This window comes from Pinus tabuliformis, chromosome X (assembly GCF_031772625.1).
Source record: "Pinus tabuliformis cultivar Carrire ecotype Pingquan chromosome X, CPIR1, whole genome shotgun sequence".
NCBI classification, from domain to species: domain Eukaryota; kingdom Viridiplantae; phylum Streptophyta; class Pinopsida; order Pinales; family Pinaceae; genus Pinus; species Pinus tabuliformis.
In genome coordinates this window covers 112,658,011-112,802,189 of record NC_142308.1, presented here as the reverse complement: position 1 = coordinate 112,802,189, position 144,179 = coordinate 112,658,011, and the positions used below count along the sequence as shown (strand labels likewise).

At 37.9% G+C, this 144,179-nt stretch overlaps 1 protein-coding gene and 1 pseudogene across 1 annotated transcript; one reads left to right on the top strand and one right to left on the bottom strand.

The window, feature by feature from the left end:
• Positions 1 to 42,607: 42,607 nt before the first annotated feature.
• LOC149138695 (acetyl transferase 1-like) lies at positions 42,608 to 44,104 on the top strand. The gene is made up of 3 exons (XM_089450464.1): positions 42,608 to 43,033; positions 43,103 to 43,178; positions 43,395 to 44,104. Exons 1-3 carry the CDS (start codon positions 42,608 to 42,610, stop codon positions 44,102 to 44,104), a joined length of 1,212 nt encoding a protein of 403 aa, XP_089306590.1.
• Positions 44,105 to 50,122: 6,018 nt separating this feature from the next.
• On the bottom strand, positions 50,123 to 115,236 carry LOC149138694 (OBERON-like protein pseudogene; annotated as a pseudogene).
• Between the last annotated feature and the right edge of the window lie 28,943 nt (positions 115,237 to 144,179).

Sequence of the window (144,179 nt, the reverse complement as noted above, 5' to 3'; positions counted from 1 at the left end):
TCTATGATCAGAAAATGCGTACACATCCAGATCCTCTTCACTCAATCATTGTTTTCGTTCTTTTTGCTAAATAAGGCATTGACTTTCTTACATGTAACCCTCACCCGACCAGTGAGCATGGGTACATTATCCTTGCAGTAGATTATTTTACAAAATGGGTCAAGGTAATGCCTACATACAAGGACGGCGATGAAACAACATCCATTGGCATGCTAAATCACGTAATTTCTTGGTTTGGAGTACCAAAAGCTATCATCACAGCCCATGGTAGGTATTTTCCAAACCATATGATGACCGGTCTTATCACACAGATAGGCATGCGTCATGACAGTTCTACCACATATTACCCATCTGCAAATGGCCAAGTGGAAATCATTAAAAAGGTTTTAACCACCATGATTAAACGGTTTATCAGGACTCATAAACGAGAATGACATATAATGCTACATCTAGTCTTGTGGGCATACCACACTACAATAAAAACTTCAACTGGTTTTACTCCTTTCCAGCTTGTCTATGGCATGGAATTAGTTCTACCAATTAAATATGAGATACTGTCTTTAAAAATGGCAATTGAATTATTACCAACTACGTCTGCTGAAGAGGAACACTTTCTTTACTTATCACGTCTCAATAAGACTCACTGTGATGCTGCATTAGCTAGCGAGGCCCAAAATGTTGTGTGCGGAGCTTGATTATCTTCTTTATTCAGAGGTATCACCACATTGGACCCTAGTTCGTAATGTAGCGGCAATGCCACCCATAAAATGTACACCGCTAGGGGGGTCTTTGGGAGGGTGGGAATGACGATTATTTGGGCCCCCCTCCCTTGGCGGGGGATTGGGGGCAGTGCCCCCGAAGCTAAAAATAGATGTAAAAGTGCCTTGTAAAATGTTGTGATTTCATATTCAATCTGGGACGTTGATTAGGCAGAGATCTGACGGTATAAGTTATATTTAATTTAGGGGTTTTGCCCAAGAAGGAAACCCCTTGCTATATATGAGGGAATTGTATTACGTTTATGTAGATTTGTATTCTGAGTGAAAAAGAGAGAGGAGATTATGTGAGAGAAAAAATGGAATTACAATGGATCTATTGTAGGTTGTATCTCTTCAGTTTGTTATATAATATAAAAGGAAGGACTGGCTGTTTCTCCGTGGACATAGCCCAAATTGGGTGAACCACATATATCTATGTCTCTCTTATCTTATGTGTTTTCTGTGTTTATATTTCTACAATATATTTATGTGTTCCATTTCTCTGCAATATATAATTTTTTAACAACTGGTATCAGAGTCGAATGCTTATTTGGCTGATAAACGCGTAGGAGAGAAGGGTTCCTGGTTTGAGTGGGAGCAATGACAGAAGATGGTAGGTTTAGGGTCGAAAAATTTAACGGCCAAAACTACCAGCTATGGAAGATGCAGATGGAAGATTATCTGTATTATAAAGATCTGTACCTACCATTGAGCGGGAAGACAAAGAAGCTGATGAGTATGACAGACACAGAATGGTATATTCTCGACAGAAAGGCACTTGGAACAATACAGTTGTGCCTAGTGGCATTGGTATCCTTTAATATTTCAAAGGAAATGACAACAGAGGTTTTAATGTCGGCATTGGCCAAATTATATGAAAAACACTCTGCCTCAAATAAGGTATTTCTTATGAAGTGCTTATTTAATATGAAGATGTCGGAAGGTGGATCTGTCGCTGATCATTAAAATGAATTTAATATAGTTACCAGTTAGTTAAGTTTTGTAGGGGTAAATTTTGATGATGAAGTTAGGGATCTCTTATTTCTATACTCATTGCCAAAAGGTTGGAATGGTTTAGCTATGGCCATTAATAACTCTGTCTCTGGATCTAGTACTTTAAAATTTGATTATGTTGTCGATGCAATCCTTAGCAACGAAATGTGACAGAAAAGCTCCAGTGAGACATCAAGTAATGCTTTGACTACAGAGACTAGGGGAAGAAAAATGGAAAGAGGAAAGAGCCCAGGATATCGCAGTAAGTCGAGGAAAGGAAAATCGGGGATAGTGTGCTGGAAATGCAGGAAGAAAGGACACCTGAAGAAAGACTGCAACTCTCGAAAGGGAAAAGAAGGAGACGCGCAACAAGAAAACAATCATGAAGCAAATGTGACAAGTGATGTGTTGCAAGATGCCTGGGTGGTAGATTCAGGGGCCTCATTCCATGCCACACCTGATAGGAAACATTTTCATGATTATGTTCAAGGAGATTTTAGACAGGTTCGATTGGGTTATGAAAAACCATGTAAAATCATTGGAATGGGTAGAGTTTTCATAAAGCAACAGAATGGAAATCAATGGCTATTGAAGGAGGTAAGGCATGTTCCATATCTGAAGAAAAATTTGATTTCAACAGGGTAGTTGGGAGGTGAAGGTTGTGTAACTACTTTTACAGATAAAACTTGGAAGGTCACTAAAGGAGCCCTGGTAATAGCAAAAGGAGAAAAGGTTGGTACATTGTATTTATGCAATGGTATTTCTAATTTTGTTAATGTTTTAACCTCTACAGGAGAAGATACATCATTGTGGCATCATAGGCTCGGGCACATGAGTGAGAAGGGGATGCATATTATTCACTCAAGAAATTTGTTGCCAGGTTTGAAGCACGTTGATTTAATATTATGTGAGAATTGTGTTTATGGAAAACAGAAGAGAGTCAAATTCTTGATAGTTAGGAAACAAAAGAAGAGCAAAAAATTAGAGCTTGTGCATACAGATGTATGGGTACCTTCTCAGGTATCATCTCTCAGTGGCTCTCGTTATTATGTTACTTTTATTGATGATGCAACCAAAAAAACCTAGATTTATTGTATTCGAAATAAATATGATGTATTTTATATTTTCAGGAAATGGAAAGCTTCAGTTGAAAATGAGACAGGAAAAATATTGAAGTGTCTCATATCAGACAATGGAGGTGAATATTGCAGCAAATAATTTGATAAGTACTATTCAGAGAATGGAATTCACAGAGAGAAGACAGTTCTAGGAATACCACAAGAAAATGGTGTGTCATAAAGGATGAACAGGACAATCATGGATCATGCAAGCTGCATGAGATTGCATGCAGGATTGACTTTACAATTTTGGGCAAATGATGTAGATACTGCTATTTATCTAATAAACAAAGGGCCTTCAAGTCCCTTGGATGGTGGTATTCCAGAGGAGGCATGGACAGGTAACAAGGCAAACCTCTCATTTTTAAATACTTTTGGTTGTGAAGCCTCTGTCTACATTAATAAATAAAATAGAACAAAGCTTGAGGCGAAATCAAAGAAATGTACCTTTATTGGATATGGTGTTAATGATTTTGGTTATCATTAGGAGAAGAGATTTCATATTCAATGAAAAGGTTTTGTATAAGGATGAGATGTAGGAAAAGAAATAGGAAAAAGAAAACAAAGAATACACAGTGCTTGATGAGATCACAGAAAAAGTGAAGGTGCCTGAAAATCATAATGATCAACATCCAGAACAACAACAACAACCACAATAGCAACATGCACCTCAAACGCCTGAAAGTGGTGTTAGAAGATCTACCAGGATAAGTAGCCCCCCTAAATGATACTCTCCTTCATTATATTATGTATTGTTGATTGATTTTGGTGAACCAGAATGTTATGAAGAAGCAGTGCAAGTAGAAACCAGGAAGAAGTGGGAGCAAGCCATGAAATAAGAGATGGACTCCTTAGCACATAACCAGACTTGGAACTTAGTCAAGTTATCTGTACGTAAAACAACATTACAGAATAAATGGGTTTATAGGTTGAAGGAAGAAGATAGAGGTAGAAAAAGGTATAAAGAAAGACTTGTGGTGAAGGGGTTTGCACAAAAAAGGGTATAGACTTTGTTGAGATATTTTCTCCTGTTGTTAAAATGACTTCAATCATAACTATTTTAAGTCTGGTAGCAGCTGAAGATTTGCATCTTGAGAAGTTAAGTGTAAAGACAACCATTCTCCATGGGGATTTGGAGAAAGAGATATATATGCAACAACCACAAGGATATGAGGTCAAAGGGAAGGAGAAACTAGTGTGCAGGTTGAAGAAGAACTTGTATGGCTTAAAACAGGCTCCAAGGCAGTGGTACCTAAAATTTGATAGGTTTATGTCTGAACAAGGTTATACTAGATGTCACTCTGATCATTTTGTTTATCTCAAAAGGCAAAATTATGGCGGCTATATTATATTGTTATTGTATGTAGATGACATGCTTGTTGTAGATTCTAACATGCAGGAAATAAATGTGCTCAAAGGAAAATTGGCAAACTCACTTGCAATCAAGGATTTGGGTGCTGCAAAACAAATCCTTGGTATGAGAGTCATTAGAGATAGGAAGAATCAAAAATTAACATTGTCTCAGACTGAGTACATAGAAAAGGTGTTGAAACGATTTAATATGCAGAATGAAAAACCAGTTAGTATACCTTTGGCTAGCCATTTCAAACTAAGTAAGGAGGTGTGTCCCAAGACTCAAGAAGAAATGGCTTATATGTTTAAAGTTCCATATGCATGAGTAGTTGGAAGCTTAATGTATGCAATGGTTTGCACAAGGCCTGATATTACACATGCAGTGGGAGTTGTAAGCAGGTACATGAACAATCCAGTAGAAGAACATTGGATGGCGACAAAGTGGATTCTCAAGTATTTGAGAGGTACCACAAATCAAGCATTATGCTTTGGTGGTTCAAACATTGCTCTACAGGGATATGTTGATGCAAATATGGCAGGTGATAGAGGTAACACGAGGAGCACAACAGGGTATGTGTTTACTGTAGGTGGAACAACTATCAGTTAGGTTCCAAAACTGCAAAGTGTTGTTGCACTCTCAAAAATAGAAGCAGAGTATGTTGCTGCTACAGAGGCTAGTAAAGAAATGATTTGGTTACAAAGGTTTCTAGATGAATTGGGTAAGAACCAGGAGTTGGGCAGGTTATACAGTGATAGCCAGAGTGCCATACATCTTACAAATAACTCTGCATTTCATTCCAAGACTAAACATATACAACTTAAGTACCATTTCATGTGATCAGTGTTGGAAGATGGACAGTTGAAACTGGAAAAGATACACACTAGCCAGAATCCTACTGATATGTTAACAAAAGTTGTAATCAGAGAGAAACTGAGATTCTGCTCAATTTCAATTGGTCTTCAAGTATGATGATGAAGATCAGAAACAACCAGGTCCAAAGTGGAGTCATTTTCTAGCAAATGAAGTAGTGGTGGAGTTGCTATAATCAGTGTCCAAGTGGGAGATTGTTGGGTGTGGAGCCTGACTATCTTCTTTATCCATAGGTATCGCCACATTGGACCCTAGTTCGTAATGTGGTGGAAACATCGCATGTAAAATGTATGCTGCCAAGGGGGTCCAGGGGGGGCGGCGTTGATTCTTTGGAGGCCCCCCCACCCCCCCCCCCCCCCCACATGGCGGGGGATTAGGAGTAGCACCCACGAAGCTAAAAATAGATGTAAAATTGCCTTGTAAAATGTTGTAATTTCATAGTCAATCTGGGTCATTCATTAGGTGAAGATCTGACAATAGAAGTTATGTTTAATTTAGGGTTTTTTACCCTAGAAGGCAACCCCTCACTATATATGAGGGAATTTTATTGCATCTATGTAGATCTGTATTCTAAGTGAAAAAGAGAGAGGAGATTAGGTGAGAGCGAAGAGGGAATTACAACGGATCTGTTGTAGGTTGTCTCTCTTCAATTTTTTGGATAATATAAAGGAAGGATTGGTTGTTTCTCCGTGGACGTAGCCCAAATTGGGTGAACCACGTATATCTGTGTCTCTCTTTTTTTATGTGTTTTATGTGTTTATATTTCTGCAATATATTTATGTGTTCCATTGCTTTATAATATATAATTTTCTAACACAAAAGAAACGAGTTGAATCACAATACGATCAAAATGTCAAACCTCGTTTGTATGCAAAAGGTGATTTATTCTTTGTCTGTGATCAAGAGCATGATAAGTTAGACATTCATAAATTCGAGCCTATGTGGAATGGCCCTTATATTGAAAAACTTGGACTAGCAAAAGGGGCATGTGAACTAGTGGATTATGATGCAATTCCTTTTTGGAAGCTGAGAAATGGTCTTTACCTAAAGAGATATTATGCTTAGATTGTTCGGTGAAACATTTGTATATTAATATACCATAGTTTATGTGTGACAAATTTTAGTAGTTTGTGAAATTTTTCGGCTACTTATCCTACTCACCTTGTGTTACACTTGATTTGTAGATGTTGACACTCCCTTGAACTTACATTGGATTCTCTAATGGTCTTAGTCATAGTACTCAGAATTTTTCTTTCATGGCCCGGGTAATTTATTTGCCCAAAAATGTAGTAGTTTCTATTCATGGGATATGCCTCGGCCAAACAACAATAATATTATATAATATAATGTAGTGATTGAGCTATTATCTGATGCCATTGAATTTGGCATTCGTCTGCTGATTGTTAGGTTAGATTCACAAGTCGTAGTATTACATTTGAATTGTGTTTATTCAGTTAGAAGTGCTTCGATGTTAAGGATTTTTTTGCAGGTTTGTCTCTTGGAAAGAGAATTTGATTATATTGAGTATCAACATATTCTAAGAAATTTAAACACATTAACAGATGCATTAGCCAATTATGTGTTAAATTGGCACTTGTAGAGCATTTGTAACAGAAAATCAATGCAATATTCATTCACATATTGTACAAGATAATTAGAAATAGAAGTAGTAGTTTTCATTAGATAAAACTTTGTAAATAGTATGGATTTTACAAAAAATGTCATCCAATGACATAAGGTCCTGTGGCCTTTATTTTTCGAACATCCGATACATCATCAAAAATTAAAATTTAGCCCTCAAACTAGTCACTACGCATGATGATGATCATGGTAGCATACAATAACATGTGTTACTCGCCATATCAAATGGCTAATATGACAAGGAACTCTTGATGTATGCCTCTAATAGAGGAGAGGCAAATCATCTATAGCGGCATCTGGAATGTCCATAGTCAACCTCTCAAGGTTGTGCTTTATCTCTGTCAGTATCTATGCTGTCTCAAGGCTCTATACTATGGGAGAAAATGGCTACTCAATACATGGACCATATCTACACAATACAACTAGTCTTACAAGGCCCACATCTACATGATCATTTCGGATAATTATCTTTGGATGCCAAAAATAACAAAAAAAATCAATAATTTTAAAATCAACCAAAATGTGAATTTTTACCTATAGCACCCCACTGCAACCCAGGATGCAGTGGCATGTCCAGATCTCTTGTGTAGTGTTTGGTCAATTTAGTGTGTCCTAAATTGCTACATTAATTATCAATCCGGGAGTCATAAACTGATGAAGTGTGGCGCACTATATGTGCAAGACAGCCTCTTTCTTACCTTTTTGTCGTTTTCAATTTTTATTTTGTTTTGGGGGTTTTTATCTTTGTTTATCTCCAATATGAATGGAAATCCTATTCCTGAGTTTTAAGAATACTCTAGAAGGCAAGTATGGATATAGATTTTAAGGCAATTATGTCCTCTATAATGATTTTCAGAACTTAACACTTCAGAGGGTCTTAGAACATACTAGTGATGAAATTAATACTTGAACAAAAATGAAAATGTGTTGCTATTCAAATCAAGCAAGTAATGAACTACTGATCATGAAACCATTATCTCTGCTACTGTCTAAATACAGAAAATGAATTAAGCTACTGCACTCAAATAAATCAAAAATTACATTCTAGTAAAATCAATTCACATCATTCATAGTCCGATTCCTCGCCAGTTAGTCTAAGCTATGGCTTTCGAAGATAATCGTCAATGATATGAGCAAGTTGATGTCTAATTGCAGAAAAGTAAAACTAAAATCAAATCACATCATTCATAATCTGATTCCTCGCCAGTTAGTCTAAGCTATGGCTTTCGGAGATAATCGTCAATGATATGAGCAAGTTGATATCTAATTGCAGAAAAGTAAAACTAAAATCAAATCACATCATTCATAATCCGATTCCTCGCCAGTTAGTCTAAGCTATGGCTTTCGGAGATAATCGTCAATGATATGAGCAATCTGATATCTAAACTAACTACTAAAGCAAGTGAACAAGACTGGAATCAAAGCATAACTGGAATTAAAAAAAAACTAAGAAAAGCAAAGTCAGTAGAGAGGTTAATTCCATGTCACTAGTTATTACAAAAATTGCATGAAAAATGCCCGGGCCTACTCTATCCTGAAACATACACACACTGATCAACGTTAACAGCAATATACAAAGCTTGTAAAATCATAAATAGGAAGGAAATGTTAGAAATATATACACAGGTGAATAACTATGAAACATGTGCAGTGAAAATAAGGAAACAAGACATAAAAACTGTACAGCAACAATGAAAACGAAACCTCAGCGTACAGGGGCCCTCTGCACAGCCTCGGTCAACAGGCTATCAATCCAAAATTATGTTCACACAATCATGTAGAAACAGATTCTTCTTTATATATCAAAACAGAGGAATAATCCTCTCGTTAACACAATGGAACTAGTGTCACAACATAGTAACTTTAACAGCAAAATTACATTAACAAGAACTAACTTCTATGCGTATAGAAACGCATTATTTATAACAAAAATTTCATAACTGTTTTCCTGTGAAACTACGTCAACAGGAGACACGTAAAAGACAGTGTCCATGGATTTAGCATAATGGTTGCCGAGACTATTAAATCTATCAATTGTGGCTATTGGATTCGCATCATGGGGCAGTCTACAGCTGTCGACATGACCCCAAGGATCTAGGAACGACCACGAATCCTTCACGTGCTTGAAGACGGAGTCCTGTTGCTGTAGGATTCCTCTGTTTGACCATCTCTTGACCACCGTTGACCACAGCTTTCCTTGATGAATCTGGCTAAACCAATAGGACCTGATCCATGTCTAGGTCATTTCTAACTTGCCCATGTGGCTTGTTTTGCCTGATGACACCTGCAACCTAGAGTTTAACAAAAACAGCTGCGGAAAGTTGAATCAGCTGTGGAAAGTGGCTGCATTCCACAGCTAATGAGCAAAATCTAAGTCAAACAGCAAACACAAAAACATAGCTAGAAAACCACTTAAATGCTCTTTTAGAATCAATATGCAATGATTTCTGATAGCTTATGGAGTACTGGTGAGGGGAAAAAGTCTGGGAAAATGTGTAGGAGAGGTGTAATTTCAAAGCTCAACCTGTAGTACATCCTTGCATATGGAAAATCTTCGATCATGATGATCTGGTTTTCTAACCACTCAAAGAATTGAGGGGTAAATTTGATGGTTGTACCCTCGCCACCTCCATGGTGTTGTGTCATAAGTGTAACCCATTTCAACATGTGTGGGTCACATGGCCCTCCTCTCTCTACAAATAGTTGTGGATCCAAAAGAGGAATCCACTCTAAAGAAAAAAAAATTACAAAGGCACCATACCAAAAGTTTTTTAGTTTTCCTGATTTGGCCTTCATTAGTTTCCCCTTCAAATTGGAAACTACAACCTCACTCAGGTTAAAAATGATACCCTAAAAGCAATCCATAGCGGTTTGCATCTGAGCCTGCGTCAGCAAATGCAAAGTTGCGCTACCACACAACCGTGCAATAGTAAACCCAATGGCTTTCAAAGTAATTTGTGTAATGGATTTTATGTCAATCCGGTCATATTTGAGTGCTGCTCCACCAGTACAATATTGTATCAAATAAGTAGCATTGGTTTCGCCACCTCACTTATGTCCATATAGGTTGATTTCCTCGCCATGGTGAGGAAGTCCACTCAAGAAGTAAATGTCATCAACATTGATGACAAGTCTGTGGTCTCTGATTATGAAACATTCCTCTTGAACATTCCACTTGCCTACTTTCCATTCTAGCAAGTCCAATTCAGCCTTCATGCCTGGAATGGTAAAACACTTGTACAAACCACAGTTCGTTAAGACATGTATAGTTGTTGGATCATTCAGAGCAACTATATATTGTTCTTCGTTCTCATGTTCTCTCCATTCCACGTTTATGGTTCAAAGCCTACAAATAAACATAAAAGATCATTTGAATCAAATATGGAGAGATTTAGCAAAATATTTGGGGCGTTTTCATTTTAATTTTCTTTCCCTCAACATTGTGCATAACCAACTTTGAAAATCATTTCACATGTGTGTGGTTTATTTCCTTGAAACTGCACACATAGCGTTAAAATATAAGACAGTGTGCGCAAGCCCAATAAGCGGTACATATGCACATTGAGGGCGAAAAATTCTTTGAAACCCTTCCCCAAAGAAACTAAATTATCTAGGGTGAAAAGATAAATAAATGGCATGAAAATGAAGAGCTTCGATAGACCATTTACCTCGAGGAGACAGCTCGTGATTTCGTCCAACGGTTTTCGCGGAATCAACTTTGGAAATTTCTGGTAAAAAATGACTTTTATCACTCTCAAAAGGGTAAAAACACAAATGATGAAAACTTTTTACTATTTGGCCTTTTTATAGGTTTTAGGGCTAATGAAATAATATGTTTTTCCTATTGAATTTTAAAAACCATTTTTATAATGTTTTCATGTTATTTTTTAAGCAAAGATAATTATTTTGAGTTTGAGTGCGCAGGTTATAGGATAATTACAGAAACAAGTCATTTTGGTATCAAGTATATTTTTATCACTTTTTTGCACTCATTAAAACTCACAAAAAATCGAAACTATGGAGTTCTCTTTACAACCTTTTCAGACTCCTTAAAAACGAAAAGATCGTTGAGTACTTGATTGTTTGAACTCGTTAAAGTAAATGAACAATTGTCTATTCAGTATAAGTTTGCCCCTTTTATGGACTGAACCACACTATTGACGAAAAAAGGTATATGTTGACTAATCATGGTCAATAGAGTTCTCTCTTGCATTATTTTATCCTTTTTCGTGCTTGAGAGACTAAATTTACGAAAAAGAACATTGTCAAGTTTACTTATTTTTCTCTCTTAAGCCCCTAAAACTGAAAATCATCAAGCTTTATTTTCTCCGGGCTCATTAAAATTTTATGGTAAAAGAACTTAACAAGTTTCCTTTTCATGTATTTTTCAAACTCTTTAAACATGAAAACAACCTCGAGTTACCCCTTTACTGGACTCATAAAATTAAATAGTATAGGACTTGTTAAGCTAGATGAGACCAAACCACTCCTTCTTAGAGTTTGTTAAAAATATTTCAAAGGACTCATCCGAAGGATGAGCTTACAAGACAAGCATATGTTATCCACCTCAAACTTGTAAAAGATAAAGAGGTATTTTCTAGTAATGGTGGAGGAAAAGTGAGAAAGAATCTTTGTTTTGCATTTGTAAAAGGCGGTATGTTTCTCTTGAACATGACACTCCGTCACTTTTATGTCTGGGTTGGGAAATTCATTTGCCTCTTAGTTGACCATACCTCATTGAATGTTTTAAGTTGGTTTGGGTTTTATTTTTTATTCAAATGTTGCCAAGTCATTTTGTCATGTCTCTAATATGTTCAAGAGAAGTTCAACCTCAATCAAATTACTTTGTTAGTCTTAGCCTTCAGTTGCATTGACCATCCCTGAGTCAATCCTGAATTACTCTAAACTATTGTTCTTCAAAACTTGACATGAGTTTCGTGTCGTATGCCCTCCCGCAATGGATCGCTTCCTATCGACTTCAACTCATTATCTAGGAAGTTGATAAACAAACCTTCATTACCTTGAAACATGCATACCTTAATGGCATGTTTCTCAGCGTCGATGACATGTTATCATCCTTGGACTTCGATTGAATGATTCTATGAGTGTTTGACATCAAATCATCTATTCACACTTCATGGATTGTACTGAAATTACCTTGAGAGACATTTTCATTATTGGTGGTTTCTCTCGCACTTGTTGATGGATCACATCATTGACCAATAATCAAGTTGTGTTAACCATGTTTAACTTTGAAACATTCACTCGAATGGATAGATTCGTACTGTTAATCAAGAGATGGAGATCAAGATTTTGGATCTAGTTTCATCCATCAAGGTTGCATGGAGTTATTAAATATTCATGATTGTAAACATAGATCCATTGATGGTTGCGTCCATACTATGTCATTTTTTGCATGGATCTTCAAATGTATTTTCATACTATGCTTTCAGACATTTTTGTTCTGAGTATGGGAATGCCTACCTCAATGATGATATTATATATTTCATTGTAAGATTTATTTGATTGTTTCAGTTCTCCTATTGCAGTCTCTAACCCAAACGTTCACATGATAAAGAACTTCAGTCATCAAAATATTTCTTGTGACTTTGTGCTTTAGGGGGAAATCTGTTACACGTCATTTTTTCGCATTAGGGAAATAACCATCGGTTTGGATCTCTCGCTATCCACACATGTGTTCCAGAGCATTACCCTACAAAGTTTCAAACTAAATTATCCCAAATAAAGTGGAATTTCTAGATCTTATGGTAAAAAACCCTATATTTGGCTATATTCACATTTTCCTAGATAATTTCTACACATATGCAGAGAAAGCCATTATTATATGTGCATAAGTATGCATTGTCTTCCACTATGACCTGTGAACCTCACTTGAAGTACGTAAAAATAACAAGTAAATTCTAGAAGCATTGTTGGCAGCATCTATCCTGACCAACAAGCTTCGAATGAGTGCCTATTCAGTGATGATCCCTCCCATCATGGAGTAACTCCCCTTCCTTTGTGGTACCTCTATCCCACTAATAGTGGATATCATCCCTTGGAGAATGGATCCATAACTTCCCATTCTTGGCCTATAAAGGCATTACAAGTATGAGAATTGGAGGAGGACTATTGGAAGTAGGTTTATGTTATTGAGATTAGGTTGGAAGGATTTTCTCGGAAGGGAGAAGGTTGGATATTTTAGAAGGGACTTGCAACATCAATGTTATATGGTTGTAAGGATTTTCTCCAATTTTACGAATATAAAATAATTTTTTCTTTCTCAATTACATCTTCATTGATTTAATTTGTAGGATTCCTTGATCACCTACATGGATTTTGGTTATATATTGATCATTTTATGATATATAATTGGTTAATTAGTCCATTTATCTCTTTAATTATATGTTCTACAATTTGATCTCTTGTTTGTCTCTTCCTTTGCATATATCTTTCAAGATAGTATGGAGAAGTTGTCAGGAATGACGAGAGGACATCTAGAGCATCAAGGAGTGAATGGTCGAAATATTTGAGGGACTTAATCAATCATTTAGTCAAATTGGTAAGAGGCCTCTATCATTCTATTTTATTTCACTCAATCAAAGTCTAGTGAAAGGTAGAAAATATTGTTTGTTTGTTACTAGGGTTCTTTGAAGTCTAGCGAGATCATTCTTATACGCAAGAGGGATTTGTCCACATAATAGAAGGTGCAGTTCTGCGATGTTGGTGAACTTTGTCATAGAATACTTGGAAATTTTCATCATGGCTGCATGAATGTTATGTAGCAGATAACCACAGGAATCCCCAAGGGATCACTTAAGTGACAAGATACATGCAAAGGGTGTACCTTGCGGAAGTACACAAAAGCCTCATTCCATGATCGGGATAACAAATCACATGAATTCCTTGAAAGGATCCACTCTAATGTTTGTGGACCTTTCTTTACATCCTCCACTACTAGGCATAAATATTATGTTATTTTTACAGATGAATTCTCATGGAAGTGTTGCATCTTCTTCATGGGGAAGAAGGATGAGACATTCTCCAAGTTCATAGAATTCAAAGCACTAGTAGAGAATGAAAGCAACAAGAAGGTGAAGGATCACAGGACTGATAATGGAGGTGAGCTAGTATGTGTCGAATGAGTTTAAAATTGTTTATGAAAAAAAAGGCATTCGACAAGACTTGACAACACCCCACAACCCACATCGGAATGGGGTGGCTAAGAGGAAGAACCATAGTTTTGTGGGAGAATCGAGGGTGATGTTGCATGAACAAGGCCTACCACTGCATTTGTGGGCAGAGGCATGCAACACAATAGTATACTTGAAAAACCAGAGTCCTCATTATATTCTAGGAATGATTACATTAGAGGAGGCTTTCTCGAGGAGAAAGTGAGATGTGTCTCACTTCAGGATCTTTGGAGCATTTGTTTACTTCCATATCTCCAAACACTCTAGGAAGAAGCTTGATCCAACAAATGAGTTGGGGGTATTTGTAAAATCCTCATAGCTACCGTGTGTACTTACCATCCCTCAAGATGACAATTGTTTGAAGTAATGTAAAGTTTTATGAGGAGAAGGCAATGATATGCTCTCTTGACAAGGAGCTTAAATTGCAACCGAATCAAGATCTTTTGGCTCCAAAGGAGGAACCTCGGGAAGTTATGGAGAGGCCACTAGTTGAGGAACAGAGATTGGAGACAACCACTCAAGAAGAAACATCCATTTTCACATGGCACACCTTTATTTCTCTTGAGGACTAAGATGCCAATAATTCTCGTCGATTTTTGAGGATATTCTTGTCTCCCTCAATCATTAATATTGAAATTTTTTCCCTTGTGTGCATTCCATGCCACCCCCTAGGCCTGAGACCCTAAGACACTAAGATGATGTTATCTCAATGTCATGCTCACATAAGCACAAGATGAGATAAACCTGATATGATGTCATATTAAATTCATCCTATCCATGTGGCCTCCTCTAGGAGCACCATGTGTCACTCAATTTTGAGCCCCTTGACCCTCCAATATGGTCAGTTATAGATTCCATTTGGCACACGCCATGTCAGCTAAATTCCACATCAATTTCATTATCTAGCTTGGGTCCCACCAATGTCCCAACCCTTATGAAAAACACAAAATTCCCATTATAAAACAAAAGTTAGCTATTCGGACCTTTCACAAAGAAAAACTTTTCAGACCCACAAAACCCTCGAGGCTCGAACTCCCATAATTATTTAGGCCTAGGCCCAAATACTACTCACTCGGTCACTCAAGCCCCTTTTCCATTTGGGCTAATCGTATTCTTGTTCATTCAGGAATCTCATTCAATTTTCCATGGTACATGACCCAAACAACCGAACCCTGAATTCACTCGAGTTCAATCTATTTTCGATGTTGATTTTTCCTTAATGCTTATGGATGATTTTTTGGGTTTTTTGTATCTTTCTTAGGAATTTGACCAAGGTGCTTCTGAGGGCTTGGTCATGAAAAAAATATGCTTAAACAAAGAAATTCATTCCTTCATTCAATTGGGACAAATTCAAGACTGAAACACCAATAAAATACATACATCGAGACAATAAAGTCGTATTCATGCACAACCATCATCACAACCTTCTCTCAAAAAGTAACATTTTTTAAGTTTAGTGGTAGCCACACAAAGCCTTACTGGTCTTTCCATGGATACATACCATCCCATGCATGAGGGAAACATTGACCCATAAAGCATTTCCTTGACCAAAAAACCATGAGATACATATTTAAGACATGGAGCCACCTTCCTTGATTCCAAAGAGGCTCTATGCTACTCATAACATGCAGACCACATGATCTACACACCACATCAATCTATATAGCACTATAAACACCAACTAAATCATGCAATTTCTATGCATATATAAGCAACCATGCATAACCATGCTTAAAACTTATGATTTTATATATATTGCAGTCACCTTCTAAGCTAGATCTTCCTTTTATACACAATACATAAATCAACCTACTAATGAAAATACCAGTCAAACATGCAAGTGGCCAATAATTCCACACATATCCATGCACACAACCCTATAGCTATTAAGGAATCACATGCATTCTATGTCACAATAGTAAGTTGCCTAGACCTTCTAGATACAAGATAGCAATAAATGAGATACTTAGGGCATCCAAGATATTCCCAAGTGTCACGTGTCAACATGTTCATTGCCACCCCTATTCTTACTGATAAAATATGACCAATGAGTAAAAGATATTAAAATAATTCCAACTTATTTTATACCACCATGCATACAAACATCAATTCTCTTGTAAGGATTCTTTGAGGTTAAGTACACCATAACAATTGGTCCTTATTTTCCATAAACCCATTAATTGTTGAACATCTAGGGCCATATGCTAAAAAAAGTGTTCTTGCTTGAATGCATAGGATATATTCCTTATTGGTCATTCATAATATGAGTAATTACAAGAAATAAAAACTTATCTAATTTAAATAAAGATGTTGGAAACTAGAGGAGGGACCGCACTGCAATACTTTTTCATTTAAGAGACTAATTTCTTTTTTTATCTTCGGTTAATAACTTAATACTCCACCAAAAATAGCCTTGAATTAGTTCTTCACCAACCAAGCGGAAATTTTAAACCAGTGTGTGAAAATTCTTACTCATTCCCCTGCCAGATTTGTGATATTTTATTTGTGTGTGGATTTAAGCTAGTGTAACTTCTACATATTTTACAAATTAAATGTAAACAATTACCCACATTGAAGTTATACAATTAACATATGCACAATAAGATACAATATGCATGAGTTATAAATATGACATTTACATTTTATATCAAGACAAACGTTTTCTCGTCTCATTAACCCTTATATTATAGTTGGTGATGGATATAGCCTTTAAAATTATGAGCCATCCTTGTCATATCTTATATTTAATGATGAATATAGCTTTTCAAACCATCAACCTTGTTTGTTATTTTATGTACGGTCAATTTAAATGGAAGTGCTCATAACTTTATTCAATATTATCTTATACAACTGGAAATAAATGATGTGGGGGTAGTGTTTCAAGTGATTTTCAAACTTTTTTTAATTACCTAAATTTAGCCTATTTAAAGTAAATAGTTGCACTGACCATCTTATCTTCAAGTTAGTAACTTTTCTTGAGGGCATCTTCATGACATCCACCATCTCTGAAAATTATGAAATATTAGTAGTATCTTGTACTAAATAGACAATGTTGGCATAGAATCTTTTATTGTGTTTTTTACTCCATGTCACAGATTTATTAATATTTTATGATTCTTGGTTTCGATTTCCATGTTAAGACTGGATTCATCATGCCTGCTAGGATATTTAGTTGTGCACACATCATATTTCTCACTTCTAATTGCATCAAAATCAGAGAGTATACACAATGACATGTAGTGACATGTGGGTGTCTATTTTACTCAATGATATGCTTGATTTTTTAACCCTTTCCAATCCTACCACAATGAAATTAAGAGAGACAGTGACACAAGAAGGAATATCAATAAATGAAATTAGAGATTTTAGAATGCAACTCAAATTGTACCTGAATGTAACGATAAGTATTTACAGCTGCATGGTCACCAATGAGCATTGAATCACACTGTGAAAAATTCCTTTCATTATGAGAATTTGGTTGTAGTTGCACTAATCCTCTGTAGTAGTTCCTTGATGGATCATCTTTGTTCCCCCGTATTGATAGTTATTTTTCAAGGCAACAGAATAGAACTCTCCAATTGCATCATCGCCTTTCAAAACAATGCTTGATTATTTCTAGGTGATTGTCGAACCAATCTCTACTAACCACGAAATCCTTGATTTGTCTCCACCACACAAACCTATTTTTGTAATAAAATTACAAATCCCATGGCTGCATTCCTTATCCTTGACATAGCAATTCTTTACAGTGGAATACTTTATCGTTGCTCCCTTGGTGCAATAGAGATCCACTACTGTGGCATGGAGATTATTGGTGTCATAAAATGGTGCAGTGCATCCTTTAATATATGTCATAGAACTCCTCTCACCTCACATAACTCCTCTCATCTACAACAATAAGAGTCCTCTCAAACTGCCTGGTCTCCATCTCATTCATCCTAAAATAAGTGGATATTTCCATCAGTGACAAAGTTTTCTTGGGGATTTAATAGGAGTTATCACTAAAATATAAAAATACAATGTAGCATAATAGTTATCAGCAAGAGGAACAACCCTATCAAGCTACTTCCTAACAAGATCAAGATACTTCCTAATTACCTCTTATAACGAACAAAAGATAACCTCAACTACCTATAGAGTCTACCTATGCATGGTAGTAATGAAAACACTATTAAAAACAACATCTACAACAACATTGGTCAATCTCTTCTTCTAGTCAAGGGCATGCCCAGCTTTTGAAAAGTATCAAGCAAGTCAGGGTTCACCTCATCCACACTCCTCTTATTCTTCTACTCTCTCTATTGAGGTTCAGAATAATAGAAAAGGTCTTGGAAATTGATGGGTGGGTAAAAGTTATCAGACCATTTGGGTTCTTCCATTTTTAATCATTGTCTATAAGCATTGAGTCTAAATTGCAAAAGCCATTCAGGTTCCTTCTTTTTATCTGAAATTAACCTAAGCTTTGGAGAGTTGTAAGTTTTAATGGATCTAAGTATATTCTACTTAAAATATAGTAACATGGTTTAAAATTGTAGGCATTGACCTCAGAATCTAATGATGAAACAGAAAAGATTTTATGTTCATGATTAAAAGAAATTTTAATTTCATGTAACAAAGTTTGAGGAACCTCTAGCATTTGCATCCTAGCAGAAAATTTTCTTGTATCACTCGAGCCCTTTGAATGTGGGCATGGTAGAGTCTATTACACAAACAATCAACCACTAAAGAAAAGGTGAAAAGAAAAAATAAAATTTCATGCATTTTGACCCTAGAAAAGTTAGGGAGGAGTGAATGGATATGTACAATAAGGACATGCAAAATGCTTACTTGTCCATTGTCTTTTAATGAATTGTTGGCCACAATCAAGATCTGCATTATCATAATCGTTAAACCCTTTGTACAATAAAGACATGCAAAATGCTTACTTGTGCATTGTCTTTTGATGAATTGTTGGCCGCAATCAAGATGTGCTTTATCATAATCATTAAACCCTCAACTCTAGATGAAATTTATGCTTTGATCATATAAACCCTCAAGATTTTTTACCCATAAGAAAAAAAATCATCTTTAGTAAAAAGGAAGCACTCTCTAGAATCCAAATTCATACCCATGTACAAATGGCCAAAATCTTCACCGCCAATGACCTTTCCCTTCCTCCATCTAATCTTTGATGCTCTCCTAAGGTGTTTCCCATGCAAAATCCATTTGGGTTTCTAATCTTCATACCCATGTACAAATGGAGAAAATATTCACTGCCAATGACCTTTACCTTCCTCCATCTAATCTTTCATGCTCTCCTAAGGTGTTTCCCATGCAAAATCCATCTAGGTTTCGAATCACATGAAATCCATAGATCACATCGATGGTATTCCTTCTTCTAATCTTCACGGCCAATGACCTTTCCCTTCCTCCATATCTTTGATGCTCTCCTAAGGTGTTCCCCATGCAAAATCCATCTGGGTTTCGAATCTTCATACCCATGTACAAATGGCCAAAATCTTCAAAGCCAATGACCTTTCCCTTCCTCCATCTAATCTTTGATGCTCTCCTAAGGTGTTTCCCATGCAAAATCCATCTGGGGTTCGAATCCCATGAAATCCATAGATCACGTTGATGGTATTCCTTCTTCTATCATTTCCACGCAGATATCAACAAGACAGAGAAAAATGCAGTGCTACAATGTGATGTTGTAATCTGTGAATATTTTATTTAAACCCGGGGCTAAACTGGAAATGAAAAAGAAAAGAAATATTTATAATGGAAAAAATAAAACAAATATTTATAATATAAAATAAAATATATAAATTGCAATTGGGTTAAATGATTTATTTTTAATAAGAATTTGTTATTTTTGGGTAAGACGCTAAATTAAAAATAAGAAGAATAAGTTAAAAATGATATTGGCATGAGTGTAAACATTTAAATATGGCGTCAATTAGGCTTTGTTACAATACCATGGGCCAATACCATGGCTTATCAATACTACAAGTTCAAAAACCATAACTTATTTCACAACCAAAATATTTTATAACAATATGACAAGATTCTTAACCATGAATATTCACCCCCACATTATGGTAGATATTATTAACTTGTAAAAAATAGCCTTTGTTACAATACCATGGGTCAATACCATGGATTATCAATACCACATTCCCAAAAAACATAAATTATTTCACAATCAAAATATTTTATAACAATATGACAAGATTGTTAACCATGGATATTCACCCTCACTTTACCATGGATATTAAATTGTAAATCATCTTTGTTACAATACCATGGCTTATCAATACCACATGCCAAAAAACAATAACTTATTTCATAGTAAAAAAAAATTATTTTAATTTAATTTTACAACATTTTTTTAATTGAATCTAAAACGGAAAATGTTACAATTTGAGATATATCTAATCCCTCCTCAGGACTACTAAAAATATTCCCATAGAAATTAAATTAAGGTTTTAATACAATTAAGCTAAGATGGATCTTCTTTATATATATAAAGAACTGGCATAGATCCATCTTAGCTAGGGATCCAAGGGATCAGAGCAAGCAAATTTAATTGTAATAGATTAAATATAGTGCATGATTTTTTAAAGTGTTTCATTATATTATTTTCTTTGACATGATTGATCCAAAATATATGTTTAATATTTTACAACCAATTAAGTTTTTTTAATTTAGATAATTTCTTGAACACAATAAAATGTTATCAAATTTAAGAGAGAGTTGGGGAGGGGGCGGAGAGAGGGAAGAAGATAGTGAAAAGTTGGAGGGAAGAGAGAGAGAGAAAGAGAGAGTGATGGGGTGGAGAGTGAGTGAGGCGGGAGAGAGGGAGTGAGTAGAAGGAAGAGAGAGGATAGAGAGAGAGAGATGGAGCTGGAGTGGGAGAGAGAGGTAGGAAAGAACAAAGACATAGAGAGATAGAGTTGGAGAGAGAGAGGAGTGAGAAGGGTGATATGGAGAGAGAGAGGGGGAGAGGAGAGGAGGGAAGAGAAAGAAGAGGAGATGATAGAGATAGGGAGAGAAGGGGAAGGGAGAGATATGGAGACATAGAGATGGGGAAGGACAGGGAGGTGGAGATAGTGATAGAGTTGGATGAAAGAGAGAGAGAGAGGGAGATTGATTTGGGTGGGGGGGGGGTGGGAATAGAGGTAGGTGGGAGATAAGGGATAGAGAGGAAGGAATATAGAGATGAGGAGAGAGAGATGGAATTGGAGGGGGCAGGAGAGGAAGGGAACAAGAAAGACATAGAGGGAGAAATGTGGAGAGAAAGAGGGTGTGACAAGGGAGTGATGGAGAGAGAGTGAGAGAGAGAGGAGAGTGGGAGGGAATAGAGAGAAGGATATAGATAGAAATGGAGAGAAAGGGAAGAGAGAGGTAGACAGAGAAGGGAAGAGAGGGAGAGAGTGTGTGTATGTTTGGGGGGTGATATAGAGAGAGGGAATAACAAAGAGACACAAATAAAAATATCTATATTATATAGTATTATATAACTAACCTAGATCCATATTAACCCTATAACTATCAAGTGCTGAGAGGGATCCAATCTCTCGAGGTGCAAACATTTCCTCAAGTTTTGCACTAGAAAAAAAAGTTTGCACCTCGAGAGATTGGATCCCTCTCAGCACTTGATAGATCCGGGGTTAAGATGGATCTAGGTCGGTTAATATGAAATTAAAGTAGTTTTTATTTGATATTATAGTCTTAAAAATTAAAATTTCTCTTCAAATTAATTTCAAATTGGAACTAGATCCAATTAGATTCAATGAATAGATTTTTAAAAAATACATAAAATAATTTTTTTTATTAAAAAATATATTTTTAAAATTACAAATTATTAGAGATAAATAATGAAAAGTTGGCTCACCTATACACCATGTGAGGATGAAGAAGTGTTTAAGGAATGATAACCTTTCAACCAATCTTTAACAATCTTTCAATCCCCTATCACTTGTAAGTTTAGATTGCTTGACACAATTAAGATAACTAACATAAAAAACTAATTCATATTATTGTAGTACTTGTTAGGTAGTTGTGTTTTTGTTCTTAGACTAAATTATTCATTCATGTTAGTCATTTTTAGTTGTATTACTTATTAGCTAGTCACATATTTTAACTTGCGACCAAATTAGTGATTTATGTTAGTCATTTTTAGTTTGGTCACATAATATTACTCATTTTTGGTAGTATTTCACTTGGAAAAGTTGTGGTGACTAAATTTTTTAGTCACCTAGTCACTAATTTCTCATTTTCTACTAGTGTCCAATGCGAGGAAACCTTGCCAAGGGATGGATCACCTAGGAAGGGGATGTTAGGGAACTTAGAAGGTGAATGATTGTGCATAAGGGTGTGACCAGATTGCCCAAGGGATTGTGTAGTAGATAAGGGAAGTTCAAGGAATACATTTGTTTTGGTCATTAGAATTTCCAGATGGAGTTAGAAGAACATTTGGAGTGTACCGTGGAATAATGAGTTGGTAACTATTCACTGAGGGAATAGGTAGTGCAAGGATCATAGTGTTGGACATTGGATGCAGGTTTGACTTTGGCAGTGGATTTTGGACTTCCTAGGAAGGAGGTGAATCTTGGTATTACTTTAAAGGTGGAGGTGTGAACCTCTAGATTCCCTTGTTGCATATGTAGTCATTGTATCCTTTTATTTGTTGGTTAGAGAAAATATGCATATGTATATATATGTATCTTATTGTGAATATTGTATCGAGCTATGGTTATAAAGCTCCATAGACAATATCATTATTTGTTAGTTGAAGAAAATGTGTATAAGTATATGTGGGTTTCATTATAAATATTGCATCGATCTATGTTATAATGTTTCATAGGAAGTATGTTTTGTTTTCAATTGTTTGTTTTTCATAGGTGTCATAGAACACCAAGGATGATGTTCAGCTGGGGGGGTTTGTAATAGCCCCGAGTTGATTTTCCATGTAAAAAATATAAGCGAAAGGTCATGGGAAATGTATTCCAAGCTGAATGGTGGGGAAAACATCTTAGTCGAAATTACTTTTCGTTTATTAATGGCTATGGAAATTGGCAAAGGCATTAGAAAAGGAAAAGAGGCATTAATTGGCTTTTATTTATGAAATAAAGGAAAATAGGAGAAAATGAAGGTGAAGAGACAAATATTTGCATGAGAGGGAAAATGAAGAATCTATAGACATCAATGATAAAAAAGCACCTGAGAAACACTTATAGCTTTTGCCTAGGTTTAGAGAAGGTGTAGCAAAGGAAAGAGGACAAGCACTTGGACAAGCAAGAAAAGGAAGGAAAGAAAGGAAAAGGTTGGATCAACAACTTCAATAGGAAGATATGGAAAGTAATAGGCTGCATGTGTGATTTCATAGCTAAGGTGTGAATGCATGGTACATGCATTCAATTATTTAGTTAATTTTTTTTCATTGGCATGGATTTTCCTAGTTTGATGGTGTTTTTTGCCTTGACTTTCCATTTCCTAGATAGCCATGGTGTGGTGGGATTCTTTTCTGGTTGAGAGTTGGACTTCTAGAATGTTTTGGAACTGGGTGAGGTGGTCTCACGAAAATTCCCAAGGATTGGGGGTGGAGGTGGTTTAATCTCGGCTAGGAATCCATTGACAGGTGGGTGGAGAGAGGCAACTTCCTGAAGGTAATGGTGAAGAAATTCTAAGGCATCCAGACTTGATTTGGGTTTTAGATCTCTTGACTGACTTTGGAAAAATCATGGTAGCCTGAGGGTGGATGTGGTTTAATATATAGGAATCCCTAGTTGTTTATGTCTTGAGATCCCACATTCATAATTGGAATTTGGCATGGGGGTGATCGACTGAAACAAAGATTTGGTTCAATTCAATCTATGGTTGAGTGGTACGTGGAAGTCCCTGACTTGGTTGGCTTTGCATATGTATTTAAGATTTATTTTCATATTGTGACTAATGAGCACTTGTACTTGTTATTATGGTGATTTGATGGTTATTTTGTCATGGCTAATGTTATGATAATATGTTGGTTATAACCATGGTTCTATGACATGTTCTACGTATGGCTCTTTTTATACTTGAGAAGTGGATGAATGGTTGATGAATGCATGGAATAACCAGTGTGGTTGTAGCTACTTGAGAGGGAACTACACCTTCTCGATGTTTTTCAGCTAAAGAACATAGATTTACACTATGATATGCATTCATGACTTGTAGCTTACATGTACGCCATATGTTTGACAAAGTGAATGTCATGGTTAGGCATGGCTAGGTCAACTTCTTGATCAAGTTTTGAATGATTAACATTGTTATCATGTTATCTTTGCTTCTAGAAAATTGCAGGTAGTTTTGGTCAGTAGTCTAGAGTCTAGTATGGAAAAGTGACTCAGATCTTGGGACTTCACCCTTTGAACTGGAGGATTTAAGTAGCAGCCGCATGGAGGAAATTCTTTGCAAATGGTTGGAGGGTTATAACCACACCCTTGCATGCTAGTGCATGCAGTTTGGTTGTTAGGTTAGAGAAAAATAGCTTCAACTCAAGGTTTGGTCACATGGGGTGATTCTTTCGCCCCCGATTATCTTGTAAGCCTTGAGGGATGTCTTTGAGTTGTCATTTGTCGGTACCAATTCCATAACTAAAGCTTGGGGGTCAGGTCATGTTATAGTGGATCTCCACTTGAAATTTACCCAAAGGGCCTGTAAAAGAAGGTAAATGTTGGGAGGGAGTTGTTACAACTGGTCCAATCCCCTCAAGGATCTAAAAAGGCTCGCAATATCGAGGTTCCAACTTGGCACAAGATCTAATCCTCAAGGATAACCACTTGGGCTTGATGCACAAGTATGCATGTTCTCCAACCTGAAACTCCTTGAATGCCCTGTGCTGATCCGCATAACTATTTTTCTTGTCTTGTGCTTCCTTCAAATTTCTCTTAATAACCTACATTTCTTGTTCCATCTCTACCAACATATAAATTTCAATTAATACCATGTTCTTTGGATTGCTCCAACTAATAGGAGTATTACAACTTTTCCCATAAAGTGCCTCAAATAGACTCATCTTCAAGGATTCCTCATACCTATTATTATATGCAAACTCCACCAACGGAAATTACTCTTCCCACTTCTACTACTAATGCACAACATACATCCTCAACATGTCCTCAAGAATCCTATTGGCCATCCTTGTATGTCCATCTATATGCAGATGATAAGTGGTATTGAAAGACAAATTTGTACCCAAACCTCCAAACAAATCTTTGCAAAACCTGGAAGTTAACTTGGAATATCTATCTGATATGATCTTCTTGGGAACACCATGTGATCTCACTATCTCCATGATGAAAATATAAGGTACCTCAGTAGCTGAATTTGTAGAATTAACTATAACGAATTAAGCTACCTTACTTAACCTGTGAACCAAAGCCATGATGGAATCATGCTGTCTCGATGTCCTCAGAAAATTTGTAATGAATTCCATCAAACTGACCTCCCGATTCCACTCTGGAATCATAATTGGCTATAATAAACCACCTGGATGCTTACACTTTGCTTTTACCTGCTGACAATCTAAGCTTCTCACAACAAGCTCAACCACCTCTTTCTTCAAGTTCAGCCCATGATATGACTTCTTAAATGTTGTCAAAGTCTTCTGATATCCTGGGTGACCTAAATATGACTTGAAGTGAAAATACCTCAAGATAAGCTTCTTGAGCTCATTGTAATCTGGCACATAAATATTGTTCTTGAATCTGACTAACACATCTACCATGAGATGATAATCCTCATCCCTATCACCTTCACCTTACTGTTGTAACATGTTCCTCAACTATTGATACCTGTCATCATGTTGTCCTCCCTGCAATATCTTCTCCCACAAGTCTCTCCCATACGAACACATTGTTGCAATGTGATTCACTTACACTCTCCTACTAAGAGCATCTTCAACCCTATTATCTTTTCCCTTGATGTACCTGATCTCGAAGTCAAACTCACTTAGAGTAGCAAACCATGTAGATTTCTTGGAATTCATATTAGGTTGGTCAAACATGTAGCTCAGTCCACTATGATCACTCATCAAGACGAACCTCCTCCCAAGAAGATAATGTCTCAACATCTTCAAGGAATTAATGATAGCTGCCAACTCAAGATCATGAGTCACATAGTTTTGCTTGTGCTCATTCAACTTCCTTGACTCATAGAATACCGTGTGTCCTTACTGCATCAAGACTCCACCAAGTCCTCTCTTGCAAGTATTTGTACATACGACAAACTCCTTATCGGGATCTGCAATATTTAATACTAGGTCATTTGTAAGCAAATGTTTCAACTACTCAAAAATAGTTGCACACTCCTCATTCCTTTCAAACTTATTTCCTTTTCGCTGCAAAGATGTAATAGGATAGGCAATCCATGAGAAACTCCTAATGAACCTCCTGTAATAGTCCAATAGTCCCATGAATGATCTGACCTTATCCACATTCATAGGAGCTTCCCACTCCATGATAGCTATGATCTTTTCTGGGTCCATTGTTATACCTTCCTTGGAAACAACATGTCCCAAGTAATGAACTTCTGTCTAAAATAAATTGTATTTACTAAGATTGGCATACAATTAATGCTCTCTCAACAATTTTAATATTTCTATGAAGTGCTCTGCATTTTCTTCCTCATTCTTAGAATATTTCAATATATCATCAATGAACATTATCACAAACTTGTCCAGATAAACACGCAACACACCATTCATTAAACACATGAAAGTAGTTGGAACATTAGTAAGACCAAAAGGAAGTACTAAAAACTCATAATGGCCATGCTTGGTAAAAAATGTGATTTTGTAGATGTCCTCTTCATTGATGTGTACCTGATGACATCCTGATCTCAAGTCAATCTTTGAGTACACTGCTTCTCCTTCAGCTAATCAAACAAGTCATCAATCAGTGGAAAAGGATACTTTTTATTGATCGTCACCTTTTTCAACTGAATGTAATCAATACACAGCCTGAGAGTGTCATACTTATTCTTCAAAAACAATATTGGTGCACCCCAAGGTGACACACTTAACCTAATGTATCCTTTATCAAGAATTTCCTTAAGCTACTACTTAAATTCCATCAACTCTAGAGTGCTCATCCTGTAAGCTTCCTTTGATATTGGTGTTTCTCCCGAAATTAACTCAATAGAAAAATCCACTTCCCTATGAGATGAAAACTCTAAAATATATGTTGGAAACACATCATGAAACTACTGCAAAACTAGATACCTCTTTAATACATCAAAATCCTTAGCATCCTTCCCTTTGTCACTATAAATATGAACTACAAACATTACATATCCTTTCCTACAACTACAATTTTCCTGCATAGTTGTAACCATCCTCACTGATGTAGGCTTCTTCTTACCTTGTAATATTCTTCTCTCTCCATCATCATCCAAGCACTCAATAGAATTATCATATAAATCTACCTTAGTCCTATGAATGTATAACCAATCCATACACAAACACATATTGTATGATCCCAACGAAAGTGTAGGTTTTAACCCCGTACATAAATTACTTGCATACTAATTCTAAAACACAGAAAATAAACAATGCGAGAGCATAACACATAAAACACATATACACAAAGATTTTCCCCTAGATCCCAAAATCGAGACTACAAGCTTGATTTTTCATTATGTTCCTTTCAATTTTACCATACATATTTATACATGCCGAAGAATCCAATACCATGGAACAAAAACCATCGTGTCCAAAACCATGTGCGAAAATCATGCACAAAACCATAGGTAGGTTTTCCCAACCTAATATATGGTCCAAAAACAAAATTTTCCAGGGCGCTACCCCAGACCCCATAGAGTGGGGTGACATGCACCCCTCAAACCCCCTGTGACCCCCCCCCCTCACTATGCAATCGACGCAACGAAGGGGGGGCTCTGCCCCCCTTCTAACCCCTCGGTTAACTACGTGGGCTGGTCGTGGAAAGAATATTACACAACCCAACATTCTCTCACTTGTTGTTTTCTTTCCACAGGGGGCCACAAGAGAGATTAGTCATTTATCCAGCCCTGCAACACCCATTGTTTCTCTACACCAAGAGAACTTCTCAGAGCTCACAGATTTTGTCAATGCATCTGCAGTATTCTTCAAAGTGTCCACCTTTACCAGCAACACCTTTTTGTCTTCTATCATATCCCTCACAAAGTTATACTGAACATCAATGTGCTTTGTCTTTGAATGATATGCAGGGTTCTTTGCCAAGAAAATTGCACTTTGGCTATCACAGTCTATCCTTATGGCTCCATGTACTAACCCCATACTTGAACACAATCTCTGCAATCAAACTGCTTCCTTGCTTGCACGAGTGGCTTCCATGTATTCTGCCTCTGTAGTTGATAGTGCCACTACAGATTGTTTCTTACTCATCCAACTGACTGCACCTCCAAATAGGTTAAACACATACCCACTTGTAGATCTTCTTTGATCTAGATCTCCAACCCAATCTGCATCAACAAAGCCACAAATATCCAACACTATGTCCAATCCTGGTCTTCCTTGGTAGCACAAACCATAATCACTAGTGCTACGCAAACACCTAAAAACCTGCTTCACTAATGTCCAGTGCTCCTTCCCTGGTTTTGACATAAACCTGCTCAATACTCCCACTACATGTGCAATGTCTAGTCTAGTATAGACCATCACATACATCAGGCTACCGATTGCACTTGCCTATGGAACACGGGACATGTCCTCTTCCTCTTCTTGTGTCTTGGGACACTGTTTAGCAGATAACTTTACACCTACAGGAATAGGAACCTTCACCAGTTTACTATCTTGCGTATTAAATCTCTGCAATTTTATCTTGACATACTTCCTCTAGTTTAACCAGAGCTTCCTCTTTGTCCGATCTCTTTTAATTTACATGCCTAAAATATAGTTCACAGCACCGAGATCTTTCATGTCAAATTTGGAGGACAAATGGGTCTTCAATATCTGGATAATTTCTTTGTCATTTCCAATGAGCAACATATCATCCACATACAAGACCAGATAAATAACATGGTCACCAATTAATTTAAAATACACACAGTGATCTGCTTTGCTTCTGGTGAAGCCAAGTCCCCGTATAAATGTATCAAATTTCTGATACCACATCCTTGGTGACTGTTTTAACCCAAACAGAGACTTCTTTAACTTGCATACCAATTCTTTCTTACCCTTCACCACAAAACCATCAGGTTGCTTCAGGTAGATCTCCTCTTTCAGATCCCCATGAAGAAATGTTGTCTTCACATCCATCTGTTCTACCTCAAAATCAAAAGCAGCAGCAACAGATAAAAGTAATCTAATAGAAGTTACCTAGGCAACAGGAGAAAAAATATCACCAAAATCAATTCCCGGCACCTAGGAATAACCTTTTGCTACCAACCGAGCTTTGTATTTCTCCACCTTTCCTTCTGCATTTGTCTTCTTCTTGAACACCCATTTGCTGCCAATGGGTTTCCTTCCAGCTGGCAACTCCACCAGATCCCAAGCCTCATTTTTGTGCAAAGATGCCATTTCATCAACCATGGCCTCTTTCTAGAGTTTCCCATCCTCTGAATCTATTGCTTCCTTCACAGTTCTGGGATCATCATCAGTATTAGATAAAACAAAATTTGAACAAAAAGAAGATGGAGTATACCTTTATGGCTGCCTTCTTTCTCAAATTGATCTTCTCACACCTAGATTTTGTGGCTCTTCATCTTCTAATTCCTCCTCTGTTGTAGAGTCTGATTCTTCCTCCTTTAGCTCAAACTATATCTTCTCAGGTTCCTTTGGTTGGACTTCATGTTTAATAACATCTTTCACCTCTCTGAACACCACATCTTGGTTGTGTACAACCTTCCTTGTTACTGGGTTCCAAAGCTTATAACCCTTTAAACCATCCTTATACCCAATAAAGATGCACTTTTCATATTTACTATCCAACTTGGTTCTTTTCTCCTTTGGAACATGTACATATGCATCACATCTAAATACCCTCAAATGTGAAAGAGAATGTTTCTTACCAGTCCATACCTCTTGTGGAGTCTTATCTTCCAATGTTGATGAAGGTAATCTGTTGACCAGGTAACATGCAGTCTCCACCGTCTCTGCCCAAAATTCTTGTCCTAACCGGACACCACTGAGCATGCTTCTTGCCCTTTCCATCAACGTCTTGTTCATTATTTCTACAACTCCATTTGTCTGAGGTGCATATGGAGTAGTCTTCTGCCATGCTATACCACACTTCTTACAGAATTATTCAAATTCCTTACGGTAAAACTCTCCACCGTTATCTGTCCTCAACACCTTTATCTTCTTCTCTGTCTCGTTTTCCACCAAAGCCTTAAATTCTTTGAACCTGTCAAAGACTTTAGATTTCTTCTTAAGGAAATATATCCATGTATTCCTTGAGAAGTCATCTATAAATGATACATAGTACACAGACTTACCTAGTGAAGGAACCTTCACAGGTCCAAACACATCACTGTGCACAAGCTCTAATATATGTTTCGCCCTCTTACCACCAGAGGGGAAGCTCACCCGATTCTGCTTCCCATATACACAATTTTCACAGAAATCAAAATCGAGAGAGCTATTTCTCATACCTTCTACCATACCTTTACCATGAAGTATTCGAAGGCCCTTCTCTCCAATATGTCCAAACCTTTGATGCCACAGCATGGTCTTCTCTCCAGAGACCGCTAGATTTTCTTCTCCACTTTCAGGAGCCACAGAACTGTTGCACCCATCAATAACAATGCTACCTTGCAGCTTGTACAAAGTTCCAATCCAAACTCCCCGCATCAGTACGAGTGCTCCCCGAACCATTTTGCAAGTATCCTTCTTGAACATTATTTTTACACCTGCATCATCCAGCTTGCTTACAGAAATCAGATTTCTGGCCAATGCAGGAATATGCAAAACACCCAGAAATGTTCTAACCCTTCCACCTTGAAACTTCAACTTTAATTTTCTGCGACCAACGATTCTAGCCTTCCTGTCACCCCCCAAGAAGAAATCACCACCATCATATTTCTCATACTTGCAGAACCACTCTAAAGGATGCACCTGAGTCAATCAACCATGCCACATGATCTACATGTGTACTTGAAGAAGCCAAGTACACATCCCCACCTTCATCTGAGGTGGTTTTTGCCTCTATAGAAGGAGCATCATCAGATCCCTTTCCTTTTTCAGGAGCTTTAGATTTACAATCCCTTTTGTAGTGCCCTTCCTTTCCGCATTTACAGCACACCACCTTTATAGGTTTCCCTGGAGATTTAGATATCCCTCTAGATTTAGATCTCCCACTCGATGATTTATTTTTGTTTTTGTTCTGGGACCTTCCTCGTACAGACAAGGCATCACCATTCTGGCTCTCCATATTTTTCTGTCTCATCTCCTCCGTCAGCAAGGATGAGACTATTTCATCAAACTACAACGCAGTTGCATTGCTACCTATTGCAATAACCATACTATCCCACGAATCTGGTAGAGAACACAACAAACTGATGCACTTATCTTCATCTAAAATTTTAATATCAACAAATGATAACTGACTTACCACAATATTAAATGCGTTCAGATGTTCTGTCACTGAGTCTCCATCTTTCATCCTCAGGTTATACAGCTTTTTCCATAGGAACAATTTATTCACCAGAGACTTAGATTGGTACAAAGTCCCTAACTTGTCCCACAAAGCCTTCGTCATAGGTTCCCCTGATACATTCAGCAATACTGAATCTAAGACACATAATTGCATTGTGCTCTTAGCCTTCCAATCCAACTTCTTCCATTCTTCATCAGACACTCCCATTGGTTTAGTACCTAGATCTACCACGACCCATTGATCTTTATCCACCAACAGATCCTCCATCTTGAGTTTCCACAACTCAAAACTCCAACCATTAAATTTTTCGATCTCTATCTTTCCACTGCTCGCCATCCTCTTTCACCACCAAAATCAATCCCACAAATCTCCCACTGAACAGGGTCTACCATAGGCCCGAGTGAAACCCCTCAGCAACAAAGGCATCCCCTTGAAGCCAAAACAGCTCTGATACCAAATGTAGGTTTTTACACCGTACAGAAATTACCTGCATATGAATTCTAAAACACAGAAAATAAACAATGCGAGAGCATAACACATAAAACACATATACACAGAGATTTTCCCCTGGATCCCAAAACCGGGACTACCAGCTTGATTTTTCATTATGTTTCTTTCAATGTTACAATACATATTTATACATGTTGAAGCATCCAATACCATGGACCGAAAACCATCGCATTCAAAACCATGTGCGAAAATCATGCACAAAACCATAGGTAGGTCTGCACAACCTAATATAGGGTCCAAAAACAAAATTTTCCGAGGCACTGCCCCAGACCCCATAGAGTGGGGTTACCTGCACCCTTAAAACCCTCCGTGACCCCCCGACTATGCAATCGGCGCAATGAAGGGGGGGCTCCACACCCCTTCTAACCCCCCGGTTAACTACATGGGCTAGTCGTGGAAATAATATAACACAACCCAACAGAAAGAAAATTTATATGTGTTGATGTAGACATATAGTTTATCTCAAATGAACAAGATCTCATCCAATGATAAACACTTCTCTTGGTACATGTAGCCAACTGCACCAACCAAGATTCTAATGCGCTTCTTTATTCAAACAAAACGTATCCACTAGGTTAGGACCGATATAACTATAGTTAGATCCATTGTCAATCAGAATAGAAACAACTTGATCATAAATCTTACCTTCCATATCAATAATAAATGTTTGATGATTAGCCTGCCTATTATCCAATGTTGCATAAATCTGAGGAATACTCTATCCAACATTCCCAATTGTTTGTGCCTCATTAGCATTGTAATTCTGAGGTATGACACCCTGATGTTGTGGAACATCTCTCATGCCATGATCCTTGCCACAATTCCAACATTGCAAAGGCTTCATGCCATCACCCATGTGCTACTCCTTAGAATGAAATCTTTATCCTATGCCAATTGCATTGAATTTCATGTATGACATTGCATTCTCCTTGTGACATGCATCCTCAGGTCTTCCTCTCTTCTTATTCTACTTTCCTTTAGTCTTGTCATTGCCTTTCCAATACTTCTTAGGTTCAGACTTTCACTTAGACTTATCATAACAATGCTTCAATTCCTAATGATTTCCTCCAATGACTGAGGTTGATCATTCTCAATCTGATCCTTGAATGCTAAAGGAAACTCACTGATGAATCTTTGAACTTTCGTTTTCTCATCCTTAAGTTATGGCACATACCTCAACAACTCCAGAAACTTGTTCGTGCACTCTTCATTCATCACAGAACCCATCTTAAGCTCATATAACCCCTTAGCCTTACTATCATAGTATCTCTCTAACAAGTAATTCTTTCTAAAGAGTCTTTTGAACCCATTCCAACTCAACTCCTCTAGTTTGATGCCTCTGACATGGTTCACATATTCCCACTAGATGTCTTCCTTGAGATAGAAAATAGTTATCTTGGCTTTCATATTCTCCATATAATCATGCATCTTGAAGAACGTCTTCATCCCAAGTATGCATGCTTCTAAATCTTTTGGTTTCTTCAACTCTCCATCAAAGGTAGGAAGCTTAGCTTTCTTAAAATCATCGAGTAAGTATTGTTTCTCATTACTCCTGTAAGGATGATAGCGATGATGACCATGATGCCTATCTAAACTAGAAATAGAATAAAATCCATAAGCACTACCTTTCCTGTCAAATTTTCCACCTATGACTGTGTCATCCCTATTTGACCTGCGTCTTCCATGACACTTGTTGTGATACACCCCATTATTACTTTCCTCTTTTCCATAACTGATATGTGGTTGTCCATATGTTTGGAAATATGCTAAGCTCTAAAGGATCACTGCATTGACCTGTTCTTTCATTTCGTGATTTATGGAAACTCTTTCTTGTTACTAAATTACCCTATCATTATTTGGCTTACAACTTTTGATTTCTTCCTTTAGACTTCTCAACGTGTCTGCTAATTCAGGAGAGTACTCATCTTCTTGTTGCTCGATTAATCTATAAGGAGAATCATGTGAACTAAAAGACATCGTTCTACTTGTCATTTATGATCTTCTTCTTCTTGCAAACATACTGTGTTAGATAAACCAAATATAAAGATAATCCAACATACTTTAGTGAAGTTCACGAGAGGTTATCTTGTCTGCACAACTCAATCTAGATTTAACATCAACATATCAATCATAGTAACATACCAACATCATCAACCTCAACATGATGACACAACTGCAACAATGACCATCACAAGAAATAACCAACATGCATGCATGATAAACACACAGACAATCAGACATGCATACATAGCAATCACATCTACCTCGAGGTTTAGTGTTTCAACCTAGGTCTAATACTAATATGCAACCACCCCTCCCACATTTACCCAATTTTACAAGATTACCAGGGCAAACATGAGACGAGTGTCACTATGTCATGCTTTGACCTTCTAGCTTCAGTTAAGGGAGTAGAGCCTATAAACTGACCACAAACTGACGTCCTATAGGGACTACAGATCACCTAGGAGTTGAAGAAACACCCGAGGTGGTCAATCTCTTATTTGGAACCTTGTTTCACTAACCTAGACCCACAACCAAACCCTTGGCACTTATTCCATGTGGTTATAAGGCTATAAACACACTCACAGGCTTTCCTCCATGTAGTTATGGCCTAAAATATTCAATTTTGAGCATGCAGTCCTAAGATTTGTTCCACCTTTTCAAGCCAACCTCTAGATCACTGCCCAGAATTGCTTGAAACTCTATAGAATGCAATCAAAGGTATTTACAATACTATTCAATCAAAATTCAAGCAAGAACTTAACCCAAATATGCCTAATCCATAACAAACATTTTGTCAAACATATGGAAAACATGTAAGCTAAAGGTCATGAATACATATCTGATCATAAACTGAGAGTATACATCTAATAATCATAGAGAAGACTCTAAATCCTCTCTAGATACTTTCAATAACACTTATTATTCCATACATTCATCACCCATTTGATAACTAAGAAAAAATGAAAAGAGCTATAGATAGCATACATCATGTAACCAACATATAATCAATAAATAAATAGCATAGAAAACATGCAAACTCAGCCATGATGTCACCAACGTAATAACCGTAAGTATTCATGAATCATAGTAGAAAAATATATCTTATTAACATATGAAAATGCTAACCAAGTTGAGGACTTGCACATACCACCAGACCATAGAATGGGTTGAACCAAATATCTCTTTTAGTCAATCACCCCTGCACCATATTCCAAGTATGGGATCTCATAGAATAAACCAAATCAAGCCAAACCAGGGCTTTCAGACGAAAAACCAGCTCAACTCTTAGCAATAATGATTCCACCCCTACAGTCAAACATCACTAACACTAACCAGATCGGTCTCTACCCAACTTCTCCAGTGCTCCCAAAGCTAGTAACTCAACCCACAACCTTTTAGGGCTCTAGATATTTTTTCCAAAACAGATCTAGGAACTAGTAACTCAACTCGCCAAGGGCTCCAAAGCATTTGTCCCAACCTAGGCTCCACGACTAGTAACTCAATACAAGTTATTTCAGGGCTTCTAGAGTGTTTGTTCCAACCCACAGCCATTGGAAACCTGAGAACCAATCGGAAAATCAATAAGTGAAAAAAAACCCACTACACCATGGCTATCCAAGAAATGGCAAGGCAAGGCTAAAACCATTGTCACTTCAGGAAAATATCCATGCCAATGTAAACACATAACTAGATAATCACATGCATATACCATGCATCTAGAAATCAACAAGGAAATCACACATGCAACTTGTTACCTGCAAAGAAATCTAGTTGTAGTTGTTGATCCAAATGTTTCCTTGTGCTCCCTGATTTCCTTTTCCTTCTTTCTCCAAATCCAAACGGTATGCCAAAGTGATCCAAGAATTATCTAAGTGTGCTAGAGTATGAGAGAATGAAAATGAGAACTCCAAAATTAAACTATCAAAAGCTAAACCAGAAAAAGTTGTGAATTTATCCTCGGAAGCCTTTTTATGATTGAGGCCTCTATTTTCTTCATTTTCCTTCATTTTTCCTCTAATTTACTTAGCATGAAAATATATGTCTCTTCACCTTCCTTTTCTCATATTTTCCTTTATTTTCATAAATAAAACACCAATTATTGCCTCTTTCCCTTTGCCAATGTGTTTTCCAATTTCTATATCCATTAATTGATCACAAGTGATACCCCATCACTATGTTTTTCCCAACATTCATCTAGGAATATGTGTCCCATAACCTTGGTTATAATTTATTTACATGGAAAATCAACCAAGAGTTGTTACGCTCTTCTCCTTCTCTCCCTCTCTCTCCTTCTCTCCCTCTCTCTCTCATTCTCTCTCTTTCCTCTCACTCTCCTCTCTATTTCACTCTCTCTTCATCTCTCCCTTGTCACTTCCCCTCTATCTCTCCACCTTACTCTCTTTATTTATTTCTTCTTCCCTTGATCTCTCTCCCCCTCCAACTCCATCTTTGTCTCCCTCCCTCTCTCCTTCGACTATCTCAAGTCTTGTCTCTCTTCCTTCATCTCTCTCCCTTTCTCTCCCACCCCCTTTATCTCCCCCCCCGACATCACTGTTGTAAGCAATTGTGCTTGGTTAGACAAACAACAACCCTATCAAGTTTTCATAGAAACGTAAGACAGACAGTGTAAGCGATGGATTGTTCTAAGGCTTGATACTTTTAGTAATGCAAGATGAAAAATAGAGAGTGATAGGGAAATGCTAGAGAAGAACCAATTTATTTCTGTGTGACAAGTTGGAGTGGTCAATGTAGTTGAGAAGCACTCCCAGCTAACTCCAAAGGCTAATCCTGTACACAAAGGAAAACAAACAAACCTTTACAACATAATAATCTTTTCAATCAAAATCCATAGTAACTAAACAAGCATATACTACTGAATGAATCAATGTAAGCTAAACTTCCAAGCAATCATTAGTTAAACACAAGAAATAACCATTAGACAACAGTTTGGAAGAAATAATAATCAATCTATATTATTAGTCAATAAGAGGAAGATTACAACCAATAGATGAAGTTGTAGTAGCACCTCCTCTAGATCCTAGCTCCAAAAACTCTCTCTCTCAATGAAGATATCGACAACATAGCAATACATATAATTTTGATCCCTTTCTCAATGGACAAGCTCTCATTTTATAGGAAAAATGGAGGCTATGGAGAGTATTAAATTCTCTCCAATGTAATTTGGGCAAAAGCTTTGGGGTGGATGATGTTTCCTCATGCTTTAATGCTTCATCCGCTTTATTTGTTTAGGAAAAAAATTCTTCATGCTTTAATGCTTTTATCCTCTTTTAAGTGCTTTATTTTTTTGGGAAAGTTATAGATGAGGAAAAGGCAATCAAATTACACCTTTTAAGAGTTTCCTTATGTGAACAAGAGTGTCATAGTGAGTTAACTCGGGATTTTTTCCTTATGATTGAATGAGAACTCGGGATTTTGACTAGAGAAACATTGTCCTCATGGTACATAACTTGAATTATAACACATTTATTGAGTATAAAGGGTGTGTTTTAGGCTCAAATAGGCTATAGAAAGAGGTGTATTTCAGCCAAAAGCGTAGTGATCTCCTCTAAGCTAATAAGGAGGTATTTTCATGGATAGAAATATCTATCTCTCTATCTCTATCTCTCTCTCTCTCCAACTATGTCACTACCTCCCTCTCTCCTTCTTTGTCTCCCCTCTACCCCCTTGCCATCTCTATGTCTCCTTCTCTCTCCCTTCCCCTTCTCTACCTCCCTCTCTCCTCTCCTTCTCTCTCTTCTCTCCTTCCCTCCCCTCTCCTTCACTATATCTTCATCTTTTCCTTATCACTCCCTCTCTCTCTCCACCTTTATCACTCTATGGCTTTGTTCTTCCCTCCCTCTCTCTCACCCTCCAACTCCCTCTTTCTCTCCCTCCATGTCTCTCTCATCTTCTCTCTCTCTTCCTTCATCTCTTTCCCAACTCCCTCCCTCTCTCTTATTCTCTCTCCCACCACCATCTCCCTCTCTCCCCACATCACTCTCTCTCTCTCTGGACCCTCCATATATTTCTCTATCTCCCTTCCTCTCTCTTTCTTTCTCCACCATCTCCCTCTCTCTCTCTCGTCCATCCATATGATCCAGACTCTATGTAATTAATAATATATGTAAGATCTAATGGAATAATACTTATAATGTTGATGATTATTATTATAATATATTGAAATAATATTAATCAATATTATTGATTATTATACCAATAATTATATAGATAAATAAGTTATTAAAGAAAATATTATATTAACTTGCATTATAGAAAGACCAATTTCTTGATCAAATTGGTTGCTTTGTACCCTACACTTTATATTACATTACATTACATTTTTTATTTTGCATTTCACATTATAGATTACTTTACCTTTTACATTTATATATGTTTTAATTTGAATATTAACTATATATATATATATATATATATATATATATATATATATATATATATATATCGCATTTAAAAAATGTTAAAATACTTACATCACACTTCAACATCTCCTTTATACTAAGCTTATTAAGAGTTAAAATAAATCTATGCTAATAATATACTCCTTTAATCATTCTCCTACATTACACTAAATTAATTCTTAAGATTACAGTGGTTTTAAGATTACACTGGTTTTGCATGTTCTCTAAAGAGTATGAAAAACTAATTTTTCCATAGGATTAAGGTTTGTTATGCTGTCAGATGAGAAAACACGTATGTAATCTCTCCACCAACAAACATACAACCCACCTTTCGTATGACAGTTACTGGAAGTTATCTACATATACTACTTCCTCTAATTTAAATTTATCATTATATGCCTGCCCGAAGGATTTCGCTTTGTTACCAAATACTTCTTAAGTCTGCTATTTTTGTTTCCAAAGTAAGAAGATTTGTATAATAAAAGGAATCCTTAATCCAACTTGGGATGGAAAACTTCATTCACTATAGAGAAGGTTTCTTATTGTTGAATCGGTTTTTACTTAATATGGTATTCTCTTAAAACCTAAAGCTAAATTTTCTTCGTGTAGTTTATATTTTTATGTAGGTGATCATGAAAGAAATCTCTGTGAAGGTTGCTCATGGGGCTTTGGATTGATGGTGAATAGGAGCACTATTAAGGCACTCCTTGTGATAGGTCATTGGTTCAAATCCCCTAGGTGCTTACCTACCAAAAAAAAGGAAAGAAATGTCTTTGAAGAGATTATAAAGATTTACACCTTTTAAGATGGAAAATAAAAAAATAAAAAAATAAAAAGAAGATATGCAAATTAGAAAGTAAGACAATATCTAGAGTAAATATATTTATTTTATGAAAGAAAAATAGTAGTTCAATTTGATTATATATATATATATATATATATATATATATATAGGTGACTTTTTCATTTTTTCATAACTAAAATTTGATTTGTTTCAAAATTTAGCTTCAAATATTTACATCTGATTTAAAATTCCATGTATTTAAAAAATTTGTTTCAAATTCTCTTTATAATATAGAATCGAAAATGTTTATTTTATGTGATTTGTGTTATATATATATATGGCCAATATTATATTAATAACTATTTTTTTTATATTTATGTTAAATGTTTACAAATATTTACACCACTACAATATCACTCTCATGACTATAAAACACCTCTTTAATACCATAAAATTAATGTATACATTATTGTATATATTATGTAGAAAATATAATATTTATATAAAATAAATATATATATTTAAACTGTGTGTTCATCATATATATATATATATATATATATATATATATATATATAGATATTTGTTTTTAAATGTTATAATGTTAATTATTATGTAAGATTGTATTGAATTTAAAAATTAAAATACAATTAAATTTAACCAATTTCTTTTTTTTTTTTTACAATTTTAATAATTGTTTAGAAAAAGTTATTTTTAATTTTCAAGGAGAAAAAATATGACCCATTCAAGGCTTTTTGAAAGAACATACTTAATATTTACATTACCATATATATATAAAGTCTTGCATGGACCATAATTTTTTCTCTTTAAATATATATATATATATATATAGACTTTTTGAGAGAATATATTTAATATTTACATTACCCCCCATATATTTGTTATTTCAATATATATATATATATATGTGTGTGTGTGTGTGTATGTGTGTGTATGTATGTATGTATGTTATCTCAAAAAAATATAATAGTTTTATATATTTGCTTATTATCATTCATATATATAATAATGATTTACACATGTTAAAGATATTATAAATATATTTAAAAATAATATTATAATGGAAATTATTTATATAATATTGGAATGAATTTCAAAATTAAAAACAACTAATTAAATTTAATAAGTTTGACGATTTGACATCTATTTTTACAATAATGGCTTAGAAATATTTGGACCAACATATATATATATACATATACTTACTTTTACTTTTAAATATTTTCTTGGTAAGTAAACACTCTTCTATTATATCATATCAAAACTATGGGATGGTTGACTCTTTTTGTCATGGATAGCCACATTGGAAATTGGACCAACAATAGAATCTAAGCATCTTGGTCCAAAATAGTAGCATAAAGTCTAGACCATTACATGGTATACATAATAACATAATATGATAGGACTCCTTAAGTAGCATAGTTTGTTAATTTCTAAAATAAAATACATGCCTAATAATGTTGAGTAGTGAAAACTTTAAAAATAGAGATATCATTGATCACAAATGTTCATCAAAATGAGGTGGAGATATCTATAGCCTCAGGGTCTATTAGATTGGCCTCTCTGGCAAATTTTTCTTACTTTAGCCTTCCTTCTATGTGGGAGAGGCAGAGATCTATTTTAACCAAGCAGTGAGTGATGTTGGCCAAATCCTGATGAATTCCATCTAGTTGGTAGGATCTATGTGGGAGAGGCAGAGATCCATTTTAACCAAGCAATGAGTGATGTTGGCCAAATCCTAATGAATTCCATCTAGTTGGTAGGTAATCTCAATGATAGTGTCATTCCTCTCTAGGAGGACTTTACCAAATAGGAATTTAATTTGACAATATAAATCTACAATATGGAGGTATTGGTTTTTCCTTCTTGAGGTATGCCAAGGGTCTAAAATCCAATTTGCAACTGCATTGAACACTTCAGTATCTAAGTGCTCATCTCTTCCACTTGTGATAAGTGCCTCTACATCATGAATTTCTTCTTGAATAGTTGGTGGGGTATGCACTTTGTATAATAGAGCAAAAGATCTTTAGTGGTAACATGAGACTCACTATGCATGCCTTCCTTGTCGGGGTTGCATGCTTTGCCTTAGCATGTTAGGGGGAGCTTAATGAATGAGGAAGTAGGGGTGAGGGATATCCTCAACCACCAAAATTTGATCACAGGAAACCACCCAACTACAAGGCATAACAATATTGAGGAGCCAAATATTTGTCTCCCCTTGAAAAATCCCACCCCTAGTGTGTAACAAAGAGTGTGACTTAGAACCAAAGTAAAGAGAGGCTCCAAAGAGGGCTCACAACTACATGAAGTTGATTCTTTGAGAGGAAGAACAACCAACCCTATAACTCTAGTGCCTTAAACCGAGCTAGAAAAGAAAGAAAACCCATAAAAATGAAAATACCAAATTAATGAAAAGAATACCTAATACAACTCTAACGTGACATGAAGCTACAAAGTAGTTTTTGCGAGTATAACACATTTTCAAGCCATTACTCCATTAAATTTTGCATCCAAATTTATAAATCTTTTGTAGAAAAAAAGATTTTGATTACATTTCAAAGAAGTGAAGCCAAAAATACCTAAACTTTGTCCAAAAAAATACCCGAAATCTTACTTCTTAGCTACTCCCATTAAAAAATGGAAATTGTCCGATATCAAAAAAAAATTCATGAAACAACATGTGCAAAAAAATGACCCTCTATGAAACACCATCAATAAAAAAAATTAAGCCAACTATAAAACTATACTAAAGCCAGCTATAAAACTATACTAAAGCCAATAGATTGGCTTTTTTACTATTTAACAAAGCTTCCATTGACTTTTGTACTATTTAACAAAGCTTATGTAATTGCCGTGAACGCTCCATGTTTAATAGATTGGCTTTTGTACTATTCAACAAGCTTCCATTGACTTGTGTACTACCTAACAAAGCTTATGTAATTGCAGTGAAGGCTCCATGTTTACTTGGAGTGAAGACAAGGTGACATAGTTCTATTATATTCTAAGCCCTTACTCTTCCACCTATTTCTATGACATAGTTCTATTACATTCTACTTGACATTATGTACGAAAGATCTCATCTATTCGCATATTAAATTATAAATATTTTTAATTATCACTGCATATAAAATATCATATTTTACTATTGAAATATAACTATTTTTAAATATTTAAATTGAAACGTGGCAAGCATGAAAATCAAATTGCCCAAACTATAATACATCTTCGATCGACAGTTTCACAACTCTGCACATTGCATACTTTATATTTGGTGGTTTGAATCCTTCCAGATTGGTGGTTTGTATCCTGCAGTCATGGAAGATAACAAATGAAAGTAAAGGTATCTAGGGTTTACGCTGTTGCACCAGCCATCCCCACTGCTAAGCATAGTATGTTCCTATCCGCCATCGATATAAGTAACCGAAGCTGTAATAACCTGGGAATGCTTCTTTTCTCTAAAACAACAGTCGTTACAGCCGACAAGGATTTTCCTACAATCGTGGAGAAACTAAAGACAAGCCTGTCGTTAGTTCTGGTGGATTTCTATCCATTTGCAGGTCGGCTGGACACGAAGGGAGGAGAATGGGGTCGGCCCCAAATTGATTGCAACGATGACGGAGTGGAGTTCGTTGAAGCAACCATGGACATGCCATTTGAGGATGTGGAAATAGATGATTTTCAGCACCAAAACTTCTTCAAGGAACTTGTCCAGACCCGCCATGGAAACCACGACGATTCGCTTCTCTCAATACAGGTATGAAAAATTCACTCGCTTTTCATTTTCGTATGGATGATGTTTCAAAAGTAACGATGGGTATTGCAGGTCACTGCATTTCAGGGAGGCGGATTTTGCATCGGAGCCAATTTCATCACGTCATTGCGGATGGGAATTCCTTTTGGTATTTCATGAACGGTTGGGCAGAGTGTAGCAGAGGACTTCCTATTTCCAAGAGACCTCACCACATGATCAGAACAGTATTTCAGCGCGCAGGACAATAAGAATGGCGAAATACCCAAATTTCATGTGAGAGCTGAAAAGGTTGTCACCGATTTGATTAAAGAGGCGCAAATTTTCAGGTTTGTTCGAGATAATTCATTGCCCATAAAATATTCAGAAATCAATACAAGTATGAGTGATGGTTCAGTGGAACACACTAACAACAGTATTATCCAGAAATCTATCGAAGAAGAAATAGATATGGAAAGCTCAGCTTTTCATTTCAGCGAAAAAATAATTGAAGCTTTGAAGGAACGATCGGGCGCATCAACTTCACTTGTAGCAGTTGCAGCGCAGTTTTGGAGATCCGTAATGAAAGCTCTAGAAGTCCCTGAGAACAACCCCGTTTATTTTCTATTGCCCATTGATGTCAGAGGCCGGGTAAAACCGCCATTACCTCCAACATATTTTGGGAACTGCATATCCATAGGTATTGCCGGGACTACGGCGAAGCAGTTATTGGAGGAGGATATCGTCTTTGCTGCGGCTCTCATCCAAGAAGTCATCTATTCATGTGCCTCAGAGCTGCACCTCAATAATTTTGTAGATTACGTAGAATCGCAGCTTCGCCGCTGCAACAAAGACCCAACTCTTGGAAATGTATTAAGCGGTTACATTGCAATGGTAGGGATGTCTCCGAAATTTCCTGTTTACGAGATAGACCACGGATGGGGAACGCCACTGAGTGTGCAGGCTCCGTCCCCAGTAATTGGACCTATGGTGTTGTTTCCCGGAAGAGACGGGGGAAAGAGTATCTCCGTGTCCACGAAACTCCCTCGCCATCAGATGGCAACTCTGAAACAGATACTCATGGTCATCCCCGATTGATTGATGATGCTTCGTTTTTTTATGTAGTGTGCATCCCTTCGTTATGTAGCGTGGAGTTCAAATATATATTTGGACGTTATATGTTAATAAAATTGTTTTGTATGTTGTAGCATACCGTCGATTTACTATGTTCTTACTTGCACCAATTTGCTCTGTTCTGTTATGCTCTGTTTTGGTTTTCATTTTGGTATTTTGTGCTGTTGTATCTCCTCCGCATCCTTCTTCAAATTGGTATCAGAGCTTTGAGATTCAGGGAGAGGTACTTTGAAAGTGATAGAGTTATTGCCTCAAACAACAGTTTTTACTTAGTTGCAGATTTTTAGTTTGATGAAGAAAAATTATGATTCCTGATTTACCAAAGTGAGAAGAATAATCCATTATCATGAACTATGGGGATTTGTCATAGATAGATATCCAATGCCTCCTAACCAAGCAGGACACAAAAACCAATAAAGAAACATTCTTATAGGATGACGATTGGAAGGGACTATACATTGGATCATTTTGTGGACCTGATGCACAGAAATTACGGCACAGTTGGCACTGCGTCCAAAGGTGTATGTCCCGATGGATTCCACTCTCCATCCTGTATGACCTCCTTATTTTTATCCATATCTCCACTAGATAATACAACTTCCTCTGCAATAGATATATCTATGCTCCCATCTCAAGCCTCTTTTTTCTTAAACTCACATTTGTTCTTAAAGTCACATTTGCTTCCGCACATCAGCGTTTGTCGAGCATGCAGAGAAATCGAAACACCCCGTATATATTGAAGAATCCAAATTCATTGCTAGGGTTGATCATTTCCATCACAGGAAATTTAGGGAAACTATTGAAATTGGAAGGCATGCCCCTAACCTTAATAGGGATGATGGTCATGACCCTTTCTCATTTTTTTCTCCTTTCTTCCTCCAGTTCTTCCTTATTTTCTTTTATCTTCTTCTAGTTTTATCCCCTATTATCCTTATTAATTTCTTCAACTTCATATGTCTAATATGATTAGTATATTTTAGAGCATCATTTTTTTTATTTTTTTGATACAACTAAAATACATTTTGGGCTTAATAATACAACTTAACTATTAATATATTTTTTTTAGTTAACCTTTAGAGTTATCATTGCTTTTCGTGTACACTACTATCCTCCTATTTAAGGGAAACAAGCTATCCTCTAATAAATAATAGTCATATTAAATGGATAATATTAATACATATATTCTTATTAAAGAAATTGATAATATTAATAAATTATCATTAAAATATAGTGAAATAAAATATTTTGATAATATTTATAAATTATTATTAAAATATAATGAAATAAAATATTTTAATTTTGAATTATTCCTAACAGCGAGTTTTCAACGAATATATTCTATTTAATAAGTCAACCACTAACAAATAATATCATATAAATTAATTATTTTTATATAATATTATACAAATTGATATCATTAAATTATTATTTTATAATATTGAAATTAAATAATTAATTATTACATAACAACTAGTTTCTAACTAAATATTGAATAATTAAACAAATATCTCCTTACCACTTTTTCTTAAATAATATTTTACCTTCCTCAGTAATGAATTTACCAACAACTAATTTTTAACAACTAACTCTCGGCAATGACGCATCCATGTTGTTTATTCCTTCAGATCGATTGATTTCTCACCTTGTCGTGAGGAAGAACCACATTGGTTGGTTCGAAACGTCGACCAAATCCTAGCGATGTGATTTATCTGAAACACATATATCTACATTATGGATCACAAAATTCTTAGATCTAACAATAATATACTTCTTAGTGATATGATTGTATAACATATATTCCTTAAACTCCTCACTGTATCCAATAAAAAGTACACTTCTCACTTATATCATCCATCTTCCTTCTCACCTCTTTAAGTAAATGTGCATAAGTTACTCATCAAAAAATCCTCAAATGGGATATGCTGCAACTCTTCCCACTCTAGGCTTCCGAAGGAACGTGGTCCTTAACACTCATGGTCGGACTCCTGTTTAGGATATAATCTAAAAAAATAACTATTACTCCCCAATATTCATTTTGTAGATGTTTCTCCTTATCATACTCCAAGTGATGTTAATAATGGTTCAATTCTTCCTTTTAGCTACTCCATTCTATTGTGGAGTAAAATGAGTAGTAAACTCTTTTGATTCCATGATCTTCACAAAACTCCATAAAGTCATTTTTCATATATATTTGTTACTCTCTTTTTCAGCCATGACTAGAAATACTTCAAATACAACAAAAGATTTATACTTCTACTTCAAAAGGTAAACCCAACTCTTCCGACAATAATCATCTATAAAATAATAATAATAATAATAATAATAATAATAATAATAGTATTACTAGTCAATGACAATGTTTACAATGGTCCACATTTATTTGTGTGCACAATCTCCAATGGAAATTTTTCTCTATATGAAACTCTAGAAACAAATTTCTCTTTAGGATGCTTTTCTCATATGCAACTTTCACATGAGCTTGTCGGTTGTTGAATACTAGGCATTCCTTTCACCATTTGTTTCTTCTACAGCTAGACCACCAAACTTTAAATGGACAAACCTTAAATGTCATAGCCAAGATTAATCTAAACTCTTAATTTTATAAGCATTCAAAGAGTTAGATAATTCATTTCTCATTGTAAGTGGAAACATCCTATTCTTTTTCATCTCTATGCTTACTATCAACTACTTACTCAGATACTTATCAATGATTGTACATACCTCATTTTTTAAGAACATTTTGTAATGCTTCTCTACCAACTACCCAATGATCAAAAAATTTCATTTTAACCTAGGTACATAATACACATCATTTATTGTTCTTCTTTCACCATTCTTGGTATACACTACAATCACTTCGTTACCTTTAACACACATCTTATTATCATTACCTAACATTACCTAAAACTAAACATCGGTGTCTAGTCCAGCAAACAATTCTTTGTTTTAGTCTAGTGTTATTACTGCATCAACTGTCCAAAAACCAAATATCATTTGAACTTTCCTCGGTCATGTTACATGTCAGAAACATATGTTTTTTATTAGATTTAGAACCCTTTGTGATGTGTGCATAACCCTTACCAACATCTACCTACTTCTTCGAGAACTTGTTAGTAAAATGACCATATCATTTGCAATGAAAACATTGTTCCTTACATTTATCATACCTATGATTTCCTTGTTTCTAAGTTTTCTTGTTACTCCCCTGAAATTAGAAGGTTTCTTTTGATATTTGTCTTCTTGCTATGAATCAACTCTAGCATCTCTTTGATTATGAATTTTTCCTCCTTTTATATTGTTTCTAGACCTTCCGCCCCCTCTATTTCTAGTAACTTGTAGTTGAGTCGTGAAGGCATTCTCTTGTGGATTATTATCATATATGGTCATCTTGGATTCATGTGAAATCAAAAAACTAGTTAGTTCATCAATTTGCATTTTACCAATGTCTTTAAAATCTTATATGAGTAGAAATACAACTTTAAATAATAATAAGTTCATACAAAATGTGCATATGTGCATACAAAATGGCTTTGAGTATCATGTTTTATGTGCATACAAAATTTTTCTTGTAGAAACGATTGTTAATCATCACAATGGAGTACAAGAAACGTGCCATATGTTTCTTAGGCTACCTCTTGTTGTTTGTAGTAGGAAATTTGTTTCCTTAGAAGAAAGGTTTTCAGGAAAATATCAAGGGATGTCCTGCAAAGTTCATTTGAGAATACTTTTGTTCAACATTATCATAAGAGATATTTTTTCCTTAAACATCTATCTTTGATAGAAACAACAAGATCTTGGACATTTGATAGCAACCGTAAACAAGATCCATGGAAGCCTAGAGATGTTCATGCTATTGTTCGAGTTTGGCCATGATTTTATTCTATTCCTTGTGAATTCCTCTTGTACAAGCCATTTCATGACCTTCCTACAGAAATTGGCCTTTCAACTGAAATTATTATTGAAAATTGGAGGAATTTCCAATATTGAGCATGGAATGTTGATTGAAATCCATCAATTCTCAACAATATTGAAGATGAAGAAGATGGTGATTTCGCTAATTAGGAAATTAATCTTGAAGATGATTTTCAAGAATGGTAGCTTTTCTCTCACTTGGTTCCACCAAATGATGTGAATGTTTCTGATCTTCATGCCCTTGGCTGAAGGGACTTTGATATATCCTTTGACTGGAAAAGTACAACTATTTATGATGATGTTGTAGAAGAAGCTATTAATTTTATAAGAAATGGACAATCAAGGGGTGATATTGTTGATCTTTCAAATAGAACATTTGCATCTCTATATTCATTGGCAGAAAAACAATGAGTTGCTTTTGAAATGGTTTTAAGGTGCTTTGTTGAATATGGGAGTCATGAAGCTCTTATTATGATTGTTCATGGAACTACAGGAACTAGGAAGTCTTTCCGTATCCATTGTATTTTTGAATCTCTTTCTAATTTGTCAAGTAATGGAATAAGTCCTTTGATTCTTCCTACCCCAACAGGAATAACTCCTTTTAATATACATGCAAAAACAATACACTCGTTTCTAAAAATTCCAATTAAAGATATGAACCACTATAGAGGAAATCACTAGCAGTATTCCAAGAATAAATGAGGCATATTAGATATATATTGATTGATGAGATGACATTTCTAGGATCAAGGTTATTCATGCAAATAGATGCTCGATTATGGGAAGCATTTCCAGAGAAAAAGAATTGTACTTTTGGTGGTAGATCCATCATCCTTGTGGATAACCTTGGCCAGCTACCTCCTATGAGAGATATTCCTTTGTACGAAGGTAATACAGCTGGGAAAGTCTTGTGGAAAAAATTCAACAATGTCATCACTCTTGACACAATATTTTTCCAACAAGGGAATAATGACAAACAATATTGTTTTTGTAGAGTCCTCAATAACATAAGAAATGCAAAACCTTTTCTTGAAGATTATGAGTTTCTTATTTCATGAGATGATATGAGGTTGCATCCTCAAGAAAGGGATCTATTTAATTCAGTAGTTCACATGTTTCCAATAAATATTTTGGTCTCCTTCCATAACAGGCATATGTTAAAATCATTAAATTATCCAATTGCACGATGTATTGTTTGTAACAACCTCGATTTAAAATATAAAAATAACTACATCAAATTATATGAGTAATAATCAACACATAACTATTCCACTAATTAGCATAGAATTCTTTAGAAATAGGAGCAAAGGAAACTTACCTGTAACGACGATATTCCTTACTTGTAATTTCAAAGTTGAATGCTATTTCATTTCCACTAACTGCAACAAAGTTTTGGAGACGACTCTCCACCCAACTGTAGGCTCAACTGCACACAATTTTTCTACAGTTGGCCACCCCCAAGCCCTCAATCAACGTACTACTGCCAGTGAATCCTTTATTTCACAACACTTTTACCCCAGCGAATGGGGAAAGGAATCATGAATCTCATCTTCCTCTTTGGTCTATTAAATAGCGCAAACAAAGGAAAGGGGACCGCATGCACACATTCCATGTGTCAACATGCAATTTTTATTTCTTTATTTTATGTTTTACTTAATTTAATTCTTTCTTATTTTATTCATTTTAACTTTTTGATAACTTTACTTATTTTTACTATTTTTGTAGTTCTCTTAGTTTAACTCTTTCTTATTTTATTTTACTTTTTGTTAAGTTACTTATTTATAGTTTACTTTTATATATATTTATATAGAACTCTAGTATTGTTATTTATTATTTTATTCATTTATTATTATTATATTTTCTTCATTATTTATTATTTATTTACTATTATTATCTTTTCTTTATTTTTTATCATTTATTTTCTTATATTTTAGTATTATATTATATTATTTTTTATTTTTTATTTTTTATTATTATTAGGGGATATTACATACTGCCCCTCTTTAAGGAACTTTGCCCCGAAGTTAAGTTGAATCATTTAACATTTTATTTATTTAGTTATTTATTACTTCATGTTTTCCCTACACCCTCTATTGAACTAGTATAAGCAACAGGCATCGAAAGTATCCACATCACCCGGGAATCGTAAGGAATCTTTGCCCTTTTCCCACTTTCAGAACCAAGCATAAGCCTCATCGGTCTGTATCCTAGCCTAAGGCTGGCCCTAAGGCTCTCGCCCAACTCATACCTCATCTGCCCCAAGGCAGACATCCTGTCCCAGTACTCAATGACTTCGGGCATCTTGCAAGGCTGGCCCACTCCCTCCATGCCTACTAAAGCACACAGCCCCAGGCATCGAAGTCCTTACACCCCCACCAGACTTCGGCTTCTTAATCCATTATCAGGCACCTAGCCTACAATATCAGGCATTTGGCCTCCTCAAGATGGTCCCATACCCCCTCAAGGGTTATCCATCAAGAGCTATACAAGACAAAGGAACCATTGGAATATGTAGTGTTGATTGAGTATGTCCCTAGCCCATATGGTGTTACATATTGTCCCTCACAGGTATGGGCTCACATGAGATCATCAAATAAACCAGCCCTCTCGGCCCATTTGTGGAGTTCCTATCAATCACCACACCTCAACATGCAACCAATGCATTAGTTATAATCATAGTACCAAATAAAATAATCCATATGCTCACTCTTGCATGTCATACTGATATCATTATTATCAAAACATTCTAAATAGTAAAGAACTACATGCTCTTGCATGTCGTAAAATATACATGTGATTGCCACATGCTTCACATCATAAAATACCCTCATAAGTTATAACATCAACATATTTGTATTAAAGATATATCATGACATCACATAATAAATTAACCACATGTCAATGTACATCATATCATAACATCATGATCCATATGCATATCATATCCATCATGAGCATTCAACATCATTATCATAACAAAGAAATAAATAAGCACCACATATACATCATTAGCCTCTCATCATAACTATATACATTTACCACATACCATCATATCATGAAACATCATTAATATGAGAATCATCTCAATACTTATCAAATATAGAACAAAAATACACTATAAACATTCTTATCATGAATTAATTTCATTTACTTATCCAAACAATGAATGCTAACTATGGATTAAGATTATTCAACATTCCTCTAGGATCTATGTTATCTCATGAGTACTATTAGTGTTATGTTTTCATCAAGGTACCAATTACTTTTCAATAACCATTTCTTGTTCTTTCTATTACGAAGTTAACTATTTACATAGGGGGTATAGTCATCATTGTTAAATTTCAAGGGGTGACATCCTTAGAAAAATGTTGACCAATTAAACTTTTGATATGCCCAAATGACTATGAGAATTCAATTGTATATATTTTCAATCATACAGATTGCATCTATATCATTATATAAATGATACTCCCAACCGTAAGTGAAACCCAAAATCACAAAAATATACACTCTTGCAAGGTCAAACTCTTACATCAATTCTATTAAAAAATAAAATGTTAGTAACTAAGATACAATATAGGCACATGATCACATTATTGATATCAACCAATAAATAACTAAAGTGAGCATTATCGAAATAATAAACAAATTTTATTTTAGATGACTTATTGTGGATGATCATTGTCGTGGCGGAAAAAGTCGTTTGTGCGGACACAACTGACCTCCCTAGGAGTCTAAACTCTCTAGCGACAAACAAGACAAAATGGAGCGATCTTTCTCTAAGTACACCTTTTAAAACATGAAAACTACAAGTGTTTAGGCTTACCTTATTCCGAAACGCTGTTGTTGTAGTCCGTCCTTGCCGATCCGGATGAGCTCCTCCTTCACATCAATTCCTGCAACCACAAACAATCAAACAATTACCAAGCACTTGCATCTCATATAATAAAACATATATTCAACATGCAGACCAAGGAACACATGAAATAACTCATTAACACAAGCTATTGAGAAAAATGAACCAGTTTGTATTAATAACGAAACAAAGAAACTCTTACAACCTGGCCTTGGTGTTGTGCAAGTTCCTCCCAGGGTCCATCAAGGGTTTTCCTCTACTTTGACAAAGCTCACCCACTTCCAAGTAGAATCAAGCAAAGACAATCTCTCCTCACAAGGTTCTAAATGGGAGTCCTAATTCCTGCAGCATTTACCCAAAGAAAATGTATAGCTTCAACCTACCCTCCCTCTGGCTCAATGCCTTTATTTATAGTGCTGTAAAGAGGTTATTCAGGTCCACCATCAATGGGATAATCCCCCTCTTTGGGTGGGATAGCTCCCTTATTGATGGGATAAGTTCCTCCTTAATAGGGATACATGAACCAACTGGAGGCGCATCCATTTCATCAAACCGACCTCTAGAAAGTTCTAGAAGTAACCACAAGTAACTTTTTTAAGATGAAACTTGCGCATTTTGCCTTTTACAGAAGGACGCACCTGTCCCTTAACATACAAAGCGTCCAAGGACACAGCCTTTGTGAACATTGTGAGCGTCCCCGCAGGTAAGGCTTGAGAGAACCTGCGTCCCCAGAGATAAACACATTTTTTACAAGACTTTCTCTCTTCTTTGAGTTTGAGATGGATAGCAGAGGCATAAGACTTGCCTAAGAGGGTAGCATGACTGTTGATTGAGCCATACTAACTGTAAATAGTCATGGTGACATTTTTTAGTGTAACAGATTGCCCCATAAAGTGCGAAGCCTGGAATAGATTAGGGTTTTGTAATTCTAGGAAGGGTGAAGCGCTTTATCATTTCAAGGATTGTCTTGTGGATGACCTGGTTGGAACCTGCAATTTTCAACACAAAATACATGTATAAGATTATATCATCACTGAGGTAGGCATTCCCATACTCAGATTCAAAACTTTAACTAATGGACTAACTACTCTGATACAAGAATGATCTTGCAGTACATCATTTTTATAGACTTTTGTAGACACAGTATGGATGCAGCCATCTGTTTATGATTAGTCTACATAGATAATGAATACAAAACTCCTCGCAGCCTGGATGGTAGAAACTAGATCCAGGGTCTTCACTTCTACTTCCCGAATTGGTACGATTCTAGCCATGTGATTAAATGATTTGATGTCGAACATGTTAGAAACCACTTGATTACCAGTCGATGATGTAAACTGTTAACAAGCGTGAGAGAGACCACCAGTAATGTCAATGGTTCTCAAAGTACCAAGCACAACCCGTGAAATGTGAATAGATGTTTTGATGTCGAACACTTCACGGAATCCTTTGATCGAAAGTCAATGATGTAAACTGACGTCAAAGGCGAGAAACCTGCCATTAATGCATGCAGACTTCAAGGTACTGTCGATTCCTAAGTCATCTTTCTAGATAATGTGTCGATTTCAATAGAAAGCGACCCGTTGCAGGCAAGCCCGCAACACGAAATCATTGTTCAAGTTGAAGAAATGTTGCTGTAAGGACTGACTTAGGGATGGTCAAATGGATGACAAGTATTTTGCAGATGAAAGTTTTGCTTGCAGACCTCTTGAACACATAACGACACGACAGATGGCTTGGTGACGAATAACTCAAAGTTAATCCCCGGAACCCGGTTAAAGACTTTCAAAGTGGTTTGATCAACTGTGAGGTAAAAGATTTCCCAACCTAGGTGAATGAAACAGTGTCGTGTTCAAGAGTGGTAATAAAGTTTCTTTTGAGACAAAAGGTAACAAATAGGTTCATTCTTCTCTCTTTTCCCCCACCATTTCTGGCAAGTACCTCTTTATTTTTAACAAGCTTGAGGAGGATAACATATGCTTGATTATAAGCTCATCCTTCGGACGAGTCCAACCTAGTTTAAATTCGAACCCTAGGAAGGAGTGGTTCGTTCCTGTTTGTAATTGAACAGGTCCTCTACTGTAAAAGTTTAACGAGCCCAGTATAGGAGAAACTCGGCGTTTTTCAATTTTAGAGAGTCTGAAAAAACTAAAGGAGACTCCACGTTGAACTTTTTCGTACATTTGTGTCCCTCAAGCCCGAAAAAGTATAAAATAATACCTGGGGGAACCGCTTGATCTTGTGACCAAGGAGTACTTTCATAATAGTGTCGTTGACCTGAAAAGTAAAAAGTGATCAAGGACACGTGTTTTATTTCCTTATCGAGTTTGAAACGACAAAAACCCGGCAATCTTTTCCTAATTTTGCGGTCAGAAAAAAGCTAAAAGGGGACCGTCTTTTAATTCCGTTTTAACGAGTGTAAAAGAAACGCTCGGCGATCTTTTCATGTTTTAGGAGTCAGAAAAGGGCTTAAAAGATGACTCTGATATTTTTGTTTGTGAAAAATGACAATTTCCCTCGAAATCCCTTTGTCCTGCACAAAAGCAACACATTACTCATACCTGTTTAAAATAGGCAAAAATACATCGAAAAACATCTTTTCATGGTAAAAAATGAACTAATTCATCCAAAAAACCTATAAAAAGACCTTTTACCATGTCATTTTTACCGTTTGACTGTTGAGGTTGAAAAAGGAGCTTTTGACAAGAAACTTCCCGTGGTCGCTGCGGAAAATCCGACCATCGGAATCGAACGCCGTCTTATCCAGGTATTTTACACATCCTACTCTGCATTTCTATCCATTTAGAATTAATTTTTAGGTCTTAGTTTCATTTTTTGGGGGGGTTTTGGTTTTGGAATGCGCCTCTCGGCGGACGCGGGTGCCCTTCGGGTGACCCGCGTCCCCCGACTTTTTCCTATACAGGAAAATGGTCGGAAGACGAAGTCCGCCTTCAGGCCAGCCACGTCCGGGCGCCCTGTGTTGTAAAGGTGGGGTGCGTCTTCCGTGAAACGCGCATTTCAAAACCCCAACCCCTCAAATAACTATCTAAAATTCCCAAATCAATTTCTAATGACTATTTCTGGTGTGCAGGGCATTAACCATGTTAGATTGGAGAGAAAGAGAGCATGTAGAGGATGATGAAGCTGCAATAAATCATCAACCTTCCCTGGATGCCCTAAGAGCATGCGGGTTATACAAATACTGGACCATACCGGGCATGAGGGGCCAGGTAAGATTCTTGGAATGGCTGGTTGAGCGATGGAACGTTCAAGAACAATGCTTTTATATAGGAGGGCACCAGCTCGAGATAGAGCCCTCGGATGTATACTTTCTCACTGGCTTGCTGAACAGAGGCGAGCAACTCAGTCTTGCGGGGACTAGGCCGGGTGGCCAATCCCTTGATAGTCTCCGCGACGAGTGGTGCACACCTGGGGCTCACCATTCGAAAGGCATAGAGATAAAACACATCACTCTGCGTGAACTCAAAGTCATAGCGTTCACGGTTACCAGAATTTGTGGCGCGGCCGCTTTACACATTGCTTCCGGATCCCAAATGCGGATGGCAATTGACTGTTACCAAGGCACCATTTTCAACTGGTGTGAAGCTGTGTCGGCTCATATGAAGAGCCAACTGACCAAGGCAAAGAACGGACGACTAAAGACTTTTGGATATGGGCCTCTAGTCGTGAGCTTTGCCTTGGAGAGAGTTCCAATGCTGATCCCTCAGCAACTCACTGTTGATATCTTGGGTCCTCAGGAGCCAAAGCTGATACGATGGGTTGCGGTGATGGCCCGGCATCCTGACGAGGGCACGGCGGTGGTTCGATTCTCAGATAGTTACTTTCACTGGTTAGAGGACCAGGTTTTTTCGATACAGGACTTTCCGTATGCCGGAGTGGATTTTAGAGGTGATCCGGACATGGTTCTTCCACAGGGAGAACAATGGGATGACAGAGGTACTTTATTTTTCACAAGTTTTCTAATTATGTATTTTTTTATTTTTCATATATATCGTCTCAAAACTAACAGAAAAATTTTCAAAATGCAGATGTTGGTCCACAGCGTCCAGCCAACCTCCGGCCTTTTGATAGACTACATCCAGCTGCACCGGTACCGGCCCCACAGGACGCGGCTGCAGAAGTACTAGCTGAGTTGGAGCATGATCTAGAGCGTCTCACGGCAGATATACCTGAGACTACTATGGACGACATTCCTACCAGGCTTCAGCGCTTCGTAGTCGCGGTCCCTGGACCGTTTAGGAGATTTTTGCGTAAGGTAGCCCGCGCAGTGGTGTCATACAGAGAGCACCACCAGTGATTGACTAGTCACTTTTGTAGTCACATGTGACATTTTGACTTTTTGTACTTATCATTTTTGCCGATCATAAGGTGTTTTTCAACCTATGATCGAAGACGATGTATATATTTTTTGACACACTCCTATCTATATATATATCACTATTACCGGCTTATCTTGTTTAACATATGTGATGAAATGTTTTTAAATTTACTTGCATGATTATTTTAAATGTCTGTCCAACATTCGAGAAGCAATTGCATCTGCTAATGTATTTAAAGACCTTGGAATATGCTGATATTCAATGTAATCAAATTCACGTTCCAAGAGACGCACTCTCAAAAACAACCTTAATAACACAGGATTTCTAATGGCATAAACTCTATTAAGCTGTAATACAACAAGTTCAGAATCTAACCTCACTATCAAACGTCGAATTCCAAATGAAATAGATTCGGATAATAATTCAACCACTGCACTGTATTCTGCAATGTTGTTCGTTGTTTGACCGAGGCTTACCCCATGCATAGAAACTAACTCGTCAGAGGGCGAATAGATAACCCAAGCTGCGGAAGAGATATTCCGTGTACTACGACAAGCACCATCAGCAAATCCAATGTATGTTTGGAGAGGCGTCGACATCTGCAATATCAAGAGTAAAACCAAGATAAGCCAGAATAACGACGAAAAACACACTCTCTAAGCTAAGCACACTGACTAAACTAACAAACACGCTAGCTAGAAAGAAAATCTAACCTATCTAAAGATTTCTCCATACCCACCATTTAAGCATAATACCTCTTTAGGTAAAGTCCATTTCTGGGTTTACCCAAAGAGTCCCCATCAAAATCAACAGCTCATAAGCCCCTTTTGCTAGCTTTCGCTTTACAATGTAGGGTCCATGCCACATAGGAACGAATTTTCCAGCACCTAGCTTATCGTTAGCTTGATCATATAATAGCACTAGGTCTCCTTCCGAAAAACTTCGAGGGGTTACATTTCTATCATACTGAGCTTTCATTCGTTTCGCGTGAGTCTCGATTGCCAATGTAGCGTCACGTCGAGTCTCATCTAATTTAGCCAAGTACAATAAACGTTTCTCCTCTTCGGAAGTAGCTGGAAGTAATTCGACAGCCATTTGAAGTGATGGGATTTCGCATTCAATGGGTAACACAGCTTCCAAGCCATAAACTAGCTGGAAAGGAGTGAACCCTGTTGAATTTTTCACTGAGGTTCAGTATGCCCATAGCGCTGAAAATAACATGTTGTGCCAATTCGACCGATGAACACCAATGGTTCGTCGGATCATGATAACCAGAACTTTGTTGATAGACTCAACCAAACCGTTGGCTTGCGGATAATAAGGAGTAGAGCTATCGTGGCGCAAACCAAGCTGGCTTGTAAGCTCAGTCATCATGATGTTTCGAAAATGGCTCCCATGGTCAGTAATGATTGCTTGTGGGACACCAAACCTAGTTATGATATGATTGAATACGAAAACTGCAGCTGTTTTGCCGCTTGCGTCGAATGTAGGCATCGCCTCGGCCCACTTAGTAAAATAATCAACCGCAAGGATGATATACGCATGCCCCCCGGCCGAGTGAGGGTTACAAGTAATAAAGTCGATACCCCATTTGGCGAATGGACCAGCGGCAATTATAGGGTGGAGAGGAGCAGGTGGAGCGCGCATCTTGCGATCAAACACTTGACAGTTGTGGCATTTCCTGACGGCAATGATACAATCCTTAAACATAGACGGCCAGAAATAGCCAGCGCGCAACACCTTCTGAGCTGTGGCATACCCAGACATATGACCGCCACATGCTCCAGAGTGACAATCATTCAAAACCTTCTCAGCCTCTTCGTGAGTTAAACAACGTCGAAAAACTAAGTCTGCCCCCGGCGATAAAGTGTATCTCCAATAATTTTGTATGGCTGGGATTGAAACCGAATTTTTCGACGTTCCGCTTTGGAAGCTTCAGGCCGAAAGGTTTGGGTTTGGAGATAGATGATTATATCCCCGTACCACGGATCTACAGTACTGATAAGAAACAAAGATTCGTCCGCAATGGACTCTTCTGCCACAGTCTCTGTGTCAGCACTCGGGAAATCACACATCAATTCCGCAAAAACTAAGGATTTCTTAGACTTGGACTTCTCGAACTCCAAGTCGAACTCTTGCAGGATAACGATCCATTTAGAGTACTTGCCCCCTAGCAGTTGTTTTGTCAAAATATAAATCATAGGGTTGCAATCCGAAATAACTGTAGTTTTACGGAGAAGAATGTAGTGATGAAAACGCTAGACAGCTTGAACGGCTGCCAGGGCCAATTTCTCCACATGCGAATATTTAAGCTCAGTGGGATTCAAGGTCCTACTAAGATAATATATCACATGCTCCGTTCCGAATTCATCTTCTTGAACTAACACCATTCCAATGGTGGAATGCGAAGCTGCGAGGTATAAGAAGTAGTCCTGGTTGTAGTTGGGAGGATGCAATAACGGTGCATGGGTCAACGCGTGTTTAAGTGCATCAAAAGATTGTTGGGCAATCTCGTCCCAAAAGAATTGTGCGTTCTGTTTCAACAACCGTGTAAAACCTTTAGTGACCTCGGCGTAGTTTGGGATGAATCGGCGTAAAAAGTTCGCTTTCCCTTGCAAACTTTGGAGTTGGCGCAAACTCGAAGGAGGAGGCAATTTGATGATAGCCTCGACTTTCGAGGGATCGACGCGAATGCCGGCTTTTGAAACAACAAATCCCAGCAATCGACCTGTTTCTATACAGAAAACACACTTGTGGGGATTCAACCGAATTCGATAATGCCTACACCTCATAAAGATTGCTCGTAGGTGGACAAGGTGATCAGCTCGATGTAAAGAATGAGCAGGCAAATCATCGAGATACGGTTGCACAATGTGCTTGATGTCATGAAATGCATAAGACATCGCCCGTTGAAAAGTAGCCCCGGCATTCTTAAGCCCAAAAGGTAATTTGCAATAAGCAAATGTCCCCCATGGACAAATGAATGCCGTTTTTGGTTGGTCGGCAGGTAGAATATTGATTTGATTATAGCCCGAAAAACCATCCATGAAGGAAAACATTTCACTTCCGGCACAATCATCAATAATTTGATCGATATAAAGCGTAGGATAGTTGTCTTTTGGACAAGCTCGATTTATATCCCTATAGTCGATACAGATTCTTATTGTTCCTTGTTTCTTGTTGACCGGAACAATATTCGATACCCAATCCGTTAACGGGATCGGATAAATGAAACCTGCTTTCAACAGCTTTTCGACTTCTGCTTTAATCGCAGCCGCTTTTCGAGGGTGAATTTGACGCAACCGTTGCCGGACGGGTTTAGCATCCGGGTAGGTCTTTATTTCATGAACAACAATGGCAGGATCGATTCCCGGCATTTCCTCGTAAGACCAGGCAAACACATCGCGGAATTCTTGGAATAGGGCCTTGTAAGTTTGGATTTCATCTTCTGTACAAGCGGCACCTATATGAATGTTTTCCTCGATTCCGGGCTTCACTGAAATATCAATGGGAATAGTACGAGAAATATTCCCTAAATTCAACTCTGAATCAGAATGTTTCGTTGGATCCTGAGCGTCTTTGACATATTCAGCGGTAAAGATAGATGAAAAATCATTTTCAAATGCATCATCCTTAGGTAAAAACGAAGATCTGTGATGGAGATCCTCCCATGGTAGATCGTCTACACTTAGGATTTCGCGAAGTTGTTCGTCAGATGACACGACTTCGGGAAACGCTATCCGTTCTAAGGGTGAGGTGAAAAGTGATTCTTCACTGACCACATTCATTTGGTCGATTTCGGTTGAATGCGAGTCGGTAAAAGACATGACAGCTTCATAAGCAATTTCATATGGACTCAAAGGCATAGCATCACCGAATGAGTCTATCTCAGAGTCAGATGGGACAATCCAAGGATCGTCATAAATAATGTTTTCTGATGTAATCATATGAATTGTCGCAAATGAAGGGTCTACGTTGAGTGGAGGGAGAGGAAAAGTTCCCAGTAAACCGGAATCCTTAACTAAACCTACACCAACGTCCCTATAAGGGATTGTCGTCTTACCGACATGCTGGATACTCTCTGAAGAGGCTGGGTCGGATGAAAAGTATGTCAGCTGATCAATAGTCACGATCTTACCGTTATGTGGAAACTTAATTATTCTGAAGACCGATGAAACGACCGCTGTCATAGCATATGACCAACTTCGACCCAAAAGAAGGTTGTAGTCTAGAGGGGCATCAACCACTTCCACATCCAGACTAACGGTTTTACCTTCTACCCCTATAGGCAATTCTTGTAGAATACCAAACGGACGGAACCCACGGCCATCAAAGGCCTTAAGGATGGTGGGGGATTGGTTCAACGAAGGAGAACCAAGGATCTCCAACATTGAATCGACATAATACACGTAGAAGCTCCCTCATCAATCACAGTCCGATGAATAGGCCTGTTTTTGACTATCACTGGAATTTGGAAAGCCATTTGATGGGGGAGACGCGGTGTACTATTTTCTAGATCGAAGATCATTAGATTCGGATCCTGAACATCAACAGCTCCGATAGCCGACAAAAGCAATTTTCGTTGTGCTGGGCATGATTGCAGCACTTCTAACGCCGACATTGCTGAGGGTGAAACAGCTAAGTCCTCAACAATGTTGTAATTCTGGGCTGCTCTCGCATGTGGATTGAAAGCAGACCTTCGAAGTACACCCTTGGCGGGCGGCTTAATCACTAAGTCTGGGTTAGGTTTTTCGATCTGTAGTGGATCGGAACCAGGAGCTGAGGTTGATGGGTTAGAGTGAGAAGATTCTGCTTCCTTACCATCAACAGGATTCTTACTACCATAATCTTGCGATCGAGTCGCAATCCTCACATGAGACATCATCAAAATGGGTTCTTCACTGGCATTCGAAGAAGAACCTATCATCTTATTCTCCTGCTCCGGAAATGGATTTTTTAACACAGCAGGAGTGGGAGAACCTTTGACTATTTTCACAACCTCGGCCCGATGAGGGCAATCTCTCGTAAAATGATCCTCTTCACAAATAAGACAAGGATATCGAGGTTTGCGCTTTTCGTCATTAGTTTCCGACTTTTCTGTTTTCTCCTTCGGAGCCTTGTCTGCTTTAGCCTTCTTCTTTCCTTTCTTCTTTCCACCGTTTTTTGATTTGGCCGTAGATGACTCTACAGCGTGAATATCGGCGGTAAGTTCAGGAGGAGAAGACTCTCCTGTCGGAGAATCAGGCAAAGTGATAATTGGAGTATTTGAAGCCTTGGAAGACTTCTTCTTGCTCTTCGTAGTCACGATACCAATCATACCATCAGCGGCATGAGATCCCGAAGGAGTAGCAGCGATTTGATTCGATTTGGGAAGATCCGGAATCTTCTCGTGTAACGTACCCGACTGAGTGTAAACTAAGTCAAGGTATTGTGCCTGAGCAATGACTTGCTCCTCAGTAACTACTCCGGCCTTAGCTACATCTTCAGTAATCTTCGGTAATAATGATTTGACAAACCATTCAGCTAAGATTTGGTCCGGGATAAAAACTTTCACTAACCTCCTACGACGTCTCCACTCATGAATGTGATCAGAAATATACGTGGACGTCGATTGTTTTAGTGAAGTTAATAACTCCGTGCCGTTATCGTATCTGACCGGCAACTGAAAGTGAGTTAAGAACGAGGTAGCTAACTGGCTAAAGTTGTAAAAAGAGGCCCGTGGTAACTCAATGTACCACTTGGCCGCGAGACCAATGAGTGTACGCTGAAAAAGACGTAAGCGGATGGAATCATCTGAGATAGAATTCGAAGCACACCAGAGGTGGTAAGTCATCACGTGATTGGACGGATCCTCTCCAGACTTACCTTCGAACTTGGGTATATCACTGGGCAACTTGTTTGGCATTGGCGGCCAGAACGGAAGATATTGAATTGGATCGTTCGTTAGGCGCGTCAAGTCTGGTAAATCCAAAGTTGCGATAAACGGTAACTGCCGGTTAGGATCTCTAAAACTCTGGGTCACAATACCAGCCCCAGGAGGAGGATATCCAGGATAACTAGGAACAGGAGTCGCATTTGGGATATTATATCCTCCTGGAAAACCAGGATTAACCGGACCGTACTGGGGTTGTTGAGGTTGTTGATAAGTGTACCCAGGATACGGTTGATACTGGTAAACCGGTTGTTGGACAGCTTGCCCATGTTGGTACTGTCCCTGGTACGGAGGTTGAACAAATTGAGGTTGAGTAGTAACAACCGTACTTATACCAGGCTGACCTACAGGCATCTGGACCGTGGTTTGAATCGTAGATCCAGACAACGGTAAAGATGTCTGAGGTGTGGTAACAGGGACAGTAGAAACTGGAGCCGTCGATACTCCAGAAGTAAGTATGGTAGATGTAGCGGTAGTTGCAGCAGCCATTTGAGATGGAGTACTAGGTGCAATTGGCGGCTGAGTAACTACCAAAGTTACAGAAGTTTGAACATTTGGCTGGACAGGTTGCGGTTGCTGGGTTGGACCAGAAACTACGGGTTGTCCAGCTTGAGGAACCATCTGTATACTTGGCTGCAACACCTGTTGACCCTGTGATGGATCCCATACTAACATTCCAGGGTATTGACCCGTAACAGGTTGAGGATACTGAGATCCATAACCAGATTGAGGGTAGGATTGATAATTGTAAGGTGCAGTTCCCATACTTGGAACATATGACTGACCTTAAGGCGGTTGATAACCTTGACTCGAGTATTGACCTTGGGGTTGATAACCTTGAGGTAAATACTGATACTGGGGTTGACCTTGACCTTGAGGTTGGTACCCTTGAGGTTGATAACCTTGGGGTTGATACCCTTGAGGTTGCCATCCTTGAGGTTGATATTGATACTGAGGTTGACCCTGGGGTACATATTGAGGCTGGGGTTGACCTTGAGGCGCGTATTGCACCATAGGTGCATACTGACTTTGAGGTTGCCCCCCAAACACGATTTGTGTACCTTGAGGTTGCCCCCCAGGCGTTAACTGCGGTTGCCCCCCAGGCGGTAATTGGCCACCTTGAGGTTGAGAAACGGGAACTGAACCTGACATCATCTAAATGTCTCCTACACCCAATGGTACATTACCACTGTTTCCAATTAATAACCCACGATCAACGGGTTGAGGAGATGCTCCCGCAAAGGTACCTGAAAGAGATTGATACCCAGTGGGGACAGAAGGACCGCCGTGTAAGAAAGATTCAGGACTTTGAGTAAACACGGACGACTGACCAGACATATTTACAGGAGTATAAATACCTCCAGGTGGAAAAGGAGTACGAGGTGGAGAAAAACCTACCCCTGAGTTGTCTAAATAATTGGTTAACGAAAGGTACCAAGTAGTACTTCTAGGAGGACTGTAAAAGATGGATTCACGCTCCCTTAGATCAATAGTAAGTTGACCTTCAAGGTGAGAGACACCTATATCCTCTTCTGGAGCAAGTTCTTCTATAGCAATCAAACCAGTAGGAAGATTTTCGGTGATAATTCTTTCTATCCTTGGTGAATCTGGAACACTAGAAGTTGGAGTAACAGGTTCAGATATTTTTGGTTCTTCGCCTGTATCACTAGCAGACAAAAAACTACCAACAAGCTCAGAAACTGAAACAGCTTCGGGATTATAACCTGTCTCTAAACTTTGGTAATCTGGATGGACTACCAAGGAAGATTCTCCTTCTTCAGGTTAACCTACTCTACTGTCACTAGGAGGAGTTACAAGGACCTTTAACCCTTCGTACTGACCCGGAATGTCTTCAGGAGATTCACCCCGCGATTTACGGAGTTTTCTTAACAAATCTATTCCGGTAACAATCTCAGGAGACTTGCCCCGAAGTCGACGGGACTGTCTCGGTAATTCCGCCACAATTAAAGATTTTTAACTACAACACACGAAAACAAAGTAAAAATTTCAAATCAAACCACCTAAAGTCTTCTAAAGAAGCAAACAAATTTGAAGCACACGCCTAAAGAATCTAGAGCGTCAAACCAAACACAAACAGTAGTCTTCCGGACCAAAAGCGCTAGTTGGTGATGAAGCCCAACCTCGCTGGATTCAGTATAGAAATGGCGGGTGGAACAGTTACCCCGGCAACCTGCTTAATGAATAGACCGGCACAAGTTCCTCCACTTTAACCGTCTCGAAGTGAAGTGAACCCCCCGGAAAATCCAAGTGAGTATAACCGACGTCTGCTCCAGGTACAGTGGGACCTTCCCTCCACCGTCACCTCGGTAGAACCCTAAAGATTATGGTCACTAAAGTTACCAATCACAACAATTACACCTGGGGGAACAGTCTAAACTCCGACAGCACGCAAGGGCAGAGTAACAAGCTCAATCTCCTTACCGGCTCCTTGACAGTAATCCAAGGTTTACCGATAAGTGACCCCTGGCTCCTCGACAATGGTTAATCCGAGGTTTACCGTTTGTAATACGTACTGTCTGGCGTCGTTCCCAACGAGGGGGGAATGATCCCCTCACTGGTTCGGACACGAGCTCGTGCTTCTCCTTTAAGAGGAGCTTTCCCAGAGTGCAATTGAAACAATTGGATTTATTCTACTCAAGATAAACTATCTGTTTGGTTTTATAGTCTTGGAGAGTTAAGTACTCACCTACTCCAAGACCCTAGCCTAAGCTATGTTGGTGTTTCAAAGCCCTAGAAAAATAAAAATTACTAGATTGATTTTAATTTAAGTGTTACTTTTAAGGTTGTTTCTTAAGTCAAAAGGTGATGGAAGTGAAACCAGTGGTGTGTTGACTCGACTCGAAACCACTACAAAATGCACCTAGGATGATTTACCCACTACTTTACTTTTTCGATGAATTGCTTAACTAAAAAGTTGAGAGAATGCAATTTTTATAAAAGCAACTTCTTAATTAAAGACAATCAAGGAAACAATTCGTTTGTCTTTTCCAAGCATAAAAACATGACCGCTCTTTACTTGCACGAAAAAACTCTTTTTCTTCCAAAAACTTTAAATGCTACTTGAAACAAAACTTTTAAAAGGAGATGTTTTTGTATTTTTCTTATTTAATGAAAATCATAAATCTATTTTAATAAAAATCAATTGCAAACTATGAAATCTATGAAAATTCACTCAAAAAAAAAAACAAATCAAAAGGAAATTACCCTAATTAAATCTAATGAGGTAAAGCCAACAATGATTATTCTAAGATGTTTTACTTGATCACAATCAAATCAAGGACTAGCTTATTGCAGAACCAAAAACTAGTCAAAACAAAACTCTAATCTTTTTGTTCTTTTGTAAAATGGAAATCAACACTTTATCAACAAGTAATTCGAAATTTGACCTAAAAGACAACTTAAATGGCAAGCTGCTCACACAAGGAGACTTTACGACAGGCCCGACTTCTAAGAAGGCTGACAAACCAGAGAGATCTAAGGCTAGACAACTTCCTACCGTCAAAGTCACTACAGGACCTATTCAAAAATCAAACCCTAGGCCTAAACTTCATTGAAATCCACTAAAACACTCAAAGCTCACAAAACAAGTTCAGGTGAAAATTTTTGACAGGGTACTAAAGGATCTGGGCAGAAAACACTAAGAAAAAACAAAATCTAAAAGCAGTTAAAGCAAAAATGGAGTTTTCCTAAATTTTTACAGGAAGACGCAGGCAACCCGTTAGAACAGGTGCGGGCCCGCTTTGTGCAAACGGCAACAGCGCGTCCAAAGACGCACTGTGCAGTACTCAGAGGATGCGTCCTTCTGGAAAAGTTAAGAAAGACCAAATCTAACTAAATCTAAAGCTAAGCCACCCAAATACTAATTCTCACAGTCAAAAACCAGAAAATAAAAATGATTTTCTCAGAGCAAAGTTCACACAAAGGAAAAGACTTTCACATTAATGGATTCCCCAGCGGAGTCGCCAATTTGTCGTGGCGGAAAAAGTCGTTTGTGCGGACACAACTGACCTCCCTAGGAGTCTAAACTCTCTAGCGACAAACAAGACAAAATGGAGCGATCTTTCTCTAAGTACACCTTTTAAAACATGAAAACTACAAGTGTTTAGGCTTACCTTATTCCGAAACGCTGTTGTTGTAGTCCGTCCTTGCCGATCCGGATGAGCTCCTCCTTCACATCAATTCCTGCAACCACAAACAATCAAACAATTACCAAGCACTTGCATCTCATATAATAAAACATATATTCAACATGCAGACCAAGGAACACATGAAATAACTCATTAACACAAGCTATTGAGAAAAATGAACCAGTTTGTATTAATAACGAAACAAAGAAACTCTTACAACCTGGCCTTGGTGTTGTGCAAGTTCCTCCCAGGGTCCATCAAGGGTTTTCCTCTACTTTGACAAAGCTCACCCACTTCCAAGTAGAATCAAGCAAAGACAATCTCTCCTCACAAGGTTCTAAATGGGAGTCCTAATTCCTGCAGCATTTACCCAAAGAAAATGTATAGCTTCAACCTCCCCTCCCTCTGGCTCAATGCCTTTATTTATAGTGCTGTAAAGAGGTTATTCAGGTCCACCATCAATGGGATAATCCCCCTCTTTGGGTGGGATAGCTCCCTTATTGATGGGATAAGTTCCTCCTTAATAGGGATACATGAACCAACTGGAGGCGCATCCATTTCATCAAACCGACCTCTAGAAAGTTCTAGAAGTAACCACAAGTAACTTTTTTAAGATGAAACTTGCGCATTTTTCCTTTTACAGAAGGACGCACCTGTCCCTTAACATACAGAGCATCCAAGGACGCAGCCTTTGTGAACATTGTGAGCGTCCCCGCAGGTAAGGCTTGAGAGAACCTGCGTCCCCAGAGATAAACACATTTTTTACAAGACTTTCTCTCTTCTTTGAGTTTGAGATGGATAGCAGAGGCATAAGACTTGCCTAAGAGGGTAGCATGACTGTTGATTGAGCCATACTAACTGTAAATAGTCATGGTGACATTTTTTAGTGTAACAATCATCATGAGAAAAATTTGTACCTCTATAATCAATTGATGATATCAAGTCATAATTGACATAACATCAAAACTCACATAATTTAATAAGGGACACCATATTATCAGTTATTCTAAAACTAATGCCAACAAGGTCCAGAGAATCCCCCCTAGGTCAAATGTAACTTTAATCTATTAGTATCCACCACCTCAATAGCTATATCAAAAGAAAGCCAACAGTAAATAAAATTGACATCCTAAATTAATAGACAAGTATATATTAGGTAACCAATCAATAATCAAGAAAGTTAAACATTGTTAATGCCTCAAAATGCTTTGAAAAATAATTGCAATTGCAAACTATTTACAATTCAATCTAAATATGTAACCTCGAATTAAAATATACAAATAATTACATCAAATTATATGATTAATAATCAACACACAACTAGTCCACAAATTAGCATAGAAATTTTGACAACTAGGAGCAAAGGCAACTTACCTGTAGCGACGATATTCCTACTTGTAATTTTGGAGTTGAACGCTATTTGAATCCCGCTAACCACAACAAAGTTTTGGGGATGAATCTCCACCCAACCATAGGCTCAACTGCACATAATTTTTCTGCAGTTGGCCACCCCCTAGCCCTCAATCAATGTACTACTACCAAGGAATCCTTTGTCTCACAACATTTTTCTCCCCAGCTAATGGGGGAAGGAATCATGAATCTGATCTTCCTCTTTGGTCTATTAAATAGAACAAACAATGGAAAGGGGACTGCATGTACACATTCCATGTGTCAACATGTAACTTTTATTTATTTATTTTAATTTTTACTTAATTTAATTCTTTCTTATTTTATTCCTTTTTACTTTTTGATAACTTTACTTATTTTTACTATTTTCACAGTTGTCTTAGTTTAACTCTTTCTTATTTTATTTTACTTTTTGTTAACTTTACTTATTTATAGTTTACTTTTATATATATTTATATAGAACTCTAGTATTGTTATTTACTATTTTATTTATTTATTATTATTATATTTTCTCCATTATTTATTATTCATTTACTATTATTATCTTTTCTTTATTGTTTATTATTTATTTGCTTATATTTTAATATTATATTATATTATTTATTATTATTATTATTATTTGGGGACATTACATTGTCTAGCGTTCAAGGCATTCAAAAACCATTGGTGTTGATGATGATCAATTGGACAATGAGGTTTTGTTGTGTCATGGTTAGCGTCTTATGCTGACATGTAATTAGTGGGTTCAAGTTAGCTTGATGAATGGTGCACTCGGTTATATGAATGGTATATTTTATACGCCTGCCTCTAAGCCACCTCAGTTTCCAATGTTTATAATTTTTCTTTTTGATAAGTATGTTGGTGATCCATTTGATGCAAGCAATCCAAACATTGTACCTATCACACCAGTGATAAGAGGAAATCAGAAACAAATTCTTTTGAAGATGGCATAGGCTCTTACAATCCACAAGTCACAGGGATTGAATTTATAATGGGCATCAATGGATATTGGGAATAAAGAGCATCAAGGCCTAACCTTCACAGCCATATCAAGAGTGAAATCAATAGATGGTTTACGCATTTCACTACCTTTCTCTTTGTTATGTCCCTATACTACTAGTGTAACCCCTTATTATTCTTAGTGCAACCCCCTTATTATATTGTTGTGACCACGTAGTCCCCATATTGTTATTATTGTGCCCCATAGAAGCCCACTATTGTTATTGTTGTGCCCTTACATTATTATTGTTATGTCGTCTCTAATTATATTATGGCCACTTAGACTCCTATATATAGAAAGGAGGCCTTGTTATTTGTATCAGATAAGAATTGTTCATTTGTGTAATGTAAAGGAGGTTTCCCCCTCGAAGAGGATTATTTTTAAGTCATTAATCTATGTTTTCTATCTTTTTGTGAGCTTGTTTCATAACATTTGGTACCAGAGCTTTGGATTCTAGGGTTTTGCTGCTCCAAACAGGTCATCGTGGAACTTTTTCTATAACATTTTCTCTACGAAGTTTCAAATGCTTAAAAACAAACCCATTTGACCTGAAATAGTTCTAAACCTTGGGTCCTAATTTATGATCTTTTCTCGCTTTCTTTTTGGAAATATGGTCTGAGGAAGTTAGGTTTTTTTCAAGCCCTAGAATTCCATCTCAAATAGGTCATCATGGCATTACTATAATTTTTTTCTACGAAGGTTAAGACTCTGAAATTAAAACTCATTTGAGGAGAAATATCGGTGAAGCTCGAGCCCGAATTGTAGATCTTGTTTCTCTATATTTTCATAGAAACAGTCGAAGACATTTAGGGTTTTTGCAGACTCCCGAATTACATTCCAAGAAGGCGACCTTGGGAAAATTGACATAACTTTCTCTCTGAGAATCAAATTTCAATTTCTTAAGAAGTTGCAAAAACAGGACAAACTGTGATTTTCTATGTATTGTTTTCAGGTCTAAAGGTCGAAACAGTGAATCATGGTAGGTTGTACAAGTTCGCTTTACTAAACAAGCCTATAATCAGGTCATCGTATGATATTTGGCATAACCCTTTATTTAAGAATCCAATATTGATTAGACTAGTGGGGTTAGAAAGAGGACTCAGAGGGCTACAATAGGTGAAAATTTTTGAACTTAAAGATCTGAAATTAGAGAGTTACATTCATTTAAATATCAATCTCCTAAAAGCAAGAAAAATAATGACTCGAATTAAGAAAATAGAAACACCTAGTAAGCAAAATTGGATGGATGATTTGAAGAATGTGATTCAAGATAAGATAAATAGTTTTATATGTACTATGGAAGCTAATATCGATGGTATGGAAGCAGATTTGAAGAAAGGCATGGAAGATTTGAAGAAAGACATGGAAGGTTTGAAGGAAGGTGGGACAAAGCTGCTACAAGAAAGGCCTCCTAACGACGAAAAGGTAGTAGAGGAAAATCAGGATGAGAAAAAAATAAATGTTAATCATGATTTCATAGAATCTAACATTGGGTTGAAGACCCACCATAATCCAAAGATTGATATGAGGAAGTTTGATGACAAGGATCACATAACATGGATACTACAGATGGAGAAATATTTTGATCTACATGATGTGCAACTTTTACCAAAGGTACGTATTGCATTTTTATATTTAGAACCAAATAAATTTTTATGGTATAAAGGGCTTTGTTCTCGTAAACCACTTGTCACTTGGTCAATTTTCACAGAGGAAATGGTAGCAATTATGAGGATACAAAGAGAAACACCTTCTTTAGCCAATTGATAAATCTCAAACAAAAGGTTTCAATGGCAGAGCACATTGAGGATTTCCAAAAATTGAATATAAGGGAAAATGGTATTCTAGAGAAACATAGGATTGATATCTTCATAGGGATTTTAAAGGATAACATTTAACATGAGGTTCGTCTTTGGGAACCTAATTCATTGGAGAAGGCATTCAGCCTGGAAAGAAAAATTGAAATTAAAATTGTGGCAGCAAGAAATCCTACCACTCGTAATTATAAATATGGAAGTGTTGTGGCTCCTAGTGTTTTGGGAAGTTTTAGTGTCTACAGATAAACGCTTAAACCCCTAGACTAGTAGCTAAGTCTAGAACAATAGTGCAAATCATTCTCTACTTTTTCTATGACCAATAGATTAAATAAGAGGCAAAGAAGCCTACCTGTAGCTTTCGCTTACTCATTATCTCCCTTGACCAACTCTGTTGCTCCTATCCGTACTTAACCCGGTTGAAGAGTACCTGCACACAGACAGAAGAAAAAAACCAATCAAAGCATATCATAATGATCTATTGATTAAACATAGCATGGAATCAAGTACATGATACACATATAAAAGCATAAATTATAACACAAGCATATGGAAAAAGCTTTGAACACTTTATCAGTAAAAGGAAGAGTTACAACCCAATTTGCTTGATTCAGCATCACTCCTCCAGTTCAATCCCATCCTCTCCTCACAACAAGCAAGACATTTTGACATCATTAAAATACTTGAAATCAACTCAAGTCTCATACGAACAACATCTCCCTATAATTCAATAATTTCTAGCCCCTGATCACTTAGATGAGTTATATTTTTATAGGTGAGTGAAGGAAGTTATGCCCTAAATGGTGATAATGAATGCCCTCCCAAACTTAGGATTTAGTTCCCATGATGAAGGGATAAAGGGATTGATGTTCCTTAACTCCCTACCTCATCCAAATACGAGCTCAAAGGAGTAGATAAACTTGGGAAACTTTTATATGCATCAAATGGATAAGAATATCCCCAAACCCCAATGCTATTTCGCTTAAATTTGCCCAACGCAGGCCAAAGAGGGCTTAAGTGTGCTACATAGCACCCTATCAGTGTATGGTCCACATTGCAATGCACCCTAATGAAATTTTGCCTGCGCTGATCTTCTTATAGGTAGTTTCTAGATGATTTCAGTCATGAAACTTCTTGGCAAGCTAGGCATTCTGATGGTTGACTTCTTTAGGGAATGTAACAACTGAATTAGGGTTTGATGGGCCCTAATAGTAATGATCTGTAGGTTGGGGTTGATGTGCCCAAATGGATCTGTAACAGTTTCCCCCTAAAGCATGAAGTCATAAATATGTATGTCGAGTGAAATGCTTTATCATATGGAGAGGAGGTTTCGAAGCGGAAGGTGACCTGCATCAATTACAATACATATATCATGATAATTTGATTTTTTCTCAGGAACTTGCTGAGGGAAGGTATACCCATGCTCAACTTATAAACTTTCATTACATGTAAAAATATAGTCATCTACATATATAGACCCATGAATGGATGACCATGAATGTAAGGCCACTATACATTGATTTAGTACTCTTAAAAATATCGCAGCCCGGATGGATGAAACTAGATCTGAGGTATTCAATCCCGTTCAATCTTTCACTCAAGTACAAGTCTAACCATGTGACTAGATGATCTAAAGTTGAACATGGGAAGACTTCATTTGATTACCAACCAATGATGTAAGCCGTTAACAGATGCGAGAGGAATCACCAATAATGATGATGACCCTCAAGGTACTACAGTACATTTCGCATGGTGTGAATAAATGATTTGATGTCAAACACCATACAAAGTCTTTCGGTCGAAGGCCATTGATGTCAACCTATCATCGGAAGTGAGAAACCTGCCATTGATGTATGCAAGCCTCAAGGTACTGAAGGGGTGTTTCTAAGTCAACTTCTTGGATGATGTGCTGATGTCGACAAGAAGCGACTCATCACAGGAGGGCCTTGATGTATCCCACATCAACGACACGAAACAAGGTAAATGATTTTGGAGATGAAAAATTCAACTGACAACAAAAGGTTCAGGAATGGCGGTCATGAAAATGAAGATTTACGGTATTGCAAAGGATGAAGTTTGAACTGAATGACTTCTCTTGAACATGTTGGCGAAACTAAGATGAATTGGTAGCATTGACCCAAAACAAAGTAATGGATGTATGATAGACCAATGGTGCGATAACCATCAAGCTAAATGATCGAACCCACATAGTCATGGTGATGAGGTGAAAGTGTCATGTTCAAGAGCGACTTGCTACCATAAAGTTTTTTCCCCTTTTTCCAATTTTCCTCCATCATTTCTGACCAGTACCTCTTTATTTTTTATCAAGCTTGAGGAGGATAACATATGCTTGTTGCCTAATTCCACCTTTCGGGTGAATCCATCGCTATTTTATGCTTTAACGAGTCTAGCGAAAGTGAAACTCGGTCTTGTCTAAATGGAAAAGTTTGTCGCTATTTGATGTTTTTAACGTGTTTAACAACAAAGATAACTTGGTCCTTTTCATGTTTAGGGAGTTTGAAAAGGGACTAAAAGGAAACTCCACAAGTTCTTTTTCGTATATTAATCTCTCAAGTCTGAAAAAGCATAAAATAATACAAGAGAGATATCATTTCCAATCCTTTAATGAGTTGGAGAAGACAAGTGATTGACAATCTTTTCATGTTTAGAGAGTCTAAAAGGAGCTTAAAGAGGACTCCAAAGGGGTTCCTTTTTCATTTTTAACAAAGATCGAAAAATAGATAAAAGTTTTCTTTGTGGTCAAAGATGTTCAATTTACATTTGAGCACATCAAATTCTACATTTCAGTTGTTAAGTCTACTCAAAACACCATCAAAATAGATTAAAAATACATGTTTCATGGATAAAATGAATAAAAACTAATGTTTACTCGATTAATGTGCAAGAAATAAACATAAAAACAAGTTTTACCATTCATTTTTACTATTTCACATTTACCCTTTGATTTTGGTGCTTTGGAGTAGTTTTTACCTCTAAGTTCACCAACTGATTGCAGAGGATCTAGTGGACCATTCCTTGTGCTATCTGAACCAGGTAGGAGCTATCTTTGTTCTCTTTCATTTCATTCCATTCATTTTCAGTTATAGGCAAAAATTTTGAGTTTTTGAGGGCCCTAAGGTTTCAATTTTGAACTCTAGGATCAGCGCACCCTTTCAACATCAAAAGGTGTACTGCATTACACATACCTAGAAGGTTGCATGCATTGTAGTGCATTGTCTCTAAGGTAGGGGTGCACTGAGCGCAAAAACACAAACTTACATAGCTATTTTCTCCCAAATTTTTCTCTGATTTTTACAAGAAATGGATCCTAATTTGTCTAATGGTTGTATTGCAGAGATTCATCAGAACAAAATGGGGTTTATATGGAGAGCACAAGAGCACAAAGAACAAGATATGATTGCCCTAATAATCAGGGTATGGTTGAGTCCCTAAGGAATTGCGGGTTACTCAAATATTTCTGACTATCTAGCATGCAACAGCAAATTGAGCTTTTATAGTTCCTTGTTCATTCATGGGATCCTACTGATCAAGCCTTTCACATTAGGGACAAAGTGATCCCATTTACCATCGATGACATATACTTTCTAACTAGACTGTCGAGGTGGGGTGCCCCCATATCACTATCTGGTTTTTGCAAATGAGGTGAATTAGTGAGAGACTACATATGACAGTTCTTCCGGGAAGGTGCACAACCTAGCAGAGACAGAAAGATTAATATCAGGGATGTTAGTGATTTACCTTTGAGGTCAATCCTCTTTACCATTTCCAAATTGGCTGGCATCGCAACACTACACTTGGCAAACAGATCATACATGCAGTATGCTTTAGAGTGTTTAGAGCCAAAAGTGTTCAACTAGTGCGAGGCAATACTCTCATCCGCGAAAGAACAACTGATCAAGGTGAAAAGTGGAAAGACAAAGAACTTTGGCTATGTTTTGATCCTAATTTCTTTCGCCTTGGATAGAATTCCACTTATGCAGCCACAACTTGTTTCACTCGGTGTACCTAGACCTAAGGATCCACGGATGCATAGATGGATAGATGTTATGGCTAGGCATGCTGGTCAGTCATTGATCTCATTTACCTTTGCATTCTTTGAGTAGTTTGATCAACAGGATATGGCCATCGCAGAATATCCATATTCAAGAATCGATTTCCATGGTGATCCAGACTTGATGTTACCAGTTGGAGCACAGTGGGGTGCTATCAGTAAATTGTTTGACCGAAGTATTTTTTTATTTTAAAGTTTCTACGTTTTTTGTGTTTTTTTATTAACTCCAAGTCTAAACAAAATCATTTTTTATGTATGTATATGTTGGACCTGTTCGACTAGTGGGGCACCAACGAGAGGCAGGTGGGCCAGCACAGAGACTTGTTGGGAGATCAGTTCTCCGAGACTTAGATTTAGCCAAGACATTGGCTGAGCTACAGAACCACATAGAGGGTTTGACCCGACAATTTCTCCCGACCATTGACAGAGTCCTGATAGGAATGCCAACTCTTCAGAAGACCAAGGAGAGCCAAGCTCACCAAGTCCTCATCATCGACATTCACCCCCACGCTTCCCAGCTCATCCCTGCACTGAGTGAACTTCGTGAGGTACTTGGGCATACTGTCTCCCTTCTCGCATTTAATGTTTCTGAGTTTATCCTTCAGCACCAAATTCCTCTGATCGCTCTTGCTTTGGAATAGATCTGTCAACGCTTTCCACATCAAGTATGGAGAAGCCTTTCCATGCAGGCTGGACACAATGTGATCCTTCATGCCCTCCAACAAAATCCTTCGACACTATGTTGTCTTCTTTTGCCAAACCTCAGCTTCGGCAGCATCAGTAGGCTTTGGGACCTAAGCCTCTATGAACTCCTTCAGTCCATTATCATCTAACATCGTGTCCATCCTGTCCTTCCATGCAATATAGTTCGAGATGCCCTCAAGAGCATACTCCAATTGCAATCCGTTGAAAGACATTGCCACGTTGACACCAAGAAAACACTGCTGCAAATTTGAATTCCACCAGCTCAACAACTCAACTGCCTCTGATCTAGAATTCGTGAGAACAAAGTATCTCTCATACAGAGATTGACTGTATGGGATTTTACCTGATATCTCACCTTCCAAAGGAGGGATGAATCCAGAGGCTACCTGGCCCGATTACAGGCTCTGCCTGAAGAAATAAAATGTAAACACTTTCTGAATAATAGATCTGATGATCAACAGCTCTGATACCATGTAGAAATTTTGAATAATATGACACTTATTCACAAAGATTATCCTGATTATACATTATTGCAGAATACATGCATAATACATAACCTCCTCTACGTTGATCATCAATTTAGCAGCATTAAAATCAATGAAACATCAATCACATGCACACATTAACACAGTATGTAACCCGGGGAAAGCATACAGCTGAAAACCCCACACTATCTGTATATTATAATGATAGAGAACATGTAACAATACATAGTACAATACTCCTCACAAGTACTCAGTACTATCTCCACCTGTTACACACAAAACTAGCTCAGATCTGATCAATCACAACTCAAATCTCCTCCACTGCTTTGCCTGCCTCCACTGCGCAATCTGCAAGAGAAATCATCCACTCTGTAAAAACGAATTCCCTTGGTATACTACGCAAGCCATCATTGGCAATCTCCATCCATGCATGTGCAAATCTCATGCACAACTATAGTCACAACTGATAGCAATCTCAACCTCTAACACCTGTCTCCACTGAACTGTACATGCACTGAGTTAACTGATGTATTCTTTAGTTGCTTTATGAGTTAATAATTAGTGAATTAATTAATATTTAATTCACACAACTCATCACTAGTGTATTCTTTAGTTAGACTAAAATACAACTAGTTCAACCAAGTCAAACTGAACACAACTCCATCAACTCCACAATCAACTCCACCAAACTCAACCACATGAGTTCTAACTGAAGTCCTGCATGCAATAGCTCAACTGACCCACAAGAAAAGCGTATTTCCTTCTTACAGCTGCATGTGCCACATCTGTAGCTCAAACTAAAGTGCTCCAAGAGGATAATATAATGTTTATAGTCCAAATATTATTATGAGCTAATAATATTCGACTGTTCTATTTTTAGCCTGGCAGTCTAAAAATAGAAACCGCCCATATGTCTAAAAATAGACTTTGCGCCAAAAATAGCCTGCGGGCCCACTTAGTGAAGGCGACTCCTTTCCACTAAGCTCCATCATCTTGTTCCATTCTCAACACTCCCTCTCAACAAGATATGGATTATAAGCAACCCTTATCCTGCCTCGGTGGTATTCGAATTTGCTCCTGGTGAGCGCCTTCGTCAAGATATCAGCATCCTGATCCTCCGTTGGAATGTATGAAAGTAACATGACTCTCCGCTGCACACAATCTCTAATATGATGGTACATGATGTCAATATGCTTAGATCTATCATGAAATACTGGATTAGCTGAGAGTTTAATGCAACTCTGGTTATCACAGTAAATCACAGTAGGCTCCAAGTAAGAACCGAACAAACCGACCAGGATCTTCCTCATCCATATAGCCTCGCATGCAACCAAACTTGCTACCATATACTCGGCCTCTGCTAAACTGAGTGCCATGGATCTCTGCTTCCTTCTGTATGAAGAAACTGCTGTCGACCCAATACTGAATACCCCTCCTGATGTGCTCTTTCTGTCCGTTGGGCTCCCTGCCCAATTTGCATCCGTGAAGCCAGATAGCTTCACCTCATCCTCCTGTATGTACCACAATCCATATCCCGATGTGCCTCTCAAATAACGTAATACATGCTTTCCTGCCTTCCAGAAGAGCTTGGTTGGCTTAACCATAGCTTGTGAAAGATGGTTAATAGCATAGCATATATCAGGTCGTGTATTGACCAGATACATAAGCGACCCCACCAACTGTCGATAAACAGTGGCATCCACTTCTTCTGCTGAAGTGGCATCCTCCTTCCTCCAACCTCCAGGAAGAGGAGTATCAACAGGCTTGCAGCCATGCATGTTGAACTTCTCCAGTATCTCCCAAGCATACTTACCCTGAGAAACAAATAGTCCATCACTACGCTACCAAATTTCCAATCCCTGGAAATAATGAAGGAGGCCCAAGTCCTTCATTTCAAACTCCTTAGTAAGATCATCCTTTCATGAAAGTATCAACAGCTCATCACCTGTTAAAATCAAATCATCTACATAAAGTACAATGATAAGCAACTTACCCTCCACCACAATCTGGTATAGGTTAGGATTCGCCTCACTCTTGGAGAATCCATGTCTGGTGAAATAATTGTCTATCCATGTGTACCAAGAACGTGGTGCTTATTTCAACCCATACAACACTCTTTTGAGCCTGCACACATGCGAATCGCAGCTGAAGATCTCGAAACCTTCGGGTTGTTCTATGTACACCTCCTCCTCAATGATTCCGTTGAGGAACGCAGTCTTCACATCCATCTGATGAATGTGCCATCCCATCTACGCTGAGAGAGCAAGAATCGTCCGTATGGAAGAAAACCTTGCGACAGGTGCAAAGGTCTCCTCATAATCGTTCCCCTCTATCTGTGAAAAGCCTCGGGCAACAAATCTTGCCTTGTACTTCTCCACACTCCCGTTAGCTGCCTACTTAATTTGTAGATCCATCTCGAACCCACCACTGATTTCCTTTCCGATCTTGGGACAATCTCCCATGCACTGTTTCTGACAATTGAATCATACAATTCCACCATGGCATCTACCCATGCGGGATCCTCCACAGCTTCCTCGAAAGAGGATGGCTCAGTCACAACACATTTGCTCACAAGAGCCATGTATCTAGTGTACCGATCAGGTGACTGTCTCTGTCTACGTTGAGCTGTAGGTGGTCCTACAACCTTCTCTGCATCTTGAGCCAGTAGCTCAGCTTCTGTCAAGCGCTTTCACCCACTGATGGTTGGCGCTGCATGAGTGGTCTCTTCCACTCCATGAACTTCGTTCTGTGGCTGATCCACGTCCTAAAGCTCATCCTTAGGAACTAAGAGCTCCTCATCTACATGCAAGTGTGGCTCCCTCTCAAGCGAACACTTCATGGCTTTCTCCTCCTGAAATTTTATATCCCATCACACAACAATCTTGCCACTCTCTGGCAAATACACACGATAGTTGTGGGGCGTATCAGTGTACCCCACAAATATCCCAACCTCTGCGATCAGCTCTAGCTTCTTCCTGGCATCCTTCGTTACATGCATGTAAATGTTAGAACCAAAAATCCTCAAATGAGAAATATCAGACCTCTCTTACCAGAATAAGCCTCCTTGGGTGTACTCATGCCAAGTATCCTGTGAGGACAACGGTTTTGCACATATACTGTAGTATTGCATGCTTCCGCCCACAAGTGAAGGGGTAGGCTCTGATAATGCAACAACGCCCGTGCATCACCCACGATCATTTTGTTCTTCCGCTCAACAACCCTGTTCTGCTATGGGTTATGGGGAGCTATGAGCTCTCTTCGAATCCCTTTTGCACTGCAAAAGTCCTTGAACTCGCCAGAGATGTATTCACCACCATTGTTTCTCCTAAGAGCCTTCACCTTCTTCCCTGACTCCTTCTTGACCAGTGCTTTGAACTCATAAAACTTTGAGTATGTCTCGCTCTTCTTCTACATGAAGAAGATCCAGCACCTACGAGATAAATCATCAACAAAGATCACATAATACCTGTGTTTTGCTGTCGAAGCTACTGAGAAAGGTCCTCACACGTCTATGTGAATTCTCTCAAGGATCGTCGTGGCGCGACTATCCTTCTCGTGAAAGGTGGCTTTCACAAACTTTCCCAAAGTACACCCCTTGCACTAATTTGACTGCGCAAGAGTGCCTTTAGGAAGCCCTGTAGTGATCTGCTACAGTATCTTCAAGGCTCCATGGTGAATGTGACCCAATCTCCTGTGCCATAGCTCACCATCATCCCGGCTCACCAATCCTTCTGCCATGCATGCCATTACTGCGCAGCCATCTACATGCGACTGATAAAGGTTCCTAACTCGAACCCCTATCTTTCGGGTTTCTCCAGTTGTCTTACTGCGCAGGAAAGCCTTTCCCTCATTGAAAACAACATCAGATCCCTTGTCTTCTAACATCGCCACAGAGATAATATTCTTCTTCAATCCTGGAACATGCATCACTTTCTTAAATACGAAGGGTTTACCAGACTCCCTCTCAAAGGAAATGGTATCGATACTAGTCGCACTGTATCTACCATCATCACCCATCTCGATGTGCACTCCAAGATCTTTCTCCTCCAGATCAGAAAACAAATCTCGATCTCCTGTCATGTGAAAAGATGCACCACTTTCCAAGAACCACACTGATCCCATCACACTTGATACCAAGCATGTGATCAACGAAAATTCAAGCTCAAACTGCGAGGCTAGAGCCTCTCCTGCTGCAGATCCAGCAGCTTGCTTGTTCTTCTTCTTCTTCTGCGGACAATTAGTGGCATAGTGTCCGTGCTGGTGACAGTGAAAACACTTCACCTTGGACATATCTTGCTTCTTGCCTTTCGCACCAGAATGAGAAGCTTTCTTGTTCTTCCCCTTCTTTGCTTTGGCAGCCAAAGCACAATTTTCTTCATCAGGTCCCTTTGATGAAGATCCGTCCCTGGTATTCTGCCTGATCTCTTCCTGCACAAGATCTAACCAAAGTCTCTCCCATCCTGGCAATTTCTCCCGACCATTGACAGAGTCCTGATAGGAATGCCAACTCTTCGGAAGACCAAGGAGAGCCAAGTTCACCAAGTCCTCATCATCAACAGTCACCCCCATGCTTCCCAGCTCATCCCTGCACTAAGTGAACTTCGTGAGGTACTTGGGCATATTGTCTCCCTTCTCGCATTTAATGTTTCTGAGTTTATCCTTGAGCGCCAGCTTCCTCTGATCACTCTTGCTTTGGAATAGATCTATCAACGCTTTCCACATCAAGTATGGAGAAGCCTTTCCATGCAAGCTGGACACTATGTGATCCTTCATGCCGTCCAACAGAATCCTTCGACACTTTGCTATCTTCTTTTGCCAAACCTCAGCTTCGGCAGCATCAGTAGGCTTTGGGACCTCAGCCTCTATGAACTCCTTCAGCCCATTATCATCTAACATCACGTCCATCCTATCCTTCCATGCAATATAGTTCGAGCTGCCCTCAAGAGCATACTCCAATCGCAATCTGTTGAAAGACATTGCCACGCTGACACCAAGAAAACACTGCTGCAAATTCGAATTGCACCAGCTCAACAACTCAACCGCCTCTGATCTAGAATTCATGAGAACAAAGTATTTCTCGTACAGAGATTGACTGTATGGGCTTTTACCGGATATCTCACCTTCCAAAGGAAGGATGAATCCAGAGGCTACCTGGCCCGATTACAGACTCTGCCTGAAGAAATAAAATGTAAACACTTTCTGAATAATAGATCTGATGATCAACATCTCTGATACCATGTAGAAATTTTGAATAATATGACACTTATTCATAGAGATTATCTCGATTATACACTATTGCGGAATACATGCATAATGCATAACCTCCTCTACGTTGATCATCAATTTAGCAACATTAAAATCAATGAAACATCAATCATATGCACACATTAACATAGTATGTAACCCGAGGAAAGCATACAACTGAAAACCCCACACTATATGTATATTATAATGATAGAGAACATGTTCAATACATAGTACAATACTCCTCACAAGTACTCAGTACTATCTCTGTTATATACCTAGGGGGGATAATATGGGGTACCAAGGGAGGTACCCAAGGTAATAATGTAATAATGGGATGGGCCATAGTAATAAATAAGGTGGTTAACCCATATCATGTAAGGGACCACAAGTAGTTAGTAATAATGTAATGGGCCCATGGTATTAGTTTGATGGTATGAGGGAACCATGGTAATGACCCATGGTATTGTATGTATGAGGCCTATATAGAGGCTAGAGACTCCACGTCAAGGAGATTGTCAAGGATTATTGTATGAACAAGCATATGGCTTGTGGAGTGTTCTCCTTCCTTAAGGAGTGAATGTATGGTGTTGCCCTACCTTAAGGGTTTGATAATAAAGAAGCATTTCTATCTATTTCTATCTTGTTCTTTCTTGGGTTTATTTCTATTATCATATAATTTTGGATCAGATCTATAACAAGTGGTATCAGAGGTACAAAGGGAGGTACCCAAGGTAATAATGTAATAATGAGATGGGCCATAGTAATAAATAAGGTGGTTAACCCATATCATGTAAGGGACCACAAGTAGTTAGTAATAATGTAATGGGCCCATGGTATTAGTTTGATGGTATGAGGGAACCATGGTAATGACCCATGGTATTGTATGCATGAGGCCTATATAGAGGCTAGAGACTCCACGTCAAGGAGATTGTCAAGGATTATTGTATGAACAAGCATATGACTTGTGGAGTGTTCTCCTTCCTTAAGGAGTGAATGTATTGTGTTGCCCTACCTTAAGGGTTTGATAATAAAGAAGCATTTCTATCTATTTCTATCTTGTTCTTTCTTGGGTTTATTTCTATTATCATATAATTTTGGATCAGATCTATAACAAGTGGTATCAGAGCTATAACAATCTCCACCTGTTACACACAAAACTAGCTCAGATCTGATCAATCACAGCTCAAATCTCCTCCACTGCTTTGCCTGCCTCCACTACGCAATCTGCAAGAGAAATCATCCACTCTGTAAAAAACTAATTCCCTTGGTATACTACGCAAGCCATCATTGGCAATCTCCATCCATGCATGTGCAAATATCATGCACAACTATAGTCACAACTGATAGCAATCTTAACCTCTAACACCTGTCTCCACTGAACTGTACATGCACTGAGTTAACTGATGTATTCTTTAGTTGCTTTATGAGTTAATAATTAGTGAATTAATTAATATTCAATTCACACAACTCATCACTAGTGTATTCTTTAGTTAGACTAAAATACAACTAGTTCAACCAAGTCAAACTGAACACAACTCCATCAACTCCACAATCAACTCCACCAAACTCAACCACATGAGTTCTAACTGAAGTCCTGCATGAAATAGCTCAACTGACCCACAAGAAAAGCGTATTTCCTTCTGACAGCTGCATGTGCCACATCTGTAGCTCAAACTGAAGTGCTCCAAGAGGATAAGATAATGTTTATAGTCCGAATATTATTATGAGCTAATAATATTCGACTGTTCTATTTTTAGCTTGGCAGTTTAAAAATAGAAACCGCCCATATGTCTAAAAATAGACATAGTCTAAAAATAGACTTTGCGCCAAAAATAGCCTGCGGGCCCACTTAGCGAAGGCGACTCCTTTCCACTAAGCTCCATCATCTTGTTGCATTCTCAACATATATATGTCACAAATGTCTATTTAACACATAATTTGCTAGAGAATCAGTTAATGTGTTTAGATTTCTGGAAGTATGTTGATATTGAATAAACTCAAAATACCTTTCCAAAATATGAACTCTAAGGAACATGCGATGAATTGTTGGGTTTTGGATGGTATAAATGCCAGTAAATTGTAGTACAACGAGTTGCGAGTCTAGCCTAATGATGATTCGGCATATGCCAAGTGAAATGGCATCAGAGAGAAGTTCAATCAACGTGCTACACTCAACAATGTTGCTCGTCGATCGATCAATACAAATCCCTCTAAAACTCACTAACTCACTGCTTGGAGCAAAAATGGCCCATGCTGTAGAGGATAGATTCTCCATACTACGACTAGCCCCATCAGCATAACGAACAAATGGTTCTGAAAATTTTGACATCTGCAACAAATACAAAGTGGAATACTTAACCAAATAAGAACTCTAAAAGAAAAACACACACATGCAATCAAAGCATATATATAGTGAGTTTTACTACACTTAACTAAGCATCATAATGTTTAAGGTACAACCCATTTCAGGGCTGTAACAATGGAATCTCATCATAGTCCACTAACTCGTAGGCACCTTTCGCCAAAACACGCTTAACAATATAAGGGCCCATCCAAATCGGTTCAAATTTTCCTGCACCAAGTTTATCAAACTCCTGATCATAAAGCAAGACCAGGTCACCTTCTGAGAAGACACAAGGCTTGAAATATTTATCATATTGCGCCTTAATACGTTTCTTGTGCTCTTCATTATCCAATGTGGCATCACGACAAGTTTCATCCAGATGGATTAACTCCAAGAAACACGCTTCTTCTTTAGAAGTATCGGGTAGCATTTCAATCGCGGGTTTGAGAGACTTTCACATTGGATTGGTAAGACTGCCTCCAAACCATACACCAATTGAAAGGGTGTAAATCTGGTCGCACTTCTCACTGAGGTTCAATATGCCCACAGAACTGAGTATAGGATTAAATGCCAATTTCTTTTATGAACTCCAATCATTCTTTGCAACATGTGCTTAAGGACTTTATTGATAGCCTCAACTTGTCCAATAGCTTGCGAGTAGTATGGAGTAGAACTATCATGTGATAGTCCTAACTTGGCGGTCAACTCAACCATTATGTGATTGCAAAAATGAAATCCATGATCTGTAACTATGGCATGTGGTAGACGAAACCTGGCAACCACATGGTTGAAGAAAAATAAATCAGTCGTTCTGCCACTGTTGTTCAATGTTGTCATCACCTCAGCCTATTTGGTAAAATAGTTAATGACGACTATAATATACCCATTCCCCCCAGCCAAGGTGGGGTTACATGTCATAAAGTCAATGCCCCATTTGGCAAATGGGCCAACAACAACAACTGGATGCAGTGGTGCCAATGGTAATCTGGTTTTTCAGTCAAATATCTGGCAAGCATGTAACTTCTAAAAGCAATAATGCAGTCTTTGAATATGGTTGGCTAGAAGTAACCAGCACGGAGAATTCTCTACGTGGTAGCATAGCCAAAAAAATTTCCACCACAAGCACCTGAATGACATTCATTCAAAGCTTTTTCGGCTTCCTCAGGAGTGAGGCACGTACATAAAATCGTATCGAGATAATCTTTGGCTTGGTATCAAATACGTCGTTGTTCAGAGCAAGAGGTATTAGGCCGAAATGCTTAGGTCTGGAGATAGATCAGTATATCTCCATACCATGGATCACTTCATGAGATAAGAAACAGAGACTCATCCAAGATTTATGCTTCTGATGTTAAATCATGGGAGGATGAGGGAAGATCGCAAAGTAACTCGGTGAATACAAGAGATTTATTTTATTTGGATTTGATGAATTCCAAATCAAACTCCTGCAAAATAACTATCCATTTTGAATATTTTCCCCCCAGCAATTGATGTGACAAAATGTATGTCATAGGATTGGAATCTGATATAATGGTAGTTTTACAGAGGAGGATGTAATGATGAAATCTCTATACAGCTTGAACGACTACCAAGGCTAACTTTTCAACATAGGAATACTTACTTTCTGTATCGTTGAGATTACGACTCAAGTAATGAATAGGATGTTAAACTCCAATTTCTTCTTGGACTAAAACCATGCCAATGGTTGTATCTGCAATGGCGAGATACAGGTAATAGTATTTTTGATAGTTTGGGGCATACATTAATGATGCTTTAACCAGGGAATCTTTAAGAGTATCAAAGGAAGCTTGAACAACCTCATCCCAATGGAAGGGTACCCCTTTCTTCAATAGACGCGTAAAACCTTTAGCCAACTCAGCATAGTTTGGAATGAACCTCCTCAGAAATTTTGCCTTCCCTTAAAGTCTCTGTAACTGTAACAAGTTTGAAGGTGGAGGCAAGTCAAGGATTGACTGAACCTTGATTGGATCAAGTTGAATTCCATCTTGTGAGACTACGAATCCAAGCAATCGACCAGAGCCAACACAAAACACACACTTGTGTGGATTTAGTCTTATCTTGTAGCGTCGACACCGTAAAAATATTTCTCTCAAATGTTGCGGGTGATCAGACTACTTTCGTGAATGAGTAGGTAAATCATCAAGATAAGGCTAAAAAATGTGCTTGATGTCATGGAAGGCATAATTCATTTCCCTCTGAAATGTAGCTCCTGCATTCTTCAAACCAAAAGGTAACTTTCAATAGGCGAATGTGCCCCAAGGACAAATAAAAGTTGTTTTAGATTGGCCCTGTGGGCGGATATTGATTTGATTTTAGCCAGAAAATCCATCCATGAATGAAAAGATTTCACATCCAACACATTCGTCAATAATCTGGTCGATAAAGGGTGTAGGATAATTGTCTTTTGGACATGATTGATTTACATCCCTATAATTGACACACCTTCAGATTGTCCCTTGTTTTTCATAACTAGAACAATGTTAGATACCCAGTCAGTAAGAGGTACAGGTAAAATGAAGCGAGCACACAAAAATTTTTCAACCTTTGCTTTAATGGCAACAGTTTTCTTAGGATGAACAGGTCGAAGCCACTATTGTACTGGTTTGACATCAGGGTACATTTTAATCTCATGTTCAACAATTCTTGAGTCAATTCCTGGCATCTCCTCATAAGACCATGCAAAAATATCTCTAAATTCATGAAACAGAGCACGGTAATTATCAAGTTCCAATGGAGAACAAGATTTTCCGACATGAAATTGTTTCTTCTATGTTTGACAGTTTACGCTCATAATCTATAGTATCTATCCTAATAGAATTTGACAAGAAATCAACGATTGATGGGTCGTTTAGTTCGTTTAAATAATCTTCATTGTCATCTGGAAGATGGGAATGATGATGATAATCTCCCCACGGTTCCTCTCCTATCATCATTGATTGGATGATTCATTCATCTGTAGAATATATACGTGGAAAAGGATTCGAAGAGGTACCATATTCTAACGATCTATCTACTCATACAAAAGTTGAGTGTGGATTTGGGTTTGCCGAGATTGATTGCTATGATCATTCAATCAGCCTTAACGGCAATACCTCAAGATTACTATCAACTTCAACTTTGTTGGAAATCCTCCTTAAATCAGATGAGGTGGAGGAAATCATGTTGCAGGTTTCTACTCTTGCCACTTTTGCCAAATTAGATGGTGACGAGAGGGTAAAAGTGCCCATTAGGGAAGGATATTTAAAGAGACCTACTCCAACACTTTTAAGTGACAATGGGGGTCCGTGTACAAATGAAATTCTTCTCGTAGCCTGTGAACTATTGGAAAAGAAGGCTAAATGATCAATGACTGTGATTCCACCCTTAAAATGGAATGCAATAGTAGGGAAGTACATGGAAACCACAGCAGCCATAGCATATACCCAAGGCCTTCCCAGTAAAATGTTGTAATCAAGGGGTTCGTCAACTACCTCAACTTCAACAGTAACTGTTTTGCCCCCAAGTTCGATTTGCAGGTTACTCAAAATCCCACATGGAGTATATGTTCTTCCATCAAAAGCTTTCAACATGGTTGGTGATGATGACAATAATGGTGAACCAAGTGTTTTCCAACAGCTCATGGACATAATGCAACTGGATGCCCCCTCGTCAATAATAGTTCGGTGAACATTCTTATTGAGATCTTTAACTTGGATTAGGAAAGCTAATTGCACCGGTAACTATGGTGAATATCCCGCATGGTTAAAAACCACAAGATTTGAATCCGTAGGATCTATTTCGCCTATTTCGGACAATAAAATCTATTTCTGGGAGGGACAGTTTTGAAACGCCTTGAGTGTTGACATAGCGGAAGGTGAATGAGCAAGCTCTTCTACTATGTTATAGTTTTGAGTTGCTCAAGCCCGAGGGTTGAATGTCGATTTGTGCACAACTCCCTTTAGTGGTTTTATTGTCAATTTAGGCATAATAGGTGGATGTTATAGACATTTTTGGACACTGAAACCCCAATCATAAATGTCCATAAAACAAGGGCTCTTAAGTCCCTAAAAGTGTTGTTCCAACCCCTAAAAGAACAAGGTCAACTGATTACAGCATCTCCCAAAAGTTCTCCATGAAAAACTTCTCAGAACTGGTCAAAACTGGACCATCTCACCTGCTCCATGGTAAAAGTGCGCTGCATCCCACCTAAATACACACGGGAGGTGCGATGCATATTGAAAAGCCCTTATATAAGGTGAGATGGGCGAGACTGGACAAATGGCAGGGTCAATCTACAAGGTGGAGGATCATGGAATCTTCCAGAAACTTCTCCTGTGACACTTTCCTCTCTGCATTCGCCCAGGGATGAGTAAGAGATCATCAATCTCCAAGTGGAATCAAGAACTATCAGAGAGAGGACACTAATCAAATCTCAAAAGCTGACTCACCCCCCTTGCAAACATCTATATATGGATCCCTCATCCTAGAGATCCGGAGGCTGGAATTTTGTATCTTGTAAGGAAGTGCTGCTGGTTTCTTGGTGTAACATCATAGTGTTGGGTGATCTAAGCTTTTCATGAGGTGAAGAAGGGCTTTCTTGCTGAGAGGATGACGCTGGGTCAGAACAATTGGTTGTAATCCTCTTTGCTATTCTTGATTATTAATAAAGCTATTCAAGTTTTCCTCCACATTCTTGTATGATTGATGATATATGCATTTGTGTGGTCAATATATATCTGGTCCTATATTGTTTATGATAGTAGATCTCTGTTCTTGGATAGTGTTATGCTGCTTTGATTCTACAGGTGCTCTTTGAAGCTGGGTAGACTAGGAAGCGAGTGGCAAAGATCTATCAGAAGGGATAGGAATCAAGCAAGGAACCAAGCAAAAGACAGAGGTTGGTATCCTTCTTTCCCCTCTTATCTACTTCTCATAAAGGAAAACGAAAGTGGTTTTATTTTTTTTGTTTCTAAAGTAGCTACCAGCCTTAGTGGGACTAACAGCTCTACATAGACACTAGATTTCCCGATAACAAAATGGTGACTCCATTGGGGAGCGAATAGATTGTTTGTTTGTCTATATTTGTTTGCTTTATAAACTTACAGACGGAGCCTGAAGTCAAGCCAGCTAGCCTTCGAACTGCATTTGCTATGCAAGTGCAAAGTAGATCAATGCTGCTTCAGTCTATCTCCGGGTTTTGTTTATGAACTAAACAATTGATTTACAAGCTCTCTAATTGCCCTTGTGGTGGCTCTAGTAACCTTCTTAGATCTACCCCTGTGATTGATTTACTGGTTACCACTTGCTCGGCCTAAATCCCTGAACTAAGCTACAAACTGTGACCCGGAACCCAGTTGAAGTCTTGTCCCTAGATCATCGTACTGTCTCTTCTCTGGAATCTGGATACATCGCACTTCCTGAGTGTGGTAGGTGTAGTGCATCTCACTTTCCCTGTGTTACAGGTGCGTTGATCAGACAAGACCTCTTCTGCTCTTAGATTTTGGTTTCTGTGGTCACTCTTTTCAGCTTTATTCAGGAGTTTTGTTGTCTATAGTCAGTATACCTCTGTTTAAACCCCCTTCCTTACCATTATTCCACCTCTATTGTGCAAAGAACTGTAAATGTTTTTATGTATTGTGATCCATTTTCAGTTCTCTTTTACAAAGAAGTAGTGTAATTGAACTGTCGTTTCTTGATTTGAAAGTGTCGCAAGTGTCGTTTGCAGTCATAGAAGAGAATCCGATTGTTCTTGATAGTCGCTTACACTGTTACTCTTGTATTTGATTTGAATTAGTAGTTTTTCAAGTGTCGAAAGCAAGTTTTCAATTCCAAATAACAAAGTTTCGTCATTGTCTTCATTTTGTCTTGAAAAGAAACTTGTCAGTAATGTCGCTTTGAAAAATAATTCAGATTTGCGCTTAGCTTTCTTCTTATCATTCACACATTAAGAAGGCTGAAAGAAAATACATGCATGTGCATTTGCATTTAGACTGTTTGTTGGTTTGATTTAGGACAGTGCATATAGTGTGTGCTCTCTGCTCTATGTTGAAAGAATATCGTCTCTCTTTCCTTAGTAGCTAGGATTTTCATGGCAAAAAGAAGATTAAACGATTGTTTATCATCTTAGATTGCATTTTAGGAATTGTACATCTACATCACGCGGTGAACCTGAAAGGCAAATTTCTTAAGCAAGATCAATTGTAAAATAAATTTAATGAATCTAAAAACACTTTGGAACCTAACACACAACATTTAGAAGTCTAGGCTAGAGACATATTCCGGCGTCGTAAATCCTGGTAACTGTTGTTTTCATTGCTGGTTGGGTGATTCCTCCACTTTGAGACGACAAGTGCCAGTATGGACTTGTGCTCCCACGTACCGTTGAGTATACATTGGGAGACCACAATAGGCTTTATCCTTTATCCATAGGAAGCCGTGTCTGCCGCCCTATCGATCGCAATGCACTGAACACAACATTCGGGAAGATTAACGGCCATACCGTAAAAAGTATTCTGCAGTTTTGCCATTTGTTTGGTAATCCCTCTGTCTAGATTTCCAGAGTAGTCTCTTTCGTTCCTTTTCAGACTCCTTAAAGGAAAAGGTCCATCTGAGCACTTGTCACTTCAAGCTCATTAAAAATCGAAGGCGACTAGAGTCATCTTTTGTTTTTTATCGACTCCTAAAAATTGAAAAAACAAGTTGTGTCAAAGCGTCTAAAATTTATTTTAATCGGAATAAACATCACCTTTCCTACGTTGGTCTTAGGTTGAGAAAAATGGAGTCCACCAATCAAGGAGTTGAATCCTATTCCTTTCTCCTCTTGGGGAGATGTTGGTGCACCCCATATGGCCACATTGTCGCTTCCCGGATTGACAATCGGCTTGCCCGTATGGTTCTTCTCGACCTCTGTCGTTCAGAACACCGTGATTCCTGAACAATCAAGTCAGCAACTAAACGATACCAAAGTTACCCCCCAACCTTCTACTTCGTCCAGTTCTCCCTCTCCTCCTTCCTCTTCGCTTGATGAAGCTGGTAAAGCCAAAAATCAAGTAACTGAGAAGAAGAAGAAGAAGGAGCCAAATGCAAAAAGGGGCAACCAGGCATCGTCTGACAAAAATCCATACACTGCACCATCCAGGCCTAAATCGCCATGTGTCATTTGCAAAGTAGACCACTATCATCAAGATTGTCCTTGCATCCCTCGGATCTTAAGGGACTGGTCCCCTCATTTGCACAATCCAGTGTCATCAACCTCTGATGATCATGTTGAAAATACACCATCAACTGGTGAAGTGAAGACCCTTGACAAAAAGGAAAATGTAAATTTCCTTGTAAACTGTGTGAGGGCGATCACGCCGTCCACCGTTGTCCCTTCTTAGACGAGGCTAAAAGAGTTTTGGAAAACCGTCTGGTTTCACCGTTACGACTTCCTCCTGGATATAAGAAGCTCTTGCCGAGTCCGTCACTAGTTGAAAATCCGGCCGACACGCCGTTGTGGTCGGCCGAAGCATCTATCATTGAAGATAAACCATCTGAATCCATACCAGACGAAAGTCAAAAGGTCGAGGTGGCAGTTGACTCGGTCTTGCCTTCGGAGGTTCCATCTTCAAATGATACAGTCACCGAAGAGAACAAGAACGACACCATCCAAATTCTCTTCGTAAGCACAGACTCCGATGAACATGGGGGCAGTCTACTTGTTCCTTTACTGCAGGAAGGAAGTTCATCAGAGTCATATCTGGCCGTCTACTCGGTCCCACCACCAAGCAACCTAGTTGTTTCTTTCGATTGGAATCTACTAGGCAGACCCTGTTTACTGGCTAATGTACCATTTCAAATCATTGCTCAAATATATAGAATGGTCATGGCTGGTACCATCATAGATGAAGGGGCTTCTGTGAGTATCCTTTCCTCAATTGCTTGGAAAGCGCTTGGTTCGCCATCGCTTTTTCCTGAAACAAGAAATCTAATAGGCTTTGACAAAGGAACCAGTCGACTGTTAGGGATCCTTCCCAATGTGCCGATAACATTGAGAAGGAAAACCATTCACATGAACATAATGGTAGTCCAAGGACCCCTGGATTATAATCTACTCCTTGGACACGACTATATTTATTGCATGGGAGCCATTGTCTCCTCACTCTTTAGAGTAATGTGTTTTCTGCATGAAGGAAGAGTGGTCAAGCTCGTAGACCAGCTTTCATTTCCCGGTTCACACATAGCAAATAGTCAAATACCATCCCTGAATGGTCTTTTCACACAAGGAATGTCTCATTAATCCCCATTCCGTCCTCCAGATGAGTGCGAGTGATTCGGAGGACATGACTGAAACCCAGGGGGCATGCACCCTGGCCTGTTTCGACAGGAAAACCTTAGGTATAGAGTAGGTTTCCGCGAAGGATATATGGCTAGCTGACACACCCGTCCATTTAGGAAAATGGGGTTAGACCGGAATAAGATACCTCTGTTAAAAGGTAGGCCTTTCCCGATAAAACAAATGTTTTGTCTGCAAATTGAGGGGTAACCTGGAAACTCTACTTCACTATACCTGGGGGCATGTAAACCTTTTGGCATGCAAGCGAAGATCGACCATTTATTTTTTAAATTTATAGGTCCTCTAACGCTTTAAACTCATAGGATTGGTCGTTTCCTAACTTGCACAAAGAAAGGATGCGGGGCAAAGCTTTGAAAAAATTCCATTTTAAATGAGGCATCCTTCTTATACGACTGGATTGAGCAATTTTAACGCAAAATTCAAGCTCGTTAAAAAATAAACATAAGCAATGAGCAAATATTCCCCCAGAGTTTAAGCTCATTAAAAAATGAACAAATTTCCGGTAAATAACCATCATGAATGTATTATTATCAGCCTTTGAAGCCTTGGTCGTGTTCTCATCATCACCTCCACTCTGTTTTGGCCGATCATTCACCTCCATTTGATTGTTTACGCTTTTTGAGGAACAGCTGCGAAGAGTGATCCTGTTAGCCATCCTTGCGACACTGCCATGATTGGAAAATTCCAAACCTTACCTGGAATTAGCTGCTACCCAAATTTATCACGCGTTCCTCAAAAAACGAGTCTCCTTTAAGCTCTTTTCAACTGGCTCGTAATTTATGAAAATGTTGTCGAGCGATTGGCCTCTCCAGCTCGTTAAAGGGACTGGAAGTGCTATCCCTCCTTTAGATTTTAATCTTTTTGGACCTGAGGGATTATTACACAAAAGATCGAGCGCTTGTTTTGTTCGGCTTGTTAAAAATACCAAAAAATCATCCCTTTTGTATTGTTTTATACTTTTTTAGACATAAGGGATTATATGACCAAAAAGGATTGTTGGAGTTTTCTTTACGTCCCTTTTTCAGACTCTCTAAAATTGAAAAGGACCGAGTTATCCTTGTCGTTAAACTCGTTAAAACCAAATAGCGACAAACTTGTCCATACAGACAAGAACGAGTTTCACTACCACTAGGCTCGTTAAAACATAGCAATGGGTTTGCCCGAAGGGAAGATTATAGAACAAGCATATGTTATCCTCCTCAAGCTTGACAAAAATAAAGAGGTACTGGTCAGCAATGATTGGGGAAAAATTGGGAAGAAAACTTGAAGAAACTTTATTGGTAGCAAGTCGCTCTTGAACATGACAATTTCACTCCGCATCCGAGTCGGGTTGGGTTGTTCCGTTCACTGGTCATATCACCATTGGTCCATCACACCATCCATATTTGGGGTTAATGCTACCAATCCATCATGTCAGTGTCGCCGATATGTTCAAGAGAAGTCGCTCAGAGAATTCACCTGTGTCTCATCCACTGCAATGCATTTACGCTCCATTCTTTCATGACCGCCACCCTGAATCTTATGTCGTCAGATCATTTTCACCTCCATCAAAACCATTTGCTCCATTATGTGTCATTGATGTGGGATTCACTAAGGCCCTCCTATGACGAATCGCTTCTTGTCAACATCAGCTCATTATCCGAGAAGTCGATCTAGGAACAACCCTCTCAGTACTTTGAAGCTTGCATGCCTCAATGGCAAGTTTCTCACTTCTGGCGATAGGTTTATATCAATGGCCTTCGACCGAAAGATTTTGCATGGTGTTCGACGGCAAGTCCCTTATTCACACCACGTGAATTGTACTGTAGTACCTTGAGGGTCATTATCATTATCAGTGATTCCTCTCGCGCCTGTTAACAGCTTACATCATTGGCTGGTAATCAGGCGATGTCTTTCCATGTTCGACTCCAAAACATCTCTCACATGGATCAACTTGTACTTTGAGTGAAGATCGAACGAGATTGAAGACCCCGGATCTAGTTTCATCCATCCGGGCTATGATATATATTCAGGAAAATAAGGACATCAAATGTGCATCATTGCTGCACAGATAATCATCCAATCCAAGGGATGATGGCTCTACCAGAATCATCAGTCTGCACACAGACGATTGTCTGTGTTATGTACACGAAAATGAATTTATAAAGCTGAGCATGGGAATGCCCACCTCAGCTAGATCATGAAAATGTTATGAAGGTAATGTGTTGTATTGTATCTTATTACAGGTTTCCTTCCAGCTTGAAAAAACTTTGGATCCTCATGATAAAGCATTTCACCCGACATCAAAAAAGATTAACAACCTCATGCTTTAGGGGGCAACTGTTATAGACATTTTTGGGAACTGCAACCCCGATCATAAATGTCCATAAACCAAGGGCTCTTAAGTCCCTAAAAGTGTTGTTCCAACCCCTAAAAGAACAAGGTCAACTGATTACAGCATCTCCCAAAAGTTCTCCATGAAAAACTACTCAGAACTGGTCAAAACTGGACCGTCTCACTTGCTCCATGGTCAAAGTGCGCTGCATCCCATCTAAATACACACGGGAGGTGTGATGCATCTTGAAAAGCCCTTCTATGGGGTGCGATGGGCAAGAGTGGACAAATGGCAGGGTCAATCTGCAAGGTGGAGGATCATGGAATCTTCCAGAAACTTCTCCTGTGACACTTGCCTCTCTGCATTCGCCCAGGGATGAGTAAGAGATCATCAATCTCCAAGTGGAATCAAGAACTATCAAAGAGAGGACACTAATCAAATCTCAAAAGCTGACTCACCGCCCTTGCAAACATCTATATATGGATCCCTCATCCCAGAGATCCGAAGGCTGGAATTTTGTATCTTGTAAGGAAGTGCTGCTGGTTTCTTGGTGTAACATCATAGTGTTGGGTGATCTAAGCTTTTCATGAGGTGAAGAAGGGCTTTCTTGCTGAGAGGATGACGCTGGGTCAGAACAATTGGTTGCAATCCTCTTTGCTATTCTTGATTATTAATAAAGCTATTCAAGTTTTCCTCCACATTCTTGTATGATTGATGATATATGCATTTGTGTGGTCAATATATATCTGGTCCTATATTGTTTATGATAGTAGATCTCTGTTCTTGGATAGTGTTATGCTGCTTTGATTCTATAGGTGCTCTTTGAAGTTGGGTAGACTAGGAAGCGAGTGGCAAAGATCTATCAGAAGGGAGAGGAATCAAGTAAGGAACCAAGTGCAAGACAGAGGTTGGTCTCCTTCTTTCTTCTCTTATCTACTTCTCATAAAGGAAAATGAAAGTGGTTTTAGTTTGTTTGGTTCTAAGGTAGCTACCAGCCTTAGTGGGACTAGCAGCTCTGCATAGACACTAGATTTCCTGATAACAGTAGAACAACTTCAGATGAAGTCGAGATCGAAGGATTAGGTTGATCAGTGGCCTGATTATTTGACGACGATGGATTTACATAATCTTTGTTTCTTGTTGATACCAAAACTTTGGTTTGTGGCTTTATGATGGATAATATGAGTACTTGGGATGTGGAAGCATGGTCTGTTACAACCAAATGTGTCTCCGGTATTGGAAACAGATATGTCAACACTGTCGATGTGTTTGAAGTCTTTAAAAGTTTAAAGACCTCAGAGCGATGTGGAAAATATCTTTTATAATGCTCGTCATTACATATCAACATGGATAACGAGGTTTCCTTGCCGAAGTAGAGGAATCAAATGATTTCTCTGGAGGGGAATTTTCTTCTTTCTTTTTGTTTTTCCCCTTTTTCTTGCCTGGTGGTTGCTTTGGATTTTTTCCTTTGTCAGATGACACGACATTAATCTCGGAGGCAAGAATATTTTTTGATGCATTGGTATTTTGATTGGAAATAGCAAGAGTTTGACCAGATGGTCTTCCTATTGACTGTGTGCTTGAAGAACCGATCACACCATCGCCGGCATGAGAGTCCTTACTCGATTGTGAAGGAGGTGGAATAGAGAAAGCTAGTCGAGTTGCATTGGAAATTTTATCATAAAGCATGTCGGATTGTGTGTAAATCAAATCCAAGTATTGGGCACAAGCAATGACTTTCTCTTCTGTGACAACTCCACCTTTTTCCACATCCTCGGTGATTGATGGCAACAAGGATTTTATGAACCACTCAGCTAAAAGATTATCGAGAACATATGTCTTAACCATACAATGATGACACTGCCACTCATGCATATGATCTGATATATGGGTAGCAGTAGTGTGTTTAAAGTTGGTTAGGAGTTTCATTTCAGTATCGCATCTAATAGGTAACTAGAAGTGGGTCAAAAAAGTAGTGGCTAAAGTGGTGAAGTTATCGAAAGAAGCTCTTGGTAATTCAATGTACCATTTAGTAGCTGGACCAGTAAGTGTTCTTTGGAAAAGACGAAGTCTGACTGAATCGTCATTTAAGGAGTTAGATGAACACCACAAATGAAAGGTCATAACATGATTGGATGGGTCTTCTCCAGGATTTCCATTAAACTTCTGAATGTCAAATGGTAACTTATGAGAAATTACTAGCCACCAAGGTGCATATAAGATTGGATCATTAGTGAGCCGATTTAAATCTGGTAATTCTAAAGTTGCTACAAATGGCAACTGTCGATTCAAGTTAGGTTGAGCATACCCAAGATATGATAGAATTGCCTGGGCAATAGTACTTTGCATACTGACATAGGGTGTCTGTATTTGGTAACCTTAGTATGGTTGTTAAACAAAACCAGTATAAGGTGGTTGTTGATAACCAGGTTGAATATTTGGTTGTCCATAACTTGCAAAGCCTTGTTGACCAAGAACTTGGTAAGCTTGAGATTGACCAAAACCAAGTTGAGCCTGTGAAACAAGTCCAAACTAGGGTTGGAACTACTAGAATTGGGGTTGTTGAAATTGAGGCTGCCACGATTGTTGAATCAACTTTTCTCGTTGTTGGTACAATTATTGTGGATTCAATGGTTGTTGGTGTCTAGCAATGAAAGGTTGGCCAGGTTGTGAATAAACTATACTAGTGTAAGCATGGGTCAGTCCAGATAAGGGTACACTAACCTGAGGTTGTTGTTGAACTCCAAAACCAAGTAGTTGTTGTACAACAACTTGAGGAATTTGAACTTCTTGACTTGAAACTTATGATTGCGAAGTAGAATGACTAGGTTGAATAGGTTGAGATACAACAGTTTGAACTTGTGACTGTGGTACATTAGTAACAACAGGTGTAGTAGGAATAGTTGACATAGTTTGCATTGGTTGTGTTGGATACACAAGCCTTGGTTGAACTAGCATTATTGGTTGCCATTGACAAACTCTAATCCAGGTTGACCTGAATACTGTGGGATATTACCATATGGTAGTCCCCCGGAATAAGGAGGATACGGTGAATAAGCATATTGCTATCCATATAGTGGTCATACAATATTTAATGGATACATGGGTCTTTGTTGACCAGATTGCCCAACTTGATACTAATATGTAGGATCAAACTGTTGAGTGCCCATTAGAGAAGAACCAAGTAAAATTCCAGTTGAGGACATGGGTGATGACCATGGTGTAGAAGCAACCCCTGAGTGGGTTCCAGATAATGATTGGTAACCAATCGGGATGTACGATTCACCATACAGGTGCAACTCAGGTGTGGTAGAAAACATCAAAGAAGTTACAACAAAAGATTTTGCTACAACTACATCAAATGATACAGTTTGGGATGTTGACGGTTGTTTAGCCATAGCTAATTGACCCAAAAGTTGTCCTAAAGATTCGATGAGTACTTGAAAGAAGCAGAATCAAATGAAGCAAAGAAACCAGGAGTATTAGGGTAAATATAAAGCCCAGTTCTGAAGTGAAACATGGTTCCGGGTGTGGAATATTCTTCCAATTCCTCCTCTATGGCAATCAAACCTGGTGGAAGAACTTCACCATCAGGTCCATAAAATATTTCTGGTGTTGATGAAGTTGAAGTTTCAATAGTTACTGATGTCTGAGGGGTAACCAGTTGATCGTCTTCTGGTAAAGTAACAACTTTTGAATGTTCAAATTCAAAGTCCAGATGTTCGGGTAAATGAACAACAGTTTCAGTAAGAGGTTCCTGAACAACTTCAGGTTCAGATGTAACTTCTATTTGAACTGGGATAGATTCTGGATTAACTTCTGGTTGAACTGATTCAAGTTCAGAAGTACTTTCTTGTTGAGAAATTTCAAGTTGAGGATCAACTTGTGGTTGAACAACTTTTGTTACTATTTCACTAGGATCAATGCTAATGTCCTCAGGGAATTGTGAAACTTCCTCTTTAGGAACAGATGTACCAGAAATGGTTGGAGTAACTAGAGTCTCTATACTTACCGAAATAAATGATTCAGGTAACTCAGATGAATAACTAGGAGTTCTTGATGTACTAGACTTAGTTAAGCGAGACCGTCTTGCCCGAATTGGTGTTGCTTCTGGAGGCAAAGGCAGTATGCTCGTTGTTCTTCGCAAATGATGGGGTATGGGTTGATGTTCCTCCACAATTTCTGATTAATTTTATTATCAAAAAAGAAATAAACAAAAAGGGGTATACTATGCAAAAAGTTTACCAAGCAACTGTGAACTACAAAATACCTCCTGGTGAACCAAGAAGTATGAGCAGGCAATCTCCCTAAATGCTATGTTCAGTGGATCATACTTTACAAGGTGGCCGACTCAGTTACTTAAGGATAAATAGCAACCTAGAGTTTTCCACCCATATATAACTGAAGGTACGTGGAGGCCCAATCTGTATAAGCATTGTATAATTCAAAACCGCACAGTGAAAGCATTCCCATATACTTTACGTACTGTAACACCACCCTATATACCCAAAGGTACATGGACGAGCTACGATATACTCACGTATGTGGAATGAGGTATCACAATCGACATGTATTACAGACAAGTTAGCGACAACTGCTTTGTTTTATGACACCGGAACATATCTCTAGCCTAGAACCACTAAATGTTTGCGTTAATGACAATGCTCCATTAGGTAAATTGATGTTTATTTTAAGTTGATCTTGCTTAGGAATTTGCCTTTCAAGTTCACCACGTGATGTATTATGAAATTCCTAGGAATGCAACTATCATGATAAGCATTCTTTCCATTCAATTTAACGATGAAAATCCTAGCTACTTAGGGATCGAGCAATCAGATTTCTTTTGATCAAAAAGCAAAGAGCACAATCTAAATACAAATTCCCTACACTATTCGTTATCAGCACACACAAACTTTTTCAATGCAACTTGCATGTATTTCTTTTCAATTTCCCTTAGTGTGAATGAAAAAAAAGGAAAACTAATGCACAATCAATCAATAAACTCTTTTCATAAAAATGACGATTTTATGACAATTTCTTTTCAAGGAAAGGAAGACTTTACAACACTTTAAATTTCAAAGAAATGAGGAATTACGACACTTTCAACAAAAAGACTAAACATTTGCACATATCAATTAATTGATCTTTCATGAATGAAGATTTGACGACATTTCAATTTTCGAAGGAAAAGACGGTTTAACGACACTTTCTTTTGCTAAAGATCAATCGATCAAAAACTAACTTTCGACTATAGATTGAAAATGACAAAGTAAATACATAAGAAACACTTATCAATCCTAGTCTAAGTAGGGCCAAGTAAGGAGATGAAACACTATTTTTAGAGACAAGACATCGTTGACATTCAACAAATATTTCAAACAGGAGAAAATTGGCTCAAAAACTTCAGTTCCTAGATGGGAAACTGACCCTCAAGGGATCAATGTAGGCAGCAGTGAGAGACAGTGTGCTGAAGCACACTGGATCTATGCGGGAAGTGCATTGCAGTGCACTGTGTCCTTCATTGGGTTGTGTTGGTGACAGTAAGCAATTTTGAAGGCAATTTGGCACAGTTTTAACTCAATTTTCAATGAAAGAAGACTGAAATTCAATCAACGACCACAAGTACAGTATGTAGAAATGTCTTAAGAGGCTGATAAGCTACTAAGATGGATGATCGCTCCCTAGTGGAGTCGCCAATTTGTTTTGGGAAGTTTTAGTGTCTACGGATAAATGCTTAAACCCCTAGACTAGTAGCTAAGTCTAGAACAACAGTGCAAAGCATTCTCTACTTTTTCTATGACCAATAGATTAAATAAGAGGCAAAGAAGCCTACTTGTAGCTTTCACTTACTCCTTATCTCCCTTGACCAACTATGTCACTCCTCTCCGTACTTAATCCGCTTGAAGAGTACCTGCACATAGACAAAAGACAAAAACCAATCAAAGCATATGATAATGATCTATTGATTAAACATAGCATGGAATCAAGTACATGATACACATATGAAAGCATAAATGAATAACACAAGCATATGGAAAAATATTTGAACACTTTATTAGTAAAAGGAAGAGTTACAACCCAATTTGCTCGATTCAGCATCACTCCTCTAGTTCAATCCCATCCTCTCCTCATAACAAGCAATACATTTTGACATCATTACAATACTTGAAATCAACTCAAGTCTCATATTAACAGCATCTCCCTATAATTCAATAATTTCCAGCCCCTGATCACTTAGATGAGTGGTATTTTTATAGGTGAGTGAAGGAAGGTATGCCATAAATGGTGATAATGAATTCCCTCCCAAAATTAGGATTTAGTTCGATGGAGGAAGGGATAAAAGTATTGATGTTCCTTAACTCCCTACCTCATCCAAATACGAGCTCAAAGGAGTAGATAAACTTGGGAAACTTCTAGATGCATCCAATGGATAAGAATGTTCCCAAACCCCAATGCTATTTCACTCAAATTCACCCAGCGCAGGCCAAAGAGGGCTCACGTGTGCTACATAGCACCCTATCAGTGTATGGTCTGCATTGCAGTGCACCCTAATGAAGGTTTACCTGCGCTGATATTCTTAGAGGTCGTTTCTAGATGATTTTAGTCATGAAACTTCTTGGGAAGCTAGGAATTATGATTGTTGACTTCTTTAGGGCATGTAAAAACTGAATTAGGGTTTGATGGGCCCTAATAGTACTGATCTATAGGTTGGGATTGATGTGCCCAAATGGATCTGTAACACCTAGCCTTCCACAACCTACAAGGTTGACACCACAACAATTGGAAGAAAAAGGAGAAAACAGCCTTTGTTACAATTGTGATAGCAAATACACTAAAGGTCATAAGTGTGCTGAGAAAAAAATATTTTACATTAATTGTAAAGAGGAGGAAGAAAAGGATCAAGAAATTTCAAAAGAAGAGGATATACACCAGGAACCAACCCCAGAGAAAGAATAAATTAATCTGACCATATCTTGTAATGCATTGGCAGGAATTACTACTCCTCAAACTCTCAAGATAGAAGGACATATCAAGAAGAAAAAGGATAACCTCACTTTTGGGCAGAATCGAATGAAACAATAGGAAAATCAACATCGCAGTGAAAGAAGTTTTGATATAGGTGATTTGGTATTTTTATGAATACAACCCTACAAACAAATGTCCCTCAAGCAAGCTAAGAAGGATAATAAATTATCACCAAAGTACTATGGTCCTTACAAGGTGTTGCAAAGGATAGGTACTATGGCATACAAATTGGAGCTTCCTACATCTTCCCAAGTGCCTTGAGTTTTCCATGTTTCATGCTTAAAGAAGGTTAAAGGTGACAAGCTCCCATTTGAACCAATATTGTCAGAACTTGATGAGAAAGGAAAAATCATATTGGAACCTAAAGCAGTCACAGAAGTAAGAACCCAACAGCTACAAAATGGATCAATTTCAGAGTATCTCATCAAGTGGAAGAACTTACCTGTTGAAGATTCCACATGGGAGGACGAGAATTTTATATAGAAACATCCAAAACTACTCAAGCATTGAGGACAAAACTTTTTGAAGGAAAGGGGCATGTTAGGTCCCTATACTACTAGTGTAACCCCTTATTGTTATTAGTGCAACCCCCTTATTATATTTTTGTGCCCATGTAGTCCCCATATTGTTATTATTGTTCCCCATAGAAGCCTGCTATTGTTATTCTTGTTCCCTTACATTATTCTTTTTATGTCGGCTTTGATTATATTATGACCCCTTAGACTCCTATATATAGAAAGGAGGTCTTGTCATTTGTATCAGCTAGGAATTGTTCATTTCACTACAAGAAAAAGGGACATTGGTGAGGGTCGAAAAATGTCACCATAAGCTCATTGGTGATGGTCATAAGTGTCTTTGTCACCAAAAACTGAACGTCGCCAAAGGTAGCATCACCAAAAGTATAGGTGTTGTGGTGACAATCAAGGTCCATCACCAATAATGATTTAGAATGATGGATGATGACCGTCAGGATTTCATATGAGAAATGGTGATGGACCTTAGCCTCCATCACCAAAAATTTGAACGTCACCAAAGGTGGCATCGCCAAAAGTATAGGTGTTGCAGTGACATTCAAGTTCTGTCATGAATAAGGATTATAATAATGGATAGTGACCATCACCATTTCATATGAACAACAACAATTATTGTGATGGAACTTCCATGGTCATCACTATTAATGCATATATATGGCAACATTCGTTGGCCGTCACCATTTCATATTTTGGTGAGGGTCAGAAAAATGTCACCATAAGCTCATTAGTGACAGTCAAAAAAGTCTCCATCACCAAAAATTGAACGTCACTATTGATGCATATATATGGTGGCGTTTTTTGATCATCACCATTTCATATTTAGGTGAGGGTCGAAAAATGTCACCATAAACTCAGTAGTGATGGTCAAAAGAGCCTCCATCACCAAAAACTAATAGTCATGATTCCATATAAATATCAGAGCACGATGGAATTGAACAACCAACCTCCTGTTTGTAAAGCAGGTGCTCTTCCATTGAGCTAGCACCCTTTAAATAATTAGACTTTAAAAATTCGACCTTGAAACTTTATAAATTGTACATTCTACAACTTTCGATAAATTACAAAAATTTGTAATGCCTTGAAAATATTTTACTAGACAAATAAAATAGTATCCAAGTTGCAAGTCCCTACCTAATGGTTATGGAAGTTATGAAAAGTGGGTGAAGGGAAAAATAGTTGTGTATCAAATAGTCAATATGTTTAGTTGAATACTCAATTAGAAGTGAAACTTTTAAGACATTTATAGCCTATAAATAACCTATAATTATCAAACCAAAAATCTACAATTACACCAAAGGTTGATTTATCACCTTGTGAATCATGTAAATCTATTGTGACAACATAAAAATCAGCATCTAAAAGATTGATTTGCTTGCCAAAAAGTAAAAAACAGTGAGTATATATGATTCAATTATAAATAATGAGTTGCATGATTGAATCCTACTAGCTATGGATGTTGGGTGCAGGAATTGCACTTAAGGAAGCTCATTCAACACTTAATTGTCAACCCAAGGGTTTCATAAACTTAGAGACGAAGCACAAGAAATGCTAGAATTGGTATGAACTTTTCTTATTCCTAATCCTACTTCTTAAATGAAATGTCACAAAACCAGAAAGAAAACAATCTTAAAGGCAATCGACACCAAATCAATTCTAGTGTTGGAATGTAAAAGAATAATTTGCGAGGAAATCAAGTAAAGGAACTTTCACACAACTCGAAGCAATATTAAATGCTAAAATGAAATATTATTTTTATCTTCAGTATATATGGCTAACAGCTTAACAAGTGGGCTCTTGCAAAGATTTGTTTCCCAATTGATCTTCCTTCTACACCAAGCAACCTGTTCTTGTACTATTGCAACCTTATTGCACTAGTGCAGGTATAGTACTTATGTGAAAAAAAGTATATTTTACCTTCTTTACTGAAGACTTGTGTATTTGTGGAGGTGCTCTAAGCCTCAAGGATTAGAGCACTATGTTCCTATGACAAGAGACCATCGCTTGCATCGAGACAGAGCTTCCTTCACCAAAGTTTCCAATTTACTTTTGAAAGAATTAAAAGACGTGTTGAAAAGAATTGCAATTGCAAGCTAGATTCTAAGATAAATTACACGTGAAAAAGAATGCTTTAATTAACTGAACTTTTCAATAAAAGTAAACTTCATAAATAAATAAATAAATAATCGGAATAATCAAAGTAGTAGTCAAAGTAATTTGCATGCATCAAACTAACTTTCGGCAATTCACTTATAACGTTTATGTTCCTTTTTCTTAAGTCATAAAATGCAAGTGTAAAGCATGGTGTTTGTAATAACGTCCTTCCTTAATTCACATAAACATTATTATATCCTTCAGAAGTATAACTCTTAACATTAAGAATGATTACTTGAATTAACAATGCTTTTTCTTGCAGGAATAAATCAAATTATGAAAAGGAACGTAACACTTCCTGCGAATTAAATGAATAAACCGGATTGCAAGAAACTACATGCACTGGTACAGGAAGGATATTTCTGCACGACCCGAGTGGAAGCAAACTAAGACAAAAATTGTAGGAAAATAATTGCAAGAAGGAAATTGCAAGAAAATAATTGCAGGAAAGAAATTGCAAGAAAGTAATTGCATGAAAGGAATTGCAAGAGAGACATAAACTTAATTAAACTTCCAAACTTCTGATCCGTTCACGCTTGACTATGAAATGAATTTAACTCAGAACTTCAGAGATAAACATAAGAACAATCCAAGGCACGCAACTGCAAATGAATAAATGTTCACACAAAACTTTTAAATGGCGAAAGCACAAGGGTAAACGAGACGGGCTGGCTGGGTCCTAGCCAACCAGCTCGTTTCTCGTTTAGGAAATGAAATGGTTAAGCACTTAATCACGCATGAAATAAAAATTAGACACAACGTGAAGAAAACATGGTGCTTTCCTTGTATTCAACTTGATCAACAAATATACATGATGATGCGAGTCCAGCCCAGAACCGAGGGTGATACAAAATTACAAAGTAAACGAAATTAAAAACTCAAAGATCATTAGCTTGGCTCTACCTACGGTATACATTATATATAGTCTCTCGGCCTTAGCCAACTAATTACAGTCATTTCCTATTCAAGCCTTTTGGCCGAACAAACTAACAAACAACATTGCGAAACCAACTAATGGTTATAATGAAGCACGAACTTTGTTGGTCGTAGACCATATTCTTGGAAAGTATCCCTAACTATACGCTACCAATATCCAACCTTAGATAGTCTGCAACCGAACTAGGATTCGTGGATCAAAAATGCTCGTGCAGAAGGATTCAAACTATCACGGAGATAACTGAGCAACATCGTTGGCGGTGCAGGAATCTGCCTGCACTGATCACGCTAAATAATAATTAACACTTAGTTCTTCAATTACTTTTAGGAAAGTTAAACATAGGTTACAAGAGATACTAAAAGGTATGAAATCTATGTAAAGTAATTAATAAAGCACTTAATAAATCTTAATTATGAAATACGAAGTATATGTAGGAATAGATTATTATCTTGGACTACTACAGGAATGAGAGGATTAAATAGAGATAAAACAAAGGTTAAGGCTTATGGGAATATGGTAAAAATTGAGTAATTTGGGACACCAACAATGGGTTCTAGAAAACTAATTGGGATTCTTCTCATTATTAATTAATTCAAGACATCAACATACAACGATCAGTAACAATGATCCTGAAATGTAAATAGTAAATAGATGTTAAAATTGTAAGCACAAAGTTTGGCTAATATCCGTTACAACAACAAAATATCCAAGGGGCATTCAAACACTTCTAAATCCACACCAAACATGAGTATCCAAAGATTCAATTGTATGGATACAAAGAAAGCACTCTCTACCTCTCAGCGAAAACTATGTTCTCCCACAAGTACTTCAACTAGAAAAGGGGTGTGATGACAAGAACTTCAAAGAAAAAAGAAATACACAATACAAAAATACACATCATCTGCCCTCTACCTTTATAAAATAGATCTATGGGAATAACAAAAAGATCCATAGAGAATAGGACTAGCAATTGCCCTTAAAGGTGCAAAGATACACAAAAGGAATAGAATATGTGTATGCCCAGTCCAAGCCTGCAAAGAGACACCTTTAATGTAGTTATGTTTCTTTGTCTCCATGTAGATAAAAGGAGGTTAAATTCTCTTGAGAAAACTTTGCAAAGTCTTCCATTGGCATGCTTTTATTCTTTGCTAACAAGAGGATATGCTCTGGTTTAGGAAATTCATGTTTCTCAAAATGTTTTGGATGATCTAATAGTTCCATTGAAAAAATGTAAAGAGCCTATCCATAATGCTAAAGGTAAAATTTGTCCTAATTTGTTTATTGGCCAAAAACAAAATTCAAGTTCAACCCAAGTTGCATACTGGCCAAAAAAAAATCTTGCATTAGTTAATGAGGGAAATCAATTCTTTTGACAACTAAACCATATGTGATGTCTCAGACTGATCAATGGTTCATTTCATGATCTATTATGTTCATTGCATAAGGTCAATGACTGCACCATCTTAGTTTCTGTATTTATTGCTTGTTAAAGACATGTCTCAATCTCATCATGAAAGATGCCCAACCCAAGCCTGTAGAGAGACGCCTTTGATGTAATTACATTGCTTTGTCTCCATGTAGCTAAAAAGAGGTTAAATTCTCTTTAGAAAACTTTTCAAGGTCTTCCATTGGCATGCTTCTATTCTTTGCTAATTAGAGGATATGCCCTAGTTCAGGAAATTCATGTTTATCAAATCGTTTTGGATATTCTAATAGTTCCATTGAAAACATGTAAATAGATTATCTATAATGCTAAAGGTAAAGATTGTCCTAAGTTGTTTGTTGGCCTAAAACAAAATTCAAGTTCAACCCAAGTTGCATACCGACCAAAAACATGTTCTGAATAGGTTAATGAGGGAAACAGGTTCTTTTGACAACTAAGCCATTTGTGATCTCTTAGACTAATCAATGGTTTTATTCATGATTTATTATGTTTACTGCATAAGGGAAATGACTGCACCATCTTGTTTTCTGTATTGATTGCTTGTTAAATACATGTCTCAATCTCATCATGAAATATAAGAGGATATCTGATGTTCAACAATTTGTCTACTCTCCACAAACTATAGACGTTTTTTCTCATGCAATAACTACAGTTTAAATATCAACAAAAAACTCAATAGACCAGATTGATTGCTTAGTGAAAGTTTCTAATCGGGACTCTGCATCTTACATGTGCTTGTCACTTTATAAGGGCTATAAATTCCATGGTAGAATGAAATGTTACATCACTACAATGTGCCTTAATAAAAATAGTTAAAATGCAAAATGGCAACCACGACAAAATTCAGGGAAATGCCTATGTATTCCTAGTGTTGAAATGGAGCCAAAATTCTTTGTTGAAGCAAACAGGAGAGCAATAAAGGAGGTAACAGGGGCGATTTCAAGAGGAGGTGAGGACCAGGATGACCTAGGTCATTCTAGAATGAGGAAAAATACTTTTACTTTGCAAAATATGTCCAAGATGAAGCTTGAAAAGTTCTCTTGGGAATTAGGCAAGAAGTTTTCAGAATTTAATGGGACTATGATCAATATATGGAGTACAGTAAATCTTGGAGTTGATGTGTGGGGCATGGAAAAACAACAACAACATCTGAGAGAAAACGTGATTAAATAGAAAAAACAGGTTGAGGAATAAAGAATGCAATTGGATAAGGTACTATAAATGTTTGATGAGATATGAACACAATGAGTTCATTGATTTACAGTGTCAAGGGAGTGAAAGAAAAGTTAGACTGGAGATGAGGCAAAACTCCTTAAACTACTAGAAAAACACCATAGCCTCGACCCAAAGGGTATATTCCCTTAGAGAAGTTTGGGTTTGAGCCAAGAGGTTATGCCTGTAATTTTGGGATTTTGGGGTTAAATTTAACCCAGCTTCCTATTTGGGATTTCTGCAGAAATAAATAAAATTCTTTCTTTTCTCTTTTAAAAAGAAATTTTGTGACAAAATATGCTACTCTACTTGGCTCCTTTTGCAAAAGGACCATGGATGAATAATATTTTAAACCAATTAGATTAGGAGCTTGTAATGAATACATGGTCCTGACTCCTAGCATCTAGGATCTACTAGAGAAAAGATAATCATAATGAACCAATCTATTCACCACAAGAGAAGATGCGCATGACCTAGTGACAAAAAATATCCATCCTCAAAGGGGATTTCTCATACACCAAAGGTGAGAGATCCCAAAGAGAATGGCATTTTTATCGATACATATCCAATGATTGTTACAATAGGTTCACGTATAATTATATTGTCTTCATATCTCTTCATCAAATAGTCACGTCATTGTCTCTCTATTAATATCTATTAAAGAATGTTATTATTATTTATTCAGTTGTGATTATCCTATTCATAATTACCAACATGGTACATAATATCTTGACACAATGTTTTCCCTTATGCTTCTATTTTTTCTTAGCAAGGAAACTATAAAATCTCTAGTCCTCTGACACCATACACTGCTCGTAGCTTCCCATAATGGACATCACATTTCTACTTTCCCTGGTCAGGCATGTGATAAATCTCCAAGGCATAGGACATCAAAATAATGTATAAATTATTTATATCCTAGAATTAAACTTGTCTAACTAATTGTTATACTCAAACTTATCTAGAAGCCTTGTTACATAGGCATCAAAATAACCTTAAGTGATACCCTAATGACAAAGAATTCCCAAACTTATCTTTGTAATAATAGAAAATACCTTTTTACCAGAAAGAAACAACTATCTTATGATTAATGCCTAACTAAACTTTACTTGAAAGGTAGGGCAGTGTATTATTTGTTCCAATTTCCATATCATTATCTGATTAGTTTACAAAAAATAGCTTTTCTAAAGGGGCATGTTAAAGGGAGTTTGTATATCTATTAGGTACAGCAATTAAAATTTAACATAGATCAAACTGTAAAGAGAAGAAAATGGACAAAAAAATTGGTATAAACAAAACTGTGAATGAAAAACTTGTCCTTCCAACCTTCTAATAGTGTACGGTGATATCTAGCATGTAGCCCATGTAGGGAATACTAACATCTTATAAGTTTTGTCAAGTTGATAAAGTTCAAATCTTACGTTTCAAGTATTAGTAATGATTATAAGTCTTATAAATTAATAAAGTTCAACTTATAGGTTTCTAGGTTGCAACATAAGATGCATACTCAGGTTGCTAGTGGCATACACATGCCATCTACAAGTTTCTAATTTGTGAAAAACCTAGATCCATATCATATTCTCTAGGGAAATCTTACCTATAACATACATGAACAAGGCATACTAATTAAGATTTTTAGAGGCACATTTGTATTCACTAATATAAAAAAATAATCATCTCTGCTTTAGACTCACTTCAATGTAGACTTTAGGGACAAAATTTTGGGTTCTCTTATGTATTGTTGTCCTTTCCATATGCAGTAGGAAGTACAGTAAGTGGTTGGATATGAACAATACAAGGCTAACTACCAAAAGAGTTGAAATTTGTAGGCCTAAAACACGAGAAGGTACACGCTAAATAAATTCTAACAAGACACATTAAATATAGATTCAATGTAGAAGCATGAGAAAACACTTATCCTCAACCCATTTTAGCTCTAAGTTCATCCATGTATATGTTGAATATTTTTTTCATAATAACAAAAGTTATTTATAATTTAAAACAAAAGGGAAACAACTACCTAAATGATAATTTCAAATCCTATAAAATCAGTTTCACATTACAAGATATTGGCATTGGCCATCTTACACTATCAACAGAGATAACTTCTAATAAATGTTTGCATACATAAGTGCTTGAATAAACAAGTGAAAAACACCACATGATAACATTACTCAATTAAAAATTAAATCAAGAAACTTTTGAAGCAAATACCTACATTCCCTGTGAGAGATCTACTCCACACTAGTAGTTAAACGTTTTGAACTTCCCCGTCTCGCAATAGGTGGATTGAATAAAGAATATGACCCCTGGATGCAACAACCTTTTTTCCTTTCCAAGTTGAATGGGTAGGTGAAATGGTAGAAGCCACACTTTCAACCTTCTCTGGTGACTTTGCTCTCCTAACTCTTCTTTCCATTTGTTGACTATATCTTGCCTTTATGTTATAGCTCTTCTACAAAGAGGATACAGAAGAGTTGTCTGCATTTTGTTCAAAAATATTACACTCCTTTTCAAGAGAAGATGTAGAACTGGTGGAAATTAGAGATTGATATTCACATTCCTCTTCTAAGTGAATTGCAAACAATTGAACTCTATTTGAGTTCATATCTTCTAATCATTCCATTTCAATGAGTCTATCCCTTCCAATCCTTAATAAGTTAGCATTGGAAGGAAAGTCCTTGAAGTACTCACTTTCTAAAGGAGTTTGTGACCTTCTGATAAAGCAACCACCTCTTTGGAAGCCTTCACAGCTAGTGGCACTAGGTGATTTACCTTGACTTTATTGTCAAATATTATACATCTATTTTCTGTTGCAAAGTATGGGAGTATTGGAAATAAATCCTTCTGCAAATGGAAAACTATCTTACTGCTGGAGATTTACTTAAAGGCATCCTGAACACTAATATCCTCCTACATATATAACTATAAAATACCTTGGTTACTCAGTCAGTTGGAGTTTGAAGAGACTAGAAGTGACTAAACATACCATTTGACTACTTTGACATATGGAGAAGTCAAACTGGTGATGTATGCTAGGAAGTGAAGGAAAAACTTTTCCAAAGGAAATCTCATTGATATGGAGATGAAATATGGTATCTCACACATTCCCAAATATGTTGATCAATCCAACAATTTAGACAAGTGGAACCTCTTGTTCAAAGTTCCTAAAATGCTCATGTTCTGGATATACTATCAAGGAGAATATGTCACTGTTTAGTGGTTCCTTCTTATCCTGCATCCATTCTCCTTGGACTCCATTGCTTTCTCATTTTTCATTAGCATAGATTGCAGTATCCATACGCTATAGCTTGCTAGAATATATACCTTATCTTTCAAACTACTTGGATTTACCTCATGTGTTACAGTCCAATAGTAAATGATATGTTAAACTTATTAAAGTCACTTTGAAACATCCCCACTCATCCAAGTGGGGTGGATCCATGCTTGTCAAAATATTTATTTACAATTATTTTGGAGGAGATACTTAGTTGTGAAATTACTTCCATGGAATTCCTACTTGCACTTTGGGTTTTGTCATGTTAATTTTTTTATGCTCACTCCCTTGGTTGTTGCTTTGTGTGATGATAGATAGAAAGAGTCCTCTTTATAAAATTATAAATTATTGTGTATTTTTCATATGGGATTAAAGTGTCGTGCACACCACCTTATCAAGTGGGGAAGGGATAATATTTCAAGAAGCATCGAGGTTGATATTGAGAGTATAGTATTTTACAAATATTTCCTATGTTTTTTATAATCTAGCATGGAGAAAAAGATGAATTGAAAAAGCTTGATATATCCTCCAATCCTGATAAGGACCTATGTCATTAAAGGGCATGGGTGGGTGCATTTTATGCCCCCCATACCTCTTTAGTTTCTCCTTTTTTCTCCATTACATTCTCTCTAATGTTCCATTATGATATTCTGATTAGTGCTATAGATCCTATTCTTCAAACTTATTTTTTCCAAAGAAAACCTCATGGGGAAGCACCAGGGTGGTTTCCCACATTTTGTGGATGGTACCTAGTGGAAACCTGTCAGCCTATGATTATGGTGTCTGACCTAGTAAGGGCATTGAATGAAGCATAGACTAGAGGCAACCACCCCAGGGGATTGACCTCAAGACCTCATACATGAAGCTCAAGCTACAAAGTGTTGAACCATTGGATCAGACTGGCCAATATCACCACCTTTTTTTTTTCTTCCCAAGGAAAACCTTGTAGAAACCCATGAGTATTTTGTTGTGATCCATGGATAGTAATGGGGTAAACCATTGGCACTGATTATGGTGCTTAACCCTTGGGGAATTGAGAGTTGAACCCCTAACCTCCCAACTCTGAAAGGACCCACATCTGGCTGCAAGACCACTTTAACCTACCCTTGGGACTATGCCAATATCACCACTTATTTCCTAACAGTGCAATTTTCCTATTTGTCGATCCTTTTCAATTTGAGTTGGCCTTCCCTACTCATATTTTGGATTCCATTTCAAGTCCATAAAATGTGTTTCTCCTTGGTTGTATTTATTCCAATTAATATATTGGATTTGTCCTACTTCTTTTTTATCAATACATTACATTTAATATGATGATTAAGGATGTGGCATGATTCTTGGCTAGAAAACCCAAAGTGTGAAATTTTAATTTCTTCTTCACCTATATGATTTTAGAATTGTTGTACAATGTGCAAATGAACATGCATATTCCTTCAGAGGTGGATCTTTTAAGTTGGATGATTGTGAAAAGTTGTGCAATAATATTCCAAGCACTTCTAAACATGGAGAAATCAGTTTACTGGAAGAGGGTACTTTGCTAGTCTGTGTTTCTCAGATTCTTGATGCAAAAGCTCCATTGAATGCTCAGTATTTGGATAGTAATCCTTTTGCACCTGTAAATTCAAATAATGGTGACACTTTTCAGATGCAATATCCATCTAAGTGGTTGTTGGAATTTAAAAATGAAATATTACAGAAACTAGAGAGAGTTGAGTGTGAGTTTGATAGGGTGGAGAAGGAACTTGGATGTTTGAATTCTAAAATTCAAACAAAGAATTGTCATTCTAGATGTGTTGATGTTTCTTTATATTTCTCACAAGAAGCATTCAAAGAAATACATGAAAAAAGAATTCTGGAGGATTTTACTGGAAGTATTAAAGAGTCTTCTTTAGGGTACATAAATAAGGAAGAAAAGGCAACAAACCTATCATGTGGACTATTGGAAGACAAATTACTAGAACAGAAGATTGTGATGTTAACAACATGCTTGTTAATTTGGAAAATGAGGCTGTGGAAATCCAATCAGTAATAGTTGAATATTCAAGTTCACATTCTTCTATCAAAAATAACTCTAGGGAACCTTTTCAATTGAGTTCTAAAGTGGGCAGTTCAATATTGTTTAACTCAATGCCTTTGCCTACAAATTATGCTGGTGGCACTTGGTTATTGTCTTATGAAGTTTCATAGATGTCACTATGGAAACAAAATGTTGTGGTGCATGAAAGAAATAGAAAGCAAATGGAAGAAAATATTGTTGAATGGAAGCGTTTTTTAAACTTCAAGGAGAAAATGCTTTCTCTTAAATTTAGAATTCTCAGGGAATGGTGGGAAGAAGAACAACTTATCTTATCTGCTATGAAAGGCCGTGGAAAGCACCATCAAATTAACACTTTTTTGATAGTGTGCATATGCCATCTTATCAATTCCAATCTTCATTACCTAGTATGTTTTCAATTGAAATACATGAGAAGCAATATTTCTACTGATTTAATTTTTATGTTGGAAAGGTTTGGCACCAAACATTTATTTTCTAATAGAGTAATTATGTGTTTGTCAGTGTATTTATAATATATTCTTTTCCACTATTTGGAAAACCAAAATAGTGTAATGGGGAATATAATTTAAAGTGGAATGGGAAAACAATCACAGTTGAATTTTCTTTCTTTGCATCAATGAAATCCCAAGAGTTCAAAATAGTGCAAAATAATTCACATCAAAAAAAGGATAATTTCAAGGCAGGAAAGCAGTAATTGGGGATCATCACATTGTACTCTCCACACATTGTATCAAAGAGCCTGCTGCATAAAATCCTTAGCATTTATAATAAACCCACAAATGACATGCATGAATATTTGGGGGGAAGGAATTCACACAAAAGAAATTATCCCCATGCTTGTAAAAGTACAACAAGCTTCAAAAAATCTAAATATCATAGTGAAGTGTAATTTCTTTCACAATAAAGGTTTTATTTAGCATCAGTTCAAAAGGTGGTGTTTTAATACAAGGTTCAGCCCACCTTGTCTTATAACCACATAAACAAGGAGTTTCAATTGACATTTCTATAAAAAAAAATTGTAACTCTCTCAGTTGGGCCAAGATGCCTAAGACTTGCTCCATGATTTTATAATCATGATGAAGCCAAAATGCAAGGAAATAAAATAGAGAATTTAGATGTCAAAGTAGGCTTACCAATTGGATATTGTGCATCAAAATAATTTATTTATATATATATATATATATATATATATATATATATATATATATATATATATATATATATATAGATATATATATATATATATATATATATATATATATATATATATATATATATATATCTATATATATATATATATATATAGCCATGTGTTTGGACCCAGGAGAAACAAAACCTTGAAAGAAATGTTACATCACTTTGCAAATTGCATCCTCATCAGCAACTCTAGTCTTCAGACTTTCAAAATAGTGTTTTTACCCTGGTGTCCTAACTTCCATGAAATATCCTCCAAACACAATCAAATTCCTTCATGAGGGCTTCCCTATCCAAATCAAGGGCATAGTGCTAAAACACATCCTTCACCCACCCTAATAGTTATGATGCCCTCTTATAGGCCCTACACCTAAAAAACATTTTAGATAACCCTGTACCACCCTTAATAATAGTACCCATGCTTATTTTTCTAGCATGGATTGCATAATATGTGTGTGTCCAGTGGGAACAAGTATCACATCCCACCCATCAACAAGTATTCACTTCAAAGTCATTTTTTTTGCAAATAACACACATGCAAAGGCTATAAAATCCACTCTTGGTGCTACAAATTTTACAACCACAATCATCCGCAGGAAGCTGACTCTGACATGCTATATTTCTACATTGTTTGTGGGAAAAGATCTCAATGAGGAACATTTGATTGGCAATGATATCTGAATGAAAAAAGACTTGAATCCCTTTCTTTATAGCAACAAATACTTCTAGTTGAACTGTGTGCCCTGGAGATTAGCTCAAGTGTAAGCTCACTCCTACCTTGTACAAGATTTTGCAAAAGAGAAATTCTTTCATGTCGAATAACTCATGTTCCTTCAAGGATCACCCGAATCTCCTCTTTTAGATCTTCCAGAAATTCCTCTAGTTGTTCATGCATTCTCTCTGCAATTACATCAAGCCCTCCCCCTACTACATCTCAAAACAAGATCCGATATGAATTGGCTACTCTATATACCACTGTCTTCTTTGGCCATTCACTTTCTTCCTCCCTCTCAATTTCCTTCTTGTGACAAGAATGTTCTACTACCACCTCCATCCATGTCTGCTTAGTAGGCCATGTTTCCCATGAGCTTTCACTCTCTGAGGGAGACTCACATGCATTGTCAAAATGGGAAATAGGCCCTCGTAGGTCTATTGATCCAGGGACTTCATATGTTGCAAGAGAGGGAGGTATATAGGCCATGGGTCCTAGATGATTTCCGAGGTGGAGTCATTTGTTGTTGTTGAAAAGATGCTCCAGAAGAGGTCCCCATGAAATCAAAGGAATTATCTTTCATTCTCGATGTAGCTGCGGATTTTTCTTGCGCTATAGCAATGTAGCCAGTTGTTTGTTTCATCAAAAGTAGTTGTAAAGTCAAAACCTGCTTAAACCTATGCGTAACACACAAGCCTATTTCCCTCAGTAGCCTCGAATCCCTTGACTTGGCCAAAATTTCTCCAAATATGCAAAACATATATTTGCCGCTATGGACCTCTTCCTGAAAAATTACAATTGCATCATGGTTAGGACAAGTAAGACAACATATATGTTGAACATTTAGAGCTTCAACTATAGCTCGTTAACGTATTTTTACCTTTCTCCAGCAAGTTCCTGCAGGGAGAGGTTTAGAGACTAATATTCAACATAGGGATTTTCTTTCCATTTTATCTTTAAAACATTTACCAATTGATGAATAAAAATCCCTTTATTTTCTTTATAACAACTTCCACTTTTCAAAAAATGTTGAAATCCTTATTTATATCTGATATTTTGAGGATTCTGAAGATTAGTCAATGGTTGCTTAGTTCCAAGAGTTGTATGATTCCATAAAGAAAAATCCTTAATACCATGAAAAAAAAATAGCTACGTTGAACACCAGTCCTTCAAACATATTGATCCTTTTCTTGTGGGCCTCAATCTCCTTCACCATCTCAAAAATCTAGTTTATAACATCTTAAGCCAATAGGTCAATGGTAAATCTACTACAATGTCCCTTGGTCAAATATAAATACTTTTACTTTCGTTGATGGTTTCTTCAATGTTTTTTGATTATTTCATTTCCTACCAAGCCAAGACTCTTAAGAAGAGCAAGGCTGAAGTAAAGACCTTCTGGGACTTCAAATTGGACTAGGTCTAAACAACGAGCCACTGGGGCTTAGGTTCTTTAAACTGAAGTGACAACAGTAAGCAGGGTTCGTAGAAACAAGACTCTGTATTTGATCACCTCCAAATTTATTGAAAATGCAATCCATTTTAAAAACCAACAAAATGTAGAGCGCCCTAAATAATCAATTCATCAGAGCTACCGAAATCGATCATTTCCTTCAACAGATTAAGAACAAAATACAAACCTTGCTGCCATAAATATTGTCCTTTTAATATAAAACAAGAATGAACCAAATTAGCTCCTTAATCAACTTGGTGTAAAGCACATCAAGATGAAAACTCTCAGCTAATCAACCTATACCAGTTCAAAATTGTCCATACCTCGGCACACTAACCTCAATAGAAACAATGAACATCATTTTCAATCATCTAAAATTATCTCTTGTGTCCATTACTCCAAAATAACTCGGAATTGATAGATGAACATAGGTTAGGTTCAACCCAAAATAATGAGGTCTTGAGATTTAAGAACTCACAGGAAAGTGAAGCTATCCATTTGGTGTACAACATTAAATGAAAATAATCTTGTAGCAAATACACAGATGAAAAATGCATGTATAAATTGAGAGATCCTAAAGGCCAAACTTCATCTACACAAGACACAAGAAACAGAAGCAAATATTACCAACAATGTCGTGTTCTTTGGGGTTTTCTCAATCTTTTCCCCAGGAAATGAAAAATAGGGAAAGGAAGCTGAAAGACTCGACCTTCGAACCACCTCAAAGACTTAAATATGTAAATAAAACACAAACTTAGAATACATTGCAACCCACCTTTCAATGACCCCACCCAACAGAAAATCTAAAGAAAATGAAAGAAACAAAGAAAAACCATACCTCATAGTCAGATGTTGCGTGCAAGCAAAATCGCAAGTTCATGGCTGATTTCAAATGAACACACCAAAATTCAACTGTGTACCTTTCGTGCCATCCCAAAATAAAAATAACAATAATATTTGACCGGCTCCCCCTCCCAGTGACTAAATTCACTAATTCGATATATAAGCCAAGAGTTGTAAGGTGTGTTTTGAAGAGGAGACAATTATAACCATGTTAGAGTGTAATGGGTTGTAACATGGACATTACATGGTTGAGGTCTACAGGTACTCTATAAGTTCAAGAAAACAATTGCAATGTTTACTTATATAAAGTGTTTATGACATATGATTAATTATTTTTTTTGTTAGGAAATGGAAGAGGAAGATAAGAAATGAGAGGCACTAAGGTTTGTTGTAAATTAATCAAAAAAGGAAAATTGTCTCTTATTAGCAAGATATTTCAACTTGCCTCTTTAATAGGATTAAATTTTATATGGAGCTAGGGAGTTGGCCTCAAAAGCGTTGATTGGGTACTCTTGAAATCCACAACCCAACATATCCAAGATAGCCCATTAGATATATTCGTCTTGGACAAAGTTTGCAAAGGCTAAGGTGAAAATCTTCCATTTTTAATGTGGGTTTTAAACTTTCCATTTGAGAATTCTAAAAACAAGGTCATAATCTTGAAAGGAGGTCCTTGATTTTACCAAACTCAATGTCAATGCTGAACCCATGGTGTGATTCTTTCTATTTGGGTTTGGCCTTGAACATTGAGATCTATCTTTGGGTCTAGTTATCAATTTGTCAGTTCATTTATGTGTTGACAAGGTCTTAAGGGATATAGTGGATAAGATGGTTATTTTCCAATACCCCTCCCTTAAAAGCATATAAAGAGACGTTGTTCCCCATTTTTTTGTCATAATATTTCAACCACGAGCTCTTCCTATGAGGATTCCCTTGAAGGGAGGGGAGGGTATGTAAAGGAAGTGGAAGAAAATAAAATTTCATGTTGAGTCAAAGGAGGGGTATAGATTGTAAGTGTATCTATAGGTCTTGGAAAAGTTGAATGGAAATGGAGTTTACCTCCTATTGCAACGCCTTCTATTCCACCATTCGAGGTGCTAAAGGGCACTAAATTTAAGGGTCATGGGTGAAAGCTCACTAAGATCTTAAAAATGAGAAGGTAGGTGTGATTTAGCATAGGATTTATTCTGTTCACCAAGTCTAATTTTGATTTATCTTTGTTGCCTACAACTACTCCTCATATCAACACCTAGTATGATAATAAAATGAGACATAGACATGACTTGTTTTCACTTCAAGCAACCTCCAAAATAGTCACCTAAAACCTGCCAAATATATTTCACAAAAACAAGAGAAACTCTCCAAGAAAACTGCTTGACTTAGCTTAAAATAAATCTCTGATAAATGATTTAGGGCCTTCAAATAGATGACTACATGATAACAAAATAATCCAATACAGCAAGATGAAAGAGGTCTAGAAACAATTCCCTAACTTGGAGGCGAAGGTAAGTCTCGAAGAAAAGCACCTTTTCTTAAAGATGGCACACCAGACATAAATTTACTCCCCAGTGATAAAATACATGATATGGAATGAAAATAGATGAGAAGAGTAGACAAAATAACACACCAAACAGAAATTTTCTCCACACTAATAAAATACAGATATGGAACCAAATTGCACCTTAGCAAGTAGAAGTTCAAGTTGCATATGTGAGCAAACACACCCTAGACTTTAGTCCACAAGGGGTTTGGACTAGTTTAAAAAGTCAAATTCTGATACATGGAGAGTGAAACTTCAATTACATTTGAGTGCATCAAATGTACCAAGTATTAAACCAAACCTACACAACCTGATAACTTAGTTGAACGGGCATTCAATAACAATGGAAACTCAGTAATTGGCTTAAGAATGTCTGATACTCAACTCAATCATCTTGATATGTCTAAAATCTTAACAGAAATATGGGAACTCTTTTTATCACAAGCTTAGAATGCAAATTTTGTTTCAAAGCAGCAATATTTTGGATTTAAAATGATCAAAGGAGAACCAACATCCAGTCTTGTTAATGCATTAAAGGCATCAATACAACATTGAGTTTAAATGGGTATGAAAGTGAACATGATACCAACGCCATTCTATTAAGTGGTAACAATCCTAGGGTCCGAGTGTTGGCTCTGACATGTACTACAAGAAGGAACCAAACTTGAATTTTTTCATTCCTTTTATTGTCCATTTTCTTGAAAGCTTTTTTCATTAAAATATTGAAAGTTGAAAATTGTATTAATGCCTTCTCAAGAGAAAAATAGATCAAAGGAACTAGTGTCTACAACCAACAATAATAGCCCAAAAAAAGAGGGGATTGCAAAAGACACCCCACTAAAATGAGTGAAAATGAAAGGAAAATTGAGTACAAGAATAACAGGAAATGAATTGACATAACATTGGCTACGTGCTAGCAGTTTATATTCCAAGAAAGAAAACCCTATAAAGTGGAGAGTTTGTCAAGAAACATAGTGTGGATTGAGATGTATCTACCACATAAGACAAGGGAGGGAGTTGGTCCTGCTCATCATTTGAGTCAATGGTATAGATGTCAGCATTGAGTGCCTGGTTAATAATGTCCTCTAGAGAGTGCCATGTATTGATAGGTCCCTGAGGAGTAATCTTGGATGGCATTGATGGATCTTGATGGTGACAAAGAAGTCTTAATGGAAGGAAATAAACCAGTAATGCATCTTTCAGCAATTGTCCTTTCCAATATTTTGCATTGTCAAATGTTCACCACTGGTAAAGCTTTCTGATTTGTAACATTTCCCTTTTCATTTTCCTATGTTTTATTGTGGATGAAATTGCAAGAAGGTTCTTATTTAAACTAGGAACATAGAAAAATACCAATCAATTATAGAACATCACTTGATGGCATGTTGAAATAGATAGATCCTATTTTGGTTATGTGAACCCTTACATGCTATATAAATGAGAAATTTTTCTTATTTGTGTATAAATGGTTTGGATTCATATGGATGCACATGAATATATTTCTGTTTCTTTAAAATTCGAATATTTTATATGTTTTTGGTTGAATGGTTTTTTGGTCCGGTTTTCGTACGATTCTAACTAGTTCCTAGTCTAGGGGTCTACCAGTATGGTTATGATAACTATTGTGCCAAGGAGTGTCAATGAATTCTAAGTGTCTCAAGGATAAAGTGTGTTAAGAGAATGTCAGAATAGGACTTATAGGAGGTAAGCCTATCGTTACAATAAGGGGTTGGGAAAAGAAGTTTCTGAGAAAGTGAGACTTTGGGTTGGGCACAACATTGTTTTGCAAATGACTAGTTGGGTTTCCAAGTCGCAAAAAAAGTAAGGCCATATATGAGGGCATGACAACTAGGAAGTGCCAAGGTGTGCCAAGGAATGCCAGGAAGTACTAACACATGCTAGACAGATCCAAGGCATGATAGGCATGCCAAGACAAGTCAAGTGCTAAGGCATGCCAAGATGTGCCATGTGTTAAGGTGTGGCAAGAACACCTGCTAGGGAGTGTGAGGGCCAAGTGTTGGGGAAACACAAGGGAGCACTAGTTTCAAATGCATGGAAATGAAGTGTCAGTGAGCTCCAGGTGTGCTAAGGAGGGAGTGAAAAGGACTGTTAGATAGTGAAAAAGTATGCTAGGCAATGCCAAGGCATGCTAAAGTGTTAGGCAAGCATACCAAGGTCTGCCAAGTGCCATGGTGTGACAATGCGTGATAAGGAGTGTTAGGGAGTTACAAGGAAACACAAGGGAGCACTAGGTCAAAATGCATGGAAATGAATGAATAACAATGTGTCGCAAGGAGTGTCAGCAAGTTCTAGGTGTGCTAAGAAGGGAGTGACATGGTATGTTAGGCAACGCTAAGTCATGCTAGAGTGTAAGGGTGGAATGTGAGGAAGATGTGTCAGGTGTCAGGGTGTGCCAACACATGCTAAGAAGTGTTAGGGAGTGCCATGGAAACACAAGGTCAAATTAATGCATGGAAATGAATGAATAAGAGTTTGTGATAGGAAGTGTCAGTGAGTTCCAGGTGTGTTGAGGGAGTGGTATGTTATGTTAGGCAATGCTAAGGCATGTTAGAGGTCAGATAAACATGCTAATATGTGCCAAGTGCCAAGGTGTGACAATGCATGCCAAGGAGTGTTAGGGAGTGCCAGAGAAACACAAGGAATCATTAGTTTCAAATGCATGGAAATGAGTGAATAAGAGCATGTGACAGGGAGTTTCATTGAGTTCTAGGTGTACTAAGGAGGAAGTGACATGGTATGCTAAGTAGTACCAAGGAATTTTAGAGTGTCAGGGTGACATGCCAAGATGTGCCAGGTGCCAGAGTGTGTCAATGTGTGCCAGGGAGTGTTAGGGAGTGCCATGGAAACACAAGGGATAACTAGTTCAAAATGCATGGAAATGAAAGAATAAGAGTGTGTGATAGGGAGTGCCAGTGAGTTTTAGGTGTGCTAAGGAGGGAGTGACAAGGTTATATGATAGGCAGTGCCAAGACATGCTAGAGTGCTACGTCATGTTAAGGAGTGGTAGTGTGTGTGAGGGAGTGTGAAAGCATGCCAAGGAATGCAGGGGGTGCTATTGTTAACATGTGCCAGATAGTTCCAAGGGATTTTTAGATGTGTCAGGTGTTATGGCATGTCAATATGTAAACTATATTGCTTAGTTGTTTTATGGATGCGGTCGGACATGAGCCTTGACTTGGAAACTTGTAACTTGTTAAGCGAGATAAGTTGAAATTGATCATGAGTAGCCTAAGATGAGTTATAGTTAGTTCTTAGGTGAACACAACAAAATCTAGTTGTAGTAACCATAAGTTGGTCAAGTCATTGTAGTCAAGGAAAGACTTTGTTGGGTTCCCAAGTCCCAAAAAAAGTAAGGGTAGTTGTGAGGGCATGATAGCTAAGGAGTGCCAAGGAATGAAATCATGTGATAAGACATGTTGGACAATGTCAATGCAGGTTGAGGAGTGTTAGGGAGTTCCAGAACATCACAAGGGAGAACTAGGTCAAAATGCATGGAAATGAACAAATAAGAGTGTGTGCCAAGGAGTTCAACGAATTCCAAGCATCTCAAGGATAATGTGTGTTAGGAGAAGGTCATAATGGGACTTGTAGGAAGAAATCTTATCGTTACAGTAAGGGGTTGGATAAAGCAGTTTTAGACAAAGGGGGACTTTGGGTTGTGCACAACATTGTTTTTTCAATGACTTGGTTGGGTTCCCATGTCGCAAAAAAAGTAAGGCTATCTATGAGGGAATGATAGGTAGGGAGTACCAAGGTGTGCCAAGGAATGCTAAGAAGTACTAACACATGCTATATAGTTCCAAGGCATGATAGGCGTTATCACCTAGATTGACCTCAGGCTAAAGGGAGGCAATGCCAAGGTAACCACAAACCAAGCTTAGCCAAGTAGCTAGCCCTACTAGGTCGAGAGAGTGCTCTCTCCTTAAGGATCTCAGTCAAGATGACTAGATCAGGTAAATTATTTTAGGCTAGGTATAGTAGCTTGAAAGTTTTGATTGGATTTTGTAGGGGTTTTGCCAGATCAGGAGGAACTGGGCAGTTTAGGTCTGGGAAATTAGGTCAAAAATGCAGGGTGTTTTATGGGGCAAGGTAGGCATAGGCTTTAGCACTCTAGGGCTTGATGAGGTGAGATGTTTAAGACTAGTGAGAAGCTAAGAAGGGCATGTGACAATCATGGATCCTTCCTGGACTGCTGAAAACATGAATTAGTGAATGATTTCCCAAGGCAGAGCACTGATACAATGGATTCTACCTATCAAACTTGAAAACATTCAACTAGAAGCAATGAAATGATTGATGGCATACATAAAACATATAAACATATAATCACAGAAGAAGAAACTGTACTAAAACTCCATATCACAGTGATCCCATAAAAATAGCTACAATTCTTATTAATTTCCTGCAAAACTGCTTACAAAGGTATAAAATCAAGCTCTGAGCAATCCAACTGAGTCCAACTTGTAAAATCACTGAGAAACTACATGATATAGGCCTCAAAACAACTAATCCTAGCCTCAAGGGTCGAATCCATGAGAGGACGAGCAGTTGCACAAAAGACTGAACTGATAGCTAAAGACTAGGGTAGTCAAACTGATTCATTACATGACACTTAGGCCATTCATCTGATGTACCTACCCTAGGTAACAAAAACACACTTTAATTACATCATCATTATGAATTACATTAGTAAAAAAATCAAAATCCCACAGGTGAAAAGTATTTTCTGAGATAAAAAGTGAAAAATTTGGTTACTTTTCAAGTGCGCAGCGCTAGTGTCAAACGCGTAGCGCCTAAAGGAAGTGCGTAGCACCATGTTCAAACCCACTTTTGACTGCCTTCCGAATGTCCAAATTGAGCCTAGGATAGCTTTTTGGAAAGATTATCCTATCTAGTTTCCAAATCTATCTTTAGTTTTTAAAATGAACTAGATTTGACCCTCCAAAAATGGATTCTCCCAAGAGTGGTCAAACACGCAGCGCCTCGTCCAAAAATGAGGCATAAATGTGATTTTTTGCTAGTCTTTTGCCTTTTCCACCAACTAGTTTTTCCTTCCAAGGCTAGAAACATGGTTTTCCTTACTATCTTGGGCCTTATAAATCTAATGGTGGTAGCCATTCCTCCAACAAATGCCTCCAAAAAGTGTGCAGCGCCTAGGGCGTTGCGCATTTGACCAAGCTGTTGATATAAAATTGCCTCAAAAAACACAGAAAACTACAATATTTTCTAAAATGTGCCAAGAGTCTTCAAAATTGGTCAAGGAGCTAATGTTTGGTGTATCTAGGCATGGAGTGAAGCCTTTGCAAGTGTGTCAAGTTTTTCCTTTTTACATTTCTTCAATAACGTTTCCAAGTGATCACTGATGGCCTAAAGCCAACCTTCCTTGTCTTCTTTGATCATATGATCATCAAGCATAGCTTCATCAACTATCTCTCTTTGCCTTTGCCCTTTAAGTTCCAAGGCTTTTTTCAAACCTCTGGTTCTAGGTCTGCCTCACTGTATGGTATGTTTTCTTCTTCTGTCGTGGTGTTTTAATGTCAAACCCTAGGGAGGTATTAGGTTGTTGGAATTTATGTAACGGAGGAGGGGATAGGGAGTATTAGTATGATGGATATATGGGTTGGGGTTTGGGAGCATAGATAATTGTAGCACCTAGGGTTTAGGGTTTTGGGACAAAGGTTTAGAGAGTATTGGATGTAAAGGTTTAGGGAGAGGGAAGGAAGGTATAGGGGAGTATATGAAAGGGATTGTGAATACAAGGATAGTGTTGGGGAATCTAGGGTTTAGATGTGAAATTAAACCAAATCTTCAATAAAACCTTTCAAAAACTTAGCAATTGACTTGAGGAGGAAAAGGCACATCCCTTAGCTGCTACTTACTTGTCTTGAGGTTGAAAGCACTTTAGTAGAGCTGAGGAGGCGATTTTAGCTCTCTTGGACAAACGCGCAGTGACTTATGGAAATGCATAGCGCCAACTTCAAATCAACTTTTAGTTGATTTCCCTATGTCAAAATTGAGTGTGGGGTAGTTTGTTGAAAATCTTGTCAAGTCTACTTTCCAGAAAATCTTGAATTTTTCAATTTGGAGCTCATTTTCCCTATCAAATGCTCAATCTCCCAAGACTGGTCAAAATGTGCAGAATGGGGTTCCCAAAATGCAGAGTGTTGTTTCAATCAATGTTTGGAGGTCTTACTCAACTCCAAATTGAGCTCATGATAGCTCATTGGAAATCTCTCTATGTCTAGTTATCATTTGACTCATCAAAAAAGTCATTTGGTCACTCCAGCTAGGAGAAAGCTTGAGTTTCCCAAGGTCACTCCAGAAGTGCCACAACTCTCTTGTAACAACTGTATTTTTGACATTTCTCTAAAACCATGACACATTTGTAAAAAGTGAAGGAGCTTTTTCTTCCTTGGCCTATTGTGGACAAAAACCTCTCTCATGTTTTCCAAATTCTGCCATGTTTGGTTTGAAACATAGTTTGAAGAAAAATCGGCCCTATGTGTGGCAAATGATTTGTCCCTTGGAATGACTTATTGAAAAATGATGGAGACAGGATTTGTGTGAGTTGGAAGGGCCTCATAATTGCTGAAATGACCTCCCTTTTGCCTCATATACTCAGATGTTTCTGATTTCATAGCCAACCCTAGCTCAATGGGTGAGAGAAATTAGGGTTTAGTGCTTGTGGAAAATGATGATTTGGACACCCTTGGAAAAAAACAACTCCCTTTGGAATGCACTTAACACTTTGTAACTTTACCCTTTCACTTGACTATTTCCTTTGAAAAATTGATCTTTTGATGGTCTCAAATCTTTGGAACATCGAGTTAACAGCTTCGGATGGTGAAACTATTACATTTGAAAGACATAAAATTACATAATGAAATAATCATTTATCTTTACAAATCATCTTCTCATGGTGAAGGGATGTTATTTGATCACCCTTTACTTGCTGGTCTTATGCAATGGAATGGAACCTTGGCAACCCTAATGACCTAATGAAACTATGAAAAACCCTAAAGACCTAATGAGACTTTGAAGGACTGAATTTCAAGATGACATAATTACCTCATGATTGATACAAATGGCATGATAAAAATAACTTTATGGATGATGTACAGTTAACAAGATATGAAACTATGCCAGCAAGTAATGACATTTAAGGAAGAGTGATGTTTTTGGACGAGGACTACCATCAGTGACTAATTTTTAGCATGACCAAGTGGAATGCTTAAAAGAATAAATAAATAAAAAATTGAATCGGACCCTTAAAATGATATGAAAAGAGGATTTTTGATCACTGATGGCATGATGCATATACTGACACTAACATTAGCCCCATTGGGGATGGTAGCTCCTTGGAGGTGCCAAGAACACCATAGACCAAGTATCCTTATCCATTGGGTATGCCGTAAAAAAAAACTCAATCTAAAATACATGATTGACTGACAAGTTAAAGATGCAAATTGACTTTCACTCAACTAAAAACTCACTCAATACTAAAACACAACTGACAAACTGGAAAAGATGCTCGAAATGGAGCTTATTCAATAAAACCTACTCTAACTATTCCATTCATCACCTAATCAAGTGAAATGAAACAACCAATGCAACCAAGTAAGCATTCTGGCTGCTATTTGAATTCTCTGCAAGTGCTTGCTTATGAACAACAAGAGAGAACTACTGAAAGGCAACTCCCATGAAAACTTGTAAACAGATCCAAATTTTCCCAGAATGAATAATATGGATTCTCTAACTGACTCCAAAAATACTGCATGAGGATCTTGAAATTCATGTGCACTGGGGCTTAGCTCATCCAATGGATTATTTTGCCTCTCCTCATACCATGAATGAAAACTTTCATCTGAGCTTTGTGACGAGACTCCTGCTGAAAATGACAAAGAAACCAGCTGCCAGATCAAGTTTGTATCAATACCTTTTTCAAGCTTGCAGTTAGCTAATGGAGAAGGACTTTGACTGTAGATATCATCCAACACATTAACTATTGGATAATGAAAAACTTGAAAATACTGTTGCAACCCATTTTCTATTGGTTCCAATGAGATTGCATGATTTTCTACAGGTTGCCCATCCTTTATTGAAGATATACTATGTGAAATTCCCTTCAAAAACTGAAATGATTCAAAACATAATGGTACGGAAACATCTTGCATCATTTGATCATATGTTCCAGCTTCCAAGTCTTCATCTGCAATCAGACATTTGAATGCATTCAGGGGCTGCAAATCTACATATGAGAAGTCTTGAACAAGGATTTCATTGCCCTCTAGATGGTCAAGATCAAAACTTATTGACGGTTGATTTTTGATTGCACGAAATTTGTCTCTGATGAACTGGAATGAAGTAAAAAAAAGAGGCAAAGGTCCTTCACTTACTTCAAAATTTTATGCACTTTCCTCCTCACTTCCATAGCTGATATGCATCAGCTGATCACTGTATTTGAGCTGTTGAAAGTGAACTTCCTCCTTCCACAAACCAGTTGCGGATTTGTTTGCAAGATTAGCTTCTATTTGGAGAACATACTCATCATCATACTGATGAAACTTAGGCAAATCATCAGTATAAAACACATCATCAAGCATACATGTCAGATCAATAGATCTCTCTTCACCAAGATGATCTATAAAACAATCGTTATCAGATCTATGACAACTGGGATAACAAAGGAAATGTTTTGGATCAACCACTTTTCTTTCCTCAATTAGCAAGCCATGGTCTTGAACATCATTTTCATTCCTTGTCGTGATATTTTGCATCATCTCTTCCACTACACTTACCAAAATGTTGAGCTTGACCTCTAAAGATGTCAATTCCTCTGGTTCTATGTTCTTCATCTTTTCTTCCTTTAACTTCCCTTCTAATCAGCAGATTAGCCTCTACATCTACTACACTGTTTTGCATCTCTTCTAGTGTTGCAAGGCTCCTTTCTCTTAGCTGAAACTCCATTTCTGGATCAAAAGCTTTCAAATAATGCAAGATATTTGAATCAGGAGGAGGTCTTTTATTAAGAGGCCTCGAACAATAGACTTGGTTAAATCTAGCGGAAAATTGTTGTATTGTCTCCCCTGGCTGTCTTTTTAGCTGGTTATACTCTTCTAGAATCAAGAAAGGGTTCTGTCTAATCACCCACTTGTCGAGGAAAACTTTGACGAACTGCTGGAAATATAAGATGCTCACATCAAGCAAGGTTTTGAACCAACTCTTGACTTTTCCTTACAAATAAAGAGAAAAAAGCCTAATACTGACATCCTTTTCATCAACTTCAAAAAGGTCAAGAAAAGACTCAAATTCAATACATGTCTCTCAGCAGTGATGTTGTCGCATTCACTGTCAAATCTTAGTAGATATAGGTAATGGATTTTAGGGAAAGCATGGGATATAGAAGGTAAAATCAAAGGCTTGTATCTATCTAGAACTTTACAAGGTATAGCAGTATATATAAAAACTGTAGAATCAGTCTTGGTCTCTTGAGGCTCATCATTTTGGAGACGATTATCATAAGATTCAGAAGAATGGTCTTGATCAAGATCAAAGGCATGTGAATATTTTGTATTCACAATCTTCAAAGGGAAAGAATCAAATGCAAGGCTAGGATCTTTTCTCGAATACAATATACTTTCTAAAGCATTCTTGACATTCTCATGAAAAGAGAAGAAATAATTTATAACTAAGAACATAATTTCTTGGATGAAATTCCAACTTGAATACCTGACCTTTCCATATTGTCCTCTGATGTTTCTGCTAGTCAACTTCATTCTCCAGTGGAGTCCTTGGATCTGATCTCGAAACGGATTTAGAGTCGCTAGGTGAATGATTTCAGCCTTCCAGTGTCTGATCGTTGTCCACCATCAACAATCAGATCTAAACTTGATACATTCTACTGAGGAACATAAAACTACGTTCCCCAATATGGTCGCCACTATGTTATCACCTAGATTGACCTCAGGTTGAAGGGAGGCAATGCCAGGGTAACCACAAACCAAGCTTAGCCAAGTAGCTAGCCCTACTAGGCTAGGAGAGGGCTCTCTCCGTAAGGATCTCAGTCAAGATGACTGGATCAGGTAAAGGATTTTAGGCTAGGTATAGTAGCTCGAAATTTTTGATTGGATTTTGTAGGGGTTTTGCCGGATCAGGAGGAGCTGGGTAGTTTAGGTCTGGGAAATTAGGTTAGAAATGCAGGGTGTTCTATGGGACAAGGTAGGTATATGATTTAACACTCTAGGTCTTGATGAGGTGAGATGTTTAATACTAGTGCGAAGCTAAGAAAGGCATGTGACAATCATGGATCCTTCCTGGATTACTGAAAACATGAATTAGTGAATGATTTCCCAAGGCAGAGCACTGATACAATGGATTCGACCTATCAAACTTGAAAACATTCAACTAGAAGAAATAAAATGATTGATGGCATACATAAAAAATAGAAACATATAATCACAAAAGAAGAAACTGCACTAAAACTCCATACCACAGGGATCCCATAAAAATAGTTGCAATTCCTATTAATTTCCTACAAAACTGCTTATAAAGGTGTACAATCAAGCTCTGAGCAATCCAACTGAGTCCAACCTGTAAAATCACTGAGAAACTACATGATATAGGCCTCAAAACAACTAATCCTAGCCTCAAGGGTTGAATCCATGAGAGGAGGAGCAGTTGCACAAAAGACTGAACTAATAGCTAAAGACTAGGGTGGTCGAACTCACTCATCCCTAATATGATGCAAACTAATTCATTACATGCCACTTAGGCCATTCATCTGATGTATCTACCCTAGGTAACAAAAACACACTTTAATTACATCATCATTATGAATTACATCAGTAAAAAAATCAAAATCCCACAGGTGAAAAGTATTTTCTGAGAGAAACGGTGAAAAATTTGGCTACCTGTCAAGTGCGCAGCGCCTGAAGGAAGTGTGCAGCGCCATGTTCAAACCCACTTTTGACTACCTTCTCGATGTCCAAATTGAGCCTAGGATAGCTCGTTGGAAAGCTTATCCTGTCTAGTTTCTAAATCTATCTTCAGTTTTTAAAATCAAATTGATTTGAACCTCCAAAAATAGATTCTCCCAAGACTGGTCAAATGTGCATCGCCTGGTCCAAAAATGAGGCAGAAATGTGATTTTTTGCGAGTTTTTTTCCTTTTCCACCATCTATTTTTTCCTTCCAAGGATAGAAACATGGTTTTCCTTACTTTCTTGGGCCTTCTAAATCCAATGGTGGTGTCCATTCCTCCAACAAATGCCTCCAAAAAGTGCGCAGCGCCTAGGGCATTGCGCGTTTGACCAAACTGCTGATATAAAATTGCCTCAAGAAACAGAGAAAAAGACAATATTTGATCAAATGTGCCAAGAGTCTTCAAAATTGGCCAAGGAGCTGATGTTTGTTGTATCTAGGCATGGAGGGAAGCCTCTGCAAGTGTGTCAAGCTTTTCCTTTTTACATTTCTTCAATAACTTCTCCAAGTGATCATTGATGGCCTGAAGCCAGCCTTCCTTGTCTTCTTTGATCATATGATCATAAAGCATAGCTTCATCAACTATCTCTCTTTTCCTTTGCCCTTTAAGATCCAAGGCTTTTTTCAAACCTCTGTTTCTAGGTCTGCCTCATTGTATCGTCTGTTTTCTTCTTCTCTCATGGTGTTTTAATGTCAAACCCTAGGGAAGTATTAGGTTGTTGTAATTTATGTAATGGAGGAGGGGATAGGGAGTATTAGTATGATGGATATGAGGATTGGGGTTTGGGAGCCTAGATAATTGTAGCACCCAGGGTTTATGGTTTTGGGACAAAGGTTTAGAGAGTGTTGGATGTAAAGGTTTAGGGAGAGGGAAGTGTTGTGTGTGGAGCATGATTGTTCAGAGGTATTTGTTTCAGCCGGATGTATACCCCAGGAAGTTTTGTACACCCCTCCACGCGGGGGGCTGTGGGGGGGACTTGTCCCCCCTGTGGGGGTGCGGGGGGGCCGATCCCCCCCGGCTGGGGGGTCCGGGGGCCAGCGGTCCCCCAGCGAGGGCTCGGGGGCAGTGCCGCCGAAGCCAAAAATAAATGTAAAATTGCCTTGTAAAAGTATAGTAATTTCTAGTCAATCTGGGCCGTTCATTAGGCGGATGATCTGACGGTAGAACTTATGTTTAGTTTAGGGTTTTTTTCCCTAGAAGGCAACCCCTCTCTTTGTATGAGGGCATTGTATTTGAGGCTGAGATATAGATGTGTATTCCGTGAGCGAGAAATAGAGAGGTGAGACTGTGAGAGAAAACAGAGGATATTACAGCGGATTTGCTGTAGGTTGTGTCTCTTCATTTTGCTGGATAATAGAAAGCAAGGACTGGCTGTTCGGGGTGGACGTAGCCCAAACTAGGTGAACCACGTATATCTGTGTCTCTCTTGTTTTGTGTGTTTTCTGTGTTTATATTTCTGCAATATTTTATGTGTTCCATTGCTCCGTAATATATAATTTTCTAACAACTAGTATCAGAGCCGAAGGTCTATTTGGCTGATAAACTCGCAGGAAAGAAGGGTTCCTGGTTCGAGTGGGAGCAATGGCGGAAGATGGTAGGTTTAGGGTCGAGAAATTTAATGGCCAAAACTTCTCGCTGTGGAAGATGCAGATGGAAGATTATATGTATTAGAAAGATCTATACCTACCATTGGGCGAAAAAACAAAGATGTCGATAGGTATGAAAGACGAAGAATGGAACCTTCTCGATAGAAAGGCACTCGGAACAATACGGTTGTGCCTTGCTGCGTCAGTCGCCTTCAACATTTCGAAGGAAACAACGACAGAGGGTTTGATGCAGACGTTATCGAAACTATATGAAAAACCCTCGGCCTCAAACAAGGTATTTCTTATGAAACGGTTATTTGATATGAATATGTCGGAAGGTGGATCTATTGCAAACCATTTAAATGATTTTAATACAGTTACAAGTCAGTTAAGTTCTGTAGGGGTAAAATTTGATGATGAAGTTAGAGCTCTGTTATTCTTGTGCTCAATACTAGAAAGTTGGAATGGTTTGGTAATGGCCATTAGTAACTCCGTTTCTGGATCTAGTACTTTAAAGTTTGATGATGTTGTCGGTGCTATCCTTAGCGAGGAAATGCGATGGAAAAGCTCCGGTGAGACATCAGGAAATGCTTTGAGTGCAGAGTCTAGAGGAAGAAAAATTGAAAGAGGAAAGAGCTCAAGATATCACAGTAAATCAAGGAAAGGCAGATCCAAGTCCAGATCGGGGATAGTGTGCTAGAAATGTGGAAAGAAAGGACACCTAAAGAAAGACTGTAGATCTCGGAAGGGAAAAGAAGGAGATGCACAGCAAGAAAACAATCATGAAGCAAATGTGACAGGTGAGGTGTTACAAGATGCTTTGATTCTTTCTTTCGAAAATATTACTAATTCCTGGGTGGTAGATTCAGGGGCTTCATTCCATGCCACACCTGATAAGAAATACTTTCATGGCTATGTTCAAGGAGATTTTGGACAAGTTCGTTTGGGTGATGATAAAACCTGTAAAATCGTTGGAATGGGTAAGGTTCTTGTAAAACAGCAGAATGGAAACCAATGGCTATTAAAGGAGGTAAGGCATGTTCTAGATCTAAAGAAAAATCTGATTTCAACAGGGCAGTTAGGCGGTGAAGGTTGTGTGACAACTTTCACAGATAAAGCTTGGAAGGTCACCAAAGGAGCCCTAGTAATAGCAAAAGGCGAAAAGGTTGGTACATTGTATTTATGCAATGGTATTTCTAACTCTGTTAATGCTTTAACTTCCAAAGGAGCAGATGCAGCATTATGGCATCATAGGCTCGAACACATGAGTGAAAAGGGGATGAAGATTCTTCACTCAAGGAATTTGTTGCCGGGTTTGAAGAATGTTGATTTGGACTTTTGTGAGAATTGCATTTATGGAAAACAGAAGAGAGTCAGATTTCTCAGAGTTGGGAAAGAAAAGAAGAATGAAAAATTAGAGCTTGTGCATACAGATGTATGGGGACCTGCTCAGGTATCATCTCTTGGTGGCTCTCATTATTATGTTACTTTTATTGATGATGTAACTAGAAAAACTTGGATTTATTGTATTAAGAATAAATCTGATGTATTTGATACTTTCAAGAAATGGAAAGATTTGGTTGAGATTGAGACAGGAAAGAAATTGAAGTGTCTTAGATCAGACAATGGAGGTGAATATTGCAGCAAAGAGTTTGATAGGTACTATTCAGAGCATGGAATTCATAGAGAGAAGACAGTTCCAAGAACACCACAAGAAAATGGTGTGTCAGAAAGGATGAACACAACAATCATGGAGCGTGCAAGGTGCATGAGATTGCATGCAGGATTGCATTTACAGTTTTGGGCAGATGTTGTAGATACTGCTGTTTATCTAATAAAGAGAGGGCCTTCAAATTCCTTGGATGGTGGTGTTCCGGAGGAAGCATGGACAGGTAAAAAGGTAAACTACTCTTTTTTAAAGCCTTTTGGTTGTGAGGCCTTTGTCCATATTGATAAAGAAAATAGAACAAAGCTTGAGGCAAAGTCAAAGAAATGTACCTTTATTGGATATGGTGTTAATGATTTTGGTTATCGCTTATATGATTATGAAAATCACAAAATCATTAGGAGCAGAGATGTAATATTCAATGAAAAGGTCTTGTATAAGAATCAGTTGCAGGAAAAGAAGAAAGAAAACGAAAACAAGGAATACGCAGTTCTTGATGACATCACTAAAAAAGCAAAGGTGCCTGAAAATAATAATAATCAACAACCACAACAACAGCAACCACCACAACAGCAACAGGCACCCCAAACACCCGAAAGTGGTGTTAGAAGATCTACCAGGATAAGTAGACCCCCTGAACGTTACTCTCCTTCATTATATTATTTATTGTTGACTGATTCTGGTGAACCCGAATGTTATGAAGAAGCAGTGCAGGTAGAAACCAGGAAGAAGTGGGAGCAAGCCATGAAAGAAGAGATGGACTCCTTAGCAGAGAACCAGACTTGGGACTTAGTCAGGTTGCCTGCAGGTAAAACAGCATTGCAGAATAAATGGGTTTACAGGCTGAAGGAAGAAGATGGAGGAAAACAGAGGTATAAAGCTAGACTTGTGGTGAAGGGGTTTGCACAGAAGAAAGGTATTGATTTTGATGAAATATTTTCTCCTGTTGTTAAAATGACTTCAATCAGAACTATTTTAAGTCTTGTAGTAGCTGAAGATTTGCATCTTGAGCAGTTAGATGTAAACACAGCCTTTCTCCATGGGGATTTGGAGGAAGAGATATATATGCAGCAGCCACAAGGATATGAGGTGAAAGGGAAGGAGAAACTAGTGTGCAGGTTGAAGAAGAGCTTGTATGGCTTAAAACAGCCTCCAAGGCAGTGGTATCTAAAATTTGACAAGTTTATGTCTGAACAAGGTTATACTAGATGTCACTTTGATCATTGTGTTTATCTGAAAAAGCAAAATGATGGCAGCTATATTATATTGTTATTGTATGTGGATGACATGCTTGTTGCAGGATCTAACATGCAGGAAATAAATGTACTCAAAAGAAAATTGGCAAATTCATTTGCAATGAAGGATTTGGGAGCTGCAAAACAAATCCTTGGTATGAGAATAACTAGAGACAGGAAAAATCGTAAATTAACATTGTCTCAGAATGAGTACATACAAAAGGTGTTGAAAAGATTTAACATGCACAATGCAAAACCAGTTAGTACACCTTTTGCTAGCCATTTCAAACTTAGCAAGGAAATGTGCCCAAAGACCCAAGAAGACATGGATTATATGTCTAAAGCTCCATATGCATCAACAGTTGGAAGCTTAATGTATGCAATGGTCTGCACAAGGCCTGATATTGCACATGCAGTGGGAGTTGTAAGCAGGTACATGAACAATCCAGGAAAGGAACATTGGATGGCAGTGAAATGGATTCTCAGATATTTGAAAGGTACCACAAATCATGCATTATGCTTTGGTGGTGCAAACATTTCTCTACAGGGATATGTTGATGCAGATATGGCAGGTGACAGAGATAACAGGAGGAGCACAACAGGATATGTATTTACTGTTGGAGGAAGAGCTGTCAGTTGGGTTTCAAAAATCCAAAGTGTTGTTGCACTTTCAACAACAGAAGCAGAGTATGTTGCTGCTAAAGAGGCTAGTAAAGAAATGATTTGGTTACAAAGGTTTATGGGTGAATTGGGTAAGGAGCGTGATAAGGGCACGTTATACAGTGATAGCCAAAGTGCCATTCATCTTGCAAAGAACTCAACATTTCATTCCAGGACTAAACACATACAGCTCAAGTACCATTTCATACGATCAGTGTTGGAAGATGGAGAGTTGAAGCTGGAAAAGATACACACTAGCCAGAATCCTGCAGATATGCTAACAAAAGTTGTAACCAGGGAGAAACTGGGAATATGTTCAGTTTCAATTGGTCTTCAAGGATGACGATGAAGATGAGGAACAACCAGGTCCAAAGAGCAGTCATTGTCCAGCAAATGAAGCAGCGGTGGAGTTTCTACAATCATTCTCCAAGTGGGAGATTGTTGTGTGTGGAGCATGATTGTTCAGAGGTCTTTGTTTCAGCCGGATGTATACCCCAGGAAGTTTTGTACACCCCTCCACGCGGGGGGGTGCGGGGGGGACTTGTCCCCCCCGCGGGGGTCCAGGGGGGCCGATCCCCCCCGACTGGGGGGTCTAGGGGCCAGCGGTCCCCCGGCGGGGGCTCGGGGGCAGCGCCCCCAAAGCCAAAAATAAATGTAAAATTGCCTTGTAAAAGTATAGTAATTTCTAGTCAATCTGAGCCGTTCATTAGGCGGATGATCTGACGGTAGAACTTATGTTTAAATTAGGGTTTTTTGCCCTAGAAGGCAACCCCTCTCTTTGTATGAGGGCATTGTATTTGAGGCTGAGATATAGATGTGTATTCCGTGAGCAAGAAATAGAGAGGTGAGACTATGAGAGAAAACAGAGGATATTACAGCGGATTTGTTGTAGGTTGTGTCTCTTCATTTTGCTGGATAATAGAAAGGAAGGACATGCTGTTCGGGGTGGACATAGCCCAAACTGGGTGAACCACGTATATCTGTGTCTCTCTTGTTTTGTGCGTTTTCTGTGTTTATATTTCTGCAATATTTTATGTGTTCCATTTCTCCGTAATATATAATTTTCTAACAGGAAGGAAGGTATAGGGGAGTATATGAATGGGATTGTGAATACAAGGATAGTGTTGGGGAATCTAGGGTTTAGATGTGAAATTAAACCAAATCTTCAATAAAACCTTTCAAACACTTAGAAATTGACTTGAGGAGGAAAATGCACAACCCTTAGCTGCTACTTACTTGTCTTGAGGTTGAAAGCACTTTAGTAGAGCTGGGTAGCCGATTTTAGCTCTGCTAGACAAACGTGCAGCGCCTGAAGGAAACGCATAGCTCTGACTTCAAATCAACGTTTGAGTGCCTTCCTGATGTCCAAATTGAGCATGGGATAGCTCGTTGAAAATCTTGTCAAGTCTACTTTCCAGAGCATCTTGAATTTGTCAATTTGGAGCTCATTTTCCCTATCAAAAGCCCAATCTCCCATGACTGGTAAAAATGTGCAGAATGAGGTTGCCAAAATGAAAAGTTTTGTTTTAGTCAACTTTTTTAGGTCTTATTCAACTCCAAATTGCACTCATGATAGCTCATTGGAAAGATCTCCGTGTTTGGTTATCATTTCACTCATCAAGAAAATCATTTCGTCACTCCATCTAGGAGAAAGCTTGAGTTTCCCAAGGTCACTCCAGAAGTGCCGCAACTCTCTTGTAACAACTGTATTTTTGACATTTCTCTAAAACCATGACATCCTTGTAAACAGTGAAGGAGGTTTTTCTTCCTTGGCCTATTGTGGACAAAAACCTCTCTCATGTTTTCCAAATTCTGCCATGTTTGGTCTAAAACATAGTTTTAATAAAAATCAACCTTATGTGTGGCAAATGATTTGTCCCTTGGAATGACTTATTGAAAAATGATGGAGACATGATGTGCATGAATTGGAAGGGCCTCATACTCATTGAAATTACCTCCCTTATGCCTCTTATACTCAAATGTTTTTGATTTCATAGCCAACCCTAGCTCAATGGGTGAGAGAAATTAGGGTTTAGTGCTTGTGGAAAATGATGATTTGGACACCCTTGGAAAAAAACAGCTCCCTTTGGCATGCACTTAACCCTTTGAAACTTTACCCTTTCACTTGACTATTTCCTTTGAAAAATTTATCTTTTGATGGTCTCACATCTTTGGAACACCGAGTTAACAGTTTCGGATGGTGAAATTATTACATTTGAAAGACATAAAATTACATAATGAAATAAGCATTTCTCTTTACAAATCATCTTCTCATGGTAAAGGGATGTTATTTGATCACCCTTTACTTGCTAGTCTTATGCAATGGAATGGAACCTTGGCAAACCTAATGACCTAATGAAACCTTGAAAAACCCTAAAGACCTGATGAGACTTTGAAGGACTAAATTTCAAGATGACATAATGACCTCATGACTGATACAAATGGCATGATAAAAATAACTTTATGGATGATGTACAGTCAACAAGACATGAAACTGTGCCAACAAGTAATCACATTTAAGGAAGAGTGATGTTTTTGGACTATGACTACCATCAGTGACTAATTTTTTGCATGACCTAGTGGAATGATAAAAAAGAAAAATATGAATCGGACCCTTAAAATGATATGAAAAGAGGATTTTTTTATCACTGATGGCAGGATGAAAATACTAACACTAACAATAGGCATTCTAAAACAATCCAAGTGCTCAGTCATGACAAAATGTGTTATGTGTCAAGGTGTGGCGTGAACGCGTGCTAGGGAGTGTGACAACCAAGTGCCAAGGAAACAAAAGGGAGCAGTAGTTTCAAATGCATGGAAGTGAATTGTTAGTGAGTTCTAGGTGTGCTAAGGAGGGAGTGACAAGGTATGCTAGGAAGTGTCAAGGCATGCTAAGAGTGTTAGGGAAGAATACCAAGATGTGCCAAGTGCTAAGGTGTGCCAATGCATGCTAAGGAGTGTTAGGGAGTGTCAGGGAAACACAAGGGAGCACTAGGTAAAAATGCATGGAAATGAATGAATAAGAGTGTGTGACAGGGTATGTCAATGAGTTCCAGGTATCCTAAGGAGGAAGTGACATGGTATGCTAGGAAATGCTAAGTCATGCTAGAGTGTGAGGGTGGTATGCGTCCAAGATGTGTCAGGGTGTGCCAACTTGTGCTAGGAAGTGTAATGGAGCGCCAGGGAAACGCAAGGGAGAACTAGGTCAAAATGCACGGAAATGAATGAATAAGAGTGTGTTAGGAGAATTTTTTAATAGGACTTGCAAGAGGCAAGCCTATGAATAAAATGAGGGGCTGGAAAAAGAAGTTTCAGAAAAAGGTAGACTTTGGGTTAGGCACAACATTGTTTTTTCAATGACTTGTTTGGTTTCCCAAGTTGCAAAAGAAGTAAGGCTATCCATAAGGGCATGATAACTAGGGAATTCCAAGGTGTACTACAAGGGAATGCAAAGAAGTCTTAACACATGATAAATAGTTCCCAAGGCATGTTAGGCATGCCAAGACATGCCAATTGCTAAGGCATGATGCCAAGATGTCCAAGGTGCTAGGGTGTGGTGCCAATGCATGCTAGGGCGTGTTAAGGAGTGCCAAGGAAACACAAGGGAACACTAGTTTCAATTTCATGGAAATGAATGAATAAGAGTGTGTGATAGGGAGTGTTAGAGAGTTCCAATGTGCTAAGGAGGGACTGACAAGGTATGTTAGGCTGCAACAAGGCATGCTAGAGTGCTAGGGAAGCATGCTAAGATGTACCAAGTGCCAAGGTGTGCCAATGTGTGCTAAGAATGTTAGTGAGTGCTAGGGAAACTCAAAGGAGCACTAGGTCAAAATACATCAAAATGAATGAATAAGAGTGTGTGAGAGGGAGTGCCAGTGAGTTCCACATGTGCTAAGGAGGGAGTGACATGGTACGATAGGCAGTGCTAAGGCATGCTAAAGTGTTAGGGCAGCATGTGGCCAAGATGTGCCATGTGCCAGGGTGTTCCAACATGTTCTAGTAAGTGTTAACGATTTCTAGGGAAACACAAGGGAGAACTAGGTCAAATTAATGCATGGAAATGAATGAATAAGATTTTGTGACATGAAGTGTCAGTGAGTTTCAGGTGTGCTATGGAGGGAGTGACAAGGTATGCTAGGTAGTGTTAAGGCATGATGGAGGCTAGGGAATCATGCCAAGATGTGCCAGGTGCCAAGGTGTGCCAATGCATGCTAGGGAATGTTTGGGAGTGTCAGGGAAAAACAAGGGAGCACTAGTCTCAAATTCATGGAAATGAATGAATAAGAGTGTCTGAGAGGGATTGTCAGCGATTTCTAGGTGTGATAAGGAGGGAGTGACAATGTATGCTAGGTAGTGTCAAGGAATGCTATAGTTTCAGGGCCACATGCCAAGATGTACCAAGTGCCAAGGTGTGCCAATGTGTGTCAGAGAGTGTTAGGGAGTATCATGGAAACACAAGGTAGAACTATTTCAAAAGGCATGGAAATGAACGAATAAGAGTGTGTGATAGGGAGTGTCAGTGAGTTTCAGATGTGCTAAGGAGGGAGTGACAAGGTTATATGTTAGGCCAAGACATGCTAGAGTGTCAAGGCATGTCAAGGAGTGGTACTAATGTGTGCTAGGGAGTGCTAAAGCATTCCAAGGAATGCATGGGATGCTAACATGTGCCACATGATGCCAATGCATTCTAAGACGTACAAGGTGATATAGCATGTCAAGATGTAAACTTGGTTTCTTAGTTATTTTACTGCCATGGTTGGATGTGATCCTTGTCATGGGAACTTGTTAAGTGGGATGAGTTGAGATTGGACATGAGTATCCTAAGATGATTTATAGGTAGTTCTTAGGTGAACAAGGCATATGTTGAATTTCCATGACACATGAGAATCTGGGTTTGGTCTTAGAATATTTGATGCAAACACACTCAAGTGCCACAACACATATACTTTAATGCACAATGAAATCTACACACATCAAGGAGTCAAATAGTGAACATGATAATTTTTACCTTTTTCAAACCCTTATTCATTATATTACAAATTATAATACAACAGGCTAGAGCTCCCATACTAGGGATCATGGCCCTTTACAATCACACTGATACAAGGAATACAACTAGGGCTTGGTGTTAGTCCTTTGACAACCAATCTATCCTGAACAAGAAAACACTTGACCTACTTGATAATGGTGGCCACGCACAACCCTTTTAGTCCATATGTCATGAACACATATGGTAGGTCCTATTGCCTCCCATTCTTCAGCTCCTCAATCTGCCTCTACCAATGAGCTCAACTCCTTTAGCTTACTAAAATAGGCTCAACAAATGCGACCCTCTAGTTGCCTCCTTTGTCCTTCAAGGTCTATAACACTTAGGGTCTTCAATTGGCTGTTCACAACTCTGTTTGTGAACAACTCTTGGATCTGACCACTTTTTCCATACTATGGCTCCAAGATGACAAGTCTAGGGCTATGGAGGCTACCCTTCTTCTCACTAAATCAATCCTATTCAATACAATGAACTAGGTCTAATTGGATTGCTCACTTGACTGCTACTTTAGTCCTTCAAAGTATGCACATCCTTAGACCCTGTACACCTTCCCTTCTACTAGTCTTATGTACCAATTTCTTTGTTGTCCAAACTATGAACAAATCTGAACTACTCCTCTTATCATCCTTATAAAAATATGTATATGACTAAACTAGGGTCACAAATCAATCACTAACAGTCCATTGACTAATTTTTTATACGCTGCTTCAGATCTTCATATAAAACTCTATGGACAGTCCACCAAAATCAACTCCTCTTCATGTCAATCCATTCTTCATATGGCACATTTCTTCTGCTCAATAGTTTTCTCAGGTTCCACCCTCCTTTTGATCTGCTATCTATACACATATTGTTGCAAACCATCTTCCATATATGTGGTCTATATTGCAGAGATAAACCTCTTTCTAAGGGTCACAACCCCTCTTCTTCTACGCAATTTTTTCATAGTCTTAAGGGCATACTTTATGGACTAAACATGCTACGAAACTGTCCTAAATAGGGCATTATACTTTTGTTCTAATTGCTTTAGAACAAACCTTATCCACCCATAGTAAAAACAACAACTCTTGCCTCCATAAGAGACTCAACCTAGCTCATATGGATCCATAGATTCTGAGCATTTATTTGACTAAATATTGACATGAATTTCAGATCTCTACGACCCTAAAACTAAGGCTACCTCAGTCAATATTATGCCTACATCTACTTTGATTCTAGCCCCAAATTCCAGTGCACGCCTTCCTCCATTTATGTTGGTATTTATCATAGACCTTGCAGCCTACTAACCACCACAAGATAAGATGGTCTCAACCCTCTCTGCTATTTCAGAATTTGATGTGGCCTTCACACAAAACCACTGAAATCACATGCCCAGATTCTCATGAGAAACCTCTCTTAAGCTCAATCTTCCAGAAAAGAACCAACAATATGTCATCCTACTTCCTAGCTCGAACCCCTTAAGGTATGCAACATTCTTGTGAAACCACACATGATGATATTGCTCTTAGTGGATTATCATTGCCTCCCTTTAACAACCCTTACTCGGCCCTCTAACTCAACCTACTTTAGGAATACATCTCTCTTGGCCTCCTTGATCAAATGAGCTCCTTCAAACTTGATGTTCGTTCCTTTATCCTAAGGCCTCCTTAAATAGTTTTTCCTAGACCTCTTAGGAACCCTTTAGAACTTACAGGTTTTATCCACTTAGACCTTAGGAAATATTAATTTTCCTTTTTATTTTTCTTTTATATTTTAAACATGATCTTGGATCCAAAACTCCTTCTCTTGGGTTCTTTGCCCACAAAGCCTTTTGTGACCAAAATCACACAAACCCATCTCACTAGGCTTATGGAGTACCTCTCAAGCTACACAATTTAACAACATAGTCTAGTTGTAGTAACCGTAACTTGGTTAAGCTCTTGTAGTCAAGTGAGGACTTGGTTGGGTTCCCAAGTTGCAAATTAGGTAAGGGTAGTTGTGAGGGCATGATAGCTAGGGAGGGTCAGGGCATGCCAAGGAATGAAAAGGCATGCTAACACATGTCAGACAATGTCAATGCATGTTGAGGAGTGTTAGGGAGTGTTGGGGCATCACAAGGGAGAACTAGGTCAAAATGCATGGAAAGGAATGAATAAGAGTGTGTGTCAGGAAGTGTTAGCAAATTCAAGTGTGCCAAGAACGAAGTGTTTTAGGAGAAGTTCATAATAGGATTTACAAAAGGAAAACCTACAGTTGCAATAAGGGGCTTGACATAACAGTTTTAGACAAAGGGATACTTTGTGTTGGGCACAACACTATTTTCCTTTAGATATTATTTTTATATGATATGTGCCACATTTTGGCCGCATGCACAAGATTTAAACTATTATAAATAATTGCATATTGTACATTGTTGTGTATAAGTTTTGGGGCACTTGGCTTTTGTTGGATTATATCTTGTGTGTGTTGTGCATCTTCTGGTTCTTGCAAACTCTCAGTTAATGCTGTATTTTTTATATGAACTGGACATACATGTGAAATATTTCATGTGTAAGCTATGTTGCTTAGTTGTTTTATGGCCATGGCTAGATGTGATCCTTGTCTTTATAACTAGTTAAGTGGGACAAGTTGATCTTTGAAATGAGTGGCCTAAGATGAGTTATAGAAATTTCTTTTGTGAACAAGGGACAATCTACTTGTAGTAAGTGCAATTGGTCAATTTGTTGTAGCTGAAGCAAGCCAATGTCACATGAACTGCAGTAGCCAATGACTTGATTGGGTTCCCAAGTTGTGAAAAAATGTAAGGCTACCTAGAGGTGAGGGCATGAGTGCCAAGGAGTGCTAGGGAATGCTAGGGCATGCTAACATGTTCTAGATAGTGTGAAGGCATGTAAAACATGCTAAGATGTGCCAAGCGTTAAGGCATTCCAAGATGTGCCAAGTGTAAAGGCATGCTAAGATGTGCAAGGGTGTGACAATGCGTGCTAGGGACTGTCAAGGAAACAAAAGGGAGCAACAAGTTAAACTATGATGAAATGACCACATAAGAGGGTTAATAAGTCATCAATTTACCTTTTCCAAGAAGGGAATTCAAGGCACACAAACACAAGTTCCAAGTCATAGTGCATTCTAAGTGCCAAATCTTCCTATGTTGCTTCTCATCTACTTTTCGATAGTTGATCTCAAATAAATTTAATATTAAACCATGCCAAATCATACCAAGGCATCTCAATGCATGCCATACATGCTAATACTTTCCAAGCGCCAATAAGTGCCAAGTGCCAATGTGTGTCAGGGAGTGTTATGCATGCTATGAAGTGGCAGGGCATGTCGAAGAGTGCTAAGGTGTCCTAGAGAGTGCCAATGCATGTTGAGGAGTTTTAGGGAGTATTAGGACAACACAAGGGAGAAATAGTTCAAAATGCATGGAAGTTAATGAATATGAATGTATGGAAAGGAGTGCCAATGAGTGTTAGTTGTCATAACAAGGATGGGGTGACAAGGTATGCTAAGCACTAACAAGGAATGCTAGGGAATATCATGGCATGTCAAGAAGTGTAAGTGTGTGCTAGGGAGTTCCAAAGTGTGCTAAGAAATGAAAAATAGTGCCAAGGTATGCGAAGACATGTCAGGTGCTAAGGCATGCTAGGATGTGCAGGGTGCCAAGGTATGCCAATGTGTGTCAAGGAGTGTCAAGGAAACAAAAGGAAGAACCAAGCTAAAATGCAAGGAAATGAACACATAATATGGTTAATAAGTCGGGACTTTATATTTTTCAAAAGGGGCATGTTAGGCACACTAATAATAGGTTCCAATACATGCAAAGTTCCAATGTGTGCCAAGTGCTAATGTATGTCAATGCATGCCAACACATGCTAGGAGAGTGCTATGTTGTGCTAGGGCATGCCAACATGTGCTTGGGCATCCTAGTCATAGCAAGATGTTCCAGGTACAAAGATATTCCAATACATGTGAGGTCCCAAGGAATGTTAGTGTGTCCTAAAGCATGCTAAGATGTGTCAGGACTATTGAGGAGTGTTAGGTATCTCTCATTAATAGAATTAATAGAGCTTGATTATGTATTAAATAATATAGTTCCTGCACACTAGTGGAACTTTATCTAAATGGAATTTTCTATATAATAAACCTAACAGAGATGAATAATGTGTTGACTCATAAGAAAACTATATTCTCATTACTTGAGGGAAATGATACACATTAATTACTTCTTAAAAGTTTGACTGACTCTAACCACTATGGTATTGGACACATAATGAAAAAGACTTGACAACACGGGTCTTAAATCGATATCTTTTGACAAAAAATATAGTAACAAGCACATAGCATCATCAAAAATTCATTGGAATGATCAATGATGATGAACATTTTTTGACCGTCACCAAAAGTAACCAAAAAGAGCATTGGTGAGGGTCAATAAATAATTGTTACTAGAAGTGTCACCAAATAGAAAATTAGTGATGGGCCTTTAACGATCCTCACCAAAAGTGTCATTGAAAATAGCTTTGGTGACAAACTTTAAAGGACCATCACTATATACACTTACAACAACACTTTTTTA

Coding starts and splice junctions, on each gene's coding strand:
- LOC149138695 (XM_089450464.1), top strand. CDS start 42,608: ATGAAAGTAAAGGTATCTAGGGTTTACGCTGTTGCACCAGCCATCCCC. Junction 43,034..43,102: donor ATTCGCTTCTCTCAATACAG/GTATGAAAAATT, acceptor TGGGTATTGCAG/GTCACTGCATTTCAGGGAGG. Junction 43,179..43,394: donor GCGGATGGGAATTCCTTTTG/GTATTTCATGAA, acceptor TAAAATATTCAG/AAATCAATACAAGTATGAGT.